Below are 134241 nucleotides of genomic sequence, written 5' to 3'. Positions count from 1 at the left end.
GTGGAAATGCCTTGTAGCCAGTTTTAGTTCTCATTACTTTTTAAATTTATTTTCTGTTTTTTAAAAAATGAGTTATTTATTTAATGTTTGTGAGTACACTGTAGCTGTCTTCAGACACCAGAAGAGGGCATCAGATCCCATGACAGATGGTTGTGAGCCACAATGTGGTTGCTGGGAATTGAACTCAGGACCTCTGGAAGAGCAGTCGGTGCTCTTAACTGCTGAGTCATCTCTCCAGCCCTAAAATTCTTTATCTTAGTATAAATAGTCTCCTTTTAGCTAGAGCTATCTCACACGACCTTTTCTCTATTTTTATAGAACCTAGTAAATATTTTAAAGGGAGAAATGTGACGTTTCACAGAAAAGATAAATCTTAAGCTTAGAACTAGTGACCAAGCTTCAGTTAATCTTGACAATTGATTTCTACAGTAGCCTTTGTTCTCTCAGTTAATCTGATGGTTGGAAGTGGTGGGCATGGTGAAATGATAAGGTGTGGACATACGTATTAGTCCACTAGAGTATCACAGTCAATATGTGATCCAGCAATCTTCTAAGCACCTCTTCCAGGCCGTTTCCTCAGCCTGAGAGGTGGGGGTTGTATTGTATGTATATCTTTTGTTCTCTGAGTTGTGGATTTCTGTGGTGGTCTCCATCTCTGCAGAAGGAGCTTCTTTGATGAGGGGTGAGAGCTATACTTATTGGCTATAAAGATGGGTATTTAGGGGCTTGTGAGATGGCTCAGTGGGTAAGAGCACCCGACTGCTCTTCTGAAGGTCCAGAGTTCAAATCCCAGCAACCACATGGTGGCTCACAACCATCCGTAATGAGATCTGACGCCCTCTTCTGGTCTGTCTGAAGACAGCTACAGTGTACTTACATATAATAAAAAAAAAAAAAAAAAAAAGATGGGTATTTAGAATGAAGTTAGAAATAGGTTCTACTGGCCTGGAGAGATGGTTCAGCAGTTAAGAGCACTGACTGCTGTTCCAGAGGTCCTGAGTTCAATTCCCAGCAACCACATGGTGGCTCACAACCATCTGTAATGGGATCTGATGCCCTCTTCCAGTATGTCTGAAGCGAGCAACAATGTACTCACACATATAAAATAAATAAATAAATATTTTTTTAAAAAGGCTGTCCTAGCTGTGCTTTCTTCTCAAAGCAAACTCTTCAAATGAATCTTGTCAAATAAGTTTATTCTTTCATATTCTCAAGTGTGCCTCTCTTTCTCTCTCTCTCTCTCTCTCTCTCTCTCTCTCTCTCTCTGTGTGTGTGTGTGTGAGAGAGAAGAAACTGTCTAATTTCTTCAATGTAGTTATCTTTCCTATGGCTTTGACATAAAGTTTGTGGTTCTTTTTGGTAAGACTTTTCTCTTCAGAAACCATTGTCCTAGCTCTCCATACTCTTGTTAGAGTGTGAGTGTCATTGAGCATTCATCATCATGTTTTTGCATTCATTGTAACTGCAGTACTTTGAGGTTTTGAGAGCCTGGAATGTACAGCCCCACTTTCTTTCTAAAATTTGGAAGGATTAGAGTTGTGTTTTCAAATATGTCCTGCTCCTTTCTATTCTACTTCTGGGACTTCCATATGCATATATCAGTGCTATTAATGATGTTGCTGAAGTTGTTGGGCTTTTTTTGGGGGGGGGCGTGGACTTTTTCCTTGTGTTTATAGTTATTTTGAGACTGGGTCTCATATTACCAAGGATGGTCTTGAACTCACTTATGTGGCTAAGTGTAACCTCGAACTCTTGACTTTTCTGCTTCTGCTTCTTAAGATCTTGGTATTGTGTCACTATTTCAAGCTTTGTCTAGGCCTTCTGCCTTCCTATTGTGGGTGGTGTTATCTGGGTTGGTGGTCCTGGGTACTATAAGAAAGCAGCTGAACAAGCCATGGGGAGCAAGCCAGTAAGCAGCACCCCTCCATGGCCTCTGCATCAGCCCCTGCCTCCAGGTTCCTGCACTGTTTGAGTTCCTGCCCTGACTTCCTTCAATGATAAAGAGCGATATGGGTGTATAAACTAAATAAGCACTTTTCTCCTCAACTTGCTTCTTGGTAATGGCATTTCATCATAGAAATAGTAACCCAAACTAAGACAAAGAGTTTAGACATAGAAGGAGCATTCAATATATAGGAAAAGGCATGCTCAGAAGTCATAGGTTATTACATATAATCCCACTGCCAGGGTAAATTACTTCCCTACCAACTGGTAAATTGTTGACTGGGAGGCCCCTGAAGTCCTACAGACCATAAGGGTATTACCACTATTGTTCACAAGTAAGAGCTAGAGAATAAAGCCCATTGCTGAGGACGTTATCATCTTTAGTTGCAGAATATGGAGACATCAAGCTGGGATTGAGCTGGGAGCTTTAGCAGTGCTAGAAGGTCCTATGTCGTCTTCTGGAAAAGAATTGTCACCAAAAGGCCTGCTCAATTGTAAGTTCTGCATACTGCACTATTAACATGCCAGGTAAAAGTGTGCCCACCGATGTCATAGTGACACTATGGTAATGAGTGCAACCAACTGACTTGGGATCAGATTTAAGGCCAGCTGCACAGGAGGGGTCCATGATTGTTACTGTAGACAAACCTTGTAGCTGGGAAGATTGAGCTACTGCTATTGTTTTGGTACATGGATACAATGTGTCTACAAAATTGCCTTTATTTTTTTTACAAAAATTGTGTTGTTTATGCTCCTATATTATTGCTGCGCTTGTCCTTGGTTAGGGAGGCTTCTTTTGTCTTGGGGACTCTTAGGCTGTCAAATCTGAGAAAGGGAGAAAATGATTAACCAGTGTCACCCCTCTAAGACTCTGAGAACATCATGGAGGACAGACTGGAAAGTATAGAAGAGCTGGAAGAAGTTGTCTATTTTTGAACGATTACTTAAGTCGTTACTTCACCATTGCCATCTTGAACTCAGAACAGCTGTGATTATTCACATAAATATATATTATTGTCAAAGGTTTAGACCCACTAACATGTGAAGGTGGGGTAGGGCTTACTAGCTGCATACTAGACAGTGTGTGAGGCATTTCAGAGGCCACTCTCAATCTCTAGGATGTATAAGTGGGCAATATCTGTAGTGTTCAGAGGAGCTGCTCTTTGGAGGTGTAGTTGTCCATACATTTTTCATGTTCTTGTAAATAGCACCTTACTCATGAGCCATAAATAACCCCAATTACATTCATGGATTTGGCAAAGTAGATTTGGGTGCATTCCTTACTTTGGTCTATCATTGGTGCCATATCTGGCAATGATCTTATTTCAAGATTCTTCAGGAAAAGTGACTCAGTAGCAGCATTCTGCAATGGTTTTTTAAACAGATAATCTATTAAAACTGAGGGAAAAAAGTAAGAAGTGATGCTTCACTGAGAGTGGAGGAGTATGGTAGGAATACAGGTCTTCCCTAAAAAGATTGGCTGTAAAATCAGAGACCTCAAGCAGTTGCAGCCTGGTTGGTCATCTTTAGAGAACTGGATTCTTAAAGAACATGGTGAGAGAAATATGGGACAGATACAACGGTCTTCCAGGCCTGGTTGGAGACTCAAGGCAAAGATACACAGGCACTGTTCTTGCCCTCAGGGAGTTCTTGACTTAGTGGGTTATTATTGAGATGTATTCTTCAAGTTAAAAATACAGCAGTTGGGACTGGAGAGGTGGCTCAGTGGTTAAGAGCACTGGCTGCTCATTCAGAGGTCCTGAGTTCAATTCCTAGCAACAACATGGTGCCTCACAACCGTCTATGATGGGACCTGATGCCCTCTTCTGTCTGGTGCTCCTTTCTGTCACACAGCATACATGCAAGTAAAGTGTTAATATGCATAAATAAATGAATCTTTAAAAGTATAGCACATGAGATTGATAGGGAATAAAGTAGCCCCCTGTAGCTTCTCAGGTACCATTTTAGATACATGAATATCAGCATCTTGTTTTCTACTGAGACAAATGGCATGCTCAGTGGTCAGTAGCACACTTCACAAAAGTAGAGAGACCTGCATGGTAAGTGCCTTCCGTGTCTGGACCAAATGAGTGGGGACTGCCTTTGGGGCAGGGCCTTGTCTGTGTTAATGAGAAAATCTGCTGAATAACGGTCAGATTAAAGATAAGAGGGAAACAAAGCAAAGCCATGAACAAGGAGACAGTGAGAACCACAAATTAATGACATATGCAGTTAATAAACACTAAAGCTTGATCCCTAGAGGCAGCTGCCTGCAGACCTGCTGGGTGAGAGGGAGTAGGTGTGGTGTTAGAAGATCAAGGATGAGGCAGATTCCAAGTGCTCAAGTGGATCTCCACCCCCATCCCAGGCTGCTTATAACTGGTTTTCAAATACTGGGCTTCAGTTGTTGGATTAAATATCAGCTAGTCTTGGTCTTTCAGTAATTAGTACTGACACATGAGCTGCTTATAACTAAAATCAAGTTAAAGACGAATGAGTGACAGGAGCCTTAAACTGGACACTGAACTACAAGGTACCCTGGTGACAGAAACACAGTGAACTCTCCTTTGGCTAAAAAGGCTACACGGTTAAATGACAGAATCAACAGATTCTGTCACTCTGTCTTACTGTAGAGTTTCCCAGAGTTCGAATCTACCCAGAGTAGCTCCTAGCCGAATACAGTGGTAAATTAAATAATATTAAAGTTAAACATTTTCTTTTTGTTCGCCAAAAAGGTGGAGTGCTGCTTTTGTGTTTAAGGCCTATGCCATTCTCTGAGGAGGACCACCTTATGCTCTTACTGACAATAAAAACTCCAAAAAATAAAATAAATAAATAAAAAGAAGAGGAGGAGGAGGAGGAGGGAGAGAAGGAGGGAGAGTAAAAGGAAGAGGAAGGAGGAGAAGGAGGAGGAGAAGAAGAAGAAAGAAAGAGAAGAAGGAGAAGGAGGAGAAGAAAGAAAAAGAAGAAGGAGAAGAAGAAGAAGAAGAAGAAGAAGAAGAAGAAGAAGAAGAAGAAGGAGAAGAAGAAGAAGAAGGAGAGAAAGGAGAAGAGAAGAAGGAGAAGTAGGAGAAGGAGGAGGAGGAGGAGGAAGAGAAGGAGAAGGAGAAGAAGAAGCAGCAGCAGAAGCAGGAGGAGGAAGAGGAGGAGAAGAAGAAGAAGGAGAAGAGAAGAAGGAGAAGAAGAAGGAGGAGGAGGAGAAGGAGAAGGAGAAGGAGAAGAGAAGAAGGAGAAGAAGAAGGAGGAGGAGAAGGAGAAGGAGAAGGAGAAGGAGAAGGAGAAGGAGAAGGAGAAGGAGAAGGAGAAGGAGAAGGAGAAGGAGAAGGAGAAGGAGAAGGAGAAGGAGAAGGAGAAGGAGAAGGAGAAGAAGAAGAAGAAGAAGAAGAAGAAGAAGAAGAAGAAGAAGAAGAAGAAGAAGAAGAAGAAGAAGAAGAAGAAGAAGGGCTCTGAGTACTTTGTTCTTTCTCTTTCCAGAGTGCCCGACTTGTCTCTCTATGATGTTATCTTTTCACTTTGATTCTATAGAAGTGTGACTGTCCCTTCTTTCTCTCCTTTCCTAAACTCCTTATCCTGATTCTTAAAACATGCTTATTCTCTAGTTCTAGTAAATTGTCCTCTAGGTCTTTTCTGTGTCTGTTTTTAAATTACTTTATCAGTGAGACTGAGAATATTATTTTATAAATTAGACCAAGAATGTGCAAAGGAGACTTTGCGCCCCTGCTTATAGGAAGATTAAGGAACAGTTCACTGTTTCTATTTGTAGTGTAATTTTATTCAGCCTTAGAAGAAAACTGATAACATAGGGACTCTCTTAGTTAGGGTTTCTATTGCTGTGAAGAGACCCCATGATCACAGCAACTCTTATAAAGGAAAACATTTGAGGCAGGTTTACAGTTCGGAGGTTTAGCTCATTTTGCTGTGATGGTGGGACGCAGAGTGGCAAGTAGATGTGATGCTGGAGAGGCAGCTGATAGTTCTACATCTGGGTTCATAGACAGCAGGAAGATAAAATAAGCCAGCAGGCCTGGCTTGAGCTACTGAAACCTCAAAGCCTTCTTCCAACAAAGCCACCCCTACTCCAACAAGACCGCACCCCCTAACAGTGCCACTCCCTATGAGCCTGTGGAGGCCAGTTTCATTTAAACCATCACAGGGACACAAGGACAACAATCATGTTTTTAGGTGACAAAATCTGAGAGGCCTAACTAAAAGGTTGGATGTCTGAATCAATAGCAAGTTTTGACAGACCAGAGTCAGTACATTCCAAATTGTACCTTGGCTTAGGCTTAAATAATTCATTAGATGTGCAGGTTGTTAGACAGCTTCTGACTCAGTTTACACTGAAAGACAAGTAGAGTTGTTTTAGTTCACATCACAGACTCAGTTTGAACCTAGAGCATGATGTGGTAGCTACCAACGTGAACCCAACCCCAAATGATTGAACAGACATTGCTCACTATAAGACTTTTACAGAATAATAACACCAATTTCTTTCCTATTATGGTCCCTAATCTAGGGGTCTTCTCATTATGCTGTCCATTTTTTCCAGCTTATTGTATATATTTTATACTTATTTATTCACCCATTTAATTTGCTGAACATAAATGTTGCATTATACCAACTGTATATCAGAAGCAGTTCCGGAAAGATCGCAAAGACATGAACAGAACCTGGCCCCATGCTTTAGACACTGAGAATCTAAGAGACCAGACAGAAAAGCAGATGACAGAACAAGGGGGTAACTACTTTAATCTGCCTCAGAATGACGGTTTGTGCATGATACTGGAAGCAGGCAGTAACAGTCAGTGTGATCTTGACCCAAGGGTATTTGACTTTTCCTCCTAAAGAGCCACACCCATTTCAGTTCTTATCTGCGGGTCTTGTCCTCTCCACTATGTGAATGGACACACTGGGACTGCAGACTGTTGAATGGAACTGTAGCCAAAGTGTCAGGACCACAGCCTGGGCTCTGGCAGCGAGTCCTTACTGTTTGAGGAGATGGTCTGCTTCTTGGGAGCTGCCTATACTTGCTCCAGCAGGCAACTTCGTCACTGTGAATAATTAACATCATCTGAGGAGGGAGTCTGCTTTCCTGTGCAGTGCCCCAACATGGTATGTAGCAGTGAGTTTGGGCTACACTGCTTTGTGCTCCAGGAGGATCTCATGTGTGCACCCACCCAGGAGCTATATCTTTGGATCCTTGAATGAAAGGCACACACACACACACACACACACACACACACACACACACACACACATTAGCTTACTTTTAAAATGCCTTGGCTACCTCAAAGGCTGGGCACTCCTAAACCTTCTTCTGCTACCCCAGGCCCCATTAGGGAAGTGGCCAGTGGCCACTTATCTGAAATCTCACATGGCTGGTTGGCTCTATCTCCTGCAGCTCCTACATCTATCCCATTCTTCTTCCACGTGTCATGGCAATTCTGCCTCGTTCTTTTCTCAGTCTTAACCCACACAACTCTAAGGGTCTGGCCCCATGTCCAACCATTGGCCGCTGGCATCTTTATTGATTGATCCATTTGGTACAAGGACCTTTAGCCTGTGGGCAGATTCCCGATTAAATCAAAGCATTAGAACAAATCTCCAACAGGGGTAGGCATCAACACACCAATTATAGAGACAAGAAATGGAGAAAAGCCGGGCGTGGTGGCGCACGCCTTTAATCCCAGCACTTGGGAGGCAGAGGCAGGTGGATTTCTGAGTTCGAGGCCAGCCTGGTCTACAAAGTGAGTTCCAGGACAACCAGGGCTATACAGAGAAACCCTGTCTCGAAAAACCAAAAAAAAAAAAAAAAAAAAAAAAAGGAGTAAAATCAAGATAGGGGGTGTTTGCCGTGGCCACACTTCTGATTCTGCAAGATGGTGTATCTAGTTGTCCTTATTGCTTGAGGAGATGGTGTGCTTCTCAGGACCTGCCTACCCTTGCACCAGCAGGCAGCTCTGCTTCCATAAATAGTTAACATCCTCTGAGGAGGGAGTCTGAAATGCCCGGCAGTGCTCTTCCTGGAATCCTATGTAACTGCCCACAGGTTGCTGGCTTATCTGTTTTGTGCCTTTAGCCTTGAAGGAGGGAGGAGATAAGGTAAGGTAGACACTCCTTGTGTGACTAACAAGTTGACTCAGACAGCAGAGATACCATAGTAGAACTGAAAGAGACACTCAAGATGGAGACAGAGCTTCCAAACTTGTATCTCGGGAGCCTAAACGCTCAGGAGCCCAAACGATGATTCAATGCTCTGTAATAGCAGCAGTTTCTAAATGCCCACTACAATGTGTTGCCTGACAAAACAGGAAGGTGTGTATCTAATTCACCCCAGATAAAGAACTCATGACAGACCCAAATACAGATACCAAAGTCCAACTGGTAAATCAGTGAGTTTTATTGGGGTTACTTAAAGGAATGTGGGTGAGAGGTGACTTACAGGAGCAGAAATGACTCAAGGACAGCAGCATCACCAAAGCTTACCCCAGCATGAGTGACAGTTCATAAAACCCAGGAAACCTGGAGCTCATTGCCCAGCCTGCAGGCAGCTCAACAGGTTAGAGAGTGTTCTCTTCAGCTAACTCTGCACTAAACCTCTTCCAGGCAGCTGGTCTGCTCTCAGAGTATCTGCAGCTTTTCTCCTCCGAGAGATGTCTTAGCCACTCTGTTCCACTAGGCTCAGAGGGACATGGCTTACCCAAGGCAGGGAGGGGCTTAGTGAATCTGCTCAGTTTCAAGGACTTCCCTAAACTATTTTGAGTTGTTTGCTTTCCTGCTTAAGGAGCTTTCCAGCAGGATGGGATGTTTCCATCGTGGAAAAAAACCAAACAGTTACAGAATACAATGCAAAAGAATACATGCTTAATTCATCCACGCAATTTCACTCCATCAAAGCGATGTAAGGGAAGAAAGACACCAGGCTGCAGTGAAGGTGAGTAACTTACATAAGTTCATCACACCCAGGCTTAAAATCCCCTGTGCTCACTTTTGTAGCGTTCAACATGTGAGCGTGGCCCACGAACAGTCACACACAGAGCCTGAGCAAGAACAGGCGTACAGGGCATCACGCTGAGAAGAATCCACTGGAGTGCCTCCACTGCAGAGATGCTAATGGTCCTGAGAAGTGTGTGCTCCTCTCAGGCACTAATGGCCTATTAGGACCCCACAGTTCTGGCACCTTCTTACCTTGTTAATGACTACAATTAGTTATCCACCGTGCTCTGACCCTGAGAAAGCCTGTCCGATGTCCTGCCGTATAAAACAGTCACTTTGCTGGGGAGAAACCGTCTGTTTTCCCTCTGAATTCATCACGGGGAGGTTGTTCTTTGTAATGGGTTTAGAGTCTGAAGTTTCATAAAAGGCACCTTATCTCCCTGGCTTTCTCGTATGTCTTCATCTGTTCTATTGACTCTCTCTGATGGAATATACCAGCAGGCGCTGCAAAGTGCTTTTTAATACTTCAGTAAACAGTTGAGAGAGAAACCTCATTACAGATAAAGTGAGAAGTGAGGCCCGACAGCCCATTTATCTTACTCAGGATGAAATAAGGGCTATTGTTCAATTAGGCTAAAGTACAATCTCTCGTGTTTCCTTCCTAATGTCTTGTTTGGGAGCAGGGGTGGGGGAAGCGGGTGGCACGGTGAGTAAGCTGAAATACTGCCCGGGAATGTGCAGCAGGATGTGACCTGGGGAGCCGGGCCACTGGGCTTGGCAGGGCAGCTGCTCCTGCAGAAGCTGCAGTGGATCCGCTTCTGCCACAGGAAGCCAGCCAGGCTTGAATCCCTTCGTAGAGGGGTCCCTGGGAGAGAGCGCGAGTTTTCATGAGTGTGCCTGGGAAGGAAAGTGGAAGGAGCCGGGTGGTTGTCATTGGGAGACAAGTGTGGCTTAAAAAAAAAAAAAAGGAATAGTTGAGCCGGGCGTGGTGGCGCATGCCTTTAATCCCAGCACTCGGGAGGCAGACGCAGGTGGATTTCTGAGTTCGGGCCAGCCTGGTCTACAAAGTGAGTTCCAGGACAGCCAGGGCTACACAGAGAAACCCTGTCTCGAAAAACCAAAAAAAAAAAAAAAAAAAAAAAAGGAATAGTTGGAAACTCAATCTGGTCTACACCTAAAATAGATGAATTACATTTCTGCCTCGCTCCTTAGCCATTAATAATAGCAACGTTTTTGGTATTTTTTTAAATGGGGGAGAGATGCTGGGTCAGGTACAGAGGCTAGAAAGAGGGGGCAGAAGCGGGGCTCTCACTTGGCTCTTTCTTAGCCTGCTGGGCTGGTTTAGAAAATGTTTCAATGTTTCTCCTTAGATTCACATTTGTTTTCAAAGAATAGGCAAAACCCCATTTCTATTGTTAGACTGACTTTGATGGAGGGCTAATATATTTGCTGGGAAGCACCGAGGTGGGGGCTGGGGGGTGTTGTGTTTTGTTTTGGTTTTTTTGTTTCGTTTTGTTTTGTTTTGAATCAGACAAGATTTACCTTGAGATGTCTATCAGAAAGTTAAACAAAAACAACCACAAGAAAAGAAACTAAGGTCCTGCGTCATCGGAGGTCAGCCCTTCTGGGTACAGACATGTGATATTTGTGCGCACAAAGGCTTATGTGTTAATCTTTGCACTGTGACTATAGCACTTTTAAAAACATGTGTCTGCAGCCAGATGCTCTGATACTGAAACTGTGTCCCCGAAAATGTGTATTTGGATGGGAATGGAATATTGTTTATTCATCCTTCTCTTTACATTGTGTGTGTGTGTTTACATGTGGAGGCCAGATGTAACAACCTTGGGCTTGTTACTCATAATAGCCGTCCTCCATGTGTTTTTGAGATAGGATCTCCCACTCTCTTACTTGGACCTGTGCCTTACGGATTAGGCCAGGCAACTTGGCCAATGAGCCACACAGATCCTCCTTGTCCCCGTGTCCCCAGGGCTAGAATTATAAGCCTGTACCACACATGGCAGCTTTTCATGTGAGTTCTTGGGGTCAGCTTGGGTCTTCATGCTGTCGAGCTAAGAAGAACTGAGTTGATGATCTCAAGGGAATAGCTTAAAACTGAACTGGGTACCAGAGAGCTGGTAACACCCATCCAATAGAGGAGGGAGACATAGGTTCCTAGAGACTCCACATGGGGTCTTCACTGCAAATGGAATGCTGGCCCCTTGGAGGGAAAACAATGGCTTTCTATGATTCCCTAAGTTAATTTTAAGGGAATTAATTTCTAGAGTCTCAATTCTGACTGTGCCCTTTCCTAAAACTGATATGATATACCAAGCATACGGTTATCTGATTCTTCCCACTGTCTCTTAAATCCCCCTTGGTGAAGAACAATTTCTCTCCCACAAACTGTGGATTGCTCCAGGGCAGCAAGCATAAAGGCAATTATAGTGTGCCTTGCAGGACCAGTGCTATCAGAAGAATGGATGGGAGCCTCCCCTATGTGATTTCAAAGGTAAACTCTTAGCAAGGCCCAATGAGGACATGCCAATGAGGTACCCATCCAACCATTTTTGAATTAGAATTGAAAAGCAAGATCATCGTCTTCAGGATGGACACTCACACGCTCATCTGAATTGCAAAAAAAAAAAAAAAAGAAGTCAGACTTTCTGACTGAAAATAAATCTGGTTCTGAGGATTGGTTTACAATGAGAAATGGATTTGCCAAGTATATAGTTGATATCCTGAATAAATTGAATATCTAAGTATATATGTCTAACATTTTTAAAAAATTCTGAGCCAATAGGACTATAAAACACATCAAAAATTAAACTTAGAAGAAACACTTTTAGATGTACGTGAAACATTCTGTACAGTGCACAAAGCTTAGTTCTAAAAGTAAATTAAAAGAATGTACAAAATAAAATTTGATGAAAAGTGTTCTAGGGTTTTTGTAAGAGAGTAAGCTAGGCTGAAACAACTTGAGGGAGGTTCCTGAAGTAGCAGGATTGAAGCTAGAATTAAAGAATAGGATTGATTTATCATCAGAAAAAACCCCACCCAAACAAAAAACAAAATAAAGACAAAAGGTGGAAAGAGGACACCGTCCAGTGTCAACAACATGTGCAAGACCTTTAAGGTTGTACCAGTGTTGCAACCTGGGGTGGCAGTGTGATTTCCAGGCTCATCTTGGGACAAGCAGAGATAACATGTCAAGGGCATTAATTTAGGCACCTACTGAAGCCAGGCTAGAGATAATACTTTGTTCAGAAGCTGAGGGAGGGCCAGTTGGACAGCTGAACGGGTGGTGAAGAGGCTTTAAAGAGACGAGTGCACCCCAGGAAGGAATCTCTTGGTGGCTTTAAGTAGGATAAGTTGCTCTTCCTCTGAACCCTCATGAAAATATTCCCATTCTTTAATTATAGGATGTCTCCCATGCCACGACAACTCTTCATTTGTATGTCAGTCTCTTATAATCTATAAACTCTTCAAGAACACGGGCTCTGCCTTATCCATCTTTGTAATTTCAGCCCCTAGCGCATCTTGCCTCGGAGTGACAAGATCTTAATAAAGTTTTGATTAATGATGAAGGGATGAACAAAAGAAATCCAAGAGGAAAACTGAGAGGGCTGGCAGAAGGAAAGAGCATCGTCCTAGGTGCCAGGGACGCTGGGTCGTCAAGCTAAGGAGTTCATGAAGCCAGCTCAATGGGATAGCGTCATCGCAGTGAGAAGATGGAGGGAGGGTAAATAAGAGTGACTGCAGTTACTGTGCACACATGTGTATACACAGGTAAAGGTGTGTATACACAGGTAAAAGTGTGTGTTTGTATTAGTTCTGAATGAGAAGCGGATGTCTAACAAACACAGTGAAACAAGTTTTGGAAACACCGGAGTCCATTTTGTTGCACGGTGGCACAGCAAGCAAGGTCAATGGAGAGCTGCACGACAGTGAGAAATAAGAGTAAGAGAGACTTGATGTTTGATTAGCTAAAGCCACAGATCTCCATGACTCAGCACAGAAGATATTGAAGGATATCTATCGGGACAACTCCTGCAAAACTGAAGTACCAGTTTGTCAGTCGGCTCACACATTTCCATCTATTTACTAGTGGTCACTGGGGGGTGGGGCTTCTCTGCCTGATCTTCTGTGCAGGTGGGCTTGTGCGAAGAGCTCGGCCGATGAACTGGGGTAGAATGGACTAGTGCCTCTTTTAGGCTGGAGTGTGTAATGTCTGGTGTGAGACCATTTAAAAATTTCATTCTTTCTGTGTGGAATCTGGGAAGGTTTAAGTTACCATTTTCCTGTGTGTCTGAGCTCTGAAGAGAGGGGTTTTGGGGCAGGGCTCCTTAGCCAACTGTCTGTGTGATAAGGAGTCTTGCCAGCGAGGACACACACACAGGACACAATCGGATCCTTCTGCAGTTTAAGCTTTAATGCATCTCGAGAGATAGATGATCAGCTTCTGGGGAGGAGGAGGAGGCACAGAACACAGGAAACCCATCCCTTTTATAGACCACAAGAGCAGTTGGATACGTATTTTTTTTTTCCAATTTATTTTTTTTTAATTAGGTATTTTCTTCATTTACATTTCAAATGCTATCCCCAAAGTCCCCCAGACCCCCCTCCCACTCCCCTACCCACCCACTCCCACTTCTTGGTCCTGGCATTCCCCTGGTTCTTTTTTTTTTTTTTTAATATTTTTATTACATATTTTCCTCAATTACGTTTCCAATGCTATCCCAAAAGTCCCCCATAGCGCCCCCCCACTTCCCTATCCACCCATTCCCATTCTTTTGGCCCTGGCATTCCCCTATATTGGGGCATATAAAGTTTGCAAGTCCAATGGGCCTCTCTTTCCATTGATGGCTGACTAGGCCATCTTTCGATACATATGCAGCTAGAGACAAGAGCTCCGGGGTTCTAGTTAGTACATCATGTTGTTCCAACAATAGGGTTGCAGATCCCTTTAGCTCCTTGGGTACTTACTCTAGCTTCTCCATTGGGAGCCCTGTGATACATCCAATAGCTGACTGTGAACATCCACTCCTGTGTTTGCTAGGCCCCAGCATCGTCTCACAAGAGACAGCTATATTTGGGTCCTTTCAGCAAAATCTTGCTAGTGTATGCAATGGTGTCAGCGTTTAGAAGTTGATTATGGGATGGATCCCTGGATACGGCAGTCTCTAAATGGTCCATCCTTTCATCACCGCTACGAACTTTGTCTCTGTAACTCCTTCCCTGGGTGTTTTGTTCCCAATTCTGAGAAGGTGCACAGTGTCCACACTTTGGTCTTCATTCTTCTTGAGTTTCATGCGTTTAGCAAATTGTATCTTAAATCTTGGGTATCCTAAGTTTTGGGCTAATATCCACTTATCAGTGAATACATATTGTGTGAGTTCTTTTGTGATTGTGTTACTTCACTCAAGATGATGCCCTCCAGGTCCATCCATTTGGCTAGGAATTTCATAAATTCATTCTTTTTAATAGCTGAGTAGTACTCCATTGTGTAAATGTACCATAATTTCTGTATCCATTCCTCTGTTGAGGGACATCTGGGTTCTTTCCAGCTTCTGGCTATTATAAATAGGGCTGCTATGAACATAGTGGAACATGTGTCCTTTTTACCGGTTGGGACATGTTCTGGATATATGCCCAGGAGAGGTATTGCTGGATCCTCCGGTAGTACTATGTCCAATTTTCTGAGGAACAGCCAGACTGATTTCCAGAGTGGTTGTACAAGCTTGAAATCCCACCAACAATGGAGGAGTGTTCCTCTTTCTCCACATCCTCGCCAGCAACTGCTGTCACCTGAATTTTTGATCTTAGCCATTCTGACTGGTGTGAGGTGGAATCTCAGGGTTGTTTTGATTTGCATTTCCCTGATGATTAAGGATGTTGAACATTTTTTCAGGTGTTTCTCTGCCATTCGGTATTCCTTAGGCAAGAATTCTTTGTTCAGTTCTGAGCCCCATTTTTTAATGGGGTTATTTGACTTTCTGGAGTCCACCTTCTTGAGTTCTTTATATATGTTGGATATTAGTCCCTTATCTGATTTAGGATAGGTGAAGATCCTTTCCCAATCTGTTGGTGGTTTTTTTGTCTTATTGATAGTGTCTTTAGCCTTGCAGAAGCTTTGTAGTTTCATGAGGTCCCACTTGTCAATTCTCGATCTTACAGCACAAGCCATTACTGTTCTATTCAGGAATTTTTCCCCTGTGCCCATATCTTCAAGGCTTTTCCCCACTTTCTCCTCTATAAGTTTCAGTGTCTCTGGTTTTATGTGAAGTTCCTTGATCCACTTAGACTTGACCTTAGTACAAGGAGATAGGAATGGATCGATTCGCATTCTTCTACATGTTAACAACCAGTTGTGCCAGCACCATTTGTTGAAAATGCTGTCTTTCTTCCACTGGATGTTTTTAGCTCCCTTGTCGAAGATCAAGTGACCGTAGGTGTGTGGGTTCATTTCTGGGTCTTCAATTCTATTCCATTGGTCTATTTGTCTGTCACTATACCAGTACCATGCAGTTTTTATCACAATTGCTCTGTAGTAGAGCTTTAGGTCCGGCATGGTGATTCCACCAGAGGTTCTTTTATCCTTGAGAAGAGTTTTTGCTATCCTAGGTTTTTTGTTATTCCAGATGAATTTGCAGATTGCACTTTCTAATTCGTTGAAGAATTGAGTTGGAATTTTGATGGGGATTGCATTGAATCTGTAGATTGCTTTTGGCAAGATAGCCATTTTTACAATGTTGATCCTGCCAATCCATGAGCATGGGAGATCTTTCCATCTTCTGAGATCTTCTATAATTTCTTTCTTCAGAGACTTGAAGTTTTTATTATACAGATCTTTCACTTCCTTAGTTAGAGTCACGCCAAGATATTTTATATTATTTGTGACTATTGAGAAGGGTGTTGTTTCCCTAATTTCTTTCTCAGCCTGTTTATTCTTTGTGTAGAGAAAGGCCATTGATTTGTTTGAGTTAATTTTATATCCAGCTACTTCACCGAAGCTGTTTATCAGGCTTAGGAGTTCTCTGGTGGAATTTTTAGGGTCACTTATATATACTATCATATCATCTGCAAAGAGTGATATTTTGACTTCATCTTTTCCAATTTGTATCCCTTTGATCTCCTTTTGTTGTCGAATTGCTCTGGCTAGGACTTCAAGTACAATGTTGAATAGGTATGGAGAAAGTGGACAGCCTTGTCTAGTCCCTGATTTTAGAGGGATTGCTTCAAGCTTCTGACCATTTACTTTGATGTTGGCTACTGGTTTGCTGTAGATTGCTTTTATCATGTTTAGGTATGGGCCTTGAATTCCTGATCTTTCCAAGACTTTTATCATGAATGGGTGTTGGATCTTGTCAAATGCTTTTTCCGCATCTAACGAGATGACCATGTGGTTTTTGTCTTTGAGTTTGTTTATATACTGGATTACGTTGATGGATTTCCGTATATTGAACCATCCCTGCATCCCTGGGATGAAACCTACTTGGTCAGGATGGATGATTGTTTTGATGTGTTCTTGGATTCGGTTAGCAAGAATTTTATTGAGGATTTTTGCATCAATATTCATAAGGGATATTGGTCTGAAGTTTTCTATCTTTGTTGGGTCTTTTTGTGGTTTAGGTATCAGAGTAATTGTGGCTTCATAGAATGAGTTGGGTAGAGTACCTTCTGTTTCTATTTTGTGGAATAGTTTGTGAAGAACTGGGATTAGATCTTCTTTGAAGGTCTGATAGAACTCTGCACTAAACCCATCTGGTCCTGGGCTTTTTTTGGTTGGGAGACTATTAATGACTGCTTCTATTTCTTTGGGGGATATAGGGCTGTTTAGATCATTAACCTGATCTTGATTCAACTTTGGTACCTGGTATCTGTCTAGGAACTTCTCCATTTCATCCAGGTTCTCCAGTTTTGTTGAGTATAGCCTTTGGTAGAAGGATCTGATGGTGTTTTGGATGTCTTCAGGATCTGTTGTTATATCTCCTTTTTCATTTCTGATTTTGTTAATTAGGATGCTTTCCCTGTGCCCTCTAGTGAGTCTGGCTAAGGGTTTATCTATCTTGTTGATTTTCTCAAAGAACCAGCTCCTTGATTGGTTGATTCTTTGAATAGTTTTTCTTGTTTCCACTTGGTTGATTTCACCCCTGAGTTTGATTATTTCCTGCCGTCTACTCCTCTTGGGTGAATTTGCTTCCTTTTGTTCTAGTGCTTTTAGGTGTGTTGTCAAGCTGCTAATGTGTGCTCTTTCTAGTTTCCTTTTGGAGGCACTCAGAGCTATGAGTTTTCCTCTTAGAAATGCTTTCATTGCGTCCCATAAGTTTGGGTATGTTGTGGCTTCATTTTCATTGAACTCTAAAAAGTCCTTAATTTCTTTCTTTATTCCTTCCTTGACCAAGGTATCATTGAGAAGAGTGTTGTTCAGTTTCCACGTGAAGGTTGGCTTTCTATTATTTATTTTGTTATTGAAGATCAGCCTTAGTCCATGGTGATCTGATAGGATGCATGGGACAATTTCAATGTTTTTGTATCTGTTGAGTCCTGTTTTGTGCCCAATTACGTGGTCAATTTTGGAGAAGGTACCATGAGGTGCTGAGAAGAAGGTGTATCCTTTTGTTTTAGGGTAAAATGTTCTGTAGATATCTGCCAGATCCATTTGATCCATAACTTCTGTTAGTTTCACTGTGTCCCTGTTTAGTTTCTGTTTCCATGATCTGTCCATTGGTGAAAGTGGTGTGTTGAAGTCTCCCACTATTATTGTATGAGGTGCAATGTGTGCTTTGAGATTTACTAAAGTTTCTTTAATGAATGAGGCTGCCTTTGTATTTGGAGCATAGATATTCAGGATTGATAGTTCCTCTTGGAGGATTTTACCTTTGATGAGTATGAAGTGCCCCTCCCTGTCTTTTTTGATGACTTTGGGTTGGAAGTCAATCTTATCCGATATTAGAATGGCTACTCCAGCTTGTTTCTTCAGACCATTTGCTTGGAAAATTGTTTTCCAGCCTTTCATTCTGAGGTAGTGTCTATCTTTTTCTCTGAGATGAGTTTCTTGTAAGCAGCAAAATGTTGGGTCTTGTTTGTGTAGCCAGTTTGTTAGTCTATGTCTTTTTATCGGGGAGTTGAGTCCATTGATATTAAGAGATATTAAGGAAAAGTAATTGTTGTTTCCTGTTATTTTTGTTGTTAAAGTTGGCATTCTGTTCTTGTGGCTGTCTTCTTTTAGGTTTGTTGAGGGATTACCTTCTTGTTGTTTCTAGGGCGTGGTTCCTGTCCTTGTATTGGTTTTTTTCTGTTATTATCCTTTGAAGGGCTGGATTCGTGGAGAGATAATGTGTGAATTTGGCTTTGTCGTGGAATACTTTGGTTTCTCCATCTATGTTAATTGAGAGTTTGGCTGGGTATAGTAGCTTGGGCTGGAATTTGTGTTCTTTTAGTGTCTGTATAACATCTGTCCAGGATCTTCTAGCTTTCATAGTCTCTGGTGAAAAATCTGGTGTAATTCTGATAGGCTTGCCTTTATATGTTACTTGGCCTTTTTCTCTTACTGCTTTTAGTATTCTATCTTTATTTAGTGCATTTGTTGTTCTGATTATTATGTGTCGGGAGGTATTTCTTTTCTGGTCCAGCCTATTTGGAGTTCTGTAGGCTTCTTGTATGTTCATGGGAATCTCTTTCTTTAGATTTGGGAAGTTTTCTTCTATAATTTTGTTGAAGATGTTTGCTGGTCCTTTGAGTTGAAAATCTTCATTCTCATCCACTCCTATTATCCGTAGGTTTGGTCTTCTCATTGTGTCCTGTATTTCCTGGATGTTTTGAGTTAGGATCTTTTTGCATTTTCCATTTTCCTTGATTGTTGTGCCCATGTTCTCTATGGAATCTTCTGCACCTGAGATTCTCTCTTCCATCTCTTGTATTCTGTTGCTGATGCTTGCATCTATGGTTCCAGATTTCTTTCCTAGGGTTTCTATCTCCAGTGTTGCCTCATTTTGGGTTTTCTTTATTGTGTCTACTTCCCTTTTTAGGTCTAGTATGGTTTTGTTCATTTCCATCATCTGATTGGATGTGTTTTCCTGTTTCTCTTTAAGGACTTCTACCAGTTTGGTTGTGTTTTCCTGTTTTTCTTTAAGGACTTGTAACTCTTTAGCCATGTTCTCCTGTAGTTCTTTAAAGTCCTTCTTGATGTCCTCTACCATCATCATGAGATATGCTTTTAAATCCAGGTCTAGTTTTTCAGGTGTGTTGGGGTGCCCTGGACTGGGCGAAGTGGGAGTGCTGGGTCCTGATGATGGTGAGTGGTCTTGGTTTCTGTTAGTAAGATTCTTACCTTTACCTCTCGCCATCTGGTAATCTCTGGAGTTGTTATAGTTGTCTCTGTTCAGAGGTTGTTCTTCTGGGGATTCTGAGTATCCTCTGTCAGCGGACCTGTACAGACTAAGTTCGGCGGAGTCCCGGAGCCAAGATGGCGCTCCCTGCAGGGCAGGTCACTGTTCTCCGGCTGGGAGTGTGTCGGATGTCTGCGGCCCCAAAAGGGTGCTGCCTCAGCGGTTCTGTGGCTCCCGCCTGTCCCAGAAGCTGTCTGCCTCTGTGGTCCTCACTCTGACCTGTACAGACTAAGTTCAGCGGAGTCCCGGAGCCAAGATGGCGCTCCCTGCAGGGCAGGTCACTGTCCTCCGACTGGGAGGGTGCCGGATGTCTGCGGCCCCTAAAGGGTGCTGCCTCAGCAGCTCTGTGGCTCCCGCCTGTCCCAGAAGCCGTCTGCCCCCGTGGTCCCCACTCTGACCTGTAGAGACTAAGCTCGGCGGAGTCCCGGAGCCAAGATGGCGTTCCCTGCAGGGCAGGTCACTGTCCTCCGGCTGGGAGGGTGCCGGATGTCTGCGGCCCCAAAAGGGTGCTGCCTCAGCGGCTCTGTGGCTCCCGCCTGTCCCAGAAGCTGTCTGCCTCTGTGGTCCTCACTCTAACCTGTAGACTAAGTTCGGCGGAGTCCCGGAGCCAAGATGGCACTCTCTGCAGGGCAGGTCTCTGTCCTCCGGCTGGGAGGGTGCCGGAAGTCTGCGGCCCCAAAAGGGTGCTGCCTCAGCGGCTCTGTGGCTCCTGCCTGTCCCAGAAGCCGTCTGCCCCCGTGGTCCCCACTCTGACCTGTAGAGACTAAGCTCGGCCTCGGCGGAGTCCCGGAGCCAAGATGGCGCTCCCTGCAGGGCAGGTCACTGTCCTCCGACTGGGAGGGTGCCGGATGTCTGCGGCCCCAAAAGGGTGCTGCCTCAGCGGCTCTGTGGCTCCCGCCTGTCCCAGAAGCTGTCTGCCTCTGTGGTCCTCACTCTAACCTGTAGACTAAGTTCGGCGGAGTCCCGGAGCCAAGATGGCGCTCTCTGCAGGGCAGGTCTCTGTCCTCCGGCTGGGAGGGTGCCGGAAGTCTGCGGCCCCAAAAGGGTGCTGCCTCAGCGGCTCTGTGGCTCCTGCCTGTCCCAGAAGCCGTCTGCCCCCGTGGTCCCCACTCTGACCTGTAGAGACTAAGCTCTGGATACGTATTTTACCCTGACTGGTTGCTCACTATCAGCCCAGTTGATGCCACGGGACAGGCAGGGCACAAGGAATGGAAAAATACCCCAGCACATGCGCAGACTACTTGTTAACCAGTCAGAACACTGGATATCAGCGCCATCTTGTAATGGCGATTGCAAGGGCGGCTCCTCACAGCCAACCTCTGGTGAACACGTAGGATGATCAAGAGAGAAACTCTCGTAAGCATTTGAGAGTTGTGGCTTACTGATTGTCACAGCAAAATGTATCCTAGCCTAACTGAGAGATGATAGTATTGTCACCAAGCTAGAAAAGGGGCAACACACTGTTTTCATTCATTCAGGTTTTGAAGATGCTGTGGGCTAGTAAGATCTATGGGAAGAAACAACTACGAATGGAGAATGCAGAATGCAGAAAAAAATCCATTATTCAAGAACATTAGACCTAGAATTGTCATACATATAGAGATTACCTCTGCCTCCCTCTCCATGCCTGGTCTCTCAACTGGGCCGTGTGATCAGTGTGAGCCGTCTGATTTTTTTCCTGTGTTAGGCAGCATTACCCACCCTACAATTTCCATGTCTAATCTACTTTGAGAACAGAGTATCTTTCTGTATCAGAAGCATTTTGCAGGCATTATTAAGGCTGAGGATTTGAGATGGGAAAATCATGCTAGACTGTTCAGGGTCCAGTCTAGTCATGTGAGTCTTTTGAAATGGAACCAAGATGGCATCATGAAAAGGCTTCAAGCCACTCTTGCTGCTTGGGATAAAGGAAGAGAGGATGTGAGCGATGCCAGCACAAGCCTGTGAGCAGAGGCCACTGTTTCCCCTTTAGGGCTTTCAGCAATGGACTAGCCCTGCCAGTCATTGTTAGCTCAATACAATGCATGTCAGACTTCTGACCTACTGAACTATTGGACAGGTTGTATTTTTAAGCCACCAAATTTATGGTCACTTGTTACAGAGCAAGAGAAAAACCAACAGATTCTTTCACCTCTCTCTGAATGCTTCCCGGTCCTGCGGATGGGCCTGTTTTCAAAGCTCAGCCCCAGTTCCACTTAGTGGAGTCTGTTGTGTACCCCCTGGAGCTGGAGGAACATCCGTTCAACAGCCAGCCTCAGGCTTTGCTCACAGCTTATCATTTTCTCCCCGCTGTGGGATCTTCTGTGGGTTTCCAGCTTGCCCCGAGGTGGTTTTCAGCATGTCTCATCTGTGCGACTCACTCACAAATGGCATACAGGAGTGGTGAAGCAGTGCTTTCAGGAAACAGCTACTTGCATGGAGTCTTTTTTATTTTCTTTAAGCCATTTGGCCATTGCAGCTGCTGGAGGATGTCTGAGACCTCGGTCCGACAACAGTAACGTTTAATGCAGCTATTGTCCCTGTCAGTGTCCATGCGAGCTGTGAAGTACTTCGTCACACACACTGTGGGTGCACACTGGCGCCTCTTCTTGGTTTCTCAGCTAAGAGAATCCCCATTTCCCTTTCTGTTATCTACTTTTCCCTCCTAAACCTAGGGGTGTGCACCTTTAGCTTCTAGGGGTAGGATAGATCTTGTGGGTCTAAGTTAATTAAGGTTTAGAAACCTAAACATCCTAGTGAATGGTTTAGAAATGGCCAGAGAAAGATGACCTAAAAGGCTCTTTACAGAATGAGATGACAGAAGCAGCCAGATTTTTTTTCCTCTTAAGTTAAATACAACTTTAAGGGAAGGGAGAGGTTTTTCTTTAGGCAGTGGTCATGCATTAGGTAAAAGCAGGAGCGGTTGCTTGTTTTCTTCTTCTGTTTTAACTGTTAAGTCAGTGATGTCAGCGAGCGTCTTAATTTACTTCTCATGCTTTGCTTAGACAAGATAATGCACTTAGGGCTGTTTGGCTGGACTCACATGCTTGGACGCCTCTCAAAGAGCCTTTGGATTGCGGTAGGGATAGGACAGGGCGTTCCCAGGCAGCCTTATCAGTACCAGACAGCACCCAGACTGCAGCCTCAAAGGTGCACGTCTGCTTTCATGAGACCTTTAAAAGGCCGGATCTGCTTACAGAGCCCTTAGGTCCCACGAGCCACCTTCCAGGGTTGACTGGGCATCCCTCCCAAGGGCTCACCACTAGAAGCAGGAGCTTTGGGCTCTTAACCGTTTCTATCCCTGGAGTATTTAGTGGAGGCAAAAAGCATGGGTTGGGTAGTCAAAATAGGCTACTTAGAGGAGGAGGACTCTTTAACCATTCATTGGCTCACGAACTCAGCCTTTCCTTCTCCGAGTCAGCACAGACATTACTTAGAGAGACTGTGTTCTCCGTTCCTCCAAGGTGCCTAGTCAGCATCATTCTTGATGCACAGGAGAGAAGATATTTCATATGGTGGATGATAGGGTGCTAGGGCTTAGTTCTTCCGTGAAGCTCTATTCACTCAGCATATTTATTGAGCACCCGTTATAGAACAGGAACTCTTATAAGCAGGTACTGGTTGCACAGTAGTGAACATATGACATCATGCTTCAGTGGAACTTATATTCTAATGTAGATTCGGTATGAATATCCTTAAACATTGAAGAAAAGATGGGACCAACCTACTAGAAGGGGAAACTAAATGATTTGGAAGAGTGAAGAGTGTGACTGTATGGAAACGTGCGGGGGTGGGGGAGGTGGAGGAGGGTGGGTGGGGTTTGGTCTGGTGATGCTGGTACTCAGATGCTAAATTCTGTGCCCCAAGATCTGGTTGTTTCAAGTTGAGTGGATCCTCAAGTATACCACCAGCCTTTGCTGTGTAAGACGCGCTTCCTAATTTAAAACCACTGGTTAAGTGAAACTGGTGACAGCCAATGAGTGGGGGGAATAGAGAGAGGTGGATTCGAGTTACCAGACTTGGGGTCACAGGTAGGCACCACAAGTGGGAGGAGGGAGGGAGGAGAGAGGGAGGGAAGGAGAGAGAGAGAGAGAGAGAGAGAGAGAGAGAGAGAGAGAGAGAGAGAGAGAGAGAGAGAACTCAGAGAAGATGGAGAGAACAGGAGGTCTCTATTAGTTGTGATGGAGCATTTGCATTGTCAGAGTAAAATGTCTCCCCAGGACGCCAGACTGCTGAGGCAGAAATAACCCAGAGAGGTTCCAACAGTAAGAATTTGGGGAGCACAGATGAGGTTGCAGTCAGACTAGTGATAGGGATTTAGATTGGGGGCGATTCCCCATTAATTGTGCAGAGTTTAATAAATAAAAATCATAGTTTAAGTCTCATTCATTTGAAGCTAAACAAGAATAAGTTTAATTGTAATATTTTGCAGACGTGAACCCGGGACCTAGCTGCTTTCTGCTCTTTCCCCACATGGGGTTCTACCACACAACCTCATGATCCCTGAATCTCTCTCTCTCTCTCCCTGGGGCCATGGTCAGGAAGTGCTTTAGAATAGATAGTCTTGAAGTCACTACCTAGGAAGATGTAGGAGTCTGGTGACAAAGCTAGGGACCTTGACCTGCTGGAAGGATGGAATCACCAGGCTGTGGTCTGGGTACTTCTGCAGACTCTTTCCTGAGAACATTTAAGTCACCTCACATGCCACCCGCCCCCGCCCCCGCCCCCTGCTTAGGCTTGAGGTTTACTCTCCAAACGTTCTGTTCACAGAACATTTACTTCCGTCCCCACGGCTTCTGTGAACAAATTTCTAACAGTTTGTGCTTATTAAGTAGGTAAATCCAAATAACTTAATAGTAGTAATTTGTGCACAATCTGACAGATGCCTCTGTGTTTCCCTTGGAATTTTAAAAATACTCCAAAGTACTCCTGTGGGTTTTCTATCGAGGGCTTAGCATATGCTTGGTCTCGAGGGCTTGAGGCGTAGACAGTGCTATTGCGATACAAATGGTCCTTAACAGGGTAACTTATCATCAGCCCTGAATGCCAGATGCATCCATCTGGTTTGCTGAAGAGTGGGCTAAGCCTAAGGAGACGGAAAGTTGTGAGGTTATGTTTTGGAGGGAAACAAGGTGAAGGGTGGTTTTAGGCCAGGGGTGATCGTGGTCATGAGGGAAAAGGGTTGCATTCTGTGAGGAGAAGGAGGAAGGCATTGGGTCCTGCTGAAGCCCTCACAACCCCAGAAAGTGAAGGGAAGAGAACAGTGGCACAGCAGTTACTAGGTTACCTGTTTCCTCATGTCTGAAGCTGGCACTGTGTTCAAAACCAAGCGTGAGGGACCGCACTGAAGGGCTTGCTCAAGCTTCTGGATCGAGCATGCCTATGTTCTTGAAATTCTAAGGATGTTCACCCTGGCTCTAGTCGTTGTCCTAGCTGTTTTGCTTTCTCTATGAGCCTGCAGGACAGACCACTTTTGTATCTCACTTTTTCTGTGAGTAAAACTTGTCCAGGCTCCATCTTGAGCCTAGAGTGCAGACGTTACAGACATGTGAATAACAATCTCTGTTTTATGAGCTCGGTGTCTTACCATCTATTATGAGAATTCCTTCCCCTAGGAGACATAGTACCTACTCCTCTTTATGAGCTCCCAACAACAAACCAAAGCACACGTCTACCGATGCTCACATTGTCATTAACCTGCCTTCTGCACCTGCCGATAATTCTGCCTGACTAAGAAGACATGTTCGGGATTTTGTTACCTCAATACATTCATCTCTTAGTTAAGTTTCTCCCAACGTGGCATTCAAGACAAGGATGTGCGGAGGGATAGCGTTCTTTGCAAGGTGAAGTGCGTGTGAAGCGACAGGAAGAAGGAAGAATATAAACGATGGGGCCACCTCTTTGGACTCCCTGCTTTAGATGGTGGTGCCACCGAGTCTTTCATGATGGTACCGGAGCAGTCCATCCCTAGGGCATTTGTCCAGTGGCTCCCATGTAGACTAAGATTATCCCCGGAGATTTAGCCACGCCCTTTTCCTGGATGACCCTGTGTGTTGTAGACATTTTTAATCCCAATTCGGGGATTCTACCCCACCTTTGACCATTTAATTCCAGGATAAAAGACACACATATTAAGGCTTATATTTACAATAAGCCTTAATCCGCACTAGAGCTGGGCAGATATCTACCCTCTATTCTACTAGAATCTACTTTCCTATCAATAGCCCTGAATTATTCCTTACTAGGTTTCATCTATGCTGCTTTGAACTTCAGGGCCATGTTTTTATGGCTTACCTAACCCATGGCAGCTTCTCATTTCTCTTCTACCTTCTTCTCCATTCTCCTTTCTCCAAGCCTGGGAAAACTAAACCCCACCTATATCTCTTCTGTCCAACTATTGACTGTTGGCATCTTTATTTACCAATCAGAAATAATTTGGGGGGCAGGGTCACTTGGGTCTATGTGCAGACTCTAGGTCTTGCCAGCCACCCCCTGCCTCGAATCCTTCCCCCACTTAGTGTTATAATAAACAGCAAGACCAAGCCTCAACAGGATTGTAGGATCTGTGGACTGACTGCAGTTCTGCAGAAAGTCATAAGATAAAAGAGCAAGGGTTTACAGCACGCTGTAAAATCCTTAATGGCTGTAGCTGTGGTTAGGAGGAGGGATTGAAGCCAAGAAAGACCTGAGCCAAGCCTCTAAGAAACACAGGTGACTCTGAGACTTCTTTTGTGATGAGGTGAGATAACTGAGGTACATTTCCATCACTTGCTATACCCCAAATTTGTGCAGCAATACCACATAGCCTTGAGGCTATTAGGTACAGAGATGCATCTGGCTGCTAGTCCTAGCTTCTCCCGTTACCACCAGTCTCCAGCCTCATCACACACATCTAAGCCAAAAATACCCAGCCCAACTCTTCTCAAGTTCTTAATAAACAAAAACTTTGAGAGCAAATTGTTAAGATACTAAATTTTGTCCTACTTTGCTTTGAAGATGATATGCCTGTCTCTCAGGTCAAGCCTAACCATAGACATAGTCATTACATTCTTCTGACACTGGGTAGTGGGTGCAAGTCTACCATTGTCCATGCCGATCTCCTCCAGGCCATCAGGGTAGTCATCACAGGCTTATACACCAGGGGAAGATTTATTAACTCTCATTCCAAACGTGTGTGCTAAATGTCTGCCTCACAGTAAGGACTACGCGAGAGTTAAGCAAAGCTTCCATTATAGTCATGGATCTCAGGGAATACTGAATAATGGGAGAGACAAACAAGACATACAATCAAACTCTGATGAAAAAGAGCTGGGTGCATTTAGAAAAAAAATGAGAAAAAAAGCAGGCATACGTTTGACAGGAGCACAGTCAGAGCAGGGCCCTCTGAGACAGCGACATGTAGGCTCCCACTTGAAGACCGGAAAATCACTGGCATTGGGAAGACGGTCACATAGGAAGCTGCTTTAGTGGGGCCTTGAAGCCAGAAAGAACTTTCTAGGTGGAATAATCTTGTTCAGCTTTGCTCTGAGCAGTGGATGTAATCTGGGTCTGTTCTATCTGTTTTTCACCTTGTTTGGACTGGTGTTACCAGGGCCAGGTCTTCTCTCCGTTTTGTCAGAAGTCTCAAAGGCATAGTTTAATGGCACCAACACACTACAAACCCCTGCTTATCAGTCTGTTGCTGTGGTTTAGGTATGGGCTATGTAACTCGCAGTCCTAAATGGGATTTTTTTTTAAATCAACCCCCTGCCACTAAGGCTCAGGGATCTATGTGGAAGAGGAGATGGATTCTTAGAGTCAGAGGTGGTGGATAAATCCAAGGAAACAGTGCCTTGCAGATTCAGCGGGACTGAGTTACACATGAACTCACAGAGACTGTGGCAGCAGGCACAGGACCTCACAGGTTCAAGTCAGACAGAGTCCCAGAGCAAGGAAGGAGAAGTGAACACCAGGTCCCACCCCTAATCAAGAGGCTATTTGCAGTTTATACCTACAGAGGGAGGGAAAGTTAAATTTCTCCAATGGAATGACACTGGGTATTCTGGCCACACTCCAGAGCAGGCTCCATGTTCAAGAGTAGTTGGCCAACAAACATCAAATAGACTTGATGTTTTATGTGGGGTTTTTTTTTTTTTTTTGGATTTTCTGTCTTTTGCTTTTTAGCTTTTAGTTTAGTTCTGATTTATTTTGAGAAAGAGAGAAAGAACGTGGTGTTGGGAGGGTAGAGGGATGAGAGGCCCCTGGCCCTCATTGTAAGGTATGCTGTGAAAGCAAGCCTAATGAATTTAACATTTCATGTACAAAGAAGGTCTTATGGACAAGCCCACACCCACCAGGCAGAGGAGAGCACTCTTCTGACACAGACAAGGGAGGGGTACACATGTCCCCTCTGGGAGAAATCTAGTGTGTCAGCTGCCTTCAGGATATCCTCAGCTATTGTAACTGTTACCGAGTGTCCCCATTTATCAGTCAGTTGCCTTTCTCTGTTGTACCTGACTGGGTGTTCCCCCACACGTCCATCTGGGTTGGTCCCTTCACCTGCTCTTCAGCTATGCCTGCCAGTCCTCGCCAATGCTGTCTTCCCATGGTTCTCCACTTTGTCTGACTAATTGCACCGCACTTAGCTGTCTCTGCTGCTTGTACTCAGCTGTGGCAAGACAATTTGATGGAAACATAGGGATTTGGAAAAAAAATTCTGTAGAGGAAAAGAAAATCATTTAGGCTAATTAAAACACTAAAGAATAATTGGATTGGAGCAGAACCATAAAACTCACTTACCTTATTGGGATATCATGAAACCTAGCTAGTCGGTATTCATGGTTTGAGCAACAAAAGAAAAATTGTTATTGATTTACATATAATCTGTCTGTTGTATCTTCTAAAAGCCTCTGTAGCTTCTATATATCAGGGGAGGATGACACCAAATGTCTATTCCTCTTGGATCTATTTAAAAAAAACAATCAAAGAGAAACATCAGTGGTGCAAAGACAGCAGCGCTTCTCTTGGCTGTGGGTGGAGAAGAGGGGTCTGGCTCTGCAGCTAGACATCATGAAGGACTGTCGTTTAGTTTGTAAAGCACCATCGCGTCCACAGAGCACGGACCATTAGGTTTTTGATGAGAACTTTGAAAAGGCATCTGTCTTAGTTCCTCTGGTTTGTTTTGGTTTCTTCCTAGGCCCTCTCCCCACCCCCATGAGAGATGGTCTCACTGTACATTGGGGCCCACTCTCAGTTCTACTCACTCGGAGCCTGTGTTTTCCTTAGGCAATCGTCTTCCCTCCATTTCACAACTTCTGAGCCTAAACTTCTCAGTTTACCAAAGCAGAAACAAGAGCAGGGGCCGAGTCCCTTTGTTTTGTCTCTCACTGGTGTTGCCAGCAAAAGGGTTGCTGAGAAGGGGCCTGGAATTACTGTCTTCTTAGTGGAGGTGGAGAACCAGCCTGCCTCCATCTTAGGCTTAAAAGCCACCTTATAGGAAAGACAAGCTAGCTTCATTCCTGTTTATGATCAAACCTATTTTTCCAGGACTGGGCTACTGCCCCACCCCCCGCCCCGCTCTCAACTTCAACTGCAAACGGTTCTGTCCTTTCTGTTCCAGGAATGACGATCATGCCTTTGCTTCATTATTTATAACCATCTTGCAAACCTACCTTTGTTTCAAAGGTTCTAAGACCCCCTATGCCTAGCTTGCTGTGCCTCCCTTGTGGTTACTTTGTTTTGACCATCTGTTATGTTCTGCTCCTGTAACCTGGCTTATTATCTATCCCCTATCTGGGACCCCCCTACCCCTGAGCTCTATAAAAGCCTGGTCTTTGTCACATCCAAGGCTGACCTTTCCCCCTCCACCTTAGGGGGAGGGGCAGCTCATGTGTACAAATAAAAAAGCTCGCTTTAATGAATTTGGCCATGATGATTTGGGGTGGTGGTCTTTTTCCTCCATCTTTGGGATTAACAGAAGCAAGGGGAAATTCTTCCTCCAAGTTCAGAAGCAAAAATAGTTTCTTCTCTCCAACTCGCTATGGTCATGCCAGCCAAGGGGGCTTTTCTGGTGGCCTTTGCGTGTGTGTGTGTGTGTGTGTGTGTGTGTGTGTGTGTGCGCACATGTCTGTGTAAGGACAATCACATGCTCAAGGGGAGGGTACCAGACAGGACAAAGTGCCTCAGATATTTCATTTCATTGCCACAAGTGGTCTGGAAAAGGGAATATGTATAGCCCCTGTTTATCCAGGAGTCCTGCCAGGGGAGCAGGAGAAGCCGCAAGGAGGAAGCTTGCTCTCTAGTGGAAGAAGCCCCATCATTCCTTGCGGCAATCACGTTGACCCTTCCTGTGCACTGACCGCTTCCTCTTCCGAAGCTCACATGAAGAGCATCACCCTCTTCACTCTCTGAAGGGAACAGCGGGGTAGCCAAGCTAGATGATGTTTAGACAGCAGCACACTGATATGGCTATCTGGAATGGACTAAGATGACAGATGCTAGGCACCTTGGGATTATAGGTGAGTGTAAAATGACTGACATCATGTGTCTAGAGGACCCAGCAGTAAACAGTGACATGATCTGATACACACCCATTCCTGCTAACATGCTGCCTCTGTGTGATTCCGTATAAATGTGTCCTTGAGGTCACTTTTTGCCTTTGCTAGTTTGTGTAGGGCTGGCTGCGTGTTTCCCTATGTGCCAGCCAGCAGGCATGTGTCTAGGTGGATGCCAGCATCTGCCTGCCTAGCAGCCCATGTGATGTGAACGAAAAATGTCTTACCTGCCCACTTGTATTCCTTACAACCTCCTGGGGTCCCGTGACCTGCCTTCCTTCACGATGTGGGCTCTTGGACCCCACTCGACCTTAGTGGAGCTCCACCCATTTGCCTGTGGGTTGTCAGATGTACTGTCATGGCTGTAGACCTCCCTTCGGGGCCACTTCCACTGTTCCTTTAACTACCAACACTGTGCCCACCCTAACTTTCACCTTAATTCCTACAAACTTGAGCTCACCAATGTCCAGAGAACTGCCTTAAGGGGAGCTTGTAAGAGGATGCACGGGGACTAAGGGACAAAAACGTCCTTGAGAAGAAAGAAAGAGAAGCAGTGGCATAGACGGGTGACTTAATAAGTTGTTGGAAGGGCTCAACAACAGCAGAGAACTGACCGCAGCAGAGAACACCTAGAAAAGAAGACAGTAGAAGGTACGACCAGGCAAGAGGAAAATCTAGCCAACTGAGGTCAGATGTGCAAATAGCTTAACATTTCTGCTCCACCTACATAACACTTAGCACAGAACTCATTCAATTACTAAATTTGAGCTGGACAGACTTTGTAGGTTCAAATTGTTTTTTTTTTTTAAAGTTTAATCCTCATTTTATCGTGTGTGTGTGTGTGTGTGTGTGTGTGTGTGCGTGGTGTGTATGGAGTCATGTACAGGCCATGTGTGCACGAGTGTCCCACACTGCACCTGTAGAGACTAGAGGATAACTTTCAGGTCTTGATTCTCATCCTTCCCAGGTAACTGATCTCAGATCATCAGTCCTGCCTGGCAAGTGCTTCTGCCCGGTGAGCCATCACACTGGTTGGTTTATTTTGTTAGAATAGCGAAGTCCTCCTAGCCCAGCAATGCTGTACTACAGAGCTTGTTGAACTTAAAGAAATCATCTGCTCACTAATTCCATGCCAGAAAGACCACTGATGATATCAGAGAACATCTACCTACAAGTGATCGTACATTCTAATGCAAATGCTTTTCATTTTATTATTTGGAGTGTGTGTGTAAGTGTGTGTGTCTGTTTATGGGCACATGTGTGTAAGTGTGTAGAGACCAGGAGATGACCTCTAGTGTCCCATCTATCATACTCTGTCTTGTTCCACTGAGACAGGGTCTCTCACTGAACCTGGAGATAACTAATGGCCAGTGAGTGCCAGAATCCTCCTGTCTCCGTCCTCCCACAGTGCTAGAGTTACAGACACAAGTTACCACACCCAGCTTTGTATGTAGGCTCTGGGGATTTTAACTTGGGTCCTCCTCCTTGCTCAGCAGAAGTCACCTGAGCTGACTGAGTCATCTCCCTGATTTCCAGAGACGTTCAAAGTTTTGTAGGGTTTGTTTTGCTTTGCTTTGCTTTTTAGGGCAAGGCACATGACTATTAATTTATAACCCTAGTCCCCAAAAGCTCTTTAAAAGCTCTCTTTAGTGTTGTAGGGAACAAACAATACTAACCCAGGAACTCACCAAACTCTTGCCAGACCTGTGTCCACACTAGGAAGCCAACAGGCTGACAGCCTCTTCTGTTTGGTTATCATTGGCTTTTTTTTGCTCACAAGAACCACAGGAGGGGTCAGTGTGTCCGTCCAGGACTTCCTTTGTCTCTCTTCCCTACCCCTTCCCCCAAAAGTCTCCTCGGCAGAAACCTTGCAAGGTTAGAGAAAGGAAATACTGATGATAGCCACAGTGACTGAAGCATGGAGGGCAGAGTGGTGCTGTGCTGCAAGTGAGTTCCACCCATCCCCTTGGCCCCCATGGGAGTATCCCTCTTCTCTGTGCTCCACGAAAGGAGACATGAAGGCTCTAACTCACACAGCCTGGGAGAGCCTGGGTTCTGGCCAGAGACTCCCCATGCCCAAGGCCTTGCTCCCGGTGGACCATTAGATCAGTCTGTGAGGTTTAGAATGGACAGGGCCAGTGACTAATCCCTCGCAGCCCCCACAGGGCAACTGAACAGACAAGGCACACACCACCTGCTGTCTGCTGTCCAGGGTGCTTCTCCAAGAAGCCAGCTCCTATTCCCCTTGTTCCTTACCTTACCTTGTATTTGTTCCCTCTGGGATCTGCCAGTTAAGTGGGACCACTCCTAGCTGAACCTTCAGTATAGGAACCGGAAACTCTCCTCTCTACTATGCCTAGCCCAGCTTCCCAGCTCTGGCAGGGTCTCTTGAGAGTCGATTACTTAAAACACAGAGCACATTCATAAACTCCAAATGCTGGTGAGGCGCCCAGGTGCATGCACCAAAATCTTCTGAATCTATATATAATGTGCCTAAAAATTGATAGTGCAGCCAATCAAGAACCGCATGGCATTCTGGGAGTCCCTTCAAGTCTTCTGAACCCATTCCCACTCCTCAAATCCATGCAGTGACGATATAGTAGTGAATTCTTATTCAGCTTGGGGTTTGGACAATTTCATCCCTGTACATCTCATTCTGATTTCAACCCCCCCCCACTTCTATTTATCTCCCTCTTCACCCCGTCTCCCGCCCTCTACAAATCCCTTTCTCACATTCACGTCTTTTTGAGTCATTTTGTGACACCGTGAGTTTAACCAGGGCCATCTGCATGAACATGGGTTTAGAGCTCTCTATTAGAGTCTGGCGAGTTCGGATAGATGGTATTTCAGGAACACTTAACCAACTCTTGACAGCACTCCACACATGCAGCCATATTTAAACTGGTAGCTATAGGCAGCCAGTACACTATGAGGCTCAAGCAGCTGAGGCAAAGGGCTAGAGACACAGTTCCATTGGTAAAGTGCTTGCCTTGCCAGACCTGAGCCCAATTCCCTAACACTCCATGGGGGAAAACAAAACAACAAAACACACAGACAAAAACAAAACTAGGTGTGGCGGTGATGTACATTTGTAACCCCAAAGCCGGGGAAGCAGAAGCAAGTCCCATGGCTAAGTTGCCAGCAAGCCTAGCTTACTTGGTAAGTCCCAGATCATTAAAAGAGCCTGTATCAAATAAGTGGGCAGTTCCTACCGAATGACACACCCAACATTGTCCTCTTGTCCCCGTGAGCACTTGCATACATATGCACACACAGGAAAAATAAAATAAAAAGGAAGCGTACAGAAGTCAATTGACTTTTCATAGTCCCAAAGGTGAGAAGAGTCAGAAGCAGAAACAGAACTCAGGCATTCTGTATCCCAAGCCAGTCTGACGAACAACCTCTCTGGGACTGGGGGAGCTTTACTTACTAGGAGAGTTGGGAAGAAGACCTGAGGCTGGGCGGAGGCTCTGCTGTGTAGTCAACTCTCAGAGCACATAGGTGGGAATCCCTCAAACACAGATGTATTGAGGGGTTAAAGTTAGGGTGGGCGTAGTGTTGGTAGTTAAAGGAACAGTGGGAGTGGCCACGAAGGGAGGTCTATAGCCATGACAGTGTATCTGATAACCTATGGGAAAACGAGAGGTGCTAGCATCCAGAGGAGAGGGAGGGATGGAAGGAACGGCTCAGGACACTGCAAGCATCAGGAGACTCAGGAGAGCTGAGCAGAGAGGCTCTTTATTAGCTTCAAGCTCTCATCTGAGCCAGTACACCAGTCTCCAGCCCACAGTACTGTTACAAGGATGTGGTGAGATAACATGTGTGGAGCACTCCAGCAGTGGCTGGCACCTGGTTCATGCCATGGGACACAACTATTTTCTTTTAAATGACACTCTCCAATCCCACTAAACAGGGTGGTGGAGTGTTCTACCGAATACTGACAATGAACAAACAGAGCTCTCCCAACAAACACAATCCCAGTAAAATCACATAGACTTGGAGAGGCAGAGAGAACCCTTTTCTATTCAGGTTGACTGTTAGAATGGACCCTTTCTCCATCTTTTGGGAATACTGTATTGTGTGTAATCCTGCTTGCTCATCAAGGTACTCAATAGTGACTGGTCTAGAGAACTGAGAAAAATGCCAGGAAAAGGGTATAACACTTCAGTTTATGGCTGGAAGTAGTTTGTGTTTTTCAGGGAAGCAGTTTAAAAGGAGAGGCAGAAAGCAAGCTTTATTTCTGCAGGCTTAGTTAAACAAAACGTTCTTCAAGTATGAGAGAACATTCCAGCATTGAGCATAGCCTTAGCCCTTCATTGGCTTGTGGACTAATGATATGAACTCCAGCTACACGATAATTGGTTCTTCATGCCTTGACAGCTATGCCGAGTCACAGCATCCTAACAAGGAAAGACCAGACATGTGACCCTGAAGTGATGCTGGGCACTGGATGATTAGACCCGATACCATTGAGATGTCTTACTTAAGGAGATCATATGGGTGACAACACATTTAGTGGTCCTGAAGTGAGAGCCAGATGTCTGACAAAGTTTCACATTAGCTATCTCCAAGTTTAATAGGCCCAGAGTGATAAGGGGGTGTGGTGGGCCAGTGGTTGGCTTTGTGGAGGACGGTAGATGAATAGACCGACAGGGGAAGGGGATACTCATAGAGAAGAGAACCGACTTGGTTAAGATGGTGTCTGTAAGATAGCACAGTTATGTCTGAGTACATTCATATGTTGGCTTGTAATAGTCCTGTGGTTTATGCTATTTAGTCGAATGTAGGGGATAGTCTAGAATATTGAATTTATAGTCATGCTTACATGCTAGGGGGAAGATATCCATGACCGTCTGATTCTAGGGGCTGTATTTTAAAGAACCTCTGACTTAAACCGACATTGATTGCTCTTTTAGATGTGGCAGTTAATGAGGCCAGCAGGTCCCCTGTTGGCTCAGTGGGCTGTAGGTATTTTTAGTTTAGTTCATAGTTAGGGGCAACACATTTTCTGCTTCATAAAAAGTTTCTAGGCCATCAGTATAGAAAATAAAGAGATATTGGCCATGTTTTATGGGCATATAGAAAAAAATGTTGTGCAACCCTGATTAAGGCTGGGGCTCTCGAGCCAGCAAGGTGGCTCAGTGGGAAAAGATGCCTGGTAGCAGCCTGACGACCCCAGTGCCATCCCCAGGAGCCACCTGGTAGGACAGAATTGACTCCTACAAGTTGTCCTCTTACGCCCACATGCATGTGTCATGGCATACATATTTCTTCATGTGTGCATAGATGCAATTAAGTGTAAAGAGAGAGACTGGGCTGCTGAGCTGGAAACAAGCCCTAGCTCTGCTGCCTTCTCTCAGAAGGGCTCACGACTCTCTTATCTGCAAAGCAGGGGCAGACCTGCCTTTTTGTTGGGCTTAAGGAAGATGTGTTCATTAACTGTAGGTCAAATGTTAGGAATACCGTGTATTATCAGCATTTTCGAAGGGAATACTGAAGGCCCTGAATCCACAGGATGCCCACTTGCCACTATTCATAAAGGCTCATTAGAACCACTACAAAGTCAGCATGGTGTGTGTCTAGTTCCTCTGAGGTGAGGACTGGGTCTGGGTCAGTCCTGGTTGAGAGGGATTTCCAAATGTCTCCTGGTTACTTACCAGCCCAAACATTCTGACCGAGCAGCTTTGTAATTTAACATATAAGCAAACTCACCCCACCCAACAGCCACCACTAGAACTGTGCATACTGTTCCGGTGAGTAGGTGTGGTTTAGTTTTGTTATTATTAAAACTTGAAAAACTTGGGCTTTTCTCAAGTCTGTTGGGAAACAAGAGCGTGAAAGATGTTTGTGATCTGATTTCTAATATTTTCCTTTTATCAGTGAGGAATCCTAGGGCCTATGAGCTTACGTGAATAATTTGCCGTATGAACCACATATTTAATTTCTGCGGGACTTGCTGTGTAGTGCTCTCTAAAAGAATGGGCTATGAGAAAGTGTTCTAAACTCACCATCATTTTAGTATCCTGCATGTAACATGTTTATATCCAAACACCCTGTGTTGAAGGTAAATTCATTTAGTTTTCCAGGGTTCCACTATGAAATGAAATTTGTTAGGAAGGTTCATGGGGTACAGGTAGTCCTGTTATGCACGTATAATGAGATTTCTTTAGAACACACCATGCCATTATGTGTGCTTTGAGCAATTCCAAGCTAACCTGATCACGTTTCCGAGCTATGATTTAGCACTTTGAAGCTCAAACTCTCCCACTTGGTTTTTCCCCATGTAGAAGCAGATCTGGACTGTTTTCTGAGCTAAGTCTCACCCCTCTTCTAATAGTTCTCTTTTTAGGAAGTGAGATGATTTTATAGACAGATCTCTGTGGTGTTTTGAATAGGACTGGCCCTTGCAGACTCATATATTTGAACACTTGCTCATGAGGGAGTGGTACTACGTGACAGGAATTAGGAGGTGCGGCCTTGTTGGAGGAAGTTTGTTACTGGGGCTGGGCTTTGGGGTTTCAGATGCTCAAGCCAGGCCCAGTGTTTCTTTTCCTACTGCCTGCCAATCGCAATGTAGAATTCTCACCATGTCTACTTGTGTGCTGCCATGTTTAACCAGAACAAAAATGGACTAAACTTCTGAATGTAAGCTAGCTCCAATTAAATGCTTTCCTTCATAAGAGCTGCCTTGGTCATGGTGTATCTTCACAGCAATAGAACACTGAGATCATCTCAATGACTTAATTTTTTTTTGTAAATACTGCCATTATATCTATGGTGAGAGCATTGGGATGTGTGCTTCCTATGCTCATCAGAAATCTTAACCCCAAGCTTTTGGCTGTCAAATTGGCAGTTATGAAAGGGGCATATAGAATTTTCCTTGTGAATGGTCCATTTCAGCACTTTAGAGATGCTAATAGTGTTACTTAGAAATGATTAACATATATTTATGATGTGCAAGTTGCATGAATTCTTTTAATTTGCACAACTGTGGCCCACCAGGTTCTACACACATCATCTTCCCTGAGGGTTTGTAAAACCCATGCTGCTGTACTCCACCTCTGGATTTCCTGATTCTGCGGGGATCAGAGAGTTTGTATTTCTAAGACATTCTCCAGTGGTGCACTGCTGGCCAGGGAGCTGTCTCAGAACGACCGCATGCTTCACACCAGCGAGGCCGGGCCGTCAGTCTGCATATTACTTGTGAAAACAAACAAACAAACAAACAGGAATTAAGGTCATATAATTTGCCTCAGACATAGGTGGTAATAATGTTAGGTTTAAAAAAATTTCTTGATTCTATAGTCTATATAGTATTCCAAAGTCTATAGTCTTACTTTCTGTGCTGAGTGGTTTTAGCACCAACCTATTCTGTCTAGACAGAATAGCAGTAGTGCTATGTTGTAGCAATAGCCATTGGGATGGATCCTAGTAATAAGGCTGGTCTCTATGACTCCCAGTGTTAGGTTCCAAATATATTAAAAAGTGGATGTTGTGATATGGTCCTAATCAAAGCCAGAGTGCAGGGGAGAATAATATACTCCCAAGAGAAACTCCCTTATGCAGATAGGAATGGACAAGGGCAGTGTCTTTCCAAAGGATGTGGGACAAAGGGAACCCTGATGACATGGCTGCAGTGTCCACTTAGGACATTTATCTTTTTATTGATGTTTACTTTTGAGAGTGTCTTAATTACATTTCTCCTCTCCCTTTCCTTCCCCCAAACCTCCCATAAACCCCTTCCTGCTTTTCTTCATTCATATCCTCTTTTTAATCAATTGTTGATGCAGTGTATATGTGATATATATATATATATATATATATATATATATATATATATATATATATATATATATATATATGTGTGTGTGTGTGTGTGTGCATGCGTGCGTGCGTGCATTGGTATATACACACACACACACACACAAGCACATCTATATATCCCCAAGTATAACATGTTGTAGAGTGTCACTTGTATGTTTTCAGGGCTGACCATTGGGCAGGGAACAACCCATTAGTGTGCTCCTTCCTGAGGCCCACCTCTCCCTCCCCCTGCTTTATTTACTTGCTTCTAGTTCTTTCTCTAGGGTTTAGGCCTCGTGGGCTTTCCCCAGTTTGGCATGTCTGTCATATTGGTCCTATTGGTGACCATATGGGCTGTCATATTGGTGAGACTTTGCGACACAGCTTCTGATGTTACTGTGAGACACAGTCTCACAGCAGATTTCCCGATCCTCTGGCTCTTGTGGCCTTTCTGCTTGTTCCTCTGCAAGGTTCCCTGAGCTTTAGGAGAGGGAGTGTTTCATAGATGTGTCATGGCATTTTTCTTTCCTAGCCATGCTGGTGAAGGTGCTCTCCTGGGAGAATCAGGTTTGTGTGTGTAAAATTTAAGAGCTTCTGTACTTAGGAATTGTGGGAGCCCTTGGTGCTCGGGCCTCCTTCAGTCTTAGGCAGTAATGAACAGGCAGTGGGGTGGTATGCAGCAGGTATGAAGGGATAGGTTAGGGCTCAGTAGGCAGTGTGCGGGCCAGGGCTCTGTCACTGTGAGATTGCTAAGGCAGGCGACTCTGACTAGTGTGTGTTCTTGTATGGGAGAAAGAATGAAGGAGGTGTCACAATGACTGTGTGGAGCTCAATTTCCGCCAACAACATCCACTATCACCATCTTCCACACCCACTCCGTACAATGCCAGGAGGATCAGCTCTACCAACTTTCAGCCCACTCCTCAGCTTCACTGCCAGTGGCCACAGAGAAACTTGAGGTTGTCAGGGAAGGACTGAGATGGATGGAGCAGCGTCCCCACTGGCAGGTGGAGGGGAAGACTGTTCATCTGTGGACCTAGGCACATGGAAGCCATGTAGCATAGCACTTGAGGAAAGAGTTAGGAACACAAGGAGCTAGCAGCGCAGTGTTCTTCAAAGCCGTTTATTAGTGAAAAACTGGAAACCTAAAAATTCAACAGTAGTTTAACAAAATGTGGCACATATGAGGAAATATCATGCATCCATTAAAAAAGATGTAGACACACATGACACAGCAAGATAGGCATGGGACTGTTGAGTGAAAAAGTTACAAAACAGCATGTACAATTTGATCCCGTTAAAAAGATCTGTAAGTGTGCAGAGAGCCTGGAGGCCACCTTAGTCATAGCACTTCTCTGATAGTGGCACTGTAGGCCATGCTTTATTTTTAACCTCTAAAATTTTTCTTTTTGTCAGCATATTATGACTTGTATTAATAAAAAAGCATTAACAATTCTTAAAAAGTCTACTGTTGTCGGAGTTAGATTACAGCTTAGGGACTGAGGTACAGAGGTGTGCAGACATTAGTCTAATACTGCTTCACTGGTTTGGCAGGGTGTCTTGAAGCTAAACCCCAGTTCAAAGGCACTGTATGGAAGTATGATGGTTAGAGCTCACTTTCTTTAGAGCTGTGATTCTCAGCCTGTGTAACGCTGTGGCCCTCTAATACAGTTCCTCATGTTGTGGTGACCCCGACCCATGACATTCTTTTCCTTGTTCCTTCATAACTGTAATTTCGCTCCTGTTACAAATCATAATGTAAACAAATATCTGTGTTTTCTGATGACCTTAGCTGAGCCCTGTGAAAGGGCCATGCAACACAGGTGAGAACCACTGCGGTAGAGGTGGGTCCACATTCCCAGGATCCTGTCACCCAGGTCCTGCTGTTCTACGCAGTCCTCTCCTCACTGACACTGACTGTATCCTTCTACCTTCGGACCCACTTTTTAGACTGGTCTGAAAGGACCTCAGCCAGTGAGGGTGGCGGTAAGGCTAACAGAGGCAAGGGGAAATGTTCAAGTGTTGTCAAATCGTAGGTGCCTGAGGGTGAATGGCCAGTTCTGTTGGCTCTGCAGTGGTTCTCACAACTGACTACTGCAGGATCATGCAAATGGCTTACTGTACAACTGTGGGGCCCTGCTTCCAGAATTTGGCTCAGTAGGTTTTGTGGGGGAAGACACAGGTATTAGCATTTTTTCCCTTTTACCCAACAAGTATTTATTGAGCATATAAGAGCCAAGCTGTGTGCTAAGAGTAATTTCTGATTAACAGAATTATACTCTCTATCTTAGAAAGGCTACATTCTAAAGTGACAGTTACATGCTAAATAAATAAATTATAAAAATAACAACATAATTACAATTAATAGTTAGAACACAGTAAAGAAAGTAAAATTAGGTGTTTGTCTTAAAACATTTAAAAAGCAGTCACAGGGAAGATTAATGCTACTAATCCACAGGCCCATGTAGACAAAAGTATAAATAAGGTACAATATTTGAAAACAGCAATTAGCATGTTCAACAAGTTCGCAGCAATGCTGATACTGCTGGTTTAAAGTCTTGTGCGAACTCCCCTTACGTCATAGTTTTATGATGTGACAGGGAGGGAAGCACACGGAAGCAGAAGGCGTGAAGCATATGTGGCTGTGAGCCGTGCTCCCCTCCACAGCTCTTCACTCTGGCTAGTTCATTGCAAAGTTTCAGGTGCTGGGACTGTGTGACAAAGCAGTCCTCTGTGAGAGCTCTCTGCATAAACAAGTCTGTGCCATCCTCTCTCCTCCCTGCTGCTACTTCACCTCAGAACCATCCTTCCTAACTAACACTAGCTTCCTTTTGCTCCTGCTATGAAGGATGGGCTGTGGCAATCTGGGGATGCTGGCTTAGGCCTTATTTTCCTTGTTCCATCGGAGTGAGGTACATTCTCATTTTAGGAACCTCATCTCCTGCAACATGAATTTTTTTTGATTAGCACCATGAAAAAAATGTTTTAACTATAACCTTGTGGGTCAGATTACTTTAAGGACAAAGGTAGTTAAAATCCACTTCTTTTTCAGTTTGTAGAGGGCCTATAAACATCTCGTTTATTATTTCATGAATATATGCACCCTCAACTCATAACTGTGCTATTGAATTATGCTCAGGCGCCAAGAGTTTATTTAAATAACTTGGAATCACACCATGAATTAAGAGGTTTTCTAAGAGTTTTCTTCTATGCTACACAATTTCCTTGGGCCTTTACCTGAGCAAAAACTAAACTCATAACTTTAAGTCAAAACCAAACTTAAAGAAAACTCCCAACCAAACAATAAAGCTCATGAAAACAAAAAAATGAAAACAAAAAAACCAGGCCTAAAGATTACGTTGGATCGATAATAGGCAAAGGTACAAGGAAAGAGCCTTTGCTCCTCTTAACACTACAGCCTGGATCCTCTTGTATCTAAGTGCATCTTCAGTAACCAACGCTCCTGCTGGAAGCACAAGGTCCTGCTACAGAGCTTACACAGAGGAGTGTGTGGGGGCGGGGTGAGTAGGCTCTGCTCGGGTTTAAGGTAGGTGGAGAATGGGCTTCAGGGAGCAAGCACAGCACAGAGGTCAGACATGTTCCTCACTGCCCATGTGTCAGGGACTGAAAAGGACATCTGGGCTTACAGCATATATGTACTATATGCCAGGTCTTTGCCTAAAAGCACAAAACACAAAGTAATACTTGTGGAATAGTCTCCTGCTAGGTAACATACTTATCCCCATTTTACTGATAAAAAATGGCAGCTCTAAATCTGAGTTGAACTCCAGGGAGCCCAGTCTGTGAGGATACAAACCAGAGCCAATTCAGTCCATATTTATGTTTTCTCCTGCACTGATCTATTTCCCATAAACTTAATTCGCTGAACTGAAGCTGCTGTTTAAAGTCACCCAAATTTTTATAGTCCCTCAAAACCTAATTTTGGACAAATATAACAGATGGCGCTTTAGGCTATAAAACTTCCTTTCTGAGGAAGAAAAAGAACAACAAACTTCATTCACTTGATTCCCTAGACCACTAGCATCTCAAATTGTTTCTGGAGTTCCTCAAGTATGTAACTCAAGTGTAAGTCAGAGTCTTACAGAACTAGAAAACTGCAGAGGAATTTTTCTGACTGCAGAGAAAGGCGTTTTTAATGCTGGGACCAAGAACCAAGTTTTCCATGTTTACCAAGCTCTTAACACAAATGGATGTTTTAAAGTGCTATTTAAATAGTACTTTCGGGCTCAAAAGTTTACAATACAAGACTCTCTGAGTAAGCGAACGGCACCTTTGTACTCCACTGCTAAGGTACTCTGGACAATTTTATGTTCTGTTGGTTCTAGGCCCAAAACAAGGCTTTCCTTCTACCTGGGATTCTACTTCTGACTTCTCAGACCCAAACCAGGTAATTCCTAAACACAACACTTTTATTTCTTCCATCACAATATCAATCCTGTTAGAGATATACTTGGTTGATCAACAAAGTACCTGGTCCTCAATAAATGTCTTTTGAATGGATGGATGAATGATGAATGAGTGAGACATGAAGACCTAACCAAAGAATTCCTCAATTGGCAATTTACAGCAACGTTTGCTGATGGATAGCATGGTCCTCACAGCAATTCTCTAGTTCCAAATGTGTCATTAGCAACCTCCAGAGAGCGCGCCACATAACCAAAGATCCTGCTGAAGACAGACTGTATCTACTGCATGACTTGGCCTATAATGAAGGCTGTCACACTAATCTGTATTTTATACACAATCTTGTTCAACAACAAATCTTTACTGTAGTGTAGTATCTTCTCAATGGATGCAATTCTGATTGGTCATCAAATTTTGGCAACTGAATAATCTGAAGATGATTCTTAGTGAATGAATTTGTCCCCAGTGTTCTGCAATCTTAACAAAATTATGAAATAAGGTAATACTTTTCAAGACTCAGGTTTAAAAGAAACTATCCAGTAGTGTATTAAACATAAATAAACCAAACCCAACCCAAACCAAGCAAAACTCCAAAGCCAAGAGACCCCAGTAAGGCCTAGTATTTAAGTCATCTGATTCCTATTGGGCAGCAAGGTAAAAAGGAATTTTTACTTTATTCTTTGGCTATTGTCTCTAATAAATGAGTCACTGGTATCATGCACAATAAATTTATTTTGCATAAAAGAAAAAGCTTCCTGTTAATGAAAAATTCAGTAGAAAAGAATCCTTTTGTTTTTAAGTTGGGGCTCAAAAGTAGAAGTTGCTTGTTAGTAAACCTCAGTAGGAAGAGAATTGTTTAAGAAAACGCTCTTGTCATGAAATCGCTAACATAGATTCTGTAATGAAGGATTAACCATGCAGTTTTATTGGCAGAATGGCCAGTTTCTGATGGCTTATAATTTTTCTTTTTCAGTCTCTTAGGACATTAACATTGGAAGATATTTAAACCTGCTTTAGAGTTATTTATATAAATATGGTGTTGTGATGGGTAACCTCTCATGGTCTCCCTATTTAATTGAGAAGTTCTAAGTAGGTAATTGGCACCTTGCCCTTTTGATTTCCTCTCTCTCCCATTAGCCAGTCGGAGTCCATTCCAACGACACTGAACACAGTGATTACCTACAAAATATAATATTTCCAATTATTAACTATATTAACATAGGCATATAGCAAATATCAGATTTACATTAAATGTTTAAATTATTCACTAAAGACTTAAAATATCCATTTAGCTTAAAAATTATGGATTTTATCAGTGGCAGTTCTATATATAAATAAAATATATGTGTAAACATTTAAAACATTATTTCTATTAATCTAATATATAAAATAAAAAATTTAAATTGTCAATATTAACAACTGAAATTCATGAAACATTCATTAATAAACGCTTTCCAAGTTACAGTGAGAAATTTACATTTTTCACTAATATTAGACTAGGTATGCTTGTCTAGGATCTGATTTTCTTCCTGGACAGATATCACTCACCTCATCTGCCAGGAGTGACAGTTCAGTGCTATTGGCAGCATCATAATCATAGAGGACCCTGGCCTTCCTGTTGCTGCTGGATTCTTTAAGGTCATTGAGGTTAGAAGGGCAGGTGATTACAAGGCTACCCGTTGAAGCCTGGGCAGAAGGACCAATTGCATTTGACAAAGCATATGGCACTGGTGTCCCAGAGGTCTGATTGTTGTTAGAAAGATAATTGGATGGAAAACTGTTGGGAAAAAAAGAAAAATAAATAAATAAAAAAAGAAACCTTACTTATCTCTCTTCCAGTGATTAAAGTTCCTCACTTTCACCACTTGGTGTCACCAGTTACCAACTTCCTCATTAGAAAGATGTCCTTTAGTGAGGAAGTATATGGTCCGTCGCTTTTCTCTTCCCTCGAAGGCAGTACTCAAATACTTCAAAGCTGTCTGTCTCTCCCTACTGACTTAAATTTAAAGAACATTTTGGCTAACATTCCTCTCTGGGGTATATATGTGTGGATGTTTATTCTTAAGTATATACACACCACACACACACACACACATACACACACACACACACTCTATTAATCTCTTTTCTTCTCTGTGAATTGTTAAAACAAAGAAAAGCTAAATAGTAGGTACTATTGTAAAAGTGAAGTTTTCTTATTTATTTATTTTGGGAAATATTTGGTTGCCTGAGCTTTGTCATAAAGCCAATATATCCCATTTCCTATCAGCCAAGTAACAGGTAGGTACTGTCTAACATGCTCAGCATGGCTGCTTTAACAATAACCAGTGTTATAATGACTTTATGGGACACAGAGACCTAGAGAAAATGCATTCAATTTACTTTATTATGATTGATAGCTGTGATGAGATATAAAACTCAATAGGAGAATATAGCAAATTTTACAAGGTATGGTAATTTTTCTATTAATTTTAAAGGAAAAATTAAAGCCCTACAATAAAGAAGTGACATAGTGTAGAGTCTCCAAAGGGTTAAAGCTGCTTGTGCGGTCCACTCCCTACTGAAGCAGCAGCCTGTGTGTGCAAGCAGATGCTCTTCGACAGAGTCACATACCCTGCCCATACTTATGCTTTAATCAAGCTGGTCATGAAAACATGTGAGGCCTTTTATCTGTTAAGCAGTACAAAATTCATGCCTCGGAAAAATAACATTGTCCTTAAATTTTTTTTCTATTTATTTTACATTATGTGCATGAATGTTTTACCTGCATGTATGTATGTGCACTACACATTCCTGTTGGATCCCCTGGACCTGAGGTTACAGATGGATGTGAGCTACCATATGGGTGCTGGGAATAGAATTCAGGTCTGCTCAAGAGCAAGTTCTCTTAACTATTGAGCCATCTATATAGCCTGACAAAATTTTCCTTATGACCACTGTCCTGCCTAGAACCAGTCAGCCACTAGCAACATACCCTGCATGACTCATGTTTCTGTCTGACCCTGCTCCTCTGTCTGACTGCAGAGGTCAACAGTGCAGGGACCGACCCTATGTTCCCCATTTCCACCCTTCCCTAACCAACTCTCTAGACCTTCACATCAGTCACCTATATATTGTCCCATCTTTTGTTGCAAACATCTGAAGATGTTTCATTGCTAAAATATACTTCCCGACTAAGTGGAATGATACTATATATAATTCTTGGTGATTTTAATAGCCATGCAAGACAATTTTTCCAAAACTTTAGCCTCTTATATTCATGAACTTCTGTGTTGATTCCCACCAGGTCCCAGCTGCTGCCTATTCTCAGCCTCCCTCCCATCTAGACTTACTAATCTCAGGAAATGCAAGGTGAAGAAGCATAGTTTCCACTGGCTTCATTATTGCATTTCCTCTAATAATTCTACTTACGCAGCCTGCCAGTACCAGGCTAGCCTTCCTTTGTGTCCAGAGTAAGTTACGGTAACCACGCCATGCCTGCACACTCTCACATCACTACATTCACTTGGCAAATTCTCCCCAACACACGGGCTCAGTACTAGTGCAGCCACTGTGTCGGAAGAAAAAGAAAAACCTCTGTTGCTCTGTCTTACATTTGTGAGTAAAACCCCTTAAACTGGTCTACAATGCTGCCTGGCATTGTACATTAGAGGTCTAGGAAACTCACGTGTTTTCCCGGTGACCATTTTATAGCCTCTCATTTACCTTCAAAATGCCAGCCATTCTTCCCAAAGCCTTGCACCCAGATGACAGACTCACTCCTTTTTAATGAAGAGGACTAAGAACAGAGAGAGGAGTGGTGCCTAGCCTCCTACGGTTGATGGGCTGCCTGTATTTTGCGGCTGATCCTGTTCTAGGTACAGAACTGTGTCTTGAGGAGATGAGTCTCGTAACCCCTCCCTCTGTCCAATTCAACTATGTGCTCTCAATCTAGGCCGTCATTCTTCTCTACCTGGGAAGCCACTGTTAGCTCTGGATTTAAAGGAACAAACCTGCAGACTCTCTTCCCTTTGGCTGTGCTTTACAAAGAGCTACCTGGAGCCTTTGCTCAGTCTGTCACAGTTCCTCTGCCAGCCTCTCAGATAACAAACGCCGCCACTGCTGTCCTGCCAGCTGCTCTTGCTGATTCAACTCTCTGTGCCATGATTATGACTCTAGCACTCTCTCTAGCTTGCCACCTTACCACAGAGCCCAGACTTACGAAATCTTTATTTTTAAAAAAGTGCTGAAAAGTTAAAGCCTTTTAATTACCAAAAAATAATTTTAAAAAAAATCACTACCCTTGTGCCTGGTACTTGTTTCCTTATGAAAAGCTTCCTATGAACTCACAGTGCCCATTCTGTGTGGTGGTGAAGATGGCCAAGTCTATGAAACACGCAGGACGGGTCTGGGGAGTGTTTGGGTACAACTTTAGCCCTTACAGAAGTGACAAGAGTTACTCAGCTGCTCCTATCAACAACGCTATCACAACATGCCTCTTTTCTCTAGGAATAGATTTGGGCTGGCTAGTGCAGTCTGGATGCTTTGTTATTTGTTAAGGTCTGCATAGTAAAACCTAAAGGAAGAAGTAACTAACTAGCTAAAAGGTTCATTATGTTGCCAGGCTGGCCCTGCCTGGGTCTCACTACAAGTCTGCAGGCATAGGCCCTTACATCCCACCCTCTCTTGGAAGAAACTAGAGGGGTAACATTCCCTCTGCTCCTGTCACAGTCATACAATCCTTTGAAGGTAGAGACGGACTTTCTTCTCTAGGACAGCACTGGTTCTACTCTGTAAGGTGCTTGCAGAGTACAGCGATGCGGCTGGGTTTCCATGGCCGTGTGCCCAGGACAGCATAGCTTAAGTATGAATGAGTAACAAGTACAACCCGTCTGCTCCACTCGCAGAGTCTCAGGGCAAGTGGGAGGAAGTGTTTAGGTTTCTCGGGCTTAACCTGTTCTGCATTCAGACACGAATACTATTACTAAAACACCAAGTATGTAGAAATGTAAACCAGGCAGGTCTACTAGAACACTAATTTGTTAGTTTTCTGCCAGTTTATTTTAAAGATCCAAACTTAGCTTTGTGATGTTGCCTAACTTTAGAGTGGGCCTAAATCTGAAGGGTAACTGTGCAGGATCAACACTCCAGTGACTCTTGTTAAACTGCAAGTTCTGCTGTCTTTCCTTCACATGTCACTGCTCCTGCTCAATGGTTCTGTAAGTACCTGACTCTTTACTACAGTTTACTTTTATGGCCATTCATGCTGCGACCCAGTCCACACCTCTAGCCGCATTCCTTATCCACTAAACCACTGCTCTCACTAGAATGAAAGTATTGTCCATTACCCAAACTTCCTTGCTGCTTCTCTCATCTCTCCTGTATCCTGTCTGCCTGTAACATTTATCCTTGCCTTGTTCATCTACATGACTCTCACTAAAATAACTCCAGCTGGGAAACTCATCTAGAGTCAGCTGGGCCATAATTAGATGTCCTCACTGCACCCCGCTCCTTCTACCATTTTACGTGGCTGGTCTATCCATGGCTGATACTCTTAGATCCTACATACATTGTTAAAATGTCACCTTACATATAAGCTTCCCCAAGGCAAGTACCCTGGCTTGTTTGCTGATGTAAGCCCAGAATACATTTGCAACCTAAGGCAGGGATTCTATACATATTTGATAGTTAAATGATTCAGTTATGTGCTGTATCTATCATTTTGCTTTAAAGTATATTATCATACTCAAAATAGTTATGTAAGGGACATGAGGTCTTTGGACTACATGAATTAACTTACCTTTAAGAATAAAGTGTTAATGTAGCCATATCTATCTTCCTCAACGAGCAGCAGAAGTATTCAGTAGTAAGAGAGAAGTTAAGCCGCAATATCTTTTTCAGGTAACATCTTTTTCTGCTAGAAATGCTAAAGATGTTACCTCACAAGTCTGATAATAACAAAAAGGCAACTGTATGCAAGCTAACAGAATCTTTAACTGTTCTAGAAAATTTCATTCCTGCTGTTGGATTATACATAAAAAACTTAAATATTTAAAATTAAATTTCATTTATTTTCTGTGGTATGTGTGTATGTGCCATAGTGGGCATGTGGTGGGCATGTGGTGGGCATGTAGAGGTCATAGGATACCTTTCAGGAGTTCTCTCCTTTTCCAAGTGGGTCCTGGGAATTGAACTCAGGTCATTAGGCTTGGTAGCAAGAGCCTTTATACACTGAGCCATGTCACCAGCCCCCACATATAAAAAAATGTGACCGTCTTTCATCAGGACTTAAACAGATGCTGTCTTTTGTTCTTGTTGTTAGTGAGCAGAGTAGAGTTTAGTACAACAGGTGCCATGCTTGCTTCATTCAGTCCTCTTCCCGCTGCCCTCCCTCCTGACCCCGCTGGCTGGCCTGGGAAGTGGACTCTCTTGCTTCGCTTCCCAGCTTGGTGTTGCAGTAACAGATCCATGCTGCGGTGCCTCATTCCTCAGGTCGCCATGCTTGTGCGCCCACCCAGTGCTCACCCACTGAGCCTATCCCCCCTTTATCATGACTTTCCTATATAAAGGGGATACTACCTTCCCAGTTGTTTCTGTAGGTCTAACATATACTGGTAACACTGTGCATAGTAAGTCATCTGGGCTTCTACAAAGTCATTCAGACAGCGGAGATGATGGGCCTGCAATGGAAAAGTTACGGTCAGTTCTCAGAAGTTCAAGTGGTACAAGCCAAGGGGAACAAAGGCTAACACTGTCACAAGGGAGAATCAGCTGTGCTAACCTACTGTAAAGCTTATTAATGGGAGTACTCCTATCAGACTTACTAAGATGAATTACTGGTGAACAATATGTTGACAAACTTTGTTTAGCCAATAGGAACCAGCAGGAAAATTTATGCAATGTGCAAAACGTGTGGTGAGATGTGAGAGAAAATGAACACATTTCTTCAGATCCTTGTAAACTCTCTTCAGCTTTCCTTGAGAGATAAGTGCCATAGGAAGCTCTCGCCTGCACATGCTCCTCCTTAGCTGCCTGGGTGTTGTCTCAGCGTTTTTTTGTTTTTTTTTTTTTTTTTTTTTTTTTTGTGGCAATGACGTAACACTCACGTGTGTACTGCTGATTCCCTCCAGCAGGAGTCGGGTAATCTCTGCCTGACGATCAAATTCACTTTGAGTTATTCTCAATTCCTGTTCAGACTGAAATTAGAACATACTGTTAGGCTCTCAATAGAAGACTCAGTCCACTTTACATATACCAAAATGAAAAAAAGAAAAGAAAGAAATTCCCAATATACTCCAAATTAGAGTCTGATGATACAGCAACTCTTTCGTGTATGTCTTAACTGGTTTTGAGTTTCTAGACCTACCTGTGTCACCAAACACAACTGACACAACCGACCCCTTATCAGCACTCGACCCACGCCAAAGCATAAGCTGGAGACATTATGATTGTCAAGATATCTTTGTACCTTTTCTAGTATTTTGCGGAATTGATTATTTTTCAAAATCATAAGAGTACCACGTTTTATAAGTATAAAGCAGCATTATGTTTAAAACTCCAAATTATTACTGTGTGCTTTTCTTTGGCACTTTAACAGTAGTCCTCAAGTTCAAATAGAAGGTTAAAGAGTAAAGCCACAGGCTTCCCACCTCTGTGTTTCGTTACTTAACACTTGTTACTAGGCCAGGCTCTTGGCTTCCTTCATGGGATTCTTGGTCCTATACCCTAACTTTCTTTTACGATTTCTCCCTAAGTTATGCATAATAGGGTTCAGTCATTAGCATCATTAAGATTGGAGTTTTTCTACCAGTTAGAGTTGGTCTTGAGTGCACCCTTTTCTCTTCAAAGGAAAAAGGAAGCGCTCTAACATCCTGATCTACGTGATATAAATACCCTCTCTGGGGCTTCTCTCCAGTTACCAAGATGAAGTCGCTGACTTTGGAAATGAGAAGTAGGCGCACTACTGATTTCTGTTTAGTGCTGGAACAAAACAGTTCACAGAGAAAGCAACAATATCTAAATATCCTAAACACTGACATTACAGATCTCCAAAGTGGTTAGAAGTAGCTCAAAGGAAAGTGAGGAGAAAAAAATAAATCTCCAGAGCTTAATCCACAGTTGGAAATGACTGCAGATTCTACCATAAATAACCAATCACACGCACACAATCAACACCATTCCCACACGTCATAAGGAAAGGTCAGACCGTCTCCTTCCATAACCGACTTTACCTTGGCGATCCTTGTAACCGAAGTGGCCCATGAACCACTTAACAATTGAGTACAGGATCAGTTGCTCTAGGATCCTACCCTAGACCCTAACCCTAACCCTTCTGCTTTCTCTCTCTCTGCTTCCTATGACAGATGGAAATGTGACCAGCTGGCTTCCTGCTCCTGTTGCCATGTCATGTCTTCCCTGCTATGACAGACTCTCCCTCTAGAACCACAAGCCAATGTTAACTTTCTACTTCACGTTGCTTTTGGCCATGGTATTTTTATCTTGCTTTTATGGTTCAGCTTATATTCTCTCACACATTGCTCTGCCTTCTTTTCATGTCAGAAGTTCAAAAACAATGAGGAGCCAGGGTGGACCACAGTTATTGTATTGACAAACCACACAGTCAATAGTTCTAGAAACAATGCCTGGAACACACTGTAGAGTCTGCAGTTTTATACATGATACCAGTTAAGGCTTATCAAGCTATCTAAGGGTCTGAGGTCACAGTTCCCACGTGTCCTCATCGCTAACACCCTCGTTTGGAATGCAGACTTTGGTAGGCCTGCAAGTAAATGGGGGGAGCCCATGACAAATGTCTGAAGACCCCAATAACATTCCAAGTCAATCTACACTACTATCATTTTCTTCTTTAAATTATTGAGTTATAACTTGATTTCCCAGCCGAGAGAAAGTAAAAGACAGTAACAGAGGCAGGACAGCTGACCACAGGCAGAAGGACAGCTGGCCACAGGCAGAGGGACAGCTGACCACAGGCAGAGGGACAGCTGACCACAGACAGAAGGACAGGTGACCACAGGCAGAGAGACACTTTTACAAGCAGCAGTATTACACTAAAGGGAAGGATGAAAATTAAAAGACCCAATTGTCACATAGTATAATGATGGCTATCTGTAGTTATGAAGTTAACTATAAATAAAATATTTGCTATGCTGTATATTATACAGCCTTAAACTACTCGTTTTATGGCTATTCCTACAAAAGTGACAGAAAAATTCAGTTTGGTGCTCAAGAGACCACCTTTAGTTTCCTTGAACCCAGGTCTCTGAAGACAAGGGGCCACAATATTTATTATCTTTACATTTAAGATATCATTGAAAAATAACTGTCAATAAATAACTCAAGTTCTTCACCTGTCTTCTAGGAAGGCACTGTATGAATAGCACTTGCTTAGCTCTTGTCTAGGACTCCTCATGTTGGCCTAATTCTAGTGCTGTACGGAACTGCTGTTAGTAACACACTCGATAATTCCGTAATTCCCACGTTTGTAACACAGGTCACAGTGATGAGTGGCTCCAGGCTGGTGCTCATCTGCTCATCTAGTGTTTATTAACTCAATGACAATGACATTTGGTTCCTGATCCAGGTGTTTAAGGTTTACTTACTTTTGTCACTTCCTCTGCCCAAATCTAGCCAGCATTAAAATTAGAGAGAAATATACAGCATGAAATAAAGTTGGAATTGAACATTTCCTACGACTTCGTACAGAAAAATGTGCTTTAATTTAAATGGCATATTCTCTCCCTTACAAACTTAACACAGTAGTAATCTAAATCAGTATAGCTGAGTATATCATCAAGTCTGCCTTCTATATGTATCAACACTACCAACTTAACAATCATATAACTACAAATAAGAAAAACAGCTTCCTCAAATGGAGAAATCTGACCTATCATAGAGAACCTACAGTCTCGTGCAAAATGAAAGGTCGGAACTATATGATTTCTAACTTCTCTTTGAGGAATAAATTCTAAAATTTTAGGAAGTAAAAAATAAATCAAGGATATATGGACACTGAATACTGATACAATGATATTTTGGGAGAAACAAGCATTTTGAAATAATAATACATTTAAGATTGCCAGTTAAATATCTTATTGTAAATAGATGAGAAACAGCTGTAATACAAATGCTTTTAATAAATTGAACAAAGTCTTGCTAATTGTTTAGGTATTTTTACCACGGACAAAAGGAAACCTATGATTTACATAAAATTAAAAAAATGACTGGAATAGTCTCACCCTTCTCTGTTACCTACAGATAAGACAATGGAAATAAATAAATAAATGCATTCTCTTGCTATCTAAAGAAAACTATAATTTTGCCAGGACTTCAAAAATTAATAGGTAGAAACAACAGTACCAAAACATCAGGTTTTTTTTTCCTGCTTTTAGCTCAGTGCTAAAAGACTAAAAGTTATCAATCAATGATCCATTAATTATTAAGTAAGTAGACTATTGATTTCTTGCCACTTTTAGTGGGAATAATTTATTTAGAATATAATTTCAAATTTTTTTGTGTCTATAGTATATGTACTCATTTGTGTGTGCAGGCGTGTATGTGTGCGTATGTGTATATGTGTGTTGGTACAGAGATGTAGAGGGCAGAGATTGACTACAGAGAGTGACTTCCTTGATGCTCTTCGCCTTATTCTTGGGTTAGGTCTGTCACTGAAGCTGGAGCTTAGCCCCCTGCTCCGGGGATCCTCGGCTCCTACCTCTGCCCCGCCTCCAGGGTGGAGGTTACTGATATGAACTGCAATGCCTGCCTCTTATGTAGGTGCTGGGGCATCCAACCCCAGTTCCTGTTCTGAGCACTGTTCTGGCTGAGACATGTATCCAGCCGCAAGGACTACCAATTGCTATAAACCAACATGAACCAACTGTGTCTATATTCACACAATTTTACTTCATTGCAGTAAACAAAACTCAGTATCTCAAAAATTTTTTTCAATTTGAGCTCAATTTGTATGAATGTTAACTATTATAAACAATTTTCATTATCTTATTCCAGGCTATCACCATTCTGAAACTTTAAGTGAGTTATTAGCACTGGATATGGAATAGGCCTGGCCACTGGAATTTGTGTCATCCAGGAATGTCAGAAACAATAATTCTATGTTGAATTTCAATAGTAATACAGTAAATAATGAAGTTACTAAGCAAAACCAAAAACCAAAAGACAAAAACCCCCAAAGTCACTTTGTATACTTTCACGTTTTTTAAGTAATGTAAATTGTGTTAATTTTCATCACTAAAAGTAATTGTGAAATTTCAGCCTAAATTAACACTAAATGAACATCTAAGACTAGATGAAAAAGTGCATTATAAATGCATGGTTTTAAAATCTGTGTTTGGCAATAAATTTGGCTGTTATAATGTGCTAGCTGTTCTTCTGACTGGCATTTTCAATTGCCTAGACACAATCAATGCTTGACTTCAGCTATTTAGACATGCAGCTAGTAGCAAGAGAAGGCATTTTATGTAAGATGTAGAAAACACAGTAGGCCAACAAACCTTCAGCCATTTTACATGCAGGAAGTTGAGCATGTAAGAGAAATTTACCATAATGTTATCTCCTTCAGGGCGGGCGGAGTTTAGTTGCTTAAGTGCATAGGTGAGAGACAAAGAACACGTTATAGCCATGAACACACTGCAAGGGTCACTGCTGCACAAGAAAGCACACACTCGGCAGCCACTGTACGCTTATGCTCTTTATTTACAAAGAAACAAAGCACATTTGCTTTTCTAAATAGTTCATGCAATAGTGCCTACCCAGAGATACAGAACTTTCAAAACAAAACCCAGTTGATACTTAATTTCTAATCAGACTCATTTATGGGAAACATACGCTTTAAAAATTACAAATTAACACTATTAAATTTTCATCTATGAAAGCCTACTTTATACCAACACATTTCCTGTTTAAAGCTCATTTCTGTTCTGTGAACTTTTGGCGTTTGTGACCATTTTCTCAGCCATGTGGCTCTAGCTTATACACATGGCAGATAAGCAGTGCCTGTGTTTCTAATAAGCTTTAAATGCGAACGTGTATAGGTGAAGTTAAGGTTAATGACAGTGCGCTAACCTACTGAGTTACGGCCTAAAGATTTAGATCGCTGTGGATATACTTAAGTCACAGACAGAATTTATGCTATGGAAATTACCTGAAGGGGAACTTCCTCATAGATTCCTTTAAATGCTAAAAACACTAAAACCAATTCTTTCTTCTCATTAAACAAAAGTGCTTTTAAAACATAATATTATTATTAAGTTACCAAATAGAGGTGCCTCATGATTTAAACACACTAATTCACTTTTCTCCGCACTTCTCTGACATGATTGTTTATTGGTATTTTTGTTTTGTTTTTAAACAGTTCTCACTCACCCCACACTGGCCTCAAGTTCAGAAGGCAGCTGAGGTACTCTCTCAAGTGCTAGGATTACAGGCCTACCTATGTCTGCTTTTCTTTATTTCATTATTATTTATTTATTTAGTGGTGCTGGGAACATAATCAGGGCAAGTATTCTATGGCTGACCACGCTCTCGGTAGAGTCTTACTGTATCAACAGTTTTTTCATATTCACTGTGAGACTTTTATTCTCACTATGCTGGTACATTTTTGAGAAATGCTTCTGGTATCGTTTTATCATTTTTCAGTACACAAACCTAAACAGAAGTTACTCAATGCTGGAGACAGGTAGATTACATCTGGCTTTTTTGTTTTGTTTTGTTTTTTTTACTAATATAGCTAAGGCTAATCTACTAATTGAGGGTAGCAGAAATTTTGTAGTATTAATTAAAGTAGAATACATTTAACAAAATTAGCATTCAATACAAACAGAATTTAAAAAGCAAAACCAGGAAAACAGTAAATAAAATATTTTAGAAAGTAGTGACGAACCTCCCTTCCAACCTTCCTAGTCCAGGAGTGGGAGTCACAAAATAACCCACGTTTAAAAAAGCAGGGAAACTCCTCAACAATATCTAGGCTAACAAGTGCTCTCTTTACTTGCTAGCTAAAAACCAAGAACTATAGCAGAAAACAAAAACAAAAGGCAAAACTAAAGTTGCATTGGTTTCTACTCTTTCCTTCAGCAACAGAACGGGGCCAGAACCAATTTCAGCAAACGTAGCATGCCTCACGGCTTCGTGCAGGAATCAGCCAAGAGCACTTTTCCTTCAAATTTATGGCAATGTCTGAAGAAGAATGAGTTAACTAGGGAAAAAGACCCACAAATTTTGTCCCGACTAATATTTTCATGATTTGCTATAGATAAATTTTTATGTAATGCCGTATTTCTAGAAACATTAAAATAAATCAAATTGCTGGGCTATACCGCCTGTATCATCTTGTAATTCTGAACACGAATTTTCATGGCTGTAGTAACTGCCAACAACTCTCCCAGAACTATTTTTTTTTTCAGGAGGTATCTATTATACTTAGCTCCTATCCTAAGAGCAGTGCTACAGTACTGTAGCATAATCAGAGGACAGTCACCGTGAGATCTGGGCTTCCTGGCACTTGGCTATGTTAAAAGCCGACCAGCCTCGTGCTTGTTAAGTAAATGTTCCCACTGCAGCCTGGCAACACTATTCTTATGCCACAGTCATCAGGTTTTTTTTCTACTCCCCTTATTAAGGGAATAATGATTCTTGTTAAGATTTTCCTAATTATAAAGTTAGAATCTCAAAAGTCAGTCCATGCTAACTTATCTGTCATAACAACTAGAAACCAATAAATTAATGTAGGGTCTCTTCTTGGAGTCTCCTGCATTCATTTGTAAAATATTAATTTTACAGATGGTTTGTTTAATGGAAATCACACTGTGGTGATGATGTTGTAATAAACTGAGAAGTGAAAATGAAAGTGAATTGCTGTTGTCTCAGAGCTAGCCCTGCCCAGCACTCCTAATACAAAGTATACATTTCAACCTTCCTTTCTCCAAAGGAGACGCTAGGACTTCCCTGGCAGTGAGGTTATATGTTTACTATACAGTGACTGTGCTTGTGGTGGCCAGTCCTGATATCACGCCTCTTAACCACACATCCCTATGCTCAAGTTAAAATGTTAGCTTCTTCTAACAAACGCACATTTGTTTGTATTATACTATTTTTCAAACTGTTATGTCCTGATTTAAATAATGTACATGATAGAATAAACATAGAAAGTATTTCAATAAAAGTTATAGCTAAAAGCAATGAACTATCATATTTAATATACAATTAAAAACCCCTATTTTTAAAGCTGGTTTTCTAAAAATACTTCCAAACTTATTTCTCCATACGGGTTTCTTCCTTTTCAAAAGAGCCACCTGGGAGGCCATGCTAACACTGTCCAACCTTTTTGGAACTGTTCTTGTTGACGGTTCCTTTAGTTACACATGGAAAGAAAATTTATTTACTTTTTAAGCCATAGGCAAATATTTTCAAACTTGATTCATTTTCACCTTAATTAAAATCTTTTTCCATTCCTATTACATCTATCTCCTTTTTAAAAAAGCATATTAGTCATGCACACTAAGAATAAAGTACAAAGGAGCCTTAGGAGACACCTCCCCCCATGGTGGTGATTAATGCCTCTTGATGACTATTTTGTATTGGCTTGGATGTGTTTAGTTCTGACCAATGTGTTTCATAATAGAAATATGGCCTGCTTGCCACACTGTTCTGTAATCTGTATTTTGCATGGTGTAGCAGTAAAATACTTCCCAATTTTTGAAGTTCCTGAGCTGAAACCGTTGTCCATTAGACACAAATAGACAGACACTACTTACTGAACTTTTAGTTTCTGCAGCTTTTGCCTTTTTTAGTCTTGTTTTTGCAGCATCCAAATCCAGTCTCTTATTCTGTAATAGTTTTCTTTCTTTCTATAAATAATCAAAAAGAATAAAGTAAAGCCAAGGACACTAAAATCTGTAAGGCCATCTATACATTGGGCCAGTTGTTCTTAATATGTCACACCACTAAATGTAACTCAACTACTACAAAACAGAATTTCAAATTTACCGACTGAATAATAAACAGTATATTGTTGTTAATAGCAATTCAAGTTTCTACACAATACTTTATAATAACTGTAATAGAGTCCTTTTTCTTCATTTTTATATTCCATATATCAGATTTCATCCTACTGACATATTATTATTATTTTTTTCTTTTTTTAAAAATTTTATTTATTTATTTTTTTTAATTAGGTAATTTCCTCAATTACATTTCCAATATTATTATTTTTAATGGAGGGACTGAACCCAATTTTATCATGCTAGGCAAACACTCTATGACTTAGCCATATTCTGAGCTTAAGCTAGTATTTTTTTTTAGTAATTTCAATTTAAGTAAAGCCCAGACTACTTATGTTCACAGAAGTAAAACATGGTAAGTATACTGAAATGTCCTGTAGTATGCAATATGCAGTATGTACGCAAATTTAGGGTTGTATGTATAACAATGGGTAGCACTGAGGAAGTCTTAGGGAAAAACAGTCACCAAGAGCTTCTATTCTCTGTCAGTAATGAGACAAGCTTTCTGGACTAACAGACTAAGTTTATAAAGAAAGTGACAACATAAATGTTTATGCTTCAGCAATGAATAGCATTTCAAAAACAATACACTTCTTGGAAGGAATATACAGCTCAAGTATAGAACAGAAATACAATTTACGATATTTAGGTCTCTAGCTAGTTTACGTGAACATGCGTGTATACTATAGCAATGTTTTATTTTCATAATTATTCCAGGAACTTCTCCATAGATTTAAGTGTAGGGCTAAAGACTGGGGATTATGTTACTAAAAGCTTTTTCTGGAAGTTTAGTTTGGATTCTGGTGGATGTGTACCTATTTAGAATATTTAAGCATTTGAATCTGTAACATTTACCATAACTAAGAGGGTGGAGTATTCATCAAAGACAAAGCAGAAGTCTAAATCTTGCAACAAATGGATCATTTTCTTACTTACTGCGATTGTTTTATAATCCCCTTCTATAAAGTTTCTTAAAGGAGTGAGGAAATTTAAGGCTGATGTTTGAATCAGCTCTCGGTCAGCTGTTCCAATTCGCTTCTGTGTTTCTCCACATTTAATAAGGGCATTTCCTTCAAAGAAACAAAAAATTGTATTTTTTTAATAGTTTAATAATATCAGAAAATTAATATAATTTACCTGCTTGATCAGCTTAAAAAAGTGCACCGTCAGCCTGTTTATGACAGCAGAACCAAACATTATTTGAAAGGTACACTCATTTAAAAGTAAATTTAAGGTAAATTATATAAACGAAAAGGACAGAGATGAACTAAGTGCCTATCCTATCATATGCTAATTATAATCTCTGCCAATGAGATTAAAGAGGACGGGTACATGGAGACACAAAGCTGGCCTGGGGAGCTACAAGCCCAGTACAAGCACAGTCTTTTACTAGGTGGATCAAGTCACAGTCTGTCCTGTTCCTACATCTGTATACACCTCAAATTCCCTAAGACTTACACCTTGAGAAAAGTCCATACTGCGGTGCCAGGGGGTCTGGTGGTGTTGGAAAACGGGGACACAGTCTAACTCTCAGTAGCCCCATTCACTAGGCTTGTGTTCATGGGCAATCAGCACCCATGGACCTGTGTTTTTTGTTTTTGTTGGTCCAGAACAAGGGTTTCTTTCTACCTTTTTGAAGTTACTAGACTGTCTCATGGCTCAAAGGAAACCCTATACCTCAAACCAGGAAAGACATTTAAAATTCACTCATATTTGTTATCATATGCCAAGAGTGATGGGTAGTGTTAACTGTCAACAGGACGGAATCCAGAACTGCCTGGGAGAGGCCTCTGGCCATGTCTGGGGGTAGGGTGTAATTTAGGTAGGAGACACACTGTGGGTGGGACTTTTCTCTGGGCAGGGACTGCAACCTTTAAAGGAACTCTTTGAAAGCAGGCTCATCCCTGCTTCTAAGGCAGAGGCAGTGATCCACCTCTCCTAGGTGCCTGCTGCTGTGACTTCCCAGCCAAAGGAACCCTTTCTCCTTGGAAAGAGAGGGAGGGAGAGGGAGGGAGAGGGAGGGAGGGAGAGGGAGGGAGGGAGGGAGAGAGAGAGAGAAAGAAAACACACTCACATTCTACCAGAGTGAGTAGCCCTGATATTTAAACATTAAAGTAGCTAAGCAGAGGTAGAGAGTGGAGCCACAGAAGGGAAGCCACGCAATCAGGACTCTATTTCCAGTTCAATTTCCAATAAAGCTTGGACAATGTAGATCTTAATCCTTTTATGTTAAAATGAGATTAGATCCAGGTTAGTAAATAGTTAAGAACTCCGGCCTCTGGATACAGACATCTGCATTGGAATCTTTGTCACCAATGTGCTCACAGGTTGTTCAGCCTCTTCAAACCTAAATTTCTTGTTTTTAAAATGGGCACGAAAGAATTTCTACTAATTAACAATGTTACAAAGCAACACCCTGCCTCAAAACTCCAAAAGATATTTTAAAAAATGAGGATTTACCAAAATTACAAATATATTGTGCTTAGCCCAGTGCCACTTTTCTTGTAATAGATTCTTAAAGTCTAGTTCCAACTACCAGACACATTCACCAGAATTACTAGAAGTACAAATCGGTTAAGAAAAAGAGAAAATCTAAAATATTTTAATATTCAGAGTCTACTAGAATCTCCTACCTGTCTCTGATAAATAAATAGCCCAGAACAAGCAAGGAATATATCATGAAGTTTCTTTAAAATTAGCAATTATTATTAGCAGTAAGTTTAATCATTTCAGATTTCTCAAAGAAATCAAAGAATATACTGTAAATATTTCAGTGTTACATATATTAAAAAGCTATTTAACTGGTTAATGGCATTACATAGTACTTAGGTTTATTTCCTTCTTAATACACAGGCAGAATATCAGTCATAGAAAACTAAAATAGTCTGTGTCATAAGAAAATTGGGTGTGATAACAGAAACATGTTGAGGTCCATGTAGGCCCAGAGACAACTTAGGAGGAAAGATGTTTGCTACCAAGTCTGACAGCCTGAGTTTGATCCCTGAGACTCACATGATAAGAGAGAGCTAATTCCTGACAGGTGTCCTTTGATCTGTGCATAAACACTGGGGCACACACACATTCACACAGATGTACACAGAGCAAGCACAGCAACTGACAAAGCTGGGTTGGCTGTAACCTCACAATAGAAAACCCGAGTTGCAGAACCCATCGAATCCAGGCAAGACGACTACTTAACATATACCCTGGGTATGTTTTGTTACCCTGACATCCAGCAGGTAAACAAAAGCAATATGGCCGGGCCAAACATGCACCTTTAATATAAAATAAATAAGCACTTAAAGTTTTAATCTAAGTCATTATAACAATGAGTACTACAACAGAGGTCATGTCAGACCAATAAGAACATGAATTAATTTTTTTAAGACATGAATGCTCTATTTTTTCATCAAAATTTTATCATAATAAACTTGATGTTAAGTCTGACTCAGTTTCCATTCAGAGCCTCCACCTGAACTTACCATAAGCCGTCCCTGGGCCAAACTCCGTTCCTGCATCAATCATATATTGTCCCAAAAGTTCCGGGTTGTTTATTCGACTTGGTGCTTTTCTATCCAGCTTCTCATAAACAAATTCTTCTATCCTGGCATCTAGGAGAGAGGTTAGGAATGTCAGTGTTTCAAAAGAGTGAGAAAGCAGGCATGGTGGCACAGGCCTGCAACTTCAGCAACAGGAGGTGGAGGCTAGAGTCCACTGCACAGCAGAGACCTGTACTCCCCAAACCACAAGGGGGAAGAATTTTAAATAAACTAGCAAAATTATTTACGTAGTTTGTTTCCCTTCCAGCCACTTACTACCTCTTAAAAATACAAAACTAGCATTTATTCAACTATGTCTCACTAAGTCCAATTATATGTTGGCTAACTATACAATCTCTAAAGGTTTATAGTTCAGAAATCTGGTAATGTATCTCAGCACAAAAGCAAATATTCTAAAGTTAAACTTGTCATTTGGGTAATTTTGAGACTTTACGTTCCAGAAAAGAAATTTATATATTTAATATATAGTGAAGTTGCCTTTAACCACCTCTGAAATTATGCTTATGATTTAAAAATCAGGGGTATGTAGCTAGGGAAACATGGATACAAAGTATCTAAGGTCTAAGAGTCATATCTGACAACCTTTTGGCATGAACATGTCATTCTCTCTTACAGAGTCTAAACACAGACACAGAGCTTCAGGGGTACAACAACCCCGCCCTGGAACAGTCTTCACACTGATCAGCAGTGTAACGGCTAAAATATCTTTTTATGTATTTATTTTTTTGGTGGGGGTGAGGTGCACACACGTGCAGATGCCTGGAGTAATCAGAGTGGATGTTTGGGGGTGAGGTGCACACACGTGCAGATGCCTGGAGTAATCAGAGTGGATGTTTGGGGGTGAGGTGCACACACGTGCAGATGCCTGGAGTAATCAGAGTGGATGTTTGGGGGTGAGGTGCACACACGTGCAGATGCCTGGAGTAATTAGAGTGGATGTTTGGGGGTGAGGTGCACACACGTGCAGATGCCTGGAGTAATCAGAGTGGATGTTTGGGGGTGAGGTGCACACACGTGCAGATGCCTGAAGTAATCAGAGTGGATGTTTGGGTTCTTCCTAGATTACAGGTCAACAGGTTTGGTGATTTTGGTTTTTGGTTTGTTTCTTTTTTTTAAGGTCCAAAAAAATGGTAATGGAAATACTTGAGAAGTTGGCTAAACTGTTAATTCTAACACATAAAATATATGAATTAGAGAGTGTCAAAATAATACTTGCTTTTTTGGCAGAGTCTGCTGCAAAACCACAAGAATTGTAAAACAGAACTTAAAAACCTTTCAATTAGCCAAGAACATACCTTTAGTCTCAGAACTTTGGAGGCAGAGGCAGAATAATATCTGTGAGTTTGAGGCAAGCCTGACCTACTTAGTTCCAAGTAGCCCGAGCTATATAGAGAGACCCTACCTCAAAACAACAACAAAACTCCAAAGCCTTTATTAAAACCCAAGTGAGTCATTCTGAATTATCTGTCCATGCAATACTGACCACGGTTCAATTTTCTAATTATGATTTTCAGCTTTAATTGCTTTTTACCTATATGGTCATGAGTTAAAAGGTAAATAATCCCACATTGTTTTAAGTAAATAAATAAGTAAACATATAGTATATTAGTAAATATTGCTTCATTTCATTAAGTTATTCATAAGATCTGAAATTATACCGGCATTTCTGCTATAACATTATATATTTATGCATAGTTCTTTAAAAATATCTAAATTAGCCAGGCAGTGGTGGCACATGCCTTTAATCCCAGCACTTGAGAGGCAGAGGCAGGAGGATTTCTGAGTTCGAGGCCAACCTGGTCTACAAAGTGAGTTCCAGGACAGCCAGGGCTACACAGAGAAACCCTGTCTCAAAAAACCAAAACCAAACCAAACCAAACCAAACCAAAACCCAAAAAACTAAATTATAGGACTTTTAGGAAAGATAAAAGGTCACTTTAAGTTCACATAATTTTATAACTAGAGCACAGAACAATTATCCTGATTTACTTCCTGGAAAACAATGGAGAAAAGGCTAGAGCGGATACCGTGCTATCTGTCTCCACTCGCCTGCCAGTCACTGAGCACTTGTTCAGAAAACAAACTGCACACAGACTGTTCTACATGTGGGGCCCTGAGTAGAAAAAGAAGCAGTAGTAGTGTTAAAGTATAGTTGTGTATAACTTAAATGTTAGTTACTGAGCAAAGACACTGCACTGCGTCTGTGGTGTCCAACGACGAGAAGCCTTACTCAAGGCTTACACAGTTAACTTTTAAAGGTTATAAGAGTTTAACTATAGTGGCACACAATTATTAGTATTTTTATAATGCCTGAAGTTTAAGACAATGGAATTTTGCAATGTGCTCACAATAGCATTGGGGAAAGAAAAACATGCATGGTCGCCTTGCCCTTTGTTTATTTTTTTTATTTTATATTTTTCTTTATTTACATAATGCTTTCCCCTTTCCAGGTCTCCTTTTCTGAAACCCCCTATCCCATCCCTCCTCCCCCACCACCCACTCCAGGCTTCTTGCCCTAGCATCCCTTACGCTGGGGCACAGAGTCAAGTAACAGACTGTACAAGGCTCCCAGAGACTGAACTGCCAAGCAAAGAACACACACAGGCTGAACATAGGCCTCCCCCACCCCCTGCACATATGTGCAGCTTGGTCTTCATGTGGGTCCCCCAACAATTGAGGGGGCGTGGCACTGTCCCTGAGTCGGTTTTCTGCCTGTGGGTCTTGTTCCCCTAATTGGGCTGCCTTGTCTAGCCTCAATCGAAGAGGATACACCTAGTGCTGCAGTGACTTGATGTGCCAGGGTGGGTTGCTATGGTGTGTGTGGGGGAGGGCTTCCCCTTATCAGAGGAGAGGGGAGGAGGAATGGGGATGGGCTGTGTGAGGTGGGGACTGGGAGGAAGGGGGCTGCAATTGGATGTAAAATGAATAAATGAATAATGGGGGAAAAAGCCTAGATGTCAATACATTTGGTTCCAGCTGAGGCTCCAGCTCGCTCGCTCGCTCGCTCGCTGTGTTGCCCAAGAAGCTCACCTAGCGATCCCTCTCTGTAACAATTCGAGCACACCTCATGTGCAAGGCTACTGACTGAATGATCCTCAACACTTTGTGCTTGTCTGAAAATCAAGTTGAGTAACTTATAGGAAAATATCAAACTTAAAATGTCTGTTCTCTAAACAGGCCTATATGACATTAATTATAAATCTGTTAGGAGGTATATAGACGTGTTGTGTTCATCATCTCTTATAACCTAAATCACATACATAAAAGCCACAAAAAAGACCCTGGAGACACAGAATACACTATTTTCAACCTGAAAACCATTGGCTAGCAACACGTAAGGCAGGAGAGAAGAGGAGGGTCTCACTTGGATTGGGCTGCAACAGCACTTCGGTCTGTTTCATTATTTTTTCTGTCCATATTTTGGTACATTCAGCTTTGCTAAGTAGGTTTTCCAGGTGAGCATCCAGTTCTGTCTTCTCTGCCTGGCCAAGCTTTTCTTCTGTGAACTGTGAATATTTAAAATAAGAATATAAGTATATAAACACACTTCAAATACATAGGAAACTGACAAAGAATAAAAATCAAATCCAAACGATTGCAGCCATGTAAATCATGTAAATCACTCCAGGTTTGTGTAAGTTACTGCTTATTAGTGTTGTTTTGTGCCTGTGTCATTTATCCATCCTCCCACCACAGAATTCACACTGTCCTCTGATAAACTGCATAGTGTGTAAGTATTCCTAACAACGACTAAGACTTGGATTGGCTGACTCTGACTTTGGATACTGACTGTATGGTAACTGACACGGGCAAGTTTCTCAGTATTTTTTCCTTTTGTATCATAAAAGTGACATCATGAATACGTTCTTTTGAGATGAGGTTTTACTGTGTAGCTCAGAGTGGTTTTGACTTTTCCCTGTCTCAGCTTCCCAAACAACAAATGTTTTGAGGATTAAATAAGACTGTCTACAGAAATAAATCTCTCTACTTAGAGCCTGGTAATTATTATTCAAATTTGAAATATTTTAATTCTTCTATGACTTAGGTATTACTTGTAAGTTTAACTACCCCCAAGTGTCACATTTATGGGATCCCTGGAGTAAATCATGTGGGTTGCTTCCTCAGGGTCTACTCCAACAGTGTTTATAGGCCACTTTCTGCTGCATTATTCATACAGCAGAAGTATTTTTTATAAGATTTATTTTTAAAAAAGAATTTAAGTGTGTGTGTGCGTGTGTGTGTGTGAGCATGAAGAGTGTAGGTGCACACAGAGTCCAGAAGAGGGCACTGGAGTTCTGAAGTTGGATTAGTGAGAGTTCTCAGCCACCAAACATGGGTGTTGAGTACTGAACTCAGGTCCTCTGTCTGCAAGAGTGTATGCATCTATATTCGCTGAGGTACCTCTCCAGTCCCAAAATGTAGGTGTTTTCTTTGAAGACCAGAAAATGTAGTTGGATACATTCAACATACCCACTTTGATTATACAGGCTGTGTTAGTGGCTGAGGAAAGGCAGCCATGTCTACATAATAGAGGAAAAAGGTTTCTGATCAAATGGAGCCTTCTGGATGCTTTCAGATAAACAACAGATGGGATATCCAAGGCTCTACATCATATGCAGTTTTCCTCTAGAATGAACGGCGTTTCTCCTTAATGTAGGAAAACAAACTCAATGGTTAGCTAACTGAAGCATGTTTGCCTCACCCTTTCCTTCCCTTTCTCTCCTTTCTTTTGCTTTATTGCTCTGAGTTTTACATCCATCTCTTTGGAGCTCTTTCTTCTTGGCTTAATACTTCCAAAGGATTATCAGCACTCTTAGCTGAATGGCTCTCCTAGCCATTTCCAAAAATCCTTCTCAGGCCAGAGGTCACCTCAGTGGATAAACTTTGAAGAGCAGTTCCAAAGCTATTGCTGTAAGACTCCTAAACCTGCCAACTTCTGTGCATAGGCCCTGCACAGTGCACCGTAACTAAGGACTGGGCGGCAAGAATGGCAAACCCTGATCACAAGGTCAGCCAAGTAAACTGTGTCCTCGTCCTTAGGACAGAGCCAGGAAGTCCTTATTCATTCTTCAGGATTCTAAGCAGCAGACCTTTTGGAGAGGCATGTATTAGCACTTTACATGTTCAAACTACCTCCAACGGTGAGCTAACACTCAGAAAGTGTGTATCAGAACTTTCCCTCCAACAGTTAGGTAACACTCAGAAAGCACAGAGGGAAAGGAAACACACTTAGGTGATCATTATCTTAAAAGAGGGTCAAGAAAATTTTCTCTTAGCTTTAAAATATATGCCATTTTTCCTTTATCTAGTCACTCCTTCAACAAATACTTTTTCTTTAAAAATGTAAAATTACATTTAATTCGGTGTGCATATGTGCATGTGTACATGCATACAAGTGGCAGGAAGCCAGAAGACAGCCTACAAGCATGTTCTCTCCCAGGACACGGAGGGCATGGTGACAGAACTCAAACATCGGCTTGCTGACAAGTGCTTCACTGGCTGAGCCATGTCCCTGGCCCTCAACAATGTTAAGCACCGATATATGTGCTAGGACCAGGGTAAGCACTCAGCTTCCTAACAGAGCAGGCCAAGACTTTGTTTTTAAGAATCTAACATTTTTAGAGGGAAGAAACAAGATGTAAACAATTTGAGAATAAGGATGCAAAGGTTTAAAGATGCTCAACAGAAGACCAACGTAGGTGGTTTGATTTCTTTCTGTGTGACATAATAATAAATCTAAGTCCAGAAGAATAATTATTTGGAAGAGGAGGAATCAGGAAGTTACAGACACCTTCACTGGGGAAGAATGAGCCTGAAGGAGCAGGGGTTCCAGCCTGGGATGGAGAGCGGCACCGTGAATAAGAGCAGCTCGTCTGAAATGAGCTGTGCAGAGGTAAGTGCGGAGGGTGTGGGGGGCACACAGTGTTCCTTCTGATGACTGCCAGTTGCTCTTTCCACAGGCTCACTATTGCCACTTTTATGCATATTAAACATCAATTTCCATAAAGAGATCTCTATTATATCTAAGAACAGACTTTTAAAGAATAGATAACACAAAAATCAACATCATTAATTTTTGTGTGAGGTACTTTTCTAATAAGATTTGGTCTCTGTTAAAAGGATAGAACTAACTGAAATGTACTACTAAGAATTATGAAAATACAGGCCCCCTTTTTAGTATGTGAAATGTCAGTTATATCTAACATATTTAGTGATATTAGATTTAAAGGTACAGATTAGAAACTATTAAAACATGTTTATGGAAGTAACTCAAGATATAGCCACTGAGTTTATTGAGACAAATTAGGATTCAGGAAAGCTTTGTGACAGTATTTCTAATGACTGGAACCTTAGTGGCTGGTAGACTGTGAGCTGTAAGATTAGTAAGCCCTTCTTTCCCATGTTGGTCTGGATTATGGTGTTTATCACAGCAGCAGAAAGCAATCAAGAACAGGCACGGACACAGCAGGGTCGGAAGCGGTAGGAACCCACCAAAGTGAGCAGGTGGATTTTAGTTCAGAAGACAATGAACAAAACAAACAAACCCTCAAAGACAGAACAGCAAACTCCTCACGGACAAAAGGAAACTTTCCGTTCTGGAGGGCGGGGTACGTACTCAAGAAACAGGAACAGCTCTACCTATGTTCACACTCATTTCCTGCTCTCACCATACTCACACCTATGCCACAGTTCAGCACACATGGCCTTGTTACTGCTCAGAGTTTAGCAGTTTATTAGTGTTCTGACTACTGAGAGGCAGACAGCTGAGGTATGGACACCAGGAAATCCAACTCGATTTTCTTGCCTTCTTTTCCTGAGTTCAGGCACTGTGGCATATGCACCGTGCCCAGCTTATTTCTAAAATGCTCCCCCCCACCCCCAGTAGAGAATGCATCTTTGCCATGCTTCTGAATTCTCTAATGTCAGGGCTTAGTTTGTGTTGAAAATTCCATATACTAAGCTATACATTTTCTTTTATCAGACATTTTTCAAAACCTTACAGGTAAGAACAATAACTCTCGTGATGAATAACTGGAGGACTGGGATGATTAACACAATGGCTAAAGCGTCAAGTACTGGGATTGAATAATTACTTGTTTGACTTACGCTGACCTCAAGAGGTTATGTTTTTATTTTACTACCATAATCCAAATACAGCCATGCCGTGCTTCTCTGTGTGGTGTATTTTACAGCACTGTACACCAATCTGTGCATTTCACAGGATACTCACGTTAATTACCAAAGTAAATGATGGCTTAATTGCTATCTTGGATTAAAAAACAATGGAAGCTGGGGCTGGGGCAGGTATGCGGTACACTGCTAGTATTATATTTCTAACTAGAAGTAATTAAACTTCTTTACTAAATTGTAAACTTGTATAAAATAGGATTATTTCCCATGACCTTATATTTGGGGGCCTAACTTCTCCAAAAGCATAACTGCATGCCAAGTTTTTCACACTATTTCATCTGCAGCACAGTAAAATGGCACAAGGACTGAACGTTTAATTCTTTATATACTGGCCAAACACTGCTTTAAGAAAGGGATTGTCTTTGAGTTGAGAGCATTATACTAGGCACCGATGACTTAGTAAAAGTCAGTCCCTATATACATTCTATCCTAACACTTTTAAAGAAAGTCAGTCCCTATATACATTCTACCCTAACACTTTTAAAGAAAGTCAGTCCCTATATACATTCTACCCTAACACTTTTAAAGAAAGTCAGTCCCTATATACATTCTACCCTAACACTTTTAAAGAAAGTCAGTCCCCTATATACATTCTACCCTAACACTTTTAAAGAAAGTCAGTCCCCTATATACATTCTACCCTAACACTTTTAAAGAAAGTCAGTCCCTATATACATTCTACCCTAACACTTTTAAAGAAAGTCAGTCCCTATATACATTCTACCCTAACACTTTTAAAGAAAGTCAGTCCCTATATACATTCTACCCTAACACTTTTAAAGAAAGTCAGTCCCTATATACATTCTACCCTAACACTTTTAAAGAAAGTCAGTCCCCTATATACATTCTACCCTAACACTTTTAAAGAAAGTCAGTCCCTATATACATTCTACCCTAACACTTTTAAAGAAAGTCAGTCCCTATATACATTCTACCCTAACACTTTTAAAGAAAGTCAGTCCCTATATACATTCTACCCTAACACTTTTAAAGAAAGTCAGTCCCTATATACATTCTACCCTAACACTTTTAAAGAAAGTCAGTCCCTATATACATTCTACTCTAACACTTTTAAAGAAAGTCAGTCCCTATATACATTCTACCCTAACACTTTTAAAGAAAGTCAGTCCCCTATATACATTCTACCCTAACACTTTTAAAGAAAGTCAGTCCCTATATACATTCTACCCTAACACTTTTAAAGAAAGTCAGTCCCCTATATACATTCTACCCTAACACTTTTAAAGAAAGTCAGTCCCTATATACATTCTACACTAACACTTTTAAAGAAAGTCAGTCCCTATATACATTCTACCCTAACACTTTTAAAGAAAGTCAGTCCCCTATATACATTCTACCCTAACACTTTTAAAGAAAGTCAGTCCCTATATACATTCTACCCTAACACTTTTAAAGAAAGTCAGTCCCCTATATACATTCTACCCTAACACTTTTAAAGAAAGTCAGTCCCTATATACATTCTACACTAACACTTTTAAAGAAAGTCAGTCCCTATATACATTCTACCCTAACACTTTTAAAGAAAGTCAGTCCCCTATATACATTCTACCCTAACACTTTTAAAGAAAGTCAGTCCCTATATACATTCTACCCTAACACTTTTAAAGAAAGTCAGTCCCTATATACATTCTACCCTAACACTTTTAAAGAAAGTCAGTCCCTATATACATTCTACCCTAACACTTTTAAAGAAAGTCAGTCCCTATATACATTCTACCCTAACACTTTTAAAGAAAGTCAGTCCCTATATACATTCTACCCTAACACTTTTAAAGAAAGTCAGTCCCTATATACATTCTACCCTAACACTTTTAAAGAAAGTCAGTCCCTATATACATTCTACCCTAACACTTTTAAAGAAAGTCAGTCCCTATATACATTCTACCCTAACACTTTTAAAGAAAGTCAGTCCCCTATATACATTCTACCCTAACACTTTTAAAGAAAGTCAGTCCCTATATACATTCTACCCTAACACTTTTAAAGAAAGTCAGTCCCTATATACATTCTACCCTAACACTTTTAAAGAAAGTCAGTCCCCTATATACATTCTACCCTAACACTTTTAAAGAAAGTCAGTCCCCTATATACATTCTACCCTAACACTTTTAAAGAAAGTCAGTCCCCTATATACATTCTACCCTAACACTTTTAAAGAAAGTCAGTCCCCTATATACATTCTACCCTAACACTTTTAAAGAAAGTCAGTCCCCTATATACATTCTACCCTAACACTTTTAAAGTACCAAGACTTATCTACCTATTTATATATTTGAATAGTTTTGATCTCATGTTTCCACTTAAAACAAAAGGATAATTTCTAATAAAATGCCTGAGCATAATGTATGTATGTATCTATGGAAGGTGACCAGAGAATGGCCCACTTTTTTAAAGTACAATTTTCTTTGAAAGGAAATTACTTAGAAATGAGAAAGCTTACTTCTCTCTACTACTCTTGCTTTTTTGTTGTTGTTGTTGTTTTTTACTACTCTTGCTTATAAAGAGTCACTGCACAGCTCTTAAACTACTCTTGGCATGGAACTTGGCACTTTGGCACTCTACAGATATCACCATAGCTCAGAGCAGTAACTCAGTTATTGACAAAATGCTAGAATAAGAAAACAGTGCTTTATTGAAAACTAATATTCCAGCATTCTGGATTTCACGGTGTAACTTAGAAACACCCTGCTTTCCTTGTAAATTTGCTTGAAAAATACCGTGGAATGTGTCAAACAAAAAACTAGCAGTATAGTGGAAAACACTAGCAGTATAATGAATCTTCATAAACCCTTACTTATGATTCAGCTTCAACAACTACCAACACTCTGCTAATCTGCTTTCAATTACTTGGTCTGTTCTTCTGAAAAACTGTAGAGTGAGCCTCAAACTGGTATAACCATAACTTTTCAGCATGTGATGTTAGCAGACAACATAAAAGGACACATTTAAAACCTCAGGTCTCATTCCCTTCTTAATAAATGTTTGAAGTCACAATCCAGCGTCATTTTTCACAGGTTTTTCTCCTACTCCAGGGCTAATCTGACACAGTCAACCAAGTCACAAATACTTAGCTGGTCTTGGGGACATAGCTCTTTTCCACCTGGCTTCCCCAGTACTCTCAACTTGTTTGTCTGGAATAGCTTTCTTCCAAAATAAAAACCAACCAAACTGCAACCCCCCACAAGCACTTGTGTTTCCGTTACTTCACGAAGGTCTCTTGGTGCCTCGTGCCATTAGAATGGAAAGCCCAAGTCTCCTGGCACCATAGCATGACCACCGCCACCTCTCCGAGTAAGTACCCTATCCGCTTCCACTGCCTTGTTTGCTCATGCGCTCTACGCTGCTGGGCTGGGAGGAGAAACACTCTTCTGATTTTATTTTAATCACTGATAATAAACATGGAGTATAGAACTGAAAAAGACTGAAGAGAGAATTATTTGCCAGCTCACACGTTAGGATACAACTTAAAAACCTTTTCGGTAAAAAAAGCACCAGAAACAATTAGAAACTAAAATTCATTGGGGAAGTACAATTTTTATGAAAATTTCTAGTTTTACTTTCTAAAATTGAGTCTTTCAATAATTTAGATTGAATTCTTATGTATTTTGTGTCTGACTGAGACACATAATTGTATTAAACTGTGGATTATATAGTGTCACATTAAATACCTGGAGTAACAGGTAAGCAACACTAAACAAAAGTTACCACAGCCTCTGGTCCTCTACTGAGTTAATGTTAGGTCTAAAGACACCTCATCTCATCCCCCAATTATTGAATCACACATTTCTGGGGAGGAAGGAGGATTAAGGGAAGTGTATGGCTATGAGCTTCTCACACAGTGCACTAGTCCAGGGAATCAAAAGCGAGGTGTAATTTCCCATCTCTAAGAGTTACTCACTGTTGGTAAGCGCGTTCAGATTTTACCAAATGATCTTTAAGTTCTCTTGGGGCCACATCATATTGCTATTTTACATATCTTAACCCCGTGATGATCATTCTGAGGGAAAACTCAGCTTCTAGTATAGTAAGTAGTGGGTCAGAGGGCAACTTTGGTTGTATGCTAGCCAAGCAAGTCAAGCCAGTTTATTTACCCTCTCTGAGACTGCTTCCTTTTTAAGGGAGGGCGAACAATGCCTCTCTGGCAAAGTGACAGAGATGGGCTGCAGCTAGTACGTTCAACGCACAGTAAACTGCTCGTCATACTATTTTTCGTAAGATAGGCAGTCATTACTCTGGGGAACTGTCTGATTCTTTTGCCTAGAATAACGCAATATGATATTCACAGTGCCAGTAAAATGAAATGAATCAAGAAATAAAGCAGCACACGTGAGATTTATAGTTCGGTGGGTTTCTGGCACATGGGAAATTACTTTTGTTTTCTCTTTACGGAACGGAGGGCTGCTGCCTACCCTATGTCACTAACTTCAATACCAGACTGTTTACAAGCCACGTTGTGAAATTTACATCTGCTCCGAGATTTAACTGAGTTTGCATAATGTGGGTGTTGACTGTAAAAATCTGACCAAGTTCCCTATTGCTGACACTTCCTTGATCACAGAATAAGGAGACGCAGTGAACTTTCCCCTTCCAAGTGTGCCTGAAGCCAAGCGTGCCCCGTCCCCTCCAATGTGACCAGGGACACAACAACGTGAATCGCGTCCTCCTCTCACCCCTGCTCTATTATAGCCCATCTGGGGAACGCGTCAGGGCACCCCTAATCCCAGGTGTCCTGCGTCCTTGGTGAAGCTGGGGCACCGACAGGGACAGGCAATCTCCATCTCCCCCACGGGCTGCTAAGCTCTGGGACAATCCTTCCAGGGGCAGCAGCGAGGGCTGGTGGGAACTGAGCTGGCAGCTCCTCTGCGTTGAGGGGCAGGAAAAGGAAACTCCCTTCTGGGTCGGACGCGGCCCGGAGGGCGAGAGCGAGCGCAGCGGAGGGTGGGGGTGGCGCCAAGGTGCTCGGCGAGCCCTGCCTCGCCGGCTGGGGCACCGAGGCCTCCGCCCCGGGGTGAACCCAAGGTGTCCCGGACGGAGGACGCCCTGGGCCGCGTCCCGACTCCCCTCCCGGGGCGCGGGGCGGCGGCGGCCGGGCGAGCGAGGCGGAAACGGCCAGCGGGGCAGGGGCGCCAGGCCGCGCCCATCGGCAGGCCTGGGTACCAGGGCGACGCCATCCCCGACCCGCCCTCCGCTCGCTCTCCCCGGAGCCACCACCCCGCCCGGCCTCAACCGCCGCCGCCGCCGTACCTGCACGGCCCGGCTGAGGAAGGTGCCCGCGTCGGCCGCCAGCTTCTTCACGTTGAAATCCATGATGTTCATGCCGGGCGGCAGCCGGGCAGAGCCGCCGGCTGCGCTAGCGGGGAGGCGGGGAGCGCCGCGGCCGGGCTGGGGCGCCGGGCGACGGCGACGGCGGGGCGGACGTGGTAGGTGGCGGGAGGCGGCGCCAGCCCCGCGCAGCTGTCGTTTCCTGGCGGGGAGGAGGGGAGGGAAGAGGGCGGGCGCCCGCGAGCGCGCGCCTCGCCGCTCACACGCTGGGCCTGTCGCGTCGCCGAGCAGCTGCGAGCCACGGGGACCGAGGTCGCGTCCGGAGGAACGCCCCGCCCCGCCCCGCCCCGCCGCCCCGCCCCGCCCCGCCGCCCCGCGACTGTGCAACCGCGGCGGAAAACAGCCGGCCGGGAGGGGGGCGTGGCCTCACCGATGGCGTGGGGTGGGGGCGGGGTGTCCTCGCGGGAACAGCGACCCCTGCAGGGAGCCCGAGGATCCACCACTGGGTGGAGCCGCTGCAGAGGTTCTCATGGGAACAGCGACCCCTGCAGGGAGCCCGAGGATCCACCACTGGGTGGAGCCGCTGCAGAGGTTCTCATGGGAACAGCGACCCCTGCAGGGAGCCCGAGGATCCACCACTGGGTGGAGCCGCTGCAGAGGTTCTCATGGGAACAGCGACCCCTGCAGGGAGCCCGAGGATCCACCACTGGGTGGAGCCGCTGCAGAGGTTCTCATGGGAACAGCGACCCCTGCAGGGAGCCCGAGGATCCACCACTGGGTGGAGCCGCTGCAGAGGTTCTCTTGGGAACAGCGACCCCTGCGGAGTGGCCGAGGATTCACCACTGGGTGGAGCCGCGGCTGAGACTCTCCTGACAGCAATCCTGGCGGCTCACTAAGCACCAAGCCAGCATCAGAGCATCAGTGGAAGTTCTTACCAGAACGGGAGCCCTCCTGGGCTGCAGCTCATCTCACCCTGATTCCCTCCCACAGCACCTCAGTGAGTGTCTGTGACAGAATCGCACAAACAAAAGTTCCTCAGGAAAGCATGGACAAAAAGTTCCTTAAAAGGAAACAGAACTGACACTATAGAATCATTGGCCCGGATTTCCTGTATTGGGTCTGGGGTCAAAGGCTACCTATGGCTTGGGTAGACACCTAGCCAATCTTTGCTGAATGGGATTGTCTTTATTGTCCCCTACCCTATTATACTTTGACTCACTGTTGAGGACCTACTGTGTGTCAGGCATTGAGTAGGTGCTGAAGAGTTCAGTCCCTGTGGTGGCTGGTGGTCATCTGAGGCATATTTAGAAAGTATCTCCCATCCTCTGGGAAGGTATATAAGAGCATTTCAGAAAGACAATGGAGAAGAAAGACAAGGTTCCTACCCGGTTATACATTCATTCACTCCTGAGTACCTGTGAGTGTTCTCTAATTCGCCCGCGAATAAGGACACCACACACAATAGGGTTCTTCTGCAGCAAGCTTTATGCGTCTTGAGAGGGAGAGCATAAGCTTCACAACCGGAGACCCCAGGCAATCCGAGCCCCTCCCTTTTATAAGAAATTCTCCCTGCCTCGGACGTGGCAAGCCATGATTGGCTCAACACTGATTGCCCCATCCCTGAGGCGGAGCTGCCCGGGGCGGGGATTTCCAGCACAGGATGTTTACGAGATAGTACTGAGGAAATGACTCAGCACAGGATGTTTACGAGATAGCGGCGCTCCACATCTCCCCCTTTTTTGTCTAATAAAACCAACTGGACACCCAGTATGAGAGGACGGGAACATTGGCCGAATCCTCTTACTCAGAGATGTAAGAACTATGTCCGCAAGCAACAACTAGGCTTGAGTGGGACCCGAAGTTGCTCCGACCTGTCCCTCTGCCATTTTTTCGAGGAGGGGAAGACTAGGGCAGGAAACCCCCACTAGACGGCATATTCCCCAGGTGGGACGGGGGGACCACCTGTGCGATGCATTGCTCTACAATCCTCTAGGGCTGCTGAAGCTCACCCGCTAAAGCGCGGGCAGCCAGCGACCAGTGGTGCAAATCGATTTTGTTTAAGCGCCGCCAACCATACCTGTGCAGATTGCCCCTGCTCCAAGGCAGCAAGCGCCTGGGATATCATGATTTTGTCTCTATTATTTTTCTTATATAATTTGCAAATTAACCATAAGCTAGATACCGATACGAAGCAAAGGAGAATTCCAAACAAACCCACCCCCACCCATTCCTTAAAATAAGAAACAGCAGAAGAAATCCATGACGAAAAGCCTTCGGTCAAGGAGAGGTCAAGTCTGGTGGAATTGATTTAGACGATGGCCAATCTAAGTTTCTGGAGGGTTTGATCAAAATCAGACGTCCAATTATATAGCAGCTGTTGGGACAAACTCTTAGAAAGATTAGCGGCATATGTGAAATTATAGCATCATGTTTTTTGCCTTGTTCAACCCTTCCTCCGACACGATTTTTTCATTGGACAGGGTTAGGCCCAAATGTTGCATAATGTCTCTCCCCCAAAGGTTTACTGGGAGCTGGAGCACATAAGGTTCGAATTTACCCTTTTGTCCCTCAGGAGCCTTCCAGGTCAAACTCATTGAGCTTATGGCAGGGCATGAATGATATCCCAGACCTTGTAGAGAGCGGGACGATTTTGTAGTGGGCCAAGCTTTTGGCCACCAGTGCGTGGATATAATGCTTTTGTCTGCCCCGGTATCAAGAATACCTTCAAACCTTTTTCCATTTACTTCGAGGCAGAGTTTGGGCCTTTCATTCAGGGATACAACAAGGTAGGCTGAATCAGTTCCTGACGACCCCATCGTTTTGGGACTGGGGCCTGGGGAGCCCTCCCAGAGGGTGTCGGGGAGGAGCAGCAATTGAGCTATCCTATCTCCTGCACTGATGGAAAACACGCCCCTGGGGCTGGAACATAAGACCTGTATTTCGGGGGAGTGTAGATGGTCAACAACCCCAGGATGGACCACTAGGCCCCGTAAGGTGAGTGATCCTCGTCCGAGGATAAGGCCCATGGTCCCAGGGGGCAAAGGTGACATTGGCTCTATAGGTACTGGTTGGATACTCATTTGGGGCATTAGTAGGAGGTCGGAGGCGGCACGCAGGTCCACCCTTGTGGGTCTTCCTGGGTCGCTTCTTCCGCCATCCCGGATGTTCTGACAAACCGGTTCCCATATCTTTGAGGGCCCTGGGACCGTGGGCCCAATGACCCGTTTTTTGACACATTGGGAGCAGGAACATTTAATGGAGGCAAAAGCCTTCCCTGTATATCTCGCACTGAGCGACATTGATCTGCTCTATGGTACCCTTTACCACACCTCGTGCAGAGGGTCAAGACCCCCCCTTTCTTGTCTGGGGCTTTGCAATCTCTTTTGAAATGTCCAGGCTTACCGCAATTAAAACAGGTCCGTTCACCGGTCTTCTTTTGTGGAGGATGCTTTTGTGCTAACATGATGGCGGCCGCGAGGCCAGTATTGCTAAGTGGACCTCCAAGCTCTCTACACACTCTTAGCCATTCTTGCAACCCTTTTGATTTTCTAGGAGCAATGGCATTCCTGCATTCCTGGGTGGCTTGTTCAAAAATCAGTTGCTCAATAAAGGGTCCTATCCCCTCTGGGTCCCCAAAGATTTTTCCTGCCGCCTCCACCATGCGTGCGACGAAGTCGGCAAAGGGCTCCTGGGGCCCTTGAACAATTTTTGTAAGCTGATTGGTGGTTTCTCCCTTGTGATTAAGTGACTTCCAGGCCCGTATGGCTGTGCTGGAAATCTGGGCGTACGCCCCCCAATGGTAATTAATTTGATCTGCGGCCCACGGGCCTTGGCCTGTTAAAAGGTCAAATGTCCAATCCCGCTGCTCTTGCGTAAGGGCTATTGCGTTGGCCCTGGCCTGGGACTGGGCTGCCTCATGCCACAAGGCTTTCCATTCTATGTATTGTCCCATGGTAGGCAAGGCGGCCTTAACCACCATTTGCCAATCACTAGGTGTCATGGCAGTTTGTGCCATTCTTTCAAGAATCATAATAGTAAAATTAGCATTGGGACCATATTTTCTTACTGATTCTGCAAGATCTTTTATCTGACTATAGTCTACAGGAGCGTAGATTCTCCCCCCTTCCTGTTCATAAACAGGAAACGCTAAGTGTAGCTTGCGGAGGATCCTTTGGGGAAAAAAGGAAGTTGTGGATGACCGGGCCTCATAAGGTGGGGGAGCGGAGGGAATGGCGGCAGCCAACAATCTCCTATCCTTAGAGAAGACACCGGACGCGGGCTTACTTGACTCAGGTCGCCCGCCTTCATCTGGGTGATACCTTTCTCCTTTATATCTAACTGCTTCTTCTTCTAACTCGCCCTCTTCCTCCGAGGTCAGCTTACTATCCTCGGTTTCAGAAGAATCCGAGGTATCTCTTAGGTGGAGGGCAGCCAGTTCTCGGGTCGGATATAACCCGGGCCTGCTGCTCCCCTTCTCTCCCTTTCTATTTCTCCCGGGAGGTCCTTTTTCACTTCCCTTTTTTGCCTTTTTTACGGTTTTTGTGCGCACACCCATCCTCTCACTACGCTCGGATTCTGACATACCTTCCTGCATAGCTTCTAAAACCTTTTGCCCTTTCTTTCGGGCTAGGAACCATACAACCAAAGCCACGAAGACGATAATTAAAGCCTCGGGCAATCCCTCCCACGGCCCAGTTAGTTGAAGGGAGTGCGAAAGGGTCAGGTAAAATTCAGGCATACCTTTCCGAGACGTAGTTCCTGCAGTTCTGGACCCTCCCCGTCACCGAGGGATCTCCGACGGTGCTCACGATGTTCTTTGTTTTCCCGGGTTTTCGGCACCAGATGTGAGTGTTCTCTAATTCGCCCGCGAATAAGGACACCACACACAATAGGGTTCTTCTGCAGCAAGCTTTATGCGTCTTGAGAGGGAGAGCATAAGCTTCACAACCGGAGACCCCAGGCAATCCGAGCCCCTCCCTTTTATAAGAAATTCTCCCTGCCTCGGACGTGGCAAGCCATGATTGGCTCAACACTGATTGCCCCATCCCTGAGGCGGAGCTGCCCGGGGCGGGGATTTCCAGCACAGGATGTTTACGAGATAGTACTGAGGAAATGACTCAGCACAGGATGTTTACGAGATAGCGGCGCTCCACAAGTACCTACTGTCTGGCAGTGCCTCAACCTTCCAACTCTTAGCTGTGTGATAAAGGCATGAGCCCTCACCCCCACCACCACACCCACACACTACACTTAGCTAATTTAGTTTCTGTTTTCTGAGAAAAGGCCTCATGTGACCTAGACTGGCTTCAGGTATCCAAAGACGGCTTCAAACCCATCATCCTGCTGTCTTTGTTTTTCTTTCTTGTTCCTCCATCCTTTTTCTTTTCCCCACTTCCTTTATCCTGGGGACCAAACCACTGTCCGATAGATCCTGTTTTACAGTTCTTATCATGTAACTTTCATTTTGGAGTTCCAAGATGCCTCCGGAACTTCTATGCATCGCACATACGTTCTCAAATTAGAAAGGAAATGAAGGGGAGAGGCAAAAGTACACACCAGCTCAGTGTCCCTTTCTCCTTTAAATCAAGCATTCCATAACCCCAGCTCGTAAACTTTCATTTTCACATCATTAGTGAGAACTGGGCCATTTAGGTCCTCACAATGGCAGTTTGATCTAATAAATGCAATGTGCTCTGTTAAAAAACTAAGAGCATTTGTGAGAGAATGGTAGGTCTTGTCTTTAACAGTACGTATTGTTGTCTTGGACAAGACAGAGCTTGTGTTAGTGAAGAAGGAAAGAATAGTTACAGGAGACGCAGCTGTTGACATTTGCTCTGCTGCTGTCATGCAAGAACGAAAGGAGTCTCACGCTCTCTGGAACCTCTCTGCAGGTTTTAGGTCAGTTATATAAGTAAAAAAAAATCAGGAGGAAATTCTGAGGCTGGAGCTCAGTGGGTAGAATTTTCCAAGTGTGTTAGGCCATCGGTTCCAGTCCCAACTGAAAGAAAAGAAAACTTACAGGAAGAACGGGGGTGGAGTGGATGGGTGCACATCCACCCTGTTAAAAGGAGATAAGACAAACTGTGGTTTCTTCTGTTGTCTACCATTTGGCCTGTGACAGTATTTTTTTTTTTTTTTTTTTGCTATTTAATGCCATTATAGACAAAAACTAAAAGTTGAATTATTTGTGAGGATTTTACTCTATATTAATAGGGAACAATAGCAGTCAAGAGTATCTGTACGTTATACGCTGTAGAAAGATTATTTTAAAAAAATCTGTATTTGAGTGTTTTGCCTGCATATATGTCCACGGAACACTTGTGTGCCTGGTGCACTCAGAAGCCCGTGGAGAAATCAGCATAGCTATAGACCCTGTAGCTTCCCACGGTTACTTCCCACCCTGGATCACTGAGAACTGAATTCTGGTCCTTTTTCTGACTCTCCACTATATGTGTGCTTGTTGGCTGCTGGCAGAGTCTGTGGGAATGCTGGAGAAGAAAGGGTGGGAGGAGGTGTTGACTTTGAATTTGTAGCTTTCTCTACTGCTTGTGTTTTCAGTTTCTGTCTGTGTATAGGTTTGTATGACATGGATGTGTCTTAGATGATGTGTGTATACATGTCCACATGCACATCATGTTTCTGGCTGACATCATTGTTGGATTTTAAGACAAATACTTTACTCACTTAATGGATTCAATGTATGGCCATTAAAATACCCAAATAGCACAGAAATGCAGAGGGATGAGAGCCGCCAGTCCCTCAGACACTCAGAGTTAGCCAGTGGTGACCTTTGTTTCTGTCTCTCTCTGTAAATATAGATGAAGCATGTGTGACACAGGTCTAAATGTAAGAATGAGAGCAATGGGATGAGAGAATTAGGGATGGACAGACAGAGGGACAGGTGGGAGAGGGTACTGGGGAGGGGCATACAGTTGCTTTGTATGAGTATTTCTTTTTTCTCTATTTATTTGTCTGCTTTGGAGACAGCGTCTCTCTGGCTTAGGCTGGCCCTGACAGTGTAATCCTCCTGCCTAGTCTCCTAGGTGCTGGGGTCCTGCTCAGGCCAGACAACGGTTCTGTTCATTTCTGGGGAAGGGAGCATGGAAAGGCCCTTCCCATCCTGCATACACTTGACCCTCTCGCTTCTCCTCTCCTGGGGCAATAAAAATGTCCTCTGTTGTCAGCAATCAGGCCTTTCCCAGTGCCTTGAATTCTGCCTTTACTACTGTCGAATGTATGTACTTATCTTTTCATTTGTTCCCCTTTCCTACAGAATCCCTACCAGCACTTGAATATGTAAGCCAGGACCTCCTGAATGGAACCTCAGCTCCCTCATTGTAACAACCACAGATACTGCTGCTAGTCACCCTCACAACCCTGACTCTCTTCTCATCTCCTTCCTTCCCTTAGAGGTCAAAACTTTGAAAACAAGGTTAGCAATTACAGCCTCAGTGCCTATGAATCTCCATTTACCCTGGATCACTCAAACATGGCCCCTTCTACCATTGTGTCCAAGAGCTATTTTTGTTTTTGCTTCTTCCAGCAGTAATTTTTCTACACTGTTTTCATCTCAGTCATCACTGTAAGACAGTGTGTTGAGAATTTACCCATGAACCAGGTACTGCTTCAATGTTTTAACTTTACCTGCAGTATTTCCTTAAGAACCCTCTCCTGCTTTGCCTGTGTGATGCTTTGACTGCCCCCTTCTGGCAGTGCCTGGTAGCACTTCTGATGTGGTCTCTGCCCCCATATTCCCATTTTCTTGGAATCTAATGGAAATTTTCCAAGGTCGCCCTTGTCATTTCTTTATTCTTTTCTATAACACTCTTGCCTCCATCCAAGGGTCTGCTTATGCACAGGTGTCATAACATTCCCTTTCATCTTATCCATTAGATGGTATGAACTTTCTTGTTAAATATTACTGTAATACCATTCATGCGTCTAAAGAAAAATTAACAATATTTCCTTAGTCTTAGGAAATAGGCCATCAAGGCCTTCCAGTTACCTCATAATTATAAAACCCTTCCAAACTTAAACAATTTTTTTCACTGAGTTACTCCTTTTCTTTCAACCACTAATGTCTTTTTACTAATCTTAGGATAAAGAGCAAAATCTGCTGCTCTACTTGAAAACCATGCACATTTTATTTAATAGTTTACCCAGTCACCCAGGTCAACGGAGTGAAGTATAGAAACCTTAAGTGATGTTTCTTGCTATCTTGAGTTGATAAACAACCTATAGTATTTACAACCTCAGACAGTTAGGTGTGGTGGTACAACCCTCTAATTCCAGCACTGGAGAGGCAGAGGTAGGTGGACCTCTGTTTCAGGCCAGCCTGGTCTACACAGAAAGTTCAAGGCTAGCCAGGGTGACATACTTAGTAAAACTCTTTTTCAAATAACAATGCCAGCAGCATCAGCAACAACAAAACAATTAGCTGAGAAAACAAAAAAATTAGTGATTAAGTTATTAGTCTTTTACTTAAAATACAAGTGTGTATTTTATATATTTTGAATGTCTATGATGATTCTACTAGATAGATGTCAGAGTAGCCTAAAAAGTTAATTGCCTTACAATTAAAGTGTTGAGTAAAAATGCAGTTAAGCTACTGTAAGCTTCTATGTTCCTCTAATGAAAAGAGAGAATGCTTTTGTCAATATGTTTGAAACTGAGGTCCTAGCTGTTTTGTGGTTGTATATTCAGTATGGAAGTTAGAATTCTCTTGTAGTATAGAAATTTTGGGTTTTTCATTAAGCCTTAAACTCTCTGAACTGTAAAATATCTATGATACATAAAAGCTAGTAACACTCTATTGAGTACCAAATACAAGGCAGATATGTTACTAATATTTCAATGTTGGATCCTGTTTATCCTCAAGTGATTGGCAAGCTGGCTCAGGCAGCAAGGGTACTTGCTGTCATGCCTGATGTCCTGACTTTGGTTCCTGAGACCCACATGGGCAGAGGTAAAGAACCTGTTTCTGAAAGATGCCTTTTAACCATTATATTTATTTGCCCACATGCTTGCACACACATATGCACACACACACACACACACACACCCACACACACACACACCCACACCCACACACACACACAGAGTCAATCTCAATAAAATATTCCAAAGGATATAATTATTCTGAAAACTCGATTTTAAAGATACTAAATAACTATTCTTAAAACTTTGACCTATTAATTATTTGTGATTATTTATAAAAATACATATTTCTAAAAGCTAAAGGTGTTTTGACAATGAGAGTGTTGTTAGCACTCAGGATTTTGCTTATGTCAGGTAGATGAAGGTGTTGACTTGTGGAATGGATTAGATAGTCATGGCATGAGCACAATGTTTGTAATTATGCAGATTGTGGTTGTCAGCAACACAGTTTGTGGTCTTAGTTTAATCTTGGGCAAGTCATTTTGTATCTCTGATCTTTAGTTCTCTCATTGATGAAGTGGAAATATAGCCTAAGGTCTGCCTGTGGTAAGGAGATGAAGGATAAATAAGAAAATATATGCTATCTGCTGTGGCCATTTATAGTTCAATAAATGTGTGTATTATTTTTGTGAATCTGAGAGCAACTCAAAATTAATATAGCTAAGCTGTTATATTTGGGTCATGACGGATGACCCAATATCAGTGCCTGTGTATGTCTGAATGTGTCAATAGACAGTTTACATATAAAGACTAATATGTAATTTTAAAAATGAAAAACCATGCTTTCATTGAAAACCTAAAAATTACAACAACCATTTTGCACTGAACCAACATGCAGAGTTAAAACATCACTGTTTCAGTCAAGGAAACACAACCAATCTCATTATGGGTGGATCAGCAGTTAAGAGCCTTTGCTGCTCTCACAGAGGACCAGCGTTCAGATCTCAGCTCCTCTATCATGTGATGTCCAACTTCTCCAACTCCAGCTTCAAGGGATCAGACATCCTCTTCTGGCCTTTGTTGACACCTGACCTCTAGTGCTTATAACCCCTCCCACACCACATAATTTCAAAACAAAATAAATCTTTAAAAAACTCCAATGCCATTAGCTTAAACTGCCTTCTTGTCTCCATCTAAGCATCTCCATGAAGAGTTTAGTGTGTTTCTTACTTAATTACATTCACAAACAAATATAGAATCATTTATATTTTAATTTATGTACAGTATGTAACACCTCATCTGCCCTTCTGTGATTTTTCTTACTTGGTATTATGTGTTTGAAATAGGTTTAATGTATTTCCTTCAGTTATGTTTATGCTGGTAAGATTTTTTTTTGTCATCTTGATACAAACTTGTGTCTCCCGGGAAGAGGAGGCCTCAACTGAAGAGTTTCCTCTATCAGATTGGCCCTTGAGCTTGTCTTTGATGTCATTGAGGGCATTTTCTTGACTGATGACAAATGGGGGAGGGCCCTGTCCACTGGGGATGGTGTCACTCATGGGTAGGTGGCTCAGGGTTGGCCAGCTGAACAAGTCAGAATGAGCAAGGCAGTAAGTAGCGTTTCTTCATGGTTCCTGCCCTGGGTTCTTCCATTGATAGACTGGGACTGGATATGTAAGCCAAGCAAGCCCTTCTTCCCTGTAAGTTTTAGTCCATGTTTCGTTACAGCAACAGAAAGTAACCAGGTCAGTGGAAGGGCTGATCAAGTGAGTGTCTCACATCCTCACTGTGGAGGTCCTCACTGTTGAATATTTAGAGATTTTTACATTTATTTCTTAATTTTAAAATCTCATGTGTATCAATGCTTTGCCTACATGAATGTCTGTGCAGGACATGTGCATAGTGCCCACAGAGGAGAGAAGAGGAGGTTGTATTCCCTAACCTAGGGTCACATAAGGCTATGAGTCTCACAGGAGTGCTGCAGATGAACCCTGGACCTCTGGAGGAGCAGCCCAGTGCTCTAAACTGCAGAGGCATCTCTCCAGCCTTCTGGTTTTAATTCTGAAAACTAATAGACAGCTTGTTTGTTTATTTGATATTTTGAGATGATGTCTTACCATGTAGCCCACACTGGTTTCAAGCTTGAGATCCTCTTGCCTCAGCCTCCTAAAGTACTGGGATTACAGGCATCTACCATCATTTCTAGATCTAGTGAGTATCTTTCTTCACAGATTATGGAACACAAATGCACATATATTCACACACATACACATATCCCTGTAAGCAGTGTGCATGGTTTTTATACTTGGCACGTACAACTCTTCCTCCCCCAGAGAGTTTCATCAAAACTTGACACATAAAAGGACCCTGATATAGCTTAGCTGTCACTTGTGAGGCTAAGCCAGTGCCTGGCAAATACAAAAGTGGATGCTCACAGTCATCAATTGGATGGAACACAGGGCCCCCAATGGAGGACCTAGAGAAAGTACCCAAGGAGCTGAAGGTGTCTGCAACCCTATAGGTGGAACAACAATATGAAGTAACCAGTACCCTCAGAGCTCGTGTCTCTAGCTGCATATGTAGCAGAAGATGGCCTAGTCAGCCATCATTGGGAGAGAGGCCCCTTGGTCATGCAAAATTTATATGCCCCAGTACAGGGGAACGCCAGGGCCAAGAATTGGGAGTGAGTGGGGAGGGGAGCAGGGTGGGGGAGGATATATGGGGACTTTCTGGATAGTATTTGAAATGTAAAGAAGAAAATATGTAATAAAAAAACTTGACACTTTTTTTCCAGTGATTAATGTGGTCCTCTAGAGATACTATTTTTATATTAACTAATCTTTGGCTCACTAACATGAAGTCCACTTGGTAATATTGGTTTTCATATGTTTTTTTGAATTTGTTTTCTTGATTTTTCTGATTTCATAGTGCTTCTTCCTTTTAGATATTTAAAAAGTTCTTGAGAGAACTGAGCGTCGCAGGCTGCCCCTGCTACCTCTTGGTGACTGCCTCCCAGGCCTGTGCAGTTGGGCTTGGGCTCCTTTGCCGAGCCACCATGTTGCAGAGCAGGGAGGAGAACCTGCAGGGCTCCTGGGTAGAACTGCACTTCAGCAATGGCAATGGGAGCAGCGTTCCAGCCTCTGTCTCTATTTATAATGGCGACATGGAAAAAATACTGTTGGATGCCCAGCATGAATCTGGATGAAGTAGCTTCAAGAGCTCTCACTGTGACAGCCCAGCTCGCTCCCAGACACCACGAGATACCAACAGAGCTGAAAGAGACACCCACAGCTTTGGCGAGAAAAACAGAACTCTGTCTGAGGAAGATTATATTGAGAGAAGAAGAGAAGTTGAAAGTATCTTGAAGAAAAACTCAAATTGGATATGGGATTGGTCAAGTCGGCCAGAAAATATTCCCCCCCAAGGAGTTCCTTTTTAAACACCCGAAGCGCACAGCTACTCTCAGCATGAGAAACACAAGTGTTATGAAGAAAGGGGGCATTTTCTCAGCATACTTTCTGAAGGTTTTCCTTCCATCTCTGTTACTGTCTCAACTGCTGGCCATTGGCTAGGGGATCTACATTGGAAGGCGTCTGACAACCTCCACTAGCACCTTCTGATGACGATTGGGATCTGACGTCTGCTCACACAGTGAGGATTCATGTCTGAGCTGCGACAGCTAGTTGAAGAGCTAGCATGGCCCTTGGGTGTCTGCACTATGTTTTTTTGTTCTGTAAATGCAGTGTTCCTGATTTGGTGAGACAGAATAGACTCTTGTCATGACCTATAATTATACCTATGGGATCAATTAATAAGCATGTCAGACTGATGCCTACTGTAGCACTTACTAGTAAATTCTTTGAATATTAGATATAAATAGTATAAATAATTTTAATATAGGAGCAATTGTGTATTTTAAAACTGATTTGTAATCATAATCCAGTTAAGACACTTTACACTTCAAAAGAACAAGTAAGTGATATTAAAATCATTAAAGGGTTTCCCCCAAAGGAATATTGTGGCCTTATAATCCTATTACATAGCAGAAAATTAAAGGGTGTGGGTTATCTGTAAAGGCCTCTAACTTTGTGAATTAAGTAGCAAGTAGAAGCTAAGGTTACCCACGAACCCCACTTTGCAGTTCCCCCTCTGCCTGCTTTGCAGGATGAGGATTCTAGCCTTGCTGTCCAACATTACCTTGGGTGGTCAGTTTTGTTGCAGGCACCTTTATCACTCTGCTGAATTCTACTGTTGGTATTTAAATTTTATGTGCTCTGAAAATCAGCTGTCTACTTTAAAAGACTGGAAATGAAAAACAAAATCCTTGCCAAATCCATTGGAGAATACTATATTTGCATATCCATTAATCAGTATCCAAAGCTTCTTAAATCGGGCGTCCTCCCAGTCTTCTCTTTTCTATAGCATGGTTTTAAAGCCTGCCTCCTTGACATGCTGTATATTTCCTGTTGTATTTGTTTCACTGTCCCACACATAACTCAGGTGTGCTAAAATAAAAGTGACATTTTAACAACAACAACAAAAAAAGTTCTTGAAATCTTGACTATAAAGAACGGCGTTCCTCTAATAAAACTTCCTTTCTCAGGAAGATCATACCATAGCAACACTATCAGCCTCATTTTAAGAATAGATTATACATTCCGTTGAGGTTATAAAAAACAAACAGATAAAGAAATAGATAAGTAAATAAAAATGTTTGAAATTTTATGTTCTAAGATTAATACTATAGAGTACACATTTATTTAAGTTCTCACATACCCATGATATTGTGGGGGCATTGTGGATGTGATTGGGGTCATTTTTTTTTTTTTCTTTGAAACTAAAACAACCATTAATTATTTACCAAACATTTATTGAATATCTACTACATATCAAGTTTTTCTCTAGATCCAAGAGCTACAAAAGTGAAAAAATAATCTAAATTCTAACTGTACGTTTTGCTGATGCTCTTAAGATCAAATGATGGTCCCAGGACAGAACCAGACTCAGTGTGATGCATGCAATTCATAGGTAAAGACATTCTTGCTAGTCACTTTGTGTACTGATAAAACACCTTTAGCCAATGACAAAGACATTTGACTTTATGACTGCTTTTGACCATTTTTCTTTACAAATTACTTTTTAAAATATAGATGAAATTCTTTTTAAGATTTATTTAGTTATTTCATGTATATGAGTACACTGTTGCTGTCTTCAGACACACCAGAAGAGGGCATTGGGTCCCATTACAGATGATTATGAGCTACCATGTGGTTGCTGGGAATTGAACTCAGGACCTCTGGAAGAGCAGACAGTGCTCTTAACCACTGAGCCATCTCTTCAGCCCTACAAATTACTTTCATAGTCCCTCTTGATTTCAGTTGTATAAGCAGATAGCATTCTTTATTAGTTGTCTTACAAATAATTCTACTATAACATTGTTTGCTATTAAATATGAATAATTCCCTTTAATCGACTTGTACAAATTTTTATTTTGTTAATATGGAAAGTGAACTTGCATCACACTGTGAAAAGAGAATGGATATCTAATTTCCATAGTAAATGGAACAATTAAGAAATTGAACGAGGAACTGTTAATCTTGATCTACATATAGCAAAAGAATGTTGTTAGTAACTCGGGATTTTCAATTTTGAATATGAACTTCTGTATTACAGTTGTTGACAGGCAGCCTTTGAGTTTAGTAAAGTCATTCTAAAGCAACACTTAGCAAATATGTACAGGATTGCATTTTAGTGCCATTCTATCTTCTAGTTTAAAATAGAGTTAAAAATCACAGTTAAACCCCAAATTGTCATAGAGATTGCAGAAATATCAGCACCCAGTGCAGAGATACTATGTTCTGGAGAAGTAAACTTGACAGCCTGTGCAATGTTGGAGACCTCAGAGGTGAGACTGGCCTCATTGTCTGCCTGGATTGCAATGTAGAGCTGGATGCCATTTGCTATTTTAAAAGTTTCTGGTTTGAATTTAAATGTTTCTTTTGAGCCAGCTTCTTTAGGTATCAGACTGGAAGCATTCACTAAAGTAGCATTGTTAAAATCTTCTTGGAGACCCAGAGGATTCTGGCTCATTCTGATGATGTATCTATGCGCTGGAAGAGAGAGATATGTTCATTAATGTCCCAAGGATGGGTTTCTGCCTTTGCCCTGCACCTTTGTGGTAGCTCTGAGCGGTGCATGCCAACTTTAGACAGAGAGCCCAGATACCAATTTTGGTCTGGTTATCCCATCTCACTGACTTTAAAAACAATATAGGAGCAATTATTGAAAAACAAATGTCCAGTTTTCAAAATCACAGAAAAGCTTAATTCAGTATCATATATGTATGTGGTCCTTTGAATAGGTATAACCCTTGGGAAATGACACTAATAGGAGGTGTGGCCTTGTTGAAGGAAGTGTGTCACTGTAGGGGGTAAGCTTTGTGAGCCTCCTCCTAGCTGCCTGAGAGATTCAGTCTTCTGTTTGCCTTCAGAACAAGATGTAGAAATCTCAGGACCTGTAGTGCCATGTCTGCCTGGATGCTGTCATGCTCCTGCCTTGATGATCATGGACTGAACCTCTGAACCTGTAATCCAGTCCCAATGAATGTTCTTCATAAGGGTTGCTTTGGTCATGGTGTCTCTTTACAACAATGAAATCCTAATTAAGAGAGAAGTTGGTACCAAGAGTGGGTTATTGCTCTGATAGGCCTGACCATACTTTTGTTTGGAGGAATGTGGATTTTGGAACTTTGGAAAGCAGTGGCATGCTTTAAGTGGGGCTTAATGGGCCATTCTAGTCGATGCATGGAGGACTGAGGTGCTGAGGGTTACTTGAACTGTGGGAAGTGTTTTTGGAGAGCACAAAGAAGCTATGTTCCAGAAATAGACATTTTATTGGCAGTTGGACTTGTGAGAGCCACCCAGGTGGTTCTGGTTTTGAAGGCACGAAAGGGTCATAAAGAGCAGCTGTGGTTTGGCACTGTGAGAGGCCAGGGAAGGCCATTGGTGAATGTGCAGCCTCAGTTGCATTTGACAGCCTAGGACTGAAAGGGTCATGGAAAGAAGCTGAGGCTTGGCACCATTAAAGGGAGCCTATGAAAGGCCATTGCTGAAACCTAGTTCCAGAGGAAGACTCCAGCATATTGGAGATGCCACCAAGATTACCAAGAACAGCACCAGCCATGAAGTGGAGTCAACCAGAGCCTAGAGTGCTACAGAAGGCAGAGCTGAAGAAGTGACACAAGCCCTTTGGAGGATCCCAGAAGATCACTGGATCCCAGAGGCTAGAATAAGAAGATGTAAAGTTGAAGTTGCCTTGGAGACTCCAAAAATCCAGGGATGCTGGGTCCACAGGACACCTGCTGAGAAAAGCTGCTATCAGGGTGTGGAACCAGCACAAGAGAAAGAATTGTGTTGCAGTCAACAAAGATGAAAGGAGTTGGAGATCTGCAGAGTTCTTTGACATCAGACATGGAGATGCAGTTTGGAGTTTGCTCAGCTGGCTTTCGGTCTTGCTTTGGTTCAGTGTTTCCCCACTATGAGATTCTGGAATGGTTATCTATATCCTGTGATGTTAGAAGTATGTGGTCTTCTTTTTGATTTTGATTTTATTAGAGATTACAGTTAAGTGATTGCAATAATCTCAGAAGAGATTCTTTGAATTTTGGACTTTTAACATTATAAAGATTACTATAGACTTTGTGGACTTTTGAAGTTGGACAAAATACATTTTGCATTATGCTATGGCTAGGTATGTCCCCACAGAATCATGTGTTTGAACAAGCCTATGGGGCCAGTGAGTGGAATGTGGTGGTTTGAATATGCTTGGGCATGGGACATGGCACTATTAGGAGGTATGACCCTGTTGGAATAGGTGTGACCTTGTTGGAGGAAGTGTGTCACTGTAGGAGTTGGCTTTGAGGTCCTAGGCCTTTGTGATGGAGAGAGTCTCTCATGGTTGCCTTTGGATCAAGATGTAGAACTCTTGGCTCCTCCAGTGCCATGTCTGCCTAGATGCTGCCATGCTTCCCATCATGACCATGGACTGAACCTCAGAAGCTGTAAGCCAGCCCCTATTAAATGTCTTTTATAACAATTGCTGTGGTCATAGTGTCTCTTCACAGGAATGAAACCCTAAGTAAGATGATACGTGACCTGCCTTCCACCCAGAAGCCAGGTTTCTATTTAGAAAAAACAGTGAAATTCAGTTTTATATTAGAACAGGGAACACATAATATTCATGTTCACTAAAGACCATAAGTGTCCTCTGTGACTTTTTATCAAGTTCAGGGTAGCAGCAATGAGGGAGCACTCAGAGACAGGACCTGGGAGGATGACAGATAAGGAGGAGTCAAAGGTCACAGAAGTAGGATGAACACTAACTAAACATGTGCTGAGGAGCTAATCTGACCTTCACGAGCCCTTAATTCTATGCCACTGTGATTTTTTAGAGTTTATTTTTAATACTTTATTTTATTACGTGTGTGGGTATTTTGCCTGCCTGCATGTCTGAGCACCATGTGCATGTCTGTTGTAAAGGACCAGAAGAGAGTCCCTTGAGGATGGAGTAACAGAAGATTGTGAGCTGCCTTGTGGGTGCTGGGAATTGAACCTGGGTCCTCTGGAAGAACAACCAACTCTTGCCTGTTGAGCCATATCTTGAGCCATCTCTATTATTCTTTAATGTGTCTCATCTCCAGTTTCAGTGTTTGTACATTAGGGCCAGAGACTGAATTTGCTGATCTTACTCCTTTGGTCTCCAAGATGAAAGACACAGTCTTAAAAAAATCTGTCTGAATTATAAGAATGTGATATGGTTTCCTATTTTAAAAGTTTCTGGCTCGAATTAAAACATTTGCAACCTTAGCAAATGTTCCAGGTGTTATTCCTGGGCAGTGGCAACCCTCCCTCAGGTGTCTGTCTCTGCTCCTCAAATCAGTCTGTGGTTAGAGATATGCCCCATCTTGCTCAGTTTTTCTTGGGTACAGCAGCCAGCACTCTTCTTTACCAGGCCATTTTTCTAGCAGCTCCCCCAGCTTCAGTTTTTAAATGTTTAAAACATATTTATTTTTTTTAACCCACTCTTGGAATTCTCACTATTCCGGTGGTAAGAATTATAAATGATAAATACATAAAAGTGTTTAGTCTACTAATAAGTAGCAAGTCGTAGTTATTGGCTGTCTGAAATGCTTTTTTAAAAAACTATTATTTTATCAGGAAAGCAAAGGAGGAGGCTTATATGAGTGTTGACTCACAGGCTGATACTGACGTTAGTAATCTACCTCAGTCATTGATATTAATAAGAAAAAATCTTCTTATATCTTTACATGTGAAAGGAAAACATCTAATGTCCCCTTATGGTGTGGGTGTGGACATTTTTTTAATAAGTTTGTTTATTTGTTTACCTATATGTGGTGCTCAGAATTGAACTTAGGGCCTGTGCGTGCCAGGCAAGACCTGGGCTACATCCAATCCACATGGGTTTTTTTTAACGTTTTCAGGAAATGTGAAAATGCTTTAGATGTGCGGTGAGAAGCTTTGCCTTTTGAGTCAATCTGCATGTCTGCCCAGGGACTGGCTAAAGCCTCTGCTTGTATTTACAATTCAGTTCACCCGATGACAAGCTGTGTCCCCCCTGCTGCTGTCCTCCACAGAATCCTTATAATCTATTTAGGTGGATCTATCTGTCTGTCATCTGTCTATATCATTCATCTATTCTAAATTATCTGGATGCTTGTGTGTCCTTTTGATTAACTGTTCTGAGAGTAGAGGTTGTCCCTTGAACCTTGATTGTATTTGAAAACTCGACAATCATTGAATAGAATTTCCCAAGTATAGAAATACTTAGAAAATTGTTCTTATTAAAGAAGATCTCAGAAGATGGAAAGATCTCCCATGCTCATGGATTGGCAGGATCAACATTGTAAAAATGGCTATCTTGCCAAAAGCAATCTACAGATTCAATGCAATCCCCATCAAAATTCCAACTCAATTCTTCAAGGAATTAGAAAGAGCAATCTGCAAATTCATCTGGAATCACAAAAAACCTAGGATAGCAAAAACTCTTCTCAAGGATAAAAGAACTTCTGGTGGAATCACCATGCCTGACCTAAAGCTTTACTACAGAGCAATTGTGATAAAAACTGCATGGTACTGGTATGGCGACAGACAAGTAGACCAATGGAATAGAATTGAATACCAAGAAATGAACCCACACACCTATGGTCACTTGATCTTTGACAAGGGAGTTAAAACCATCCAGTGGAAAAGAGACAGCATTTTCAACAAATGGTGCTGGCACAACTGGTGGTTATCGTGTAGAAGAATGCGAATTGATCCATTCCTATCTCCTTGTACTAAGGTCAAATCTAAGTGGATCAAAGAGCTCCACATAAAACCAGAGACACTGAAACTTATAGAGGAGAAAGTGGGAAAAAGCTTCGAAGATATGGGCACAGGGGAAAAATCGCTGAATAGAACAGCAATGGCTTGTGCTGTAAGATCGAGAATTGACAAATGGGACCTCATGAAACTGCAAAGCTTTCTGTAGGGCAAAAGACACTGTCAATAAGACAAAAAGGCCACCAACAGATTGGGAAAGAATCTTTACCTATCCTAAATCAGATAGGGGACTAATATCCAATATATGTAAAGAACTCAAGAAGTTGGACTCCAGAAAATCAAATAACCCCATTAAAAAATGGGGCTCAGAGCTAAACAAAAAATTCTCACCTGAGGAATACCTGAAAAAGTGTTCAGCATCCTTAATCATCAGGGAAGTGCAAATCAAAACAACCCTGAGATTCCATCTCACACCAGTCAGAATGGCTAAGATCAAATATTCAGGTGACAGCAGATGCTGGCCAGGATGTGGAGAAAGAGAAACACTCCTCCATTTTTGGTGGGATTGCAAGCTTGTACAACCACTCTGGAAATCGGTCTGGTGGTTTCTCAGAAAATTGGACATAGTACTACCGGAGGAACCCGCAATACCTCTCCTGGGCATATATTCAGAAGATATTCCAACTAGTAAGAAAGACACATGCTCCACTATGTTCATAGCAGCCTTATTTATAATAGCCAGAAGCTGGAAAGAACCCAGATGCCCCTCAACAGAGGAATGGATACAGAAAATGTGGTACATTTACACAATGGAGTACTACTCAGCTATTAAAAGGAATGAATTTATGAAATTCCTAGGCAAATGGTTGGACCTGGAGGGCATCATCCTGAGTGAGGTAACCCAATCACAAAGGAGCTCGCACTCAAATGATATGTACTCACTGATAAGTGGATATTAGCCCAGAAACTTAGAATACCCAAGATATAAGTTACAATTTGCAAAACACATTAAACTCAAGAAGAACGAAGACCAAAGTGTGGACACTTTGCCCCTTCTTAGAATTGGGAACAAAACACCCATGGAAGGAGTTACAGAGACAAAGTTTGGAGCTGAGACAAAAGGATGGACCATCTAGAGACTGCCATATCCAGGGATCCATCCCATAATCAGCCTCCAAACGCTGACACCATTGCATACACTAGCAAGAGCTTGCTGAAAAGACCCTGATATAGCTGTCTCTTGTGAGACTATGCCAGGCCTAGCAAACACAGAAGTGGATGCTCACAGTCAGCTATTGGATGGATCACAGGGCCCCCAATGGAGGAGCTAGAGAAAGTACCCAAGGAGCTAAAGGGATCTGCAACCCTATAGGTGGAACAACATTATGAACTAACCAGTACCCCGGAGCTCTTGATTCTAGCTGCATATGTATCAAAAGATGGCCTAGTCGGCCATCACTGGTAAGAGAGGCGCATTGGACATGCAAACTTTATATGCCCCAGTACAGGGGAATGCCAGGGCCTAAAAGTGGGAGTGGGTGGGTAGGGGATTGGGGGGGAGGGTATGGGGGACTTTTGGGATAGCATTGGAAATGTAAACGAGGAAAATACCTAATAATATATAAAAAAAGAAAATTGTTCTTAGGAAAAAAAGAATGTAGCAGAAATCTGCTAGTTTTTGTTTTAAAGTAATTTCAAGGTCGTGCAGACAGGGAGCAGAGGTCAGGGACAGGACATTAATATTAGAGATGGGTTTAGAATTTTAAATTAAAATTACAGGAATAACTTTGTCCTATTTCAGCTTTCCTGAAGTTCAGTTTTTATATATAAAAATAAATGAATAATGGCCTATAGAAGACATTCCATTAGTATTATTTATAAGTGAGACATTGAAGAAGCTTTAGAAAAATGAAAGGTAATGAGGTTTCTTTAATAACATTTTAAAGTTCGCCATCAGACTCACCTCTTCCCTTATCGAGGACCTTGCCAGGGGCCGTCCATGTAAGGTGAATATGATCACCTATAAACTCAGCCTCCAGGTCTGTGACTTTACTGGGTGGGAACACATGAGCGTGGTCGCCATCAGGGGGCGCTCCAGACACAGTAAACGACCCTCCAGAGGTTACTCTGCTGAAGTCTTCCACTGTAGCTTCTGTGGCTTCTTCTGGGACTTCCGGTCTGGCTGGATTCAGTACAATTTTACCTATAAAAAACACCCCCAGGCATTTGTGACTCTCATCTTGTCTGTTCGTTATCTCATGCTGATCTTACATCTGCTCAGGGCTCAGGTAAATTGACAGCAGACACTGAAAAGTGGAAGAAAGGGTTGGATAGAAGGTTCAGTGCTTAAGAACAGTGGCTTTCCTTCCAGAGGACCCAGGTTCAATACTCAGCACCAACATGGCAGCTCACACCTGTCTGTCCCTTCACTTCTCAGGGATCTGACACCTTCAGATATACATATAGGCAAAGCACCAATGCACATAAAGATAAATGTTAAAATAGTAAGGGGGAGAAAGCTGGCTTAAATATCATTTTGAAATAAGTGATAAGTTAAAACTAATTTTTGACCCTGCTTTCCCTATCACCTTCTCATGAGATCTGTGGCGACAATACTCGTATTTCACTCAGCTTTAGCACTTACCACAGGGTTTCTTCCACAAGGTCAGGAAATGTATTTTTCAGTGGAAATTAAAGAAACGGAGGAAGATGGTAACAAAGTATGTGGAAATGTCATTTATGCTGGGCCCATTGACATGAATATTGTTTTAAATTACAAGGCTGACTCCATAACTATATACTTGGGTGGGTATAATTCTTTTCAGTGTTTGTTCCATCTATGTATGTATGTATGTATGTATGTATGTATGTATGTATGTATCTATCTATCTATCTATCTATCTATCTATCTATCTATCTATCTGTCTATCTATCTGCAGGTAAGCCATATCTGGTTTAATGCTACTTACCATTTTCCACATAGCCGGGTATATATAAAGACTTGTTCTTCTGTCTTAAGCTCAGTCTGGTTTTGTTTCTTTGTGCCTGGACATGCACTTTTAGGCTGTATCTACCATTTCCATGATAATCTGTAAAGTATCTTGTGTAGATGCCATCATTTTTAACAGTATCAGCACCTTCATAATGAAGCACAGTGATTAGTCACATAGTAAGTTAAAATGAAAATTGATTCTGTTTGTGCTCGTTGATGATAAGAGTTTGTCAGAGAGTAGACAGCACAGCTTAAACACTAGGTCACACTGTTTTGATACAAAGCCTGGCTTGACTATGTACTAATGCTATTTTTAGAAAATATAACTTGTAGTAGACATTTAGTTAACATTAGCAGTTATTTTTATTTCACAATAGAAACGTATCCAAAAACACTCAGAACAGTCAAGACATTTAGCATAGAAGCAAGATATAAAACCAATGTACAAAAAATTATTAGCCAACTTTTGTGTGATGACAGTATTATATAACCAATGAAGCTCATCTGATATGAGATTATTACTGATTAAAAAGTCAATGAACATGCTGAGAAAGAAACCGGGAAAACCATACTATTTATAACACCTTAAAAATTACCCAGGAGTAACCTTTATCCAGGACATGAAAGACTTCTTCAGTGAAAACTGTAAACCACAGAGGAAGGAAATGGAAAAGGCTTTCCGTGCTTATGTCAGCAGGACTAGCACTGTGAAAATGGCCTCACAGCCCAGAGCCATCTGCAGATTCAACAATCCCCAAAAAAGTTTAATGACATTTTTCACAGGGATAGAAAAAAAAAGTACAATCCATATGGGAACACAAAAGCCCCAGAATAGCCAAATCATCTCCGAATAAAGGGAACAAAGCTGGTAGTGGTATTACCAGATCTGTGAGGTATACTAGAGAACCACAGTAACAAACTAGTGCAGTGCTGCTAGAACCATAGTAACAATGTAGCACGGTGCTGCTAGAACCACAGTAGCAAAGTAGCGAGGTGCTGCTAGAACCACAGTAACGATGTAGCTCAGTGCTGCTAGAACCACAGTAACGATGTAGCTCAGTGCTGCTAGAACCACAGTAACAAAGTAGCGAGGTGCTGCTAGAACCACAGTAACGATGTAGCTCAGTGCTGCTAGAACCACAGTAACGATGTAGCTCAGTGCTGCTAGAACCACAGTAACAAAGTAGCTCAGTGCTGCTAGAACCACAGTAACGATGTAGCTCAGTGCTGCTAGAACCACAGTAACGATGTAGCTCAGTGCTGCTAGAACCACAGTAACAAAGTAGCTCAGTGCTGCTAGAACCACAGTAACAAAGTAGCTCAGTGCTGCTAGAACCACAGTAACGATGTAGCTCAGTGCTGCTAGAACCACAGTAACAAAGTAGCTCAGTGCTGCTAGAACCACAGTAACAAAGTAGCTCAGTGCTGCTAGAACCACAGTAACGATGTAGCTCAGTGCTGCTAGAACCACAGTAACGATGTAGCTCAGTGCTGCTAGAACCACAGTAACAAAGTAGCTCAGTGCTGCTAGAACCACAGTAACAAAGTAGCTCAGTGCTGCTAGAACCACAGTAACAAAGTAGCTCAGTGCTGCTAGAACCACAGTAACAAAGTAGCTCAGTGCTGCTAGAACCACAGTAATGATGTAGCTCAGTGCTGCTAGAACCACAGTAACGATGTAGCTCAGTGCTGCTAGAACCACAGTAGCAAAGTAGCGCAGTGTTGCCACAAGGGGATACCTGCTCACCTATGGAATGAGATACAGGACCTAGCATTAAGCCCACATGTTTTCTCTCATGTGTAGCTATTGAAATTTATATAGATAAATAAAATTATATTTGAAGGTAAAATGAAGGATATTGATGGGAGGAGACAGACAGAGGGGGAGAGAGAGAGAGAGAGAGAGAGAGGAAGAGAGAGAGAGAGAGAGAGAGAGAGAGAGAGAGAGAGAGAGAGAGAGAGAGAGAGGAAGAGAGAGAGGGGGAAGTACCGAAGGGTGAGTGTGATTAAATCTGTAATATTCTCATATGGAAAGCCTATAAGTATATATGATGAATACTAAAGAGGAAGCTTACCAGAACAAAGAAAATATATTTAGACCCCCCAAACCATATGAAAACTCCTAATATTAGTGAAAAGGAAAAACTATCTCAAGTTTCATGGGAAGTATGAAACCAATAACCAACTTTAACCAAAATACATGTGCTATTGTCTGGGCTTGCTTTGTCAAGATAACCAAGTAAGTTTTAAAGACAGCATTATTCAAATAGGTTCATAACTATTTAAAAAATGTTGACTACCAAGTTATAGGATCCTATAGGAGAATTTAAATTCATGGTATTGATACAGGCTCCCAATACCTGCCCCATTGTCCCAGAGCTCCAGGGTGACTTGATGTCCATGTTCAGCTTCTATGAGGGCTGTGACATTGGCTCCCAGAACAGGCAAAAAACCTTGACTGACCCGTGCATACACAATCATCTGGCTAGGGTACTGGGCTGTGCTCTGACTCATGTGAGCAGTAGCCAGGAGTGGTTCCATGGTGGGACTTCTTGCTCGAGTGGTCACTGTCACTGATATCAACTGAGACTTGGTACCCTTGAGGCTGTAAGTCCAAGTACCTGTCTGAAAAAAATCTCTTTAAGAACTTTGCTAAGGTTTTCTTGTTACTTGGAAAAATAAAATTGAAAAACTTGGGGTGCTGAATATGGAACTCAGGCCTTATGCATGGTAAGCAACTGTCCTACTAAGAGTAGAGACCTACATTGCTAGCCTCAATAGTGATTTTAATGGGTGATTTTAAAAACTAATAGATAATATAGATTTGAACACTTAGATATCAACTTAATTTTTAGTGAAAACTATTCTTTCATTGATCTTAATACTGATAATGTAACATGTCTTTATTTTATTTTTTAAGCACAAGTATGGATTAATAAAACATGGTGAAAAGAATAGACTTACCTCTGCAGTGCCTGGTATTTGAAGTCGAGCAGACCGGATGTTTAGTTTATCATCTTGGAAATCTGAGGTTGTATATTTTTTTCCTTTTGGATCTTGAAGAATGATTTCTGGCTTTTTTACCGTCCAGGTGATAACAAAGAACGTGTCATTGCCGACGGTACTGTCCAGAGGTACTGTACCGTTTATCCATGCCCCTGCTCTGACATTGAAGGCTTTGCTCTCCAACTGTGACAGAAAGAAAAAGCAAACACATAAAACCTATTTGTTATCTTAAGTAGTAGAATTTTCTAAATTTAGGCACCTCACAGTAATTTAAAATTCATATTTAAGATTTAGTTACAATGATGATTTAAAACATTCTTCACACCACAATCCACCAATCCCTCTCCCTCTCTCCCTCTCTCTCTTGCTCTCTTTCCCCCCTCTTTCTCTCTCTCTCCCCTCCCGCACATGTACTGACACACTCCTCACCTAAAAATGAGACGTGTACATCTTTACTGCAGGATTGAATGGTACTTTGCAACTGAGCCAACACTTTGGTCTTGTATATGAGTAACCATGGAGACAGAAGCTTGTGTTTAGTGCGATGAAAAGAGAGTGGATGAAGAAGGAATGAAAGTGGCAGGGACTGAACAATTTAAGATGCTGTCATGTGAAGAAGCTGAGAAAGAGGAACAAAGTGAACTTGAAGGTCAAGGAAGAGACAAAAAGTAATGTTAACACAGGAAATTCTTGAACAGCTTTTCATGTCTCTCTCTCTCTCTCTCATACACACACACACACACACACACACACACACACACACACAAAACACACAGACACCCCATGTAAAACTAAGGATAGAAGAATGCCAGAGGAAGAGGTAATCACATTTTTTTTACTTCTAAAAGAAAATACACTAATGGTGTTTTTCATAATGAAATTAATTTTTTGGCAAAAGAATTATTTATTAGAGAAAGAAGAGGTAATAAGAAACATAATAGAAATTTACTGCAAAGGTGAGGGAATATTTCAAAGTATTCTCTCCATGTACTGACCTGCAGAGCCTGCTGGGAGACGCTGCCACTTGTAGATGAAATCCTACTGAAAGCGTCGATAAGGCTGTTTAGGTCTTTGTTGGCATAGAAACGAAGCCCTCCTGAAGGGGAGTTTTAAATGGGAAAATCAAACGTGCTATCAGAGATTTAGTTTAAAGTCCATTTGATGTGTCTTTTATTATTAAATAACTATATTTGTGTGCCTGCAGGTAAGTCAGTGGACAGCTTGTTGAAGTTGCTTCTCTCTTTCTGCCATGTTGGTTCAGGAGTTGAACTCAGGCTGTGAACCTTCACTCACTGAGCTGACTCATCAGCCTCGAGTTAACATTTCTGTTTAAACTCCACAAAAGATGAGTTTCTAAACCTCATGGACATTCAGATATCTCTGAATTTACTTTAAACCTACATTAGTCAAAAAATCTTATTCAGAATAGGTAAGTTAAAGAGAAATGGAAAATGTAAGCATAAGGGAAATTTCATTATTTTATGTCAATCAGCAAATGTAAGTGCAATAGTGAAATTGGGCTAAGTACCCAGTGGTTCTATAAAAGGTGAGACTGAAGATTGCTTCAGAGGATGGCAGTGTATAACAGAATAGTCATGGGCAAAATGCAGAAAAGAAATGATCGGAGTGAAAGAAGATTTTTCGGTATGAAGACATGGGAAAGACTAGATAACAAAGGACAGAAGTTAGACAAATGACTGCCAGAAATGTACCAACCAGTGCATGCTAACTAAAGTAATGCATCTCAGAAAGGCTAACTGGAAGATCCTGGAAGTAACCCAGACAGGGGTGTGAGTGCTGGGTTAGGGTGTGATGGGAAAACCTGTTAGGAAGAGAAGATCCAGACATACTCCAAACTCGGATCTCGTGAGGTGGTGGGAGCAGAGTGGGCTGGCGGGGAGGCCTGAGCTGGTGACCAGGGTTTTAATTGATCATTTGTGTCTCCAGGTTTTCAACTCCTCACCTATCCTGAGATGTCTAAATCTTTACTGCGGGATTGAACGGTACTTTGGGATTGAGCTGACACTTTCTACTTGTATTTGCGTAACCATGGAGACAGAGCGTCTGTTTAGTGCAATGAAGAAAAACTGGGTGAAGGATGAATGAAAGCAGCGGGCACCGAATAATTTAAGATGGGGACATGCGAAGAAGCAGAGAAAGGAAAGAACTGAACTTGAAGGTCAAAGAAGAGAGAAAAATTAACTTTAAACAGGGAAGTGTTGAAAAGCTTCCCACTTGGTGAACATCTGTCCAAAGGTTCCGAAGTTGTACCTGTCATGTCTGACAGAGTCTCCAGTTCTCGGGCAGCAGAAGGCCCCAGAGCGATGGTGTGGATGATGGCACCACTGCGAGAGACGGTCTCAAAGCAAGAACTTATTCCATTATCTTCCCCATCTGTCAGCAATACGATCTCAGAACCGGAAGTGCTCTGGTGACTGGAGGTAATTGCCTGTGAAAAGCAGGGTGCTAATTACATGCTGTCACTGCTGATAAACTTAAGAATGCACATCTTTTTAATATTCTCTTTCTTAGCTGACATGATGATACACGGAAATGGGCAAGAATTTGACTTCTTAGTACTTTTAATCCTCCAGAGATAGACATGTTGGCTACTCAGTAGAGGATGAACAAATCTCCAGTAACAAGTTCTGGCATACAGTAGCTACTAAATGAATAAAAATTAAAATGAATGTAAACAGTTGTTATTATCTCCCCAAAAAACACTTGATGAAGATTCAAGACTTTCAGATAGTTGTAGATTCCTTCAGACTCAATAGCATTTGCAAAGTCATGACCACAGTTGGATTAGCAAGATTCAATTATTTGATATGTGACTTTTTGTGCATTTTATTTAGTTATTATTAAAGAATTTTATGATTTTTCCCAAAACAAAACAACTTTGACTTATCATGAAGGAAGAAGTTGATATACTTTGTTATAATTGGTTTGCATATTTTTCTGACTTCCACCAAGAATATTAGTTAAGCGTCTTTGTTTTAAGTACCTTGAGAAGAAATTCTGTTTTCTAATTTATGTTTAGTCTTTCCTGAGATTTTCCCAAACACCACCCCCCCCACACACACCCCTGTTAGTGCAATGATAGTTTATAGATTGTAGAGATAAGGTTCTCAATCCTAGATTTGGCAATTGTCTTATAATGGATAAATCTCATTATTCCAAATTTCAGCTTCATTTTGTGCAGAATGGTTTTACTAATGTTACCCAACTCCTAAAAGTTTAAGGATACAAGATCACACATCTACAGCATTTAGCACAGCCAGTAATATACTGTACGGCCAACATAGAGCTACTTTATAATTATTGTGAAAGTAATACATTTATGTATTGATATGATTTCATTAAGTGGAAGCTGGTTATTTTATTCATCTTTTAGAACTGAATAGATGTATGACAATTACTTTCAAAATAGCAAATCTTTGTGAACATTTACTTATATAATTGCCACAGTTAAATGTGGTAAGCACTATTAATAACCATGTCATCTAGGTTCAGGAAAGAGATTTTCAATATCGAGTTACTTTCACAAGATCCTTTAGACAATGTACAGTAGAGTGAGCACCTCGGGTTTTAAAAACCCATCTGATTTTTGACCTGGGTGCCATGAAGCAAGCTAAGGGATAGTGTGAATCAAAGGCCTGCATAGGGTAGCAGTGATCACTTCCACACAGGGAGGATGAGCAACGGAAATAGTCTCCCATTTGCTGGCTCAAAACATGACCACAAATACACTAAAGTGGAGGCTGACTTGGGGTGGGAATCAGACAGATACTGTAACCTCTGAGTACAGTGCTCAAAAGGAAGTCTGCGTTTTCATGTTCACCGTCATGATTTCATTTTGTGTGCACCTGTGTTTGTTGATTGTTGCTTGTGGAGCTGCCTCCAATTTAAATTAGTGTGCTATGACTTTTATCCGTACTATACAGATGTTACAAACTTCTTTCTACCTGTTCTGTGGCATCTTCTTCTCTTCATGCAAATTCTATCTATCAATGGGATCCCAGAGAAATGTGTAGCTCCTCATTGAGGTTTTGATAATTGTTTGCCCAAGGAGTCTTTTCCCTGTCCTCTACTTCCGGTCATACAGCATCTCAGGATTTTATCAGTAGAGCAAACGAAAACTGAAAAGGTGTGGCTGTAAATAATAGTTGGTGAAGCTACTTTCAGGTCAGAATACTATTAAATGAGTGAACTCTGAATTTAGGACCCTATTCAAAGGTAAACAAATAGGATGAAAAGTCAATGTCCAGTTACATTCAGTTTAAAAGATCACCTGAAATCCTGCCTCGAGTCCATGGCAAATTGAGGTTCCACCAGAAGCCTGTTGGGGGAGGTTTGCAGTGATCTTTTGGTAGTCACTACTACTCGTTATTTTTATTAGATAATTTTGGATGTGGGCAGCGCTGTCAAATGTGACTAATCCAACCATAGACTCCTTTTCGACAATTTGAGTTAAGTACAGTTCTGCTGCTTGATTCATTCGAATAAGACGATCTTCCTGTAAGAGAAAGATGCACGAAGAATAGCAGGGTCTCTTCCAACCTTGACAGATTAATGAGCAATAAAGGCATCCATGAACCATAGAACATGGTAATAATTAATGGACATTAAAAATTTAACTCTTTCATCTAATTAAAAGGTATAAGATATTTTAATGTTTGTTGTCATAGTTGTGACAACCTTCAAAGTCTATGCTCTATTTGGAAGTTTCAGCTGATGAAATTATTTTTAAAGCACATAAGATGTGTTTATTGGAATGTATTTTAAAAAGTAACACGGTAAATATCTCAAAAATGTCCATTAATATAGACGTATTTGAGAAGATAATGGAGCATTGTTCATATAACATCCATTAAAATTTGTGTCTGTGCTTGATGGGCTATTGCTGCTTCCAGAAAACCTATGTTATCAAACAATAACTCCAATGAGAAGTGTGGGACACTTCCTTCGAAAGGGCCACCAAACAATACCAATCCCTATCATTACTTTTGGCTCCTCCCCAGAACTAGGCAGTAGACAACACTCTCAGGCTGGTGGATGCAGAGAAATCAAGATGGAGACAAGCCAGAATCATCTTCCCTGATGGATAGTTTTCATGCTGCCAGAAGGAGCTATATAGGCGTCTGGAAATAAAAGGTCACTGGGATAGTCTTATTTTAGTGGCAGCAATTGGGCAATACAATGCCCACCTGCCAAAAAAAAATGTGTCTGCTGGTGTAACTGTCATACCACTGCTATTGGTGTAATCAACTGCTTTCTGATTGGCTATGACACCCTCTCCACAAGAGAGAGTTCATGCCTCACACTGCAAAAATGGTCATGCACCCAAGGCTGGCGTGGTTATAGGTTGTAGTGGGGAATCTACTACCAGTTTTGCCATGTTTGTACATGTTATCAAATACTTACATTTTGCCTTCTAAATATGCTTATAACTATAAATTAGTGCTGCCTCAGGGCCTTAGTTTCTGGGGCATTCACAGAAGCTCCTTTTTGCAGTGGGAAGTGGTTAATTCAGAGACTCATAACTGGTCAAAGTGCTGAGAATACATGAGATGCTGTATCCTGCCTTCTCCCCAGTCCAGGAAACAGGGCAAGGGAGGAGGTGGAAAGAGCCTTAGAGCTGGAGCTGTGAGGCGCCCTCTACTGGCCATGACGTGGTCACTGCACTATGAACTCAGCTCTGGACACCTGCACAAGATCAAGTCAGGCAACATCAACATCCCTGTGTGGGTGGGGGAGTCCTCAAGAGGCTCTCAGGGCAGTTCAGGGCTGCTGGGGAAGGGGACTCATCTTTCTCAACAGATAGACACTGATGAATTTCCTGTGCTTTCCACAGTCAGCGAGCCATTACTACAATACCCTTGAGAGTCCTAGGGATAATTGCTGAGGTGGTGCGAGAAGCGGTGAGACAGACAGGGCAGGGGGGTTGTTATATGTTAAAAATATATTGCATACATGTATGAAACTGTAACAAGTATTTCACAAGGAACGTCATGGAGGTGGGCCTACATGCCTGCAATCCAAGCACATGTGGGCCTGAGACAGATGGAAGGACACAGATTGAGACCTGTCTGAGTGACCACCTTGCTGACATGAGGCCACCTATGGCTCCATATCATGACTTGGTCTCAAAATACCACCAGACAAAAAAAATTAGTGTCAGAATGCATGCCTAGTATTTACAAGGCTCTGCATTCAATTCCCAGCACCCTGCTGCTCCCCACCCACATAAACACACCCACACAATTATTTTTTCATAAAATAATTGTTTTCTTTTTCTTTTTGGTGAGGAGTATAGATGGCATATTCTATAAAAGTTTGATTATAAAACATCTTAAATATAATAGCTTTTGAGAGGAAAGGGAAATGTAATAAAAATAAAACAAATGAAATATTGAAATTGTAAAGTTTTTCTTCTTCTTGTACTTTTTTTCTAGCAAAAATTGAAAGTTAAGGAGTAAAAAATGACCTTTAATCCAATAAACAACAACAAAACCTTGTTTTTTTGTTTTTGTTTTTTTTTTTGAGACCGGAATTTTCTGTGTAGCTTTGGCTGTCTTGGGAGCTTTGTTTCACTCTGTAGACCAGGATGGTCTCGAACTCAGAGGGTTACCTGCTTCTACCTCTCATGTCTGTGGATTAAAGGCGTGCATCACCTCTGCCAGGCTCAATAACTTATTTTATTATTTTTTTCTTTCTTTAGATATTTTCTTTATTTAGATTTCAAATGTTATTCCTTTTCCTAGTTTCCCCTCTGAAAAATCGTCTATCCCCTCCCCCATCCTCCCACTCCCCAACCAACCCACTCCCATTCCTGGCTCTGGAATTTCCCTATACTGGGACATCAATAACTTGTTTTTAAAAACTCATTCTAGGAACTTATTTACATACAATTGTTGGGTAGATATTTTTCTGATTATGAATATATATATTATAAATATATATATATATATACATCCATATATATATACATATATACACACACACATATTTGATCATGGATATATAGGTATATATGTTTACTAGAACTAAACCTCAGAATAAATTATAGTTCTGTATTTAGCTTAAATACTTAATTTAAGAAATCCAGCATATCATTTCTTACTTTGTCCATGCTTCCGGATTTATCCAGCACCAAGCACACCACTCGCCTTCTGGACTGACTTGAGCAATGAAAATGTAGGTGGAGGCGGAGCTTCTGTTCCTCTCATGGGAGGGGCATTCTGAAAGTCAGCAGACGCCTTGATTACATCCCACGTGCTTCTGCCATTGCACATTTTGTTTTGTAGGTTTGGGGCTTCTGTATTGTGGTTTTTTTCTGTGCAAAATTCAACCACCTGAAACATAAATCAATTAAAACCTGATATTGTAATAATTTTTAAGGGATCACCTTCTTTCTTTTAAAATGCAGCGTTAGTTGTCACATGCATCCTGAAGAGGATTTGTCTCCTGACAAGCCGGTTTGTATGTAGATACTTTAGGTCCATTTTACACGCTTGGAGGGTCATCGAGGAAAGAAGTAGAAAGCACTTACAGAATTGAGGTTTTGCATGAACATTATGGAGGCCCCAGCCGTCTGTATTTTGTCTGGGATAAATGTACATTTGGGTTCATACAGTCCTGTCCTCGAGTCACGCCGGCACGCCCTTGTCACACAGTTGCCTCTCTGACACTTGTGAACCACATTGGTGCCAGTGATGCTGGTGGAACACCTATGACAAAAGAATTAGATTACCTTGGTGGTGCTAGCTGTTGGACCCAGAGCCAGTGCATGCTCAGAAAGCCCTCTGCAACATCTCTGCTTCCTTAGCCCCAACATTGGTTTTTAAAATCCCTATGTATTTCAGTACTAGGAGTCAAATCAGCACCCTAAAATCTCTCTGTGGCAACTGCTATTCGTCATCCTCTACCAAGCCCTCTACTTTGACAAGAGTAGATACAGGGCTGTGTCCATCCTCGATGCGGGTTTCAATAGGAACCGTGGGTTTGAGATTTATTATTATTTTTAATGTTTATGTAAATGTTTAGTCTATGTGCTTCTTGCATATGTGTATGTGTGTGTTCATGTGGAGGACAGAGGGCGACCTCAGCTGTTATCCGAAGTCATTCCGTTCCCTTCCTTTGAGGCAGGGTCTCTCCTCAGCCTGGAACTCACAGATTAGGTTAGACTGACTGCCCGACCTCCCTTCCACAATCTTCCTTTCTCCTCCTCCCCAGTGCTGGGGTCGCAAACATGTACCTCCATGCCAATGTTTTTTTCATGAGTTCTGGGCATCAGTCCTAGGTTCTCATGCGTGTGAGGCAAGTGCTTTATAAACTGAGACATATTCCTTGTTGGGTGTCAGGGGAGGTTCTGATACTCAAGGTCCAGTTCGCTAATTTGTTCTTGATTTGTCAGTTAAGAAGGCTGTGAGCCAACTGTTGGGTGGAAGGGACAGGTTCCCGGGTCCCAAGAGGAAAAGGAGACACAGGGAAGGAGAGAAGAAGCTTTTCAGCCATGCTTTGAAGGAAAAGGGACACATCCACCATGTAAGACCTCGGGGGCAGCGAGGGCCTGTGGCCTCAGCTATGGGCGGGGTGCCAAAGATGTGTGGCAGGGGCTAATTGGAACAAGCCACTAAGTTTCGGGCAGGAGGAGAGATGGAGTTAAATTGGTTAGGGCACACATTTCCAGGCAGGAGGTGTTTGCGTCCAGCAATTGTGCTTAGGAGGCAAATTAAGTTAAAAAAAACAAAACAACACAAAACAAAACAAAACCTGAGTGTGTGTCTTTCATCTGTGGATTTCAAAGGAAGCTGGGTTAGGGCTGGTTGCAATCAAGCCTGGAGCTAAGCTATGTGGAGCAAAAGGGAGCCAGGAGGGACTGGTAGTGGGCCAGTTCCTGGGTAAGTTGGTAGTGTGTTTTAAAAAGTACACACAACAGTTGAGAACAGCATTTTTAGTTCATGTTCGTTATCATTGAACCAAAGATAGTATTTCCTGTGTTATAATAATGTTGTAGAGATGAAAATTAACTAAGAGATACTTAACAAGTCTTGACTAAAAGTTAAGAATTGTTTTTGGTGGAATGTGGTGATCAAAATTAAGCTTAAAATTCTCTTAAATTCCCATGTATGAAGGCACACGGCTTTGGCTTTATAGTATTCTTAAGTTTACCTTTTGACCTACACTGAAGGAAGAATTGAAGGTAATTAATTCATTCTCAGCTGAGCCTTTTGTGCCCGGGTTCAGGCAGCTCTGCAGATAACACACATGGAGGGAGGCAGGCTGGCCTGGTGTTTTCAAGAACTCTACTTCATATGATAGATGTCCTTTCAAAGACTGGCTGCCTCTTCACATCAACTTCTATTTTTCTCAATAATTTTCTCAATATACTAATTGTCTGTCACTTTTAGTTTAAAGGCTTAAATACCTACCAGTTCTTGCATGGGGTTTGATTAGATTTCCCAGAGAATTTTATTTCTTAAAAAAAAAAAAATCAGTGTACTCACGGATCCTCATGAGACAAAGGATTTTTCACCAATTTAAAAGTAAAGTATTTTTTATCACAAAGCTGTCTGGCAACTTAATTGGCTTCAATGAAGTAGTCATCCCCTATAAGGTCTTGAAAGAAGTAGAAGTGGCATAGACTGGAGGGAGGGGCAGAGAATGTAAAGAAGGGAGGAATGCCACGTGCCTTCTTTTTACATAGTGAAAATGTCAGTAGGATTAAGTTGAAATTTGTTGATGTCTTTGGGCTTAACCATTTCATTTTTCTGCTATCAATAAATGATATTTGTAAAATTCTAGTGAGTTCTGAGTTAGGTCCATATATCTGATTATCTTCATTCCCAGGCACCAGAACTAATCAAATATGTGTTAATACAAAGTGGTACAGTTTGAATATTGTGTGAACTATCTAAACACTCTGTCAGTTGAACTGCCCAGTACAGACAACTGAAGACTCTCAGGCAACAAATTGTAGAATTGGAAAATTCACAGTGATACCTTGTTGCTTCTATAGTGTTCTTTCTAGATATGTAGAAAGGCTGGTCCATGTTATACTCATCAAATACTCCCCACCGGAGATGGGCCCACTCATGGACAAAGACTCTGCCTGAGAGAGAAGACTGTCATCTACAAAACCGAAGTTAAAGTATTTGAATACAGTTTCCTTTTATTTTCAGTTGCTTTGTCTATTTCCCAAGTTGAAATTGTTACAAACTCTAAGAAATTGATAATTTTTAATAGCTGAAAAATTTGAATATGCTTGTTATAACAAGTGACCCATTTTATGTATTAATTTGATTGCACAAATAGGTGGAATATAACTATCATAGTTTCAAACACAGGTATTAGTTAAGGCTTAATTTTCTTAAAGTCTTAGACATTCACATTAATGGTAGTGGTTTGCTTTTCCCCCGTGGAAATAAGAAGTATAAAATAGTTATTTTTACCTCGGGGTCCGTAGATACGCAAGTTATCAGTGAGTAGGAAGTTTGGAGTGAAGTGTATGTACTGTCCTCTGTCCCCACACTGTCCATACTGAAGTGTGTAGGGGTCGTCTCCGTGTTGCAGGTGAGGATCAGCAACTATGACGTCTGCCTAAAGTGCAGAACAGCAAACCCAGTCAGATTCCAGGATGTTAGAATCAAGAGATTTTACAAACTAGGATTGTCTCACTTAAGTGATAAAAGTTGGGGCTGAGTAGAGGGCTCCGTGGGTTAAGTGCTTTCTGTTTATGCACAAGAACGTGAGTTTTGGTCCCAATACCCACTCAAAAGCTGGGTATGGTGACGTGTGTTTGTAACCCCAGTGGTGAAGTGGTAGAGACAGACAGACTACCAGAGATTGTTCTCTAGCTAGCCTATCCAAATTGATGACTCTCAGGTTCAGTAACAGACCTTGTCTTAAAAAGTTAAAGGTCCAAAGCAAATAGAGGAAAACACCCAATATTAACCTCTGACTCCTACATGACCACACACACACACACACACACACACACACACACGTCCGGAGCTAACGTTCTCGCCGGCATGATTACACTCAGACAACCGGATTCTTCTGCGGCAAAAAGCTTTATTGCTTCTTCAGGAGGGAAGACCCAGACCCCAGAAAATGATGCTGCTTATATAGCCCTCAGTGTGGCGTTTCAGCACCTGATGTGGCATGTCAGCTCCTGATTAGTTGCTCGCCCATCACCTTATTACTACGCCCCGAGATGGGCAGTGACTAGGCGTGAGTTCACTCTCGCACCTGTGTACAAGGCTTGTTTACTAGTTAGGCACAGTGGAAGCCAGTGCCATCTTATAATGGCGATTGCTCGAGGCACGGCTCTCCACACACACACACACACACACACACACACACACACACACACTTGGGGAGAGTATGTGTGTGTGATTCCACTCACATACACAAACATGTGGATGTGTACACATAGTCCACACAAATGTACACACAAACACACAAAAGCACCAAAAAGTTATAATACTTATTACTAACTTAATGGTTAATAATCATCAAACTTTGAAAATATTCATTTGGAAAACACACAAGAAACAGTTTAGGAGCTGGACAGGAAACCTACTTTGTCATATGATTCTCGTTTTGGCATTAAGTACTCAGATTTTGACTTCCAGGTCATCGGGACTAATATGCTTATGCTCCTGAAATAAACTCTTCCTTGGCTGGCTTCAAACAGGTAGGTAGAGGCTTGAGTTACCATTTCCTGACAAAATGAAAAGTGCATTGTGGTAGCAATCTCAAAACAAACTGAGCATAAATCATCTACACCCAAACCAGAAGAAGCAAATAGTATGTGTGCACAGAGTAACTGAAAAACTGGAATAAATTTGACTGAATCTCTTGGATCTGTAAACTCATTTCCACGTGCCCAAAGCTAACCCTGACCCTCACCTGCCCCCTCCTTCAGGTGGCAGTTAGATTGGAGATGGGACTGCAGTCTCTGGATGAGGCATAACAGGGATGAAGGTCAGAAGTCTGTAGGCAAGTTGTTTATTTAATCAATTTTCTTACAATTGCATTGTTTAAACTAACAGGGAGCTTAAAGTCTGGCAATTATTGTATCCTATGTTAATTAAAATTGCTTTTATTTTATTTTGAGCTATTACTCAAGTAGAGCATATAAATAAATGACCAGATTACTTTAAAAAACCACATTTTTTTGTGAACTTTATTTATGAATGAGACTACGCCCTTCCCCCATTCCTCCTACAACCCTCAGTCTCCCTAACAAATTTACAATCTCATCTTCAATTATCATTGTTACACATGTGTATACACAGCTGTATTTATAATCCATTGAGTCACTCTGGCATGGCTCAAGAGCTAATAATAAAGACAAATAAGGCTGGTTTGCTTCTGCCTGCTACTTGCTACAATCCTACAAACAATTCTTTCCATTTTTAGAGGAATCCAGCCTTCTGCTCCTAAGCACTGCATGGAGATGTTGCAAGGACCTATGGACAAAGTACACAGGACGCAAACATTTTATTAAACAAGTACAATTAGGAACACATCAGCTTTAAGCATGTGTCAGTTTTCCTTTAAGTTAAGATAGGTAAGGATTTTCCAAAGTTGAGCACGTAGGAGCAGCTGGAGGAGTGGGCAGGACATTTGCTGTATAGACTGTGTAAACCAACATTACTAAGATAAAGTATGAGTACTCTTCTTCTTCTGAAGTCTTACCTTACCAGGTTAATAAATTATTAACAGCTTAAACACAGATTTTATTATATAATAAAAATATAAAGCTAGGTAGATTCCCATCTTGACTGAAGATAATACTGAAGACATGATGAAGATGGTTAAAAACCGCGTGTGTGAGTGTGTAACTCTGTATGTGTGAATGAGTAACTGTGTGTGTGAGTTCAGATGCACAGGCAACAGAATTATTGACCTGACAATAAAACCCCTTCTTACCTTTATGCTTGGGATGAGCCTTTCGTCCTCTGGCACACTGGGGTTAATGGCAATGACCACACCCTCGTATCCATTGCTGTTGAGATGCACCATGGAGCTCTCTGCGGTCTGCAGGAGATGCAGGGTGAAGAACAGAAGGACCTTCAGACCTGGCACCATGTTCGCACTGCTCCAGTGAGAAGTAGCAGCACAGAGGGGTATTTATGTGTGTGCTTCGCTCGGGAATTTGAATTAATGTGATCTCTGCCCCCCAGCCTGTCCTGGACAAGCAGTCCTTGAACATTCTTCCCAGAAGACCTTGGATATTTGCCATGATAGGCAGGATATACATACTTTGTATGATAGGCCTTATCGGCCTGAACAGAAACAGCTGCCTTGGCTGCAGCTATGAACTTTGGTGTAGTGGAATTCACAAACGGACAAGAAATGGAAACTTTTCAGATTGGCTGCTGTGCTGTTGCTACCCCCACTGGTATTCTGGGGTTGGGTTTTGTGGTTTACCCCTATATATACGCTATGCTAAATATTAAACATGAGCCTTGGCTCCATGTTTCTTTCACCCTCCCATCTCCCCCCGACCCCCTGCCCTTTTTATTTCCAGCCCTCCTTTCAGGCAAGCCCTGCTTGACTGTAAGTCACTGGACAGCCACAAATCAAGTCCAGAATATTTGCATTTATGTGTAGGGTGAAGTCCTCGTGACCTTCCTTATTGCTTTCATTTTAGAGACTTAATGGTTAAATGTCAGTGGGGATAAAGGTAAACACATCTATGGTTCTTTCTAAGGCACCAAATATTTCCTGAAGTGAGCTATCCTTTTGGATTGTTTGTGAAGCCACCCTCATAGCTGTGGGTACTTGTCATTGTGACCGTCTTTATCACCGCCACCACCATCATCATAAGGATACAGCCCCACAGGGCTGATTTCAGGGTCTGTTTATAGGGCGAGGTTAGTAACGGATTAAAAAAAAAAGCAGGAAAGAGCAGATGAAAAGGCTGGTGTTAAAAAAGCAAACAAGGAACAGAGCTGGAGTGGGCGTGGCATAGATTTATGACTTTATGCTCCTTCTCGAGAGGGGACTGTTAGAAGCACAATGCTTCAAAACTGGCTTTGGATCACGTGGGACTTTCCTTTGTCATCTTCCATGATAGCTCCTAGTTTGTTTCGGCTTTTGAGTGGCCCTGAGTGTTCCACATCCTTTTGTAACTTGAGAACTTAATATTCTTCACCTGAGAGGTTTTTTTTTTTTTTTTCCTTTGACTAAAGTGCTCTATAGCTTGAGTCGGTTGTACTGTGTCATCATGAGTGCCCTCGGGAGATGGCTGAATGTGAGCCCAACTCCTTCTTGTCCTGGTCACTTAAAAGTCACATATTTCTCTGTTAGGGTTGTGTGACTTTTTTTTTTTTTTAAGCTTTGTCTTTTGTAAAATATCTGAATTGTTATGAGATGTTGGAACTGCTAAATGAATTCATCCATGGGAAACAGGTCTTACTGCCTTACACAGCAAGACCATGTTGCAAGCAAGCAAACAAATAAAATGATAAAGAAAAAAAGATGTTATTGTCCTAGTCTGGCACAAAGTAGACCTCAGCAAATTAATGTATATTCCTTGATTTTCTTGTATTTTCCAATTTATGTGAAAAAATTGAGTGCTTCATGAGCATCACCCAGTGCTCTGTGGTCAGGCACAGAAACTAGAAAACTCTGGCATTGTCTAAAAGAACTCAAAGCCTTGTCTCATAGGTTAGACTGGAACGATAAAGGGTTCAAACACAAGACAGAGGGAAAGATGCCGCTTTGTTGTGGATGAACCTGGTGCTGTTCTTGTGAACCAATCCTCTAATGAATAAAGTAGCCAATCACTGGGTAAGTGCCAGGAGCCATGGCCTCAGCCATGGCCTTGTGGATATTTTCTGGCTCACATAAACAATCCTGAGAGAACAGTTGTGGTCATAACAGTAAGAATGTTTGTGGGTAAAGAGTACACTGTGACCATTGGTTTCAGGAGCTGAAGATTGTCACCTGACTTTCAGAGAGCCCCTTGGCTCTTCCCTCCTCCCTCAGAGCCTCCTCTTGCTTATGCTTATATTGTTACTCCTGCATAAAGTTTTTCAGACCTTGATCAGTATGATTGACTTGCTCTCATTCTTCGTCTGTCTTTCCCTCCCACTCTCTCACTCCCTTGCCCTGAGTCCGCTATGATCATCCCTGCAGGTCGGGGCAAATTGGCGCCCAGTGGGTGGCTCTGGGTTTGGGGTCTGAGAGAGACCGCTCTTTGCATTGGGTCTACGATTCGTCAAGAGGTGAGTGAAAATCCACACTGAACTGCTACTTCATTAGGAAGTGAGTGATGGCCTGGTGTGGTGGCCCACACCTTTAATCCCAGCACTTGGGAGGCAGAGGCAGGCAGATTTCTGAGTTTGAGGCCAGCCTGTCCTACAAAGTGAGCTCCTGAACAGCCAGGGCTATACAGAGAAACCCTGTCTCGAAAAACAAAAACAAAAACAAAAACAAAAACAAAAACAAAAACAAAAACAAAAAAAAAAGGAAGTGAGTGTAGATCCACATTGGGTCGCCACTTCATCAAGAGGTGAGTGAAGACCTGCACTGGGCCTCTGCTTTGTCAAAAAGTGAGTGAAGGACTGCACTGAACTGCTGCTTCACCAAGAAGTGAGTGAAGGCTTGCACTGTGAGAATGATCCGAGAATGGTAGGAAGAGTGGCTAGACTACGGGACAAACATTAAGTAAATATAAATTGTTTTTAAAGGGATCTCAAGGAATCCCTCAAGACAGGAGGAACACGGGTTAAGAAAATTTGTTCACAGCCAAGAGCTTCTCCAGGTGGGAGGAATAGGGTTTAAAATAAAATCAAAAGAGTAAAAAACAAGGGCTGGAGAGATGGCTCAGGGGTTAAGAGCACTGACTGCTCTTCCAGAGGTCCTGAGTTCGATTCCCCAGCAACCACATGGTAGCTCACAACCATCTGTAATAAGATCTGATGCCCTCTTCTGGTGTGTCTGAAGACAGCTACAGTGTGCCTATATATCTTAAAAAAAAAGAGTAAAAAACAAAACTACAAAAACAAAATAACAGATATTAGAGAACTTTCTAGCTCAAGTACATTTATGTTGTTCTTAATTCCCAGAAGTAGGAATGGTAAATATATAAATGAAATGCAGAACAACAATCATTTAAACAACAAAACAAAACATAAATTGACAGTCATATGGACAAATTTGTGTACCAAGGACAGACAACAGACAAAGAGGGACGAGAACTTGATGTCTCAAAGAGACCCAGATATCCTACTCAAAACTAAGACTATCTCCATAGGAGCTAGAGAGGAAGCAGGACAGCTTCCGATTTTCTCCTGTCCCCAGGAGAGCTCTGAAATAGCTTATTTCCATTTTCCTTCTCTTTTGCTAAAAGGTCCCAAACAGGGGAGAACTGCTTTTCTGAAACCTATTCTCTCTCTCATGTTCAAAGTCTAACTCTTTGTCTCTTTCTTCTGGGAATTCTGCCAGAGAAGGTAGAGGAGGCACTACTGATCCTTATAATTATTTAGGTTTGAGGTTTACAGATCAAGCAGTTTTTCCTCAGAATATAAATATTTGTAGGGACAAATTTAAAACTTTAAATGCTATGCCCCAGTATAGGGGAACGCCAGGACCAGGAATGGGAGTGGGTGGGTTGGGGAGCAGGGAGAGCGGGGAGGGGATAGAGGATTTTCAGAGATAAAACTAGGAAAGGGGATAACATTTGAAATGTGAATAAAGAAAATATCTAATAATAAATAAATAAAATAGAAAAAAATGTATATTTAAACTCCATTAGGTTTCAGCTTTAATTAAATTCTCTTATAATTTTGGTGTTGAAAAAGAGAACAACAAACAAACAAACAAACAAAAACTTTAAATGATTTTCAAAATCTGTTAGCTGATATTACTTTGCTTTGTCCGTATTTAAAGCTTACTACAGGAGAATTGAAACCCTTATTTGATGTTCTTCGGGGGAGTGCTGATCCTACCTCTCCTCGAGTTTTAGTTTCCAGAAGGGTTGTTGGCCTTACTTCAAGTAGAAAGAGCTACTGAAAACAGTTTGTTATTCATATAGATGATTCTTTGCTTTTACATTTATTGATATTTAATATGACTCATACACCTACACAGCCTTTTGAGGTCAATTGCCTCAGTCTGTGGAACTTGTCACACAGATCCTACTGGAGGTGCTGTGGCACAAACACCATTCTTTTTTTTTTTTTTTTTTTTTTTTTTTGGTTTTTTCGAGACAGGGTTTCTCTGTGTAGCCCTGGCTGTCCTGGAACTCACTTTGTAGACCAGGCTGGCCTCGAACTCAGAAATCCGCCTGCCTCTGCCTCCCGAGTGCTGGGATTAAAGGCGTGCGCCACCACGCCCGGCTGTATTAAAGGCGTGCGCCACCACGCCCGGCTGTCACCATTCTTGCTAAAAAAAAAAATCCTATTTATATTGGTCATATAAGAGCTCATTCTGATCTTCCCGGACCTTTAGCTGCAGGCAATGATTGTATTGACAGGGATTTGATAGGAAAATCTTTGGTTTCAGATCCTATTGTTTTGGCTAAATGTGGTCACTATAAAATTCATTTTTCCAACCATACCTTAAGGTTCCTACATAAGAGTGTTAAGGAGCAAGCTAGAATGATTTTAAAGCAATGTCTTGACTGTCTTACATTGTCTCAAGCTCCTCGTTTAGGGGTTAATCCATGAAGCCTTGTGCCCAATCATATTTGGCAAATAGATGTAACTCAGAATTTGGAAGATTGAAATATATACATGTCTGTATTAACACTTGTTCAGGACTCATTTTTGCTTCTACATACAGGAGAAGCTTCTAGAAATGTAATTGATAATTACAATTCTGCGTACAGGCTTTTACTGCTATGAGATTGCCTAAAATCATCAAAACAGATAATAGCCCTGCTTATACTAGAAACAACTTTATACAGTTTTGTAAGAAATTTGGAATTGAACATGAAACTGGAATTCCTTATAATCCATGGGACAAGGAATTGTTGAACGTGCGCATTGCACTCTGAAAAACTGGCTTTTGAGTACAAAAAAAGGGGGAATCATATTCCCGTACACCACAAAAAATTTTAAATTTCAATGCCAAGGAACTTGAGTGTGGGGAAGAGGGCATTCTTGTGTTTTTTCTGCAGGATGCTGAAGGAGCATACTAGCTGCCAGAGTGGTTAGTGAGACATGCTGATGCTGGGACAAAGAATGATGCTGATCATGAGTTTGTAGAGTGTCCTGACAATGATGATAGAGAAGCTGTATTGGCCCTTCATCCCTGAGCCACCCTTTATTACATCCAACAGTATGGGAAGGCCTTTGTGGTAAGGTAAACAGCACTAAGTAGATGGATATGCCTGCTGGAGGAACGTTCACTATCAATAGAGAAATTAATTACTAAAGATTTAGAACTGATGTCTCCATATGCTTTTGTGGGAGCTGCAGCTACAGGCACCTTTTCCCTAGTTTTGCAAGGAAAAATTTATGAGCTTCTTAGAACAATAGATACAGAATAAAGAAAAGGAGCTGAGTACGCAGCTTTCCACATTGTACACACATCACCCCTTTTCATGGCTATCTCTCTTGAGAGAGGGCCTGATAACTTGCCAGTATTACTGGATTAGGAAATGTCTTAGCCTGCTTCCTTTGTGCTGCATTAGGTTGTCCCCCATCGACAGCTGTCCCTTATCCCATCCCTTTTAAAATGTCTGGTGCCAGTCGTAAAACTTTTTCCCTAATTTTTGAAGTACTTTTGTTCCTGATCCCTGAACAACTACAATTTAAATTTTGCTATACTAGTCTCAATGATAATTTGGGCAGTCAAACCAGCTTGCCTAGTCAGGATCTGATTGCTTCTGAAGGGTTCTATTTTTGGTGTAATGGTACCCTTACTAAAACTCTTTCCAAAAACATAAAGAATTGTTGTGTCTTCCCATGACCCTAGTTCCTCAGTTGACCTTGCTAATTCCCACCGAAGATTTGAGCTGGAATAGCCCCCCAGATATTAGAATCAAGTGAGCTGTTTTCCTTCTTGTAGTGGCCAGTGCCTCCTTGGTAACTGTTGTGGCTGCCAGTTTGGCTGCAGGATCTTTAACCCATTCTCTTCTCACTACAATTTGCGTTGGCAGTGGAAGCCTCTATTGAGTCATTAGCTTTTTTACAGAGACAATTAACTTCCCTCGCCCAAGTTGCCTTACAGAATCAAAGAGTACTTGATTTGCTGACTGCTGAGAAAGGTGACCCTTGTCTCTTTCTGAAAGAGGAATACGTTTCTATGTGAATGAGTCAGACATAGTGGAAACTCAAATCCATCAGTTACATAAACTTAAGTTGGAGCGCCAGAGAAAACAGTTTTCAGTCATTGCTGATAATTGGTGGAAGTCTTCCATGTTCACCCTCTTGATGCCCCTCCTTGGACCTTTAATAAGCATGTTATTATTAGTAACTTTGGGGCCTTTCATTTTTAACAGAATTATTGGTTTTATAAAACAGCAGATTGATTCCTTGGCATCGAGACCCTTGCAAATTTATTATCATAGACTTGATTTGGCTGACAGAGGCCTTGCTGAACCTTCAGGAGCTGCATAGGATTCAGACCTGTGCATACTGGTTCTTGATAAAATGAATCCAGTACGGGCACCAGCTTAGGTTGCAAGGCTAAGCACAGGGGGAAGGTCTAACATGGACCATCTCTGAATTCCTTGTGAGAAAAACCTGGTTTGCAAGGAGGTTGGTATCTGTTTTCAACCTAATCCTAAGGATTTTTCTAAGGCTCTGCCTTCCCTTCCCAAAAGATACCAAGAGCCATGACAGTGGGTTGTGATGGTACCCATGGGAGGAATCAGGTCAATGCTCCCCCTGCTGGTTAATGCCCACTCATCCAAGGATGAGATGAATATTGATCACCCCAGTTCCATGGGGCCTTAGTGAAAATAATTAAAAGGGAGGAGATGCCAGGAGCCATGGCCTGAGCCATGGCCTTGTGGATATTTTCTAGCTTACATAAACAATCCTGAGAGAACATTTGTGGTCATAACAGTAAGAATGGAGTCTCCTCTTGCCTATGCTTATATTGCCACTCCTGAATAAAGTTTTTCAGAGCTTGATCAGTATGATTGACTTGCTTTCATTCTTCGCGTCTCTCCCACTCTCTCACTCCCTTGCCCTGGGTCCCCATTGATTATCCCTGCAGGTCGGGGCAGGTAAGTAGAAGGAACTTCCAGGTTGGACAGAGGAATAGAGGAAGCAGGAGAGTTAGCTCTTTTTGAACTGGGACAGTATGAGGATAAGAAGTAATTATGAGTCTCTCCTGGTTTCAATTCCGGAAATGTCCTGCTTTCTCTCTGGCCCCTATAGGAGACATCCTTATTTCTGGTTACATCAAGTTCTCTGTAACCAGAGATACAACCCTCTCTGTATTGTCTGTGTTTAGTGCACTAATATGTCCACATGTCAATTTGGGTCTGCTTTTGTCTGAAAGACTGTTTTTCTGTGTTTCATGTTGAAAAGAAAAAAATGATTAAAACTTTATCTGCTGGCTATCCATCTCTTGATTCAGTCTCAGTTTGCACAGTGGAGGCTGATTTAAGTTGCCCCATTCCCTTAGCCAGGAGTCAAGCACAACAGGAGAGACCCTGCTGGGAAGCTGCTTTTAAAAGGGACCAGCGCTCTTCCAGTCTGACCAGCACCGGAGTAGCTAGGGCGCAGGGTCGGCTGACACCCGCCAGCTACCCACGACACCCGCCACAGGATCTTGAGACTTCTGGTGAGTGGAACACAGCTTCTGCTCCAGTCCAATTGAGCGGGACCTGAGACTGCTTTGGTTGGGGAGGCAGAAAAACGGCCTGAGTAGGGCCACAAGCCTCTTCCCGTCTCACCAGCATCGGAGTAGCTAGGGCGCAGGGTCGGCTGACACTTGCCAGCTACCCACAACACCCGCCACAGGATCTTAAGACTTCTGGTGAGTGGAACACAGCGTCTGCTCCAATCTTTAAACTGTGACAACGATAACAACTAACCCCAGAGATTACCAGATGGCGAAAGGTAAACGTAATAATCTTACTAACAGAAACCAAGACCACTCACCATCATCAGAACCCAGAACTCCCACTTCGCCCAGTCCAGGGCACCCCAACACACCGGAAAAGCTAGACAAGGATCTAAAAGCATATCTCCTGATGATGATAGAGGACTTCAAGAAGGACTTTATTAACACACTTAAAGAAATACAGGAGAACACTGATAAACAGGTAGAAGATATTAAAGAGGAAGGAGAAAAATCCCTTAAAGAATTGCAGGAGAACACTGCTAAACAGGTAGAAGACATTAAAGAGGAAGCACAAAAATCCCTTAAAGAATTGCAGGAAAACACTGCTAAACAGGTAGAAGACATTAAAGAGGAAGCACAAAAATCCATTAAAGAATTGCAGGAAAAGCAGACCAAACAGGTGATGGAATTGAATAAACCATCCAAGACCTAAAAAGGGAAGTAGAGACAATGAAAAAAACCCAAATTGAGGCAACGCTGGAGATAGAAAACCTAGGAAAGAAATCTGGAACCATAGATGCGAGCATCAGCAACAGAATACAAGAGATGGAAGAGAGAATCTCAGGTGCAGAAGACTCCATAGAGAACATCAGCACGACAATCAAAGAAAATACAAAATCCAAAAAGATCCTAACTCAAAACATCCAGGAAATCCAGGACAAAATGAGAAGACCTAACCTACGGATAATAGGAGTAGATGAGAATGAAGATTTTCAACTTAAAGGACCAGCAAATATCTTCAACAAAATTATAGAAGAAAACTTCCCAAACCTAAAGAAAGAGATGACCATGAACATACAAGAAGCTTACAGAACTCGAAATAGACTGGACCAGAAAAGAAATTCCTCCCGACACATAATAATCAGAACAACAAATGCACTAAATAAAGATAGAATACTAAAAGCAGTAAGGGAAAAAGGTCAAGTAACATATGAAGGCAAGCCTATCAGAATTACACCGGATTTTTCACCAGAGACTATGAAAGCCAGAAGGGCCTGGACAGATGTTATACAGAAACTAAGAGAACACAAATGCCAGCCCAGGCTACTATACCCAGCCAAACTCTCAATTAACATAGATGGAGAAACCAAAGTATTCCACGACAAAACCAAATTCACACATTATCTTTCCACGAATCCAGCTTTTCAAAGGATAATAACAGAAAAAAACCAATACAAGGACGGAAACCATGTCCTAGAAAAAGCAAGAAGGTAATCCCTCAACAAACCTAAAAGAAGACAGCCACAAGAACAGAACACCAACTCTAACAACAAAAATAAAAGGAAGGAACAATTACTTCTCCCTAATATCTCTTAATATCAATGGACTCAACTCCCCAATAAAAAGACATAGACTAACAGGTTGGCTACAGAAACAGGACCCAACATTTTGATGCTTACAGGAAACTCATCTCAGAGAAAAAGATAGACACTACTTCAGAATGAAAGGCTGGAAAACAATTTTCCAAGCAAATGGTAGGAAGAAACAAGCTGGAGTAGCCATTATAATATCTGATAAGATTGACTTCCAACCCAAAGTCATCAAAAAAGACAAGGAAGGGCACTTCATTCTCATCAAAGGTAAAATCCTCCAAGAGGAACTATCAATTCTGAATATCTATGCTCCAAATACAAGGGCAGCCTCATTCATTAAAGATACTTTAGTAAAGCTCAAAGCACACATTGCACCTCACACAATAATAGTGGGAGACTTCAACACACCACTTTCACCAATGGACAGATCATGGAAGCAGAAACTAAACAGGGACACAGTGAAACTAACAGAGGTTATGAAACAAATGGATCTGACAGATATCTACAGAACATTTTATCCTAAAACAAAAGGATATACCTTCTTCTCAGCACCTCACAGTACCTTCTCCAAAAGTGACCACATAATTGGTCACAAAACAAGCCTCAACATATACAAAAATATTGAAATTGTCCCATGCATCCTATCAGATCACCATGGACTAAGGCTGATCTTCAATAACAACATAAATAATAGAAATCCAACACACACGTGGAAACTAAACAACACTCTTCTCAATGATACCTTGGTCAAGGAAGGAATAAAGAAAGAAATTAAGGACTTTCTGGAGTTTAATGAAAATGAAGCCACAACATACCCAATCTTATGGGACACATTGGAAGCATTTCTAAGAGGATAACTCAGCTCTGAGTGCCTCCAAAAAGAAACTAGAGAGAGCACACATTAGCAGCTTGACAACACACCTAAAAGCTCTAGAACGAAAGGAAGCAAGTTCACCCAAGAGGAGTAGACAGCAAGAAATAATCAAACTCAAGGGTGAAATCAACGAAGTGGAAACAAGAAGAACATTCAAAGAATCAACCGATCGAGGAGCTGGTTCTTTGAGAAAATCAACAAGATAGATAAACCCTTAGCCAGACTCACTAGAGGGCATAGGGAAAGCATTCTAATTAACAAAATCAGAAATGAAAAGGGAGACATAACAACAGATCCTGAAGAAATCCAAAACACCATCAGATCCTTCTACAAAAGGCTATACTCAATAAAACTGGAGAACCTGGATGAAATGGACAAGTTTCTAGACAGATACCAGGTACCAAGTTAAATCAAGATCAGGTTAATGATCTAATCAGTCCCATATCCCCTAAAGAAATAGAAGCAGTCATTAATAGTCTACCAACCAAGAAAAGCCCAGGACCAGATGGGTTTAGTGCAGAGTTCTATCAAACCTTCAAAGAAGAACTAATCCCAGTTCTTCACAAACTATTCCACAAAATAGAAACAGAAGGTACTCTACCCAACACATTCTATGAAGCCACAATTACTCTGATACCTAAACCACAGAAAGATCCAACAAAGATAGAGAACATCAGACCAATTTCCCTTATGAATATTGATGCAAAAATCCTCAATAAAGTTCTCGCTAACCGAATTCAAGAACACATCAAAACAATCATCCATCCTGACCAAGTAGGTTTCATCCCAGGGATGCAAGTATGGTTCAATATACAAAAATCCATCAAAGTAATCCATTATATAAACAAACTCAAAGACAAAAACCACATGATCATCTCGTTAGATGCGGAAAAAGCATTTGACAAAATCCAACACCCATTCATGATAAAAGTCTTGGAAAGATCAGGAATTCAAGGCCCATACCTAAACATGATAAAAGCAATCTAAAGCAAACCAGTAGCCAACATCAAAGTAAATGGCGAGAAGCTGGAAGCAATCCCACTAAAATCAGGGACTAGAAAAGGCTGTCCTCTCTCGCCCTACCTATTCAACATTGTACTTGAAGTCCTAGCCAGAGCAATTCGACAACAAAAGGAGATCAAGGGGATACAATTTGGAAAGGAAGAAGTCAAAATATCGCTTTTTGCAGATGATATGATAGTATATATAAGTGACCCTAAAAATTCCACCAGAGAACTCCTAAGCCTGATAAATAGCTTTGGTGAAGTAGCTGGATATAAAATTAACTCAAGCAAGTCAATGGCCTTTCTGTACACAAATGATAAACATGCAGAGAAGGAAATTAGGGAAACAACACCATTCTCAATAGTCACAAACAATATAAAATACCTTGGCATGACTCTAACTAAGGAAGTGAAAGATCTGTATGACAAGAAGTTCAAGTCCCTGAAGAAAGAAATTAAAGAAGATCTCAGAAGATGGAAAGATCTCCCATGCTCATGGATTGGCAGGATCAACATTGTAAAAATGGCTATCTTACCAAAAGCAATCTACAGATTCAATGCAATCCCCATCAAAATTCCAACTCAATTCTTCAACGAATTAGAAAGGGCAATCTGCAAATTCATCTGGAATCACAAAAAACCTAGGATAGCAAAAACTCTTCTCAAGGATAAAAGAACCTCTGGTGGAATCACCATGCCTGACCTAAAGCTCTACTACAGAGTAATTGTGATAAAAACGGCATGGTACTGGTATAGTGACAGACAAGTAGACCAATGGAACAGAGTTGAAGACCCTGAGATCAACCCACATACCTATGGTCACTTGATCTTTGACAAGGGAACACAAACCATCCAGTGGAAAAAAAGACAGCATTTTCAACAAATGGTGCTGGCACAACTGGCGGTTATCATGTAGAAGAATGAGAATTGATACATTCCTATCTCCTTGTACCAAGGTCAAATCTAAGTGGATCAAGGAACTGCACATAAAACCAGAGACACTGAAACTTATAGAGGAGAAAGTAGGGAAAAGTCTCCAAGATATGGGTACAGGGGAAAAATTCCTGAATAGAACAGCAAAGGCTTTTGCTGTAAGATCGAGAATCAATAAATGGGACCTCATAAAGTTGCAAAGCTTCTGCAAGGCAAAAGACACCTTCAATAAGACAAAAAGACCACCAACAGATTAGGCAAGGATCTTTACCTATCCTAAATCAGATAGGGGACTAATATCCAATATATATAAAAAACTCAAGAAGGTGGACTCCAGAAAATCAAATAACCCCATTAAAAATGGGGCTCAGAACTGAACAAAGAATTCTCACCTGAGGAATACCGAATGGCAGAGAAGCACCTGAAAAAATGTTCAACATCCTTAATCATCAGGGAAATGCAATTCAAAACAACCCTGAGATTCCACCTCACACCAGTCAGAATGGCTAAGATCAAAAATTCAGGTGACAGCAGATGCTGTCGAGGATGTGGAGAAAGAGGAACACTCCTCCATTGCTGGTGGGATTGCAAGCTTGTACAACCACTCTGGAAGTCAGTCTGGTGGTTACTCAGAAAATTGAACATAGTACTACCGGAAGATTCAGCAATACCTCTCCTGGGCATATATCCAGAAGATGTTCCTACTGGTAAGAAGGACACATGCTCCACTATGTTCATAGCAGTCTTATTTATAATAGCCAGAAGCTGGAAAGAACCCAGATGCCCCTCAACAGAGGAATGGATACAGAAAATGTGGTACATTTACACAATGGAGTACTACTCAGCTATTAAAAGGAATGAATTTATGAAATTCCTAGGCAAATGGATGGACCTGGAGGGCATCATCCTTAGTGAGGTAACCCAATCACAAAGGAGCTCGCACAATATGTACTCACTGATAAGTGGATATTAGCCCAAAAACTTAGGATACCCAAGATATAAGATACAATTTGTTAAATGCATGAAACTCAAGAAGAACGAAGACCAAAGTGTGGACACTGTGCCACTTCTTGGAATTGGGAACAAAACACCCATCGAAAGAGTTACAGAGATAAAGTTTGGAGCTGTGAAGAAAGGATGGACCATCTAAAGACTGCCATATCCAGGGATCCATCCCATAATCAGCTTCCAAACGCTGACACCATTGCATACACTAGCAAGATTTTGCTGAAAGGACCCAGATATAGCTGTCTCTCGTGAGACAATGCCGGGGCCTAGCAAACACAGAAGTGGATGCTCACAGTCAGCTATTGGATGGGTCACACAGCCCCCAATGGAGGAGCTAGAGAAAGTACCCAAGGAGCTAAAGGGAACTGCAACCCCATAGGTGGAACATTATTATGAACTAACCAGTACCCCAGAGCTGTTGACTCTAGCTGCATTTGTATCAAAAGATGGCCTAGTCGGCCATCACTGGAAAGAGAGGCCCATTGGACTTTCCAACTTTTTTTTTTAAATATTTTTATTACATATTTTCCTCAATTACATTTCCAATACTATCCCAAAAGTCCCCCATAGCGCCCCCCACTTCCCTACCCACCCATTCCCATTCTTTTGGCCCTGGCATTCCCCTATATTGGGGCATATAAAGTTTGCAAGTCCAATGGGCCTCTCTTTCCAGTGATGGCCGACTAGGCCATCTTTCGATACATATGCAGCTAGAGACAAGAGCTCCAGGGTTCTGGTTAGTACATCATGTTGTTCCAACAATAGGGTTGCAGATCCCTTTAGCTCCTTGGGTACTTTCTCTAGCTTCTCCATTGGGAGCCCTGTGATACATCCAATAGCTGACTGTGAACATCCACTCCTGTGTTTGCTAGGCCCCAGCATTGTCTCACAAGAGACAGCTATATTTGGGTCCTTTCAGCAAAATCTTGCTAGTGTATGCAATGGTGTCAGCGTTTAGAAGCTGATTATGGGACGGATCCCTGGATACAGCAGTCTCTAAATGGTCCATCCTTTCATCACAGCTACGAACTTTGTCTCTGTAACTCCTTCCCTGGGTGTTTTGTTCCCAATTCTAAGAAGGTGCACAGTGTCCACACTTTGGTCTTCATTCTTCTTGAGTTTCATGCGTTTATCAAATTGTATCTTATATCTTGGGTATCCTAAGTTTTGGGCTAATATCCACTTATCAATGAATACATATTGTGTGAGTTCTTTTGTGATTGTGTTACTTCACTCAAGATGATGCCCTCCAGGTCCATCCATTTGGCTAGGAATTTCATAAATTCATTCTTTTTAATAGCTGAGTAGTACTCCATTGTGTAAATGTACCACATTTTCTGTATCCATTCCTCTGTTGAGGGACATCTGGGTTCTTTCCAGCTTCTGGCTATTATAAATAGGGCTGCTATGAACATAGTGGAGCATGTGTCCTTTTTACCGGTTGGGACATCTTCTGGATATATGCCCAGGAGAGGTATTGCTGGATCCTCCGGTAGCACTATGTCCAATTTTCTGAGGAACCGCCAGACTGATTTCCAGAGTGGTTGTACAAGCTTGCAATCCCACCAACAATGGAGGAGTGTTCCTCTTTCTCCACATCCTCGCCAGCATCTGCTGTCACCTGAATTTTTGATCTTAGCCATTCTGACTGGTGTGAGGTGGAATCTCAGGGTTGTTTTGATTTGCATTTCCCTGATGATTAAGGATGTTGAACATTTTTTCAGGTGCTTCTCTGCCATTCAGTATTCCTCAGGTGAGAATTCTTTGTTCAGTTCTGAGCCCCATTTTTTAATGGGGTTATTTGACTTTCTGGAGTCCACCTTCTTGAGTTCTTTATATATATTGGATATTAGTCCCTTATCTGATTTAGGATAGGTGAAGATCCTTTCCCAATCTGTTGGTGGTTTTTTTGTCTTATTGATGGTGTCTTTAGCCTTGCAGAAGCTTTGTAGTTTCATGAGGTCCCACTTGTCAATTCTCGATCTTACAGCACAAGCCATTACTGTTCTATTCAGGAATTTTTCCCCTGTGCCCATGACTTCAAGGCTTTTCCCCACTTTCTCCTCTATAAGTTTCAGTGTCTCTGGTTTTATGTGAAGTTCCTTGATCCACTTAGACTTGACCTTAGTACAAGGAGATAGGAATGGATCGATTCGCATTCTTCTACATGTTAACAACCAGTTGTGCCAGCACCATTTGTTGAAAATGCTGTCTTTCTTCCACTGGATGTTTTTAGCTCCCTTGTCGAAGATCAAGTGACCATAGGTGTGTGGGTTCATTTCTGGGTCTTCAATTCTATTCCATTGGTCTATTTGTCTGTCACTATACCAGTACCATGCAGTTTTTATCACAATTGCTCTGTAGTAGAGCTTTAGGTCCGGCATGGTGATTCCACCAGAGGTTCTTTTATCCTTGAGAAGAGTTTTTGCTATCCTAGGTTTTTTGTTATTCCAGATGAATTTGCAGATTGCACTTTCTAATTCGTTGAAGAATTGATTTGGAATTTTGATGGGGATTGCATTGAATCTGTACATTGCTTTTGGCAAGATAGCCATTTTTACAATGTTGATCCTGCCAATCCATGAGCATGGGAGATCTTTCCATCTTCTGAGATCTTCTATAATTTCTTTCTTCAGAGACTTGAAGTTTTTATTATACAGATCTTTCACTTCCTTAGTTAGAGTCACGCCAAGATATTTTATATTATTTGTGACTATTGAGAAGGGTGTTGTTTCCCTAATTTCTTTCTCAGCCTGTTTGTTCTTTGTGTAGAGAAAGGCCATTGATTTGTTTGAGTTAATTTTATATCCAGCTACTTCACCGAAGCTGTTTATCAGGCTTAGGAGTTCTCTGGTGGAATTTTTAGGGTCACTTATATATACTATCATATCATCTGCAAAAAGTGATATTTTGACTTCATCTTTTCCAATTTGTATCCCTTTGATCTCCTTTTGTTGTCGAATTGCTCTGGCTAGGACTTCAAGTACAATGTTGAATAGGTATGGAGAAAGTGGACAGCCTTGTCTAGTCCCTGATTTTAGAGGGATTGCTTCAAGCTTCTCACCATTTACTTTGATGTTGGCTACTGGTTTGCTGTAGATTGCTTTTATCATGTTTAGGTATGGGCCTTGAATTCCTGATCTTTCCAAGACTTTTATCATGAATGGGTGTTGGATCTTGTCAAATGCTTTTTCCGCATCTAACGAGATGACCATGTGGTTTTTGTCTTTGAGTTTGTTTATATACTGGATTACGTTGATGGATTTCCGTATATTGAACCATCCCTGCATCCCTGGGATGAAACCTACTTGGTCAGGATGGATGATTGTTTTGATGTGTTCTTGGATTCGGTTAGCAAGAACTTTATTGAGGATTTTTGCATCAATATTCATAAGGGATATTGGTCTGAAGTTTTCTATCTTTGTTGGGTCTTTTTGTGGTTTAGGTATCAGAGTAATTGTGGCTTCATAGAATGAGTTGGGTAGAGTACCTTCTGTTTCTATTTTGTGGAATAGTTTGTGAAGAACTGGGATTAGATCTTCTTTGAAGGTCTGATAGAACTCTGCACTAAACCCATCTGGTCCTGGGCTTTTTTTAGTTGGGAGACTATTAATGACTGCTTCTATTTCTTTGGGGGATATAGGGCTGTTTAGATCATTAACCTGATCTTGATTCAACTTTGGTACCTGGTATCTGTCTAGAAACTTCTCCATTTCATCCAGGTTCTCCAGTTTTGTTGAGTATAGCCTTTGGTAGAAGGATCTGATGGTGTTTTGGATGTCTTCAGGATCTGTTGTTATGTCTCCTTTTTCATTTCTGATTTTGTTAATTAGGATGCTTTCCCTGTGCCCTCTAGTGAGTCTGGCTAAGGGTTTATCTATCTTGTTGATTTTCTCAAAGAACCAGCTCCTTGATTGGTTGATTCTTTGAATAGTTTTTCTTGTTTCCACTTGGTTGATTTCACCCCTGAGTTTGATTATTTCCTGCCGTCTACTCCTCTTGGGTGAATTTGCTTCCTTTTGTTCTAGTGCTTTTAGGTGTGTTGTCAAGCTGCTAATGTGTGCTCTCTCTAGTTTCCTTTTGGAGGCACTCAGAGCTATGAGTTTTCCTCTTAGAAATGCTTTCATTGTGTCCCATAAGTTTGGGTATGTTGTGTCTTCATTTTCATTGAACTCTAAAAAGTCCTTAATTTCTTTCTTTATTCCTTCCTTGACCAAGGTATCATTGAGAAGAGTGTTGTTCAGTTTCCACGTGAAGGTTGGCTTTCTATTATTTATTTTGTTATTGAAGATCAGCCTTAGTCCATGGTGATCTGATAGGATGCATGGGACAATTTCAATATTTTTATATCTGTTGAGGCCTGCTTTGTGACCAATTATGTGGTCAATTTTGGAGAAGGTACCATGAGGTGCTGAGAAGAAGGTATATCCTTTTGTTTTAGGATAGAATGTTCTGTAGATATCTGCCAGATCCATTTGATTCATAATTTCTCTTAGTTTCACTGTGTCCCTGTTTAGTTTCTGTTTCCATGATCTGTCCATTGGTGAAAGTGGTGTGTTGAAGTCTCCCACTATTATTGTATGAGGTGCAATGTGTGCTTTGAGCTTTACTAAAGTTTCTTTAATGAATGTGGCTGCCTTTGTATTTGGAGCATAGATATTCAGGATTGATAGTTCCTCTTGGAGGATTTTACCTTTGATGAGTATGAAGTGTCCCTCCCTGTCTTTTTTAATGACTTTGGGTTGGAAGTCAATCTTATCAGATATTAGAATGGCTACTCCAGCTTGTTTCTTCATGCCATTTGCTTGGAAAATTGTTTTCCAGCCTTTCATTCTGAGGTAGTGTCTATCCTTTTCTCTGAGATGAGTTTCCTGTAAGCAGCAAAATGTTGGGTCTTGTTTGTGTAGCCAGTTTGTTAGTCTATGTCTTTTTATCGGGGAGTTGAGTCCATTGATATTAAGAGATATTAAGGAAAAGTAATTGTTGTTTCCTGTTATTTTTGTTGTTAAAGTTGGCATTTTGTTCTTGTGGCTGTCTTCTTTTAGGTTTGTTGAGGGATTACCTTCTTGTTGTTTCTAGGGCGTGGTTCCTGTCCTTGTATTGTTTTTTTTCTGTTATTATCCTTTGAAGGGCTGGATTCGTGGAGAGATAATGTGTGAATTTGGTTTTGTCGTGGAATACTTTGGTTTCTCCATCTATGTTAATTGAGAGTTTGGCTGGGTATAGTAGCCTGGGCTGGAATTTGTGTTCTTTTAGTGTCTGTATAACATCTGTCCAGGCTCTTCTGGCTTTCATAGTCTCTGGTGAAAAATCTGGTGTAATTCTGATAGGCTTGCCTTTATATGTTACTTGGCCTTTTTCTCTTACTGCTTTTAGTATTCTATCTTTATTTAGAGCATTTGTTGCTCTGATTATTATGTGTCGGGAGGTATTTCTTTTCTGGTCCAGTCTATTTGGAGTTCTGTAGGCTTCTTGTATGTTCATGGGCATCTCTTTCTCTTTCTTTAGATTTGGGAAGTTTTCTTCTATAATTTTGTTGAAGATGTTTGCTGGTCCTTTGAGTTGAAAATCTTCATTCTCATCCACTCCTATTATCCGTAGGTTTGGTCTTCTCATTGTGTCCTGTATTTCTTGGATGTTTTGAGTTAGGATCTTTTTGCATTTTACATTTTCCTTGATTGTTGTGCCGATGTTCTCTATGGAATCTTCTGCACCTGAGATTCTCTCTTCCATCTCTTGTATTCTGTTGCTGATGCTCGTATCTATGGTTCCAGATTTCTTTCCTAGGGTTTCTATCTTCAGTGTTGCCTCATTTTGGTTTTTCTTTATTGTGTCTACTTCCCTTTTTAGGTCTAGTATGGTTTTGTTCATTTCCATCATCTGTTTGGATGTGTTTTCCTGTTTTTCTGTAAGGACTTCTACCTGTTTGATTATGTTATCGTGTTTTTCTTTAAGGATTTGTAACTCTTTAGCAGTGTTCTCCTGCAATTCTTTAAGGGATTTTTGTGCTTCCTCTTTATTGTCTTCTGCCTGTTTAGCAGTGTTCTCCTGCATTTCTTTAAGTGTGTTATTAAAGTCCTTCTTGAAGCCCTCTATCATCATCAGGAGATATGCTTTTAAATCCGTGTCTAGCTTTTCCGGTGTGTTGGGGTGCCCTGGACTGGGCGAAGTGGGGGTGCTGGGTTCTGATGATGGTGAGTGGTCTTGGTTTCTGTTAGTAAGATTATTACGTTTACCTTTCGCCATCTGGTAATCTCTGGGGTTAGTTGTTATCGTTGTCACTGTTTAAAGATTGGAGCAGAAGCTGTGTTCCACTCACCAGCAGTCCCTAAATCCTGCGGCGGGGGTCGTGGGTAGCTGATGGTACCCCGGTGCTGGTCCAGCCGGAAGAGGCCTGTGGTCCTACTCAGGCCGTTTTTCTGCTTCCCTACCTAATGCAGTCTCTGGTCCCGCGCGCAATTGGATTGGAGCAGAAGCTGTGTTCCACTCTCCAGAAGTCTTAAGATCCTGTGGTGGGTGTTGTGGGTAGCTGGCAAGTGTCAGCAGACCCTGCACTCCACCTGCCCCGGTGCTTTTCTGACCGGAAGAGGGTTGTGGCCCTATGTAGGCCGGATTTCTCTCTCCCCAACCATAGCAGTCTCAGGTCCCGCGTGATTGGACTGGAGCAGAAGCTGTGTTCCACTCACCAGCAGTCCCAAAATCCTGCGGCGGGGGTCGTGGGTAGCTGGCGGGTGTCAGGCAACCCTGTGCTCCCGCTACCCCGGCGCTGATCGGACTTTCCAACTTTATATGCCCCAGTACAGGGGAATGCCAGGGCCAAGGGGTGGGGGTGGGTGGGTGGGGGACTGGGGGGGGAGTGTATTGGGGACTTTTTGGATAGCATTGGAAATGTAATTGAGGAAAATACCTAATTTAAAAAAAAAGAAGATCAAAAAACAAAACAAAACAAAACAAAACAAAATAAAACAAAACAAAAGGGACCAGCAGCATCTCAGTTCTAAGGCAAATAAGCTGATAGTTGGTTTTTTCCTAGAAAAATCTCTGCAATTGTGATTATTGGATTCAGCAAATGACAAAGTGCTTTTTCTCTTGAAATTATAGCTAGAAAAAGTAAAATTCTTTGGTTTAAATTTATAAGATTCATGTAGCCACTTCATTTGGTTTCTGAATGGTCTTAAAGGTATAAATGTGCTCTTTATGTCTTGGTCATAGAGTATTGGCTTATAAGTTATTGGGTATGATAAAAAAGGTATAACATTGGTAACAAGAAAGTGAGCTTAAAACTGATAACTCAGGGTTGGAGTCATTTAAAAAAAAAAACAACACCTGGCATGAACCAGCTCAGGAAACCAGGCCTCTAAAGATTCTTCTAAATTGGGATAGTATTTTATGTAATTCTTATCTTAGAATCTAGACTTATAAGGGATAATATAAATTTAAAGCAATATTTCTTTAATGAAGCATTAAAAGTTCCACTGTCATGCATTCATATATAAGAATTGGTAGCCTAATTTCGTAACATGAAAGTGACGTTTCTGGTATTGATTTTAAAGAGAGTAGATTGTTTAAAATTGGGTTTTGCTTACCAAGAGTTTGGTTATGCTCTAATATTGCAAAAGGAAACTTAAAAATTATGGTTAAATTCCCTTGACTGCCATTTGCAGTTTGATCACAAGCTCAGGACTCCTAACTCACCCATATACTGTAATTAGGATGATTACAAGAGTAATCATCTTATGAGAATGCTAATGCAGCTCCCTGCAGCCATCTGGCCATACAAAGCAAAGTCTATCTGGATATATTCGTCTTTGTGCAGAAAGTGGACCCTCATACAATCGGTACAGTATGGTTGCTGCCTTGCAGGGGACTACAGTACAAGCAATGCTTTTACGGCAATAAGGTTATAAGGAATGTTTTAAGTATAAATCACCTTAGAAAAAGACTGTCCAAAAATTAGAGGCATAGACAGACAACAGGATAATAATTTCTTTTGTTTTGCAAACCTTGCTTAGGGACGTTTTTGGGACCTCACTACTCCTTGCCTCCGGGGAACTATTTTTAAGCCAAAACAACATTATTACAGATCTATCCAGGTGTTGGTCAAAATAAAGTTTAAATTTAAGATTTATGAAAGGTCAATGAGGCTGTAGAACTTGTAGAGGCATTACAATCTGGCCTGCCTACTCCATATATAATTATTATGGATTTGGAAGGTTCTTTCTTCCTTTGCATCCTGATAATTGTAAAAGCGTTTGCTTCTAGTGAGCTTGTAATCATGGGAAAGTTTTGCCTCTAGGAATGGCTAATAGCCTTACATTATGTAAAACAAGACAACAAAAGAAAACAAAACAAAACCCCCAACTTTTGGCTCTGCTTCAATATAAGAAGTTAGGACTTTGAATCCCTCAGTGTATATTGTTTCTTATATGGAAAGTATTTTATTAGCTAATGCCGCTGAAGGGAAATTTACTACAAACCTTTGCTCTTACACAATGAACTTTAAAGTTTTGGGGATTAGTTGTTGCTTCAGAAAAGATTCAGAGGCAATATCTTTCTCAATATTTAGGGCCTCAGTTATATCCTAGAAAAGTTGTGGGACAGAAAATTCAAGGAAGAAAAGATGATTTACTAGCTTCAAATTATTTTCAAAAGCTTCCAGGAGATGTTGGCTAAGACCTCACTTTAAGGATGTTTTAAACCTTTGTAGGATGTTATCAAGGGAGATGCACATTAACTGGTGAGAGACAAATAGCTTTGCAGAAAGTTGAGGAAGTTTCTGTAATCAAATATTAGCTGCTTATTTTAGTTATTGTTATTCAGTGTGCCCACAGCAATTCTTTGCAAAAGAGAACATTAATGTGGATTCATTTTTCTTCATCTCCAAGTAAAGTATTAACATCCTGTTATGAAGCTGTTGTGGTGTTAATAAAAAATTGTAGGATAGAATCAAGAAGGTATTTTGGAAAAAATGTCTTAAAAACCTGATGAGATGTCTAGTCCTTGACTAAAACAGCAATTAAATTGGTTATTGTAGAATATTGATATTTGGCCTATTGCATAGTAAACTTTTTAGGCAAAATTGATAATCATTATCTAAAAGACAAGTTGTTAAAATTGCTTCTATGCATGCTTTTGTATTTTCTGTAAATTTATGTATGCATCCCATAAAGACTACATCTACTGTATTTATAAACAGCCCTTCTATGGGAGAGAAGTGTATGTGATTGGATCACATGTTTATTCTTTTGAGTTTCTTCCTGCTTCAGCACGGATAATTAAATTGGGTGCTGCAGCCAGTGTTTTGAAATATTGAAAAATCAAGCTTTAACTTGTATACTGATAGCCAATTTCTCTCTCTCCCTCCCTCCCTCCCTCCCTCCCTCCCTCCCTCCCTCCCTCCCTCCCTCCCTCCCTCTCTCTCTCTCTCTCAGAGCTTACAATTGCTTAACATTGTTCCTTTTTTAGATACTGAGATACTGCTAATTCTCAAATTTGCAATTATTAATGCATATACAACTCAAGTTAAGAGAAAGTATTGTTCCTTTAAAGGACTGTCTTTGGACATATAAAATCTCATCCTGGACTGCCTGGACAAGATTCCTTAAGACAATGTCACCTCAGATTTGTATCCCAGGCAGATTATAGGCCTTATATAAGAACATTTGGCCATGTAATCTCATACTTTACATCATCAAAATAGTAATGTCTTGAGATAATAATTTGGTATTTTTAGAGAATGTGCATGTCAAATTGTAAAGACTTGTTCTCAGTGTTCTCAGTTTCTACCT

General features: G+C 41.8%; 2 protein-coding genes and 1 pseudogene across 6 annotated transcripts; 1 reads left to right on the top strand and 2 right to left on the bottom strand.

The window, feature by feature from the left end:
* Window positions 1–36726: 36726 nt before the first annotated feature.
* Sh3glb1 (SH3 domain containing GRB2 like, endophilin B1) lies at window positions 36727–73336 on the bottom strand. 5 transcript variants are annotated; one of them, XM_085835458.1, is made up of 12 exons: window positions 73044–73336; window positions 63952–64093; window positions 60510–60638; window positions 57964–58097; window positions 56782–56874; window positions 53521–53607; window positions 51610–51633; window positions 49096–49185; window positions 48569–48669; window positions 43559–43787; window positions 43115–43189; window positions 36729–36982 (listed from the first exon to the last, which is right to left on the bottom strand). In XM_085835458.1, exons 1-12 carry the CDS (start codon window positions 73113–73115, stop codon window positions 36980–36982), a joined length of 1179 nt encoding a protein of 392 aa, XP_085691584.1. In that variant the 5' UTR covers window positions 73116–73336; the 3' UTR covers window positions 36729–36979. The 5 variants fall into 5 exon arrangements, with proteins under 5 accessions (XP_085691586.1, XP_085691584.1, XP_085691583.1 ...); XM_085835460.1 differs by lacking the exon at window positions 43115–43189 and having other exon boundaries at window positions 36727–36982; XM_085835457.1 differs by lacking the exon at window positions 36729–36982 and having other exon boundaries at window positions 38693–43189.
* Window positions 73337–84879: 11543 nt separating this feature from the next.
* On the top strand, window positions 84880–85558 carry LOC110291990 (BCL2/adenovirus E1B 19 kDa protein-interacting protein 3 pseudogene; annotated as a pseudogene).
* A 1233-nt stretch (window positions 85559–86791) lies between these two features.
* On the bottom strand, window positions 86792–111466 carry LOC147005431 (calcium-activated chloride channel regulator 3A-1-like). The gene is given in 15 exon segments (XM_085835456.1): window positions 86792–88048; window positions 94242–94481; window positions 95248–95415; window positions 97631–97895; window positions 98235–98459; window positions 99272–99372; window positions 100548–100725; window positions 102568–102792; window positions 105400–105456; window positions 105458–105631; window positions 105829–106006; window positions 108282–108390; window positions 108731–108878; window positions 109864–110004; window positions 111219–111466. Coding segments are annotated over 15 exon segments (2712 nt in total). The 5' UTR covers window positions 111378–111466; the 3' UTR covers window positions 86792–87704.
* Window positions 111467–134241: the final 22775 nt, after the last annotated feature.

Source organism: Mus caroli, unplaced genomic scaffold (assembly GCF_978045245.1).
Source record: "Mus caroli unplaced genomic scaffold, Mus_caroli_1 scaffold_3, whole genome shotgun sequence".
NCBI lineage: Eukaryota > Metazoa > Chordata > Mammalia > Rodentia > Muridae > Mus > Mus caroli.
The sequence above is the reverse complement of the archived record's forward strand: the minus strand, read 5'-3'. Positions and strand labels throughout refer to the sequence as shown.

Excerpts from the sequence above, each read along its gene's own strand:
- Sh3glb1 (XM_085835457.1), bottom strand. The coding sequence starts at position 73,115 with ATGAACATCATGGATTTCAACGTGAAGAAGCTGGCGGCCGACGCGGGC. Across the intron at positions 60,639-63,951 it reads GCTGTTGCAGCCCAATCCAA|ATGCCAGGATAGAAGAATTT; the intron begins GTGAGACCCTCC and ends CCTCTCTCCTAG. Across the intron at positions 53,608-56,781 it reads CTGCAGAAACTAAAAGTTCA|CAACTAAACTCCGCCCGCCC; the intron begins GTAAGTAGTGTC and ends TATGCACTTAAG.